Source organism: Grampus griseus (assembly GCF_964374135.1).
Source record: "Grampus griseus genome assembly, chromosome: 1".
NCBI lineage: Eukaryota > Metazoa > Chordata > Mammalia > Artiodactyla > Delphinidae > Grampus > Grampus griseus.
Genome location: NC_139017.1, coordinates 41,264,384 through 41,408,562, shown reverse-complemented (window position 1 = coordinate 41,408,562; position 144,179 = coordinate 41,264,384). Strand labels below are relative to the sequence as shown.

Sequence of the window (144,179 nt, the reverse complement as noted above, 5' to 3'; positions counted from 1 at the left end):
CCACACGCGTGAACACAATAAAAACACTGAGCATTAAAAAAAGGAATGTAACTATATATTCAAAGGAGATTTTTTAATTCTTTTAAAAATAAAATAAAATACATTATTTTCCTGAAGTTTCACATTTTACAGATGGGCAGATTGAGACTCAGAGAAGCTTAGAACAGCCCCAGGCCACAGTGACAGAAGTTAAATTTGAACTCAGCTTTGTCTGATTCCAAAGTCCTTGCTCATTGCACTATGCCAGTGTTTCTTAAACTGGGCTGCTCTTCAGAATCACCAGGGGAATAGTTAAAACACAGATTCCTGGGCTTGGCGCCAGACTTCCAAATCACTGACCTTGGGCACACCTCCCCAATCTCTCTTCGCACACACCCCAGGCCTGAGTGAAGACCAGCCAAGTTTGGGATCCACTTCTCTGCATCTCGCAGTGGGAAAGCTAAGAGGGTACATGGATGCCAAGGGAGTGGAGGGGTAGAGAACAGAAGGGGGCCTTCTATGGCCTTGTCCAGGGCTGGCCCTGCTCACAGTTGAGATCCTGGCCATGAGACCCAGAGGGCAATTAACGAAAGCAAGAAAAGGCCTTTTGACTCAGCTGTTTTCCTTACATCTGCTGTGCAAAGAGGGTATCATGCCTGTGGAATTCTGCTGCATCCACAGGCATCTCCAGACCTATTCTTAAATTCGCCAGGAATGAAGAAAGAAGAGTCTGCCAAGGTTCAGAATATGCTAGTCATTTTCCTGATTCAGTAAAACCGCCTTGATTTAGTGTTCATTGCTTCCAAGCCTGTGCTCTCTGAGAGGTGACTGGGATGAAACTGACTGCCACACTATCTTGGAAGCCAATTCATGAAGAATGGAGACAAAACCGGCAGGAGGGTATTGCTTAGCTGTGAGGAACTGAATGGTTACTTGAAGAAACATTTTAGCATATCTGTATATATCAAGAGGCACTACAGGAGCTCTGCTGGGGAACAGTAATAACTGCTGCCATTAACTGAGAGCTTAGTTTGTACATAGGTTGACCCTATAATTTATCATCCAAACTGAGCAATTGTGAAAGTGAAAGTTGGGAGAGCTATTAGTAATTTCACCAGGACAAGGGTAAACCAGAATATCCCAAGCAAACTGGGATGTATGATCACTCTATCCAAAACTCTGAGCCAGATGGGTTTCAAATTCACACTTTTAAAAGATTTTATAGGTAATACTGTACTTGCGTGTGTATCACACACACATACAAATACCCTAGAGGGATCCAGGGCATCACCTCATGATCAAACATTATATTTCTGCAGCAAATATATGAATATTCACAAGAGGGATAAACAGATACTTCAGGTCAAATTTTGCCAGCCAATGATTTCTGAAAAATACTTGTTTTCAGAAAAATTTTTTTCAAATTGTGGCAAGGGCTTGTGGACCTGTACCAAGAGCTTTAAGTACTTTCCATACTGTGGCAGAGGTGCTAGCTGTCCCACTTTAAAGCTCCTCCCCTTCTTTGACAGTAGGTAAGTGCACCCATGGTCGTCTGGAATAAAGACTACATTTCCCAGTGTTCCTTGAAGCTAGATGTGGTCACGTGACTGAGCTGTGGCCAATGAGATTTGTTAGTGGAAAGATGTTATCAGGACAACCCACAAGTACAGGTACAGATGTACCTGTTGTTGACAGAGGGCATCTATTCTGATTAATTGAAATTCATGTTGTAAATACTTTGAAAATTACTTCTGGTGTGCAAAAACTTCTAGGAAGTCTCTTTAGAGAGATGGGTATGCTCTTCTCCCCCCACCCCCCCTCACCCCCCCACCATCCTCCTTCCTCCTGGCTGGAGTGTGGACATGATGGTTGGACCTTGAGCATCCACATCACTTTTGACCACGAAGCTGAGGGCCACAGCTTCTGATGAACCAGAAAGCTGGTAGGGTCTTGGGTCTGGATAACTCCCTGGATGGCCTACCTCTGGACTTTTTATGTGAGAAAATAAAACCGTTTTGATTTACGGCACAATTCATTTGTATTTTCTGTTACTCACAAAGGAACCTGTATTCTAGGATTTGCTCTTGGCCACGCCTCAAACTCTCAGATGGTGATCATGTTTATTTCTCATTCAAAGGCCTGCAAGTGGGCTGCGGTGGCTCTGCTTCAGACTGGGTCGTGTTCACATCTGCTCCACGCGTCTCCGAATTCTGAGACTAGTGGACGCTCAGGACGTGTTCTGTGTGTCAGGGTGAAGCTCAACCACACGAGCACATTTACAGCTTCTGCTAATGTTATGCTCCATTCCTTTGGCCAAAACAAGTCACAGGACAGCCCAACATCAAGGGGAGGGGACGAGGATAAAGGGAACACCTGCAGGTGATCATCTACAGAACTGATACACGTGTGACCCCGTCCTACTGCCACACATGCACCAGGGGCTTCCAGGCATCATCCCTAGCATCGCGGCGAGCCAGCCACTTCTCCTGATCACTTCCCATAATTCCTGGTATGCTGCCCTCCCCGCCCCTAACCCCCAGAGGGCACTACCAAGGGGAGGGCCACAGGACAAGATGTCCTTCTGTTTGGTGTCCCGTCTCTGTGCTCTCCTCAAGACCACACACCAGGCTACGCCAGTGCCCCTGAGAGAGGTTACGCGGGGGGCCCTCCTACCTCACATCTGTGTCTGTCTCCCAGGGGCCTCCTTCTTCCGAACCTCCTCCGAGAGTTTCCACCCTGTGTTGTGCTTAGCTCCTGCCCCACAACCACGGACAGTGAGGGGACTTCTGGAAACGTCCTCAGGAGACTAAGGAAGTGCATTTCCCACAAACCTCTCCTCGGGCCTTACTGTGCAACCCCAGGTCCCACCCCCACCAAACAACAGCTGTTTGAGGAAAAGTTTAAGTAAATTAGCCTCAGGCACACCCGAAAGCCTGAAAAACAATAGCGAGAGAAGCTGGGGGGAGGGGGTGGATGCTGGGTGTGTTGCCCACTCAGCCAATAGGGAGCTGGGTTTGAGGGAAGAACAGATGGGCAGATTTTGCCACTAACTGGCGGTGTGACCGCCGGCAACCCCTTTTCCAGGCCTCCATGTCTTTCTTTGTTAAAAGAGGGGGTTATTCTTCATGGCATTTAAGGTGTCTTCCAGTTCTGACAGGTTGTGACCTAAGGGGCAGGGAATGGGAAGGAAGAGCCAGAGGGTGGGTGTCTGGAAGGACACACACGGTGAGGCTCAGGGAGCTGGGCTAGCATGAGGCTGAAGTTCATGTCCTTTGGCCCTTTTCAAATTGTAACGCCCTCCAAGCTCAGCCCTTACCTGCCTCTGGGACCCATTCAGGGCCATGGTCTAAGGTCACAAAAACTGTCCCCAGCAGAGGGATCCATCGGCACTGACTACAGTATGATGACACCCCTGGGTGCTGTAGCAGCTCTGGCCTCAGGGCTCACCACTCCCTGCCTTAAGGTCCAGCAACTCTAAACTACCTTTAGTTCCCAGCACACACCTGGCGACTTTTCACCTCCAGGCTCTTACTCGGCAGTCCCCTCTCCCTGCGATACCACTGTCTCTTGCTCTCCCGTCCCCCACCCCACCTTTCCCGGCCAATGCCTCCTCATCCTTTGCAATTCAGCTTCATCCCCACCCAGGTTCAGTGCTCCTCCACATGGCTCCTGTAATCCTTCATCATTGCACTCACCACTATCCGCTTGTGTAACTGTCCTGCCCTACTAGACTCCGAGCTTCTTGAGGGCAGAGACCATGTCTTATACATTTTCTTTCATGCTCTTTATCTTTCATAGCACCTGACACATGACAAATGAGCAATCTATGATTGACGAATGAATGAACGAATGAACGAACGAACTGGAAACGAAAAAAGCTGGAAGGAATGTCATCCATGGATGGTAAAGACTACCTTTAGCTTCCCACCCCTTCTATTTGCTACACACATCATATCTGTAGTCCAGGGAAATCATGATAAATCAACACCAGAGGTGGCCTTTAAGCCAGGAAAAAGAGATCGCCAAGGGAAGAAGCACTGTGTCTGACTGGAGGGAAATAAACGCCTTGCCTTAATGATGGTGGGGGAGAGAGTGAGTCTGGGGTGCGAGGTCTGGGAGGGGCAGGACAGTCAGGAAAGCAGTCTTTGAAGAAAGCAGGCCTTTACGGGATCATTGAGAAGGTTGGGTTTGGTGGGCAGATGGAAACTGAGCTGTCACACATCCATGGCTGCACCTGGGCAAGGAGGAGGCTCTGAGGAGTAAATCTGAGTGTGTGAGGGGTATGTGAGGGCAGAGTGAGAACTTCAGCTGGGTTCCTGAGTCACAGAGGAATCCAGGTGGCAGGAGGGTGGGCTCCCCTTCTCCCCTCTCTCACTCCTCTTTGGCTGTGCAGGGTTGCCTCAGGCCTGGTGATGTGAGCACGGGGGTCAATCCCTCCCGTGGAGCTCCTGGTAAGAGACTTTGTGATGGTCGCTCAGGAGGCTACTTAGTGGGCCTGATAAGCGGCGGGGCGGGGGGCGGGGTTTAAAGAAGATGATTAAAATTGCATAGTGATTAGATATGAATATTCTAGTCAGGAGTTTTATTGATAAGAGAATGTTTCTTTTTAGATGACGTGACAACCACCATTGTTGTTTCTCCGCCAAGGTGGAGTGTGCACCGGGAGGAAAGATATTAAATATCTGAAGCGTCTAAATTGTAGTGGATGTAGAAAAGGACATTTGACGTGCCCTAAGCTGACGAGCCCCACCCTCGTGGGCCCCCAAGAAGGGCGGACCTCGTCTGTCCCTAAGTGTAAGCATGAATGGAACCCTGAAGCCTCCCGCAAAGAGGCCACTTAGCAACAATTAAAATACAGGCCATTACCTCAGCGGACTCCGTGGCTTCGTCCTCTCCAGAAGCAGGAACAGCCGGCACAGGATTCTCAAGGCTGACTGGACGGTCACCACGACCCAACTTCGCTTCAACGAACGACGGAGGAGGCCGGCGCCAACTGGCAGCACTGCCCACGCACACGGTTTGTGCTGTGTGCGCAGGTGCGAGTGTACGCATGCGCCGGTGCGAGTGCGCGCAGGCTCAAGTGCGAGCATGCGCATGCGCTGGTGCGAGTGTGCGCATGCACATCACTAGCTGCTGGAACTCTTGCCGCATCTTTTCCACCGTTCCAGACCAGGGTCTCCGCGTTCAGGGCTGATGAAAGAGGGCTGTGTAAACTCGTATTCAACTCATTTTAATGGAAGGTCCTGCGGATGACCAGAAATTTTGCCTCAATTCAATAGAACTTGTAAAATGCAAGAACACCTGCTTCTCTCCGCCTAATCAACTCAACCCATCGCCAAGTCACTGGAGATGTAACCTGGGCCCCTCAGGAGCCTCTGCTCCTATCAGTGTCTTACCTGGGCGGCGGACGGGGCTGCAGAAAAGACCCAAGGGAGAAGCAGCTGCAGTTAAGGCCCTGAGATCAAACTCCTCCCCAGTCCAGCCTCCTCAGAGATGATGTTCCTTCTAATGTTTGTTGTTTGTTTTAACCATATTCTTCTAATTCCTTGAAGTTGCGAACAGCTAACCACACTGCCAACTTGGCTGACATAAACAGATATTAGTGTTGTAAATAAATTGAACTTACCCAACAGTTAATAAGACTTGCAAAATGATGTGGAGCATATAGTCTTTATTTTGTTTCCTGGTAATTAATCATGGTGGAAATAAATAAGCCCAACCACTGCTTCCAAGGACTGCATCTCCCAAGCCACAGGCTTCACAGAGGCTTTTCTGATTCCTGGATATTAGCTGTGCTGTCTGGCTTTGTGTTGGCTGTACAGCCTCCAACTCCTCTTTCCTATTGGGTGAGAATCTCCCACTGGATAAGGTCTTGGTAAGTGGCTACTGTGGAGACAAAACAGACCAGGTGCTCCACTTCCCAGCTCCTGTAGCCCAGGGATCTCTTGTTTCTCCACTGGCCTGGCATGAGGTCCTCTTCCTCTCACGGATGAGTACTCTTTGTGGTTTCTGGTTGGTTTCATGCCCTGTATTTTGCTCTACTTCACAATTTTTCTTGCAGCTGTGCTTGGACCAAAGAGAGCTTGAGGAAAGGCTAGAAATTAACTTGTGTACATACTATCTGCAAAGCTGCAAAAGAGTGAACCAAGCCTAGCAGGAATGTCAGCCATGGACAGCAGCCAGCGGGCTGAAATGCCAGTGTGCTGTGATTTCTTCACAGGCTTCCGAAAGACCCCTACACCCCACTCAAAATCATACTTCCTTTGTGTGGGAAATCAGTGCTGAAATTCCACAATTAGAGATACAGTGTAAATATTTCTGGGATGCAAAATGCCCCATAGAACTCTTCAAGGTAGATGACTTTTTTTTTTTATGATCCTTTCAAGAGGGCAGACATTGAGAGGATTATGAGTGGGGTGATGGTTAATTTTATGAGTCAACTTGGCTCAGCCACAGGATGCCCAGATATCTGATCAAACATTATTCTGGGTGTTTCTGTGAGGGTGTTTTTGAATGAGTTTAACGTTTTAATTGGTAGACTTTGAGCAAAGCAGATTGCCCTTCATAATGTGGGTGGGCCTCATCCAATCAGTTGAAGGCCTGAATAGAGCAAAAGACCAGCCTCTCTCAAGTAAGAGAGAATTCTCCAACTGACTGCCTTCGGATTTCATCTGCAACATTGGCTTATCCTGATTCTACAGCAGATGGCCTTCAGACTGGATCTAGCATTGGTGCTCCTGGGTCTTCAGCCTGCCAGCTCAGCAGATTTCTGAGTTGCCAGCTTCCATAATTGCATGAGCCAATTCATGTATATATACATACATTCGATATATAAATCTGTTCCTCTGGAGAACCTTGACTCAGTAGACCAGTGTATTGGTGGGTTGAGGGTAGCATCAAAAGATTCCTTTTTTTTTACGTAGGATAGTCTCTACAATCTGTTCTGCTGACAGAGCATACCCTGGGGAGCAAGAGGGTGGTGGGGACAGTGATGTCCCATCCAAGGGGAAGAGTTGAGAGAGGGAAAGGGCAGGGAGGAGGGTGGTGGGATGCGTCAGGCCATAGTGTGGAGGACCTGAACCGTCAGGGTGAGGAGTGTGTAGTTACATTAGTAGTGGCCACTGGGGAGTCACTGGAGGTTCCTGAGGAAGAGAGTGTCATAATCCAAAAGCTAAATCTGGTGGCTCTGTGGAGAGGGATTGAACAGGAGCACTGATGTCAGGAAGCCCAGGGAAAACATAACGAAAGGCTGAACTTGGGCACGAGGAGATGGTAGAAAGTTCACACGAGGAAGGAACAGAATAGAATCCAGGTGACCAGACCACCAAGGACATGTAGGAGGAATGCTGACTCCAGTAAGGGAACTAGAAAGTGAGGCCAGGGAGCTCGTTTGTGGGGAAGAAATACTGAGTGTAAGGTACTTGTAGGTTGTCCAAGTAGAGATATTATTGGAATTATTATTGACTGACACATATTGAGAACATACTCTCTTCTGGGTACCATGTTAAGCCCTTCACACTCATTATCTCATTTAATCCTCACAACATCCCGTTGGGTAGATATTATTATCCCCATTTTACAGATGAGGAAACTGAGACTCTGAGAAGTTAAGTACTTCCCAAGTTCCCACAGCTAGTAAGAGCCCAGGCTCGTTACTCCAAAGCTCCCAACCACCTCTAGGCTCTGGCAATTGGACAAGAGGTTAGAAGCTAGTCCACGGCCACAGAGATGATGGTGGGGAGGGTCTTAGGAATGTCCTGGGACCTCCAGGAAATTTGGAGGAGGAAAGGGAGAGAAGAACTAGTCTTTATCGAATACCCTTAGACAAGTCACTTCACTGTCACCGTCCATCAGTTAGCCTTTAATCAGACCTCAATTCAGCAGGATTTGAATGGGGTTTGGAGTTGGTATTGATGTCCCACTACAGCTCACTAGCCACAGTGCCGTTACCTGAATGGGAAAGAGATCCCTTGCTCCTTCCACTTTCCAACTCAAATTCCCAACTTCTTTTTCTTTTCTAATCAATACTTCTTTTCTGGTTGTGAGTGATGGGCAGAACTTTGAAGCAAAATCTGGACAGCAGATGCAGAGGTGGAGCCAGGGTCGGGGGAGCAATTTTGTCAGTCACTGTACTTTTCAATTATTCCTCGGGAGCTTCAGAGGTAGTCTGGGATGGAGAGGCATTGAAGAGACAAGAGGGTAGACAGGATGGCCAGAGGAAGAGGGGAGATGCTGGAGACAGAGAAACAGGGAAGGAAGGCTCGAGGGAGCTGGGGCCAAGGAAACATTTACCCTTTCTCCGTCCTCACTTTTATCCCCCAGTATCCCCACAGTGGGCTTCTTGACTCCCTTTTCATCTTCTAAAAGAAAAAACACTCAAGAAAACAAACTGAAATCAAGTTGATCTCCTCCCCTTCCAAGCCAGTTCTATGGCAGCAGCTGTCAGTGGTACCTTCTCTTGGTCCCCCGGGCACTATCTTCCATGCTTCCTCCATCCCCATCCCACATCCCTTCAGGAGCCAAGTTCAGCGCGATTAACCTCAAAAACTTCTCCTTCATCAGGCCTTTTCTGTGACCCCATGAGAAAGGGGGTGAGCCTCCGGAGCCTGGAGGGGAGCTCTGACTCATCCACCGCCCCCCCACCACTCAGAGCCTGATGAGGAGAGGGGGGATGGGTGGGAGGTCACCCACCTTCAGTCATTCCTCCTTCAAGTCTGTCTTCCTCACCCAGGCCTGTGCTCCCAGGGCCCAGCACATTCTGGGTTCCTGACTGGTGTTTGCAGAATGAATAAATATAAACGAAGGAACATGAAACAAAAGGTGCTGGGCTTCCCTGGTGGCGCAGTGGTTGAGAGTCCTCCTGCTGATGCGGGGGAACGCGGGTTCGTGCCCCTGTCTGGGAATATCCCACATGCTGCGGAGCGTTTGGGCCCGTGAGCCATGGCCGCTGAGCCTGCGCGTCCGGAGCCTGTGCTCCGCAGCGGGAGAGGCCTCAGCGGTGAGAGGCCCGCGTACCGCGGGAAAAAAAAAAAAGAAAAAGAAATGCACATTCTTGAGCCTCACCCCAGACATACTGATTCAGAAACTCCGGGTGGGGCCCAGTGACTAGTACTTTAATAAGCTCTCTGGTGATGCTAATACATACTAAATGTACTAAGTGTTTTACGTGAATACCTCCTTTAATTCCACAAAGCCTGAGGAATTGGGAGCTGAGATGTCTGACTTACAGATGAGAAACAGGGGTTTGGACAAGTTAGTGACATGCCCCAGGTCTTCACCCGGCAAGTGAACTCTGGGTCTGTGGGATCCCCTGCATTATTGCCTCCCCCTCACTACTGCAGTGCCTCTCAGAAGTGGGATGTGTTTGTTCCCAGAGGGCTTCCCTCAGGCAGACGTGGGAGGCAGAAGTAAATGGTGAAGATGGAGCATTCCCCTGGGCTGGTGAACAGATTAGCCAGCTGTTCCTATGTGGTTTGCAAGACCAACTGGACTGTTATCTTTTATGAAAATAGGGAAATATTTAGCCCTGGGGCTATCCCGCTATTAAGCTGGCACTAAGAAGGCATTCCTAGTGGTTTGCAATGCACCCAGAACACCTGCCATCTGCCAAGCATGAGTCTCAGCGGCACTGAGACCTGTTGGGGTGACTGAGGATTATGGCACCATCAATGACACATTGAGCTCCTACCACTTGCAGGAACTGTTCTAGAGGCTTTGCAATTTATCTTCCACCAGGTATTATTATGCCCCTTTAACAGATGAGAAAACTGAGGCCCCAAGAAGCTCAGGGACAAAAGCTCATAAGCAAGGGGGGCAGGGCTCTGGCCTGCCCAGGTCTAATGATCATTCCTTCCAATATGCTACGCTCTGAGAAAGCCAGTTCTCAGAGCCAGGCAAATCTGGTTCCGGCCTCGGCAGGCAGGCCCACTTTCCCTCTCGGCTCCCTGCCCCAGAAGACAGCTACCTGAAAGCCACCAGCACAGGTGGGTAGAGCGCGGGATACCTGAGCCAGAGGAGCCCCAGAGGCACCTGTCAGAGGCCACACGATGGCGCTGTGGTTCAGGAGACTCTGGGTCCTGCCTGACACCGTCTCCGAGGACCGAGGGTCAGGACCCGGGACCCTTGCGGGACGGGACCCACCAGGATAAGAGAGCTGCCTCGCGAAGGACTCGACCCCGAGGGGGTTAGAAAGACGCTGTTGAGGACGCTCTCCCACGCCCACCCCACCGGAATCCCTCTCCCCTCCATCCTCCTTCCCGGCTGTGACACGGAGGCTGCATCAGGGAGCGCAGGATCCAGAGGCAAGCCTGGGACTCCTCAGCGACACGCAGGCAGCCCCCAGGAGAGCTGCTTCTCCCTCCCGGCCCTCCCTCCCTCTTTCCCCCTCAGCTCCTCCCCTGCCCAGCCAGCCAGTCCCCGCCCACTGCTCTCGCACTTCATAATTTTTTTATAATTGAAATATAGTTGATTTAAAATATCGTGTTTGTTTCAGGTGTACAGCAAAGTGATTCATATATATATATTGAATTATTACAAGATATTGAATATATAATTTAAAAGCATGCTCACAAGTTGAGGATTTTAAATATGGCAAAACTAAACATCAAAAATGATCTCTCGACTGTTAAGGCATGCTCCTACTTTAAAATTCAGCCATTGAATTTCCCTCTCTATATCAAAAATAAGTAACAAAAATAGGAGTCAGAGTCTTGTGCCTTCTGTCACCTCTCATTCCCAGAGTCCTCTCCCATTCTTAAGAAAAACACGCTTGGGGAAGTGGAATTTTGAGTTCAAATCCTGGGTCTACCATTAAAAATCATGTGACACCAAGCGAATCCTTTAATCTCCTTGAGCCTCACTTTTCTCATCAATGAAATGAGAATAATACTAGTACCCACCTTACGGGTAGTTGGAAAAATTAAATATATATAAACCATTTAGAATAGCACTCTCCATCTCTAGGAGTCACGGTCGGGTCTTTCTTTAACATCTATCTCTGTCTTGCACTAACCAGTGCTTGGCAAAAGCCCTTGCTAGCAGTGCATGATCACTCCATGTGTATTGACTGACTTTTTGACAAATTGACTCTGGAGGGGCTCAACCAAACTGGATCTCGAGCAGATCTTTTTTTTTTTTTTTTTGCGGTACAAGGGCCTCTCACCGTTGTAGTCTCTCCCGTTGCGGAGCACAGGCTCCGGACGCGCAGGCTCAGCGGTCATGGCTCACGGGCCCAGCCGCTCCGTGGCATGTGGGATCCTCCCGGACCGGGGCACGAACCCGTGTCCCCTGCATCGGCAGGTGGACTCTCAACCACTACGCCACCAGGGAAGCCCTCGAGCAGATCTTTTTAAAAGCTGCGATCCAACTGATTAGATTCCATTAGTGGACCCTGCTGAAGCTATTCACAGATCACTCAGCTGTCAATAAAATCTAACGGCATATGCAAATGAGGTGTTGGAGGTGTGAGCGTGCCCTGGGGTGGAAATGGCTTCTAGTTCATCTAGGAAGTCTTCCTGGTTATTGGGGTAGGGGATAAATCTGTAAGTAAAATGGACGCAGTTTGACAAAGTGAGAGGAGAGTGTGGTTTTAGGCCATAGCCCACCCTTTCCTGGTTCAGGTCCTCACTTGAGTCATTCCAGAGTTCCCCTGCCAGCCCCTGGGAACGTTCCAGTGTATGACATCTCTCAGGAAGCTAGCTGAGTTTCCTGGAAAACATCATCCACAGAGAGCCAATCCACCGCCTCCACCCCCCAAATCTTTCTTAGAAATCCTACCTGTCAGCAGCTAGAAATGAATGGAATAGAGGTGGAGGATTAAGCAATAACCAAATAGTGGGTTTGGGGTGCCGTGCTTACTATCTGGTTTCTTGTCAGGGCCCCTCGATGGCATCTACTCTCTGGGGCAGGACACATTCAACTGAGAAATGTGAGTTGAGCCCAGGGGAAGGATGTCTGAGGGGCTCTTGGACGCTCTGAGCTCTCGCTCAGCTGGCGGAGTGGGGCTGGCACAGCCAGGAGCTCTCTGAAATCCTCGCCTTCCTGTTTCCCTCTTGGGACTTTGAGAGGGAAATCTAAACCGTGAGTCTCTGATTCATTTACTGTGAACTCATCAAATTGGTGCTTGGCAAGCGTCCTTGGATGTCTCAGAAAGGGCTTTTGGTTTGGTTTCGTTTGTTTTCTGTGGTGCTTTTCCTTTGAAATAGGAAGTCTGTTTTTGCCAAGAGTACAGTGAAACACTAGATTTGAGGTTGGATCAGAGCACAAGAAGAAATTAAGATTTTATCCTTTGTGCTTCCCAATTTTTAGCTGTGCAAAACAGGTAATAGATAACGTTTACTTTTGCAGATTGGGTCCTATTATTATCCTCATTTTACGAATGAGAAAACTAAACCCAGAGAAGTTAAGTAAATTGCCCAGTCCACATAGCTAGCAAGCAGTAGCCTTATATACCTGCCGAGTGCCAAGGGCCCACAGAATTTTGGGAGGCTTAAAAAAATGCTTCAATTTTCTTTTTAATCAGAAGAAAAAAATTAATTTTAGGTCTGAAGATGTTTTAATAGATGATATTAATATATTTGACTTATACCAACACAGCCGTAAAAGTCTGAATTATTTTAGAAGCTGGCACAGTGTTAGGTACCAGGCAGAATTAGAGCATAACGGTGGCAGTTACTTGGTGCCACTGCCCTAGTGTAGGCTGACCATTAAGTGCAAAGTGATTCAGACACCACGTTATCCCCTCCCGCATCCTAACTCAGAGCAGCCTGTGCTTGACATAGTGCTACAAGGTTTGGACTAGGTAGGTTACAAGAGGCTTCATGGAGTTGGGAGTTGAGAAGAAAGAGGGTTAAACATGAAAGGAGGGAGACCGGAAAGTGGAGGCATTTTGAGGAATGGGGAATTCACTGGTATGGGGGAGACAGAGGCAGCTGATATAGATGTTGTGTCAGTTATCGGTTAAAACTCTGTTCCAACGTGACTTTTGAATTTTTTTCTTGTACATTTCACATCAAGGACCCACGTTTGGGCTTCCCTGGTGGTGCAGTGGTTGAGAGTCCGCCTGCCGATGCAGGGGACGCGGGTTCGTGCCCCGGTCCGGGAAGATCCCACATGCTGTGGAGCGTCTGGGCCCGTGAGCCATGGCCGCTGAGCCTGTGTGTCCGGAGCCTGTGCTCCGCAACGGGAGAGGCCACACCAGTGAGAGCCCTGCGTACCGCAAAAAAAAAAAAAAAAAAAAAAAAAAGGACCCACATTTAACTGTGACATTCCATCACAGTTAATATTTAAGACCAAATTGTTACTTAAACTCACAATGATTATCTTTTATAATAGAAGAGTAAATAAGACTTGTGTTTGTTCGCAGTTCTTTTCTGTAGATACTAGTGAATTCTTTAGCATTTCATTCTTCAGCATTCCACCAATAGTTCGCAAATTGTCCAAAAGGTCATAAGAAACCATCTCACTTCCTTATTTTTTGCATCAAAATGACATACTAAATATTGCAGCATGTTGTCCATGAAGCAGACTGGTGGCTTACAAACAGGGCTCCCCAGAGCTAAGGCTTGGTAAGGATGCCTCAGGAAAAAGGGAACGGCCAGGGCCTGGGTGCTCGGGGTCCTTCTCCTGCTTTAACTGAGCAAGATATATATAGATATATATATATAGATATAGATAGATAGATAGATATGTACATATATACGTATATATATACATATATATATCATTTTATTTTTTATTGCACTTCACTTTATTGTGCTTCACAGATATTGTGTTTTTTACAAACTGAAGGTTTGTGGCAACCCGGCATCAAGCAAGTCTATTGGTGCCATTTTTCCAATAGCATTTGCTCGCTTCATGCCTCTGTGTCACATTTTGGTAATTCTTGTAGTATTTCAAACTTTTTTGTTATTATTATGCTATGGTGATCTGTGATCAGTGATCTTTGATGTTACTATTGTAATTATTTTGGCACTTTTTAGTGATAAAATATTTTTAATAAATTTTTATTCTCTTTCTCTCTCTCTCTCTCTCTCTCTCTCTCTCTCTCTCTCTCTCTATATATATATATATATATATATATATATATATATATTTTTTTTTTTTTTTCCGGTGCACGGGCCTTTCACTGTTGTGACCTCTCCCGTTGCGGAGCACAGGCTCCGGACGCGCAGGCTCAGCGGCCATGGCTCACGGGCCCAGCCGCTCCGTGGCATGTGGGATCTTCCCGGACCAGGGCTCGAACCCGTGTTCCCTGCATTGGCAGGCAGATTCTTAACCACTGCGCCACCAGGGAAGCCCCTTATATATTTTTAATACATTTTTTTTAGACATAATGCTTTGGCTTAATAGACTGCAGTACAGTGTAAACATAACTTTTATATACACTGGGGACCCCCCAAAATTGTGAGACTCGATCTATTGCAATATTCACCTTATTGCGGTGATCTGGAACCGAGCCCACAATACCCGAGGTATATATAATATATGTAGAGCTTCTATGAAATATTTCATTTTTGAAAAAGGATTTCTCGGGGGCTTCCGTGGTGGCACAGTGGTTAAGAATCCGCCTGCCAATGCAGGGGATACGGGTTCGAGCCCTGGTCCAGGAAGATCCCACATGCTGTGGAGCAACTAAGCCCGTGCACCACAACTTCTGAAGCCCGAGCTCCTAGAGCCCATGCTCCGCAACAAGAGAAGCCACCACAATGAGAAGCCTGCGCACCACAACGAAGAGTAGCCCCTGCTCGCCTCAACTAGAGAAAGCCCGCGAGCAGCAGCGAAGACTCAATGCAGCCAAAAATAAAAAAAATTTTTTTAAAGAAAGGATTTCTCTGGACTTCCCTGGCAGTCCAGTGGCTAAGACTTTGCCTTCCAATGCAGGGGTGTGGGTTTGATCCCTGGTCGGGGAGCTAAGATCCCACATGCCTCATGGCCAAAAAACCAAAACATAAAGCAGAAGTAATACTGTAACAAATTCAATAAAGACTATAAAAATGGTCCACATCAAAAAAAAAGGGTGGGGGCAGGGATTTCTCTGAAAAAAACATGTTTGAAAATCACTGCTGTAAAAACTTCAAGAAAGGTAAATGAGAACTCCAGGAACAAGTTTATTTATTTATACTCTGCGTATTCCAAAAGCAACCTAAAGTGACTTACAAGACTAGATATGCCACAACAAGTGTTTTTTGCTTGTTTGCTTGTTTTGTTTAAGTAAAGAAGGAACAGGAAAGAGGGGAAAATAGTGGTCGGAAAAGTCAGATGTTGCCATGGTAAGATTTAGGCACCAGTGTCTGGGCTGAGGGGCTGCTGGCGGGTTGGGAAGCAGAGGCTGCAGCTGGTGGGCGTGGTGCCCCAGAAGGGTCACGTAGACACAGCCATTCTCCACCTGCAAGAGGAGATGACACCTTGGGCAGGGCCCCAAGCTCCTCATGGATGCTCCTAGAAAATTCGTTAGAGTCCTTTAAAGGAACTTTACGACCTTGGACAAGCACATCCTCCTCCCTCCTGGCAACCAGCCTTATCCTCCCCTTCCCTGGCAACCCACAGACCAGGGTGAAGGCAGGGCTCTGCCTGCCCACCTGGGTGTCTTCAGTCCTCTTCCACAACCCCCCGCTCACACTACCATACACATGCCGGCCACCTCCCAAAAAATTATCGGAGAGGGACAAAACCCAGAACGTCATACCCAAGGATCTTTGCTAAATAAGAATAGCAGGGACTTCCCTGGTGAACCAGTAGGTAAGACTCCACGCTCCCAATGCAGGGGGCCGGGGTTCGATCTCTGGTCGGGGAACTTGATCCCACATGCGTGCCGCAACAAAGATCCCGACGCGGTGCAGCCAAAATAAATAAATAAATATTAAAAAAAAGAATAACAAACACTTCGGTGTGTTGATTCCATGCCAGACACTGTTCTGACCCCTTTGTATGTGTTAACTCCTCTGAGTCTCACAACAACACTATGATTATCTCCATCTGACAGATCAAGAAACAGAGATGCAGCGAGGTGAAGGTCACTTTCCCAAGGGGGTATGAATGGTGACAGTGGTGAGATTTGAACCCGGTTTGGCCCTATGCTCGTAACTACTCACCATGCAACCTCTCAGTCTGCCAACCCGTCCCAGCCAGCTGGCTGGGGGTAGAAAGGGAGTGATGCTCTCTGTCCCTGAGGCTGCAGTTCCGAGGTTTACCCTCAAGTGGACCTCTCAGCCTCATTCTGTTCTATCCTGTTTGGTGGCCACAGGTGGCACTTTGCCCTCTGTCCAGCCGTTCACTGGTGCCGTAGATTCCAAGGAAAACCCAAGGTTTGAGGGAGTGAGGGAGCTCAGGGCAGGCCTTCCTCACAGTGGAAGGCTAAATATGAAAGACAGCATCATGGTTGGTCCGCGGTTCCATCCTATTGACAATAATAATTGTGACAGATGCCACTGACAGCAGATGCTGCTCCAAACATTTTATATGCATTCTGTCACTTCATCCTCAAAGCAACTGAGCTGCTAGGTGTTACTGTTTCACTGCGGGATGTGGGGATGGGGGTGGGAATTAAAGCCTAGAGAGGTTAAGTAGCTCCCTAGAGAACACAGCTAATCCCCCTCTGCTTCCCCCTACCCCCTAGGGGTGCAGCACCTCTGCTCTCTCCGTGGTCACCACCCCGTGCCCTTGTGCTTCCTAAACCCATTTGCACAGAAGTTCCTTCATGATTTCTCAGGATCTTTCTTTGCTTCTCTTCCTGCCTCAGACTGTCAGTTCCTCAAAAATCAGGGCTGTATTTACCAGTTCTCTTTATGGCCTCTTCTCTCCAATGCCAAGGGCCCCACGTGAAGCTTTTCATAAGGTGGACCCTAGTGAGATGCTCCAGCTTCATGGCTACTCCAGCTTCATGGCTACCACTGCATTAGCAGCTGGCACTGCTGGTAGAAATGCACAAATTAGGAAACAGCCAAAAATCTGGTCATCACTCCAAAGAACTCTTCACTTGCATAGATATGCATAGAGCATGTGTCTGTCTAAACCTTTCAGAAAAATGCCTACCCATGAGTGTCTGAGACCCAACCATGTAAATCATGATGCAAATGAGGCAGCAGCCACGGGGCTGGTTGCCAGTCCACAGAGCCAATTGCCTCCGCTCATACCCAGAGATACCAGAATACTGGCAGGAAAACCCCACTCCTCCAAGCTCATCCCTGCCCTGATGACTCAGAGATAACCATGCAGCAGTTTACTTGGCAGCCTCTCAAAGCAGCCTCTTAGCTTCCCTGCCAATCCTCCTGCATCCCCACCCCGAGCCGGCACAGGCGGGGAGAGGTGATCACAGAAGAGCTGTTTCTGGCTGTCCTTGCAGGTCAGCAACAGTGACTGCCCAGCCTTGCTCAGGAAAACACATTCATGTAACCCTGAGTAATCCCTGGGCAAGCAGGGGCAATTGAAGGAAACAGGTGTGAGCCTGGCTTAGGTTTGGGGAAAGCATCATTAACTTGAACAATGCACAGACTTTGTGACAACGTAGTGATGGGACCAGAGTTTACTTTTGTACAGTAAGGAAACTAATTTCTTAGCAAACTAATCCAATTCTTTGTGCGTTTATTCAATACATAGATAAGAACACACTCAAGGAGGGTTAGAAAACACCCTAAAAATGGCCAAGAAAAAAAATGGATAAGAGAATCTGTCATAGCACCCTGGCCTATTGGTGAGAATCAGGCATTTTCAAGCTGTTTCGAAGACCTCACATGTAGCAGGAAAACAGACCTGTGACTCTTAGTGCTTCCCTCTTTGTTGAGGCAGATTCACAGGACCCTCTTTTTTAGCCCTCTGTCACTCCACTCCGTGATAATACATAGCCTTGAAAGAAATAAAAGTCCTTGTGCTTTACAATATTTAAATAATTTATTTTTAATTTTATTTATTTTTTAGGATGTATCTTTTTTAAATATTTATTTACTTATTTATATATTTTTGGCCGCATCAGGTCTTAGTTGCAGCACACGGGACATTTTGTTACGGCGTGTGGACTTCTCTCTAGTTGTGGCATGCAGGCTCCAGAGCACGTGGGCTCTGTAGTTGCAACACGTAGTCTCACTAGTTGTGGCATGCGGGCTTAGTTGCCCCGCGGCACGTGGGATCTTTAGTTCCCCAATCAGGGATCGAACCTGCATCCCCTGAATTGGAAGGCAGATTCTCAACCACTGGACCACCAGGGAAGTCCCAATAATTTATTTTTAATTCTGATTGCTCTCTGTACCTATGAGATGACCCCAAAGAATGACTTTTTAAAAATCGCTTTGGCTTTGGAATGTACTAAGTCTTTACCACTCAAAGTTTGGTCCACAGACTAGCAGCACTGGCATCTCATGGGAGCTTGTTAGAAATGCAGACTTTCATCATCCAGATATCCTGGGTCAGGGTCTGCGGTTCAGCAAGATCCTCTGATGCTTCCAATACAAATTAAAGTTTGAGAAGCACCTTGTTGGATATTATCCTCATGGGCAGTGACCTTCCTTGCAGAATTTTGCTTTGCTCCCAAGGATGCTAACAGGGGCTGGTCTTCTCTGAGCATGTGCCTTGTTCTGGGGACAGCCAGCCCTCGGCATAGTTGAGGGTGGGAAGAGCAGAGAGAGAACAACCCAAGGACTGCAAGGACAGATCACGTAGGGAGTGTGTGCATGTCATGACCTTGGCAACTGGCCTCTAGATCAAGAGGGGCAATGAGGGGGAAGAAGCCCAGAAAGCAGGCTCTCCCGGGAGGGCAGCAGTGGGGTGAGAGGAAGCACCTGTCTTGATGCAGGTGGTAGAAAGGAAGAGAGAAGCCCTTCAGGCTCAGCACAGTGACCCACGGGGTCTCTTTTTCAGCCCAGCCCACAGGGTAGGTGGGCTAGGGGCTGAAGAATGGTCAAAGGCAAGGAGCCAGGCTGAGAACTGAACCCAGACCTAATCCAGATGTCCTGGCCTGTCCGCCCCTGACTTGTGCTGAGAATATGAGAGAAACAGGTTGTGATTCATGGGCAAAGAGGTAAAAGCTGGCCTTGCCTCCAGCTGACAGACCAGAGGAAGCCAGTGGGAGGGGGCGGGGGGTGTAGATGGCACTGACTTAGCGCCAAGTGCTGCACGGGAAAACTTGTGTAATTTTCTCTGGAAAAATCCTGAGCCCACAGGATGAGCACAGGCAGGAGCCACACCACTTTATACCCTTAAGAGATCGTTCTAGTATTTCTTTCCTCCTCAGTGTTTCCTAGACAGAAGTCAGACCCCAGACTGCAGGGACATATACTGAGCCCTTCGAGTTACCTATTGAATAAAGTCTTTCTTGACCTGAAGGGATGGAGGAAGCCCTCCCAAATCCCTTCACAATCTCTTCCCTCTCCACCCTTTTATACCTCAGTGTAGCTGAGAGGTTTCAATGATCATGTGACAAGCTCTCAGCTACTTTTGTGGTAAATTTTGCTTACAGGCCAGCACTTCCTTTGGAATGTAGCATCTACTGTAAGTTGACAGCTGAGTCAAAACTTTAACATTATATCTTGTGGTATGTGAAACAGAAAAAAAACAAAACTGGGAAAACCCTAACTGTTTATCAATATTGGTTCAGTGCACTGTAGAATACATGCAGTGGTTAAAAAGAACAAGGCCTGTTTCGATGTGTGAACATGAGATGGTATCCAAGCTGTATTATGGGGAAAAGCAAGCATCTTGTATTGTCTTAGTTACGTCTAAAAGGAGAGGGAAAGATGCTCACATCTTGTCTTTATGTGCATAGAATATTTCTGGATGTACATACTAGAAACTGGATTGTCCACTACTTCTAAGTTAGGGGCCTTAAAGGTCAGAGTTCAGGGGAAGAGTTAGCTCTTCCTGTGTAGCGTGTCTCTGAACTTTTTTTTTTTTTTACTGTAAGTAGATATTACATTTTCAATTCCCAAAGGATTATAGAGTCATTTAAAATGGTGATTATGAAAATTAATGAAGCAATATGGAAAATTTTATGATGTAACGTTAGATGAAAAAAGCAAGATTCAAAGTCATTATGTACGTTCTGATTTCAGTCATGCAAAGGTAAGCAAACGAATGAAGACATGACAGACATGAACAAAATTTAAGAGTAGCTTTGTTATGGTTGCTGAGATCTTCTATACTTATAAAAATTAACTTTATTGAAGTATATACACAAAAACGCACCCATTTTAAGTATACTTTTGGATGAATTTTGACAAATTTATACACCCATGTAATCAAGTTACAGAACATTCCATCATTCCCCAAAGTTTCTTTGCCCCATCTCATTCAATCTTGACCTGCAATCAGTAATGTCTCTAGAAATTAGATTTGGCTTTTCCAGAGTTTCGTATAAATGGAATCATACAGTGTGTACACTTTTTGTGTCTGGGCCTTTTGGGCTCAGCATAATGTTTGTATCCATCCTCCTCTTCTTCCTCAGTAAATCCTGGGCGATGTACCTAGCTAAAAGATTACACCTCCCAGTGTTCCTTGCAACTAGATGTGGTCATATGATAAAATGATGGCCAAAGAAACATAACTAGAAGGGTCATGTGGGACTTCTGGAAGGCTCTGTAAAAGTGAGAGGCAGACAACCTTTTTCTTTTCTTCCCCTTTCTCTTGCTGATGGCCTAGAATATGGACCTGGTGAATGGGGCTCCAGCAGCCATCTTGGAATGTGAAGTGACCCTCAGGATAACCAGGAAATGAGCCTAGGTCTCTGATGACACAGTGGAGCTGCCATACCAGCTTGACTCCCTTCCTTTCAGACTGCTTTTAAATGAGAAAATATATATATCTTGTTTAAGTGTAAATATTTGGGGTTTTTCAATTATTTGTAGTTGAAACTAATGCTACTTACTCCATAAGCCTTCTAGCACTATCTGATGTTTTTAAATTATGTATATGTTTGATTAAAAAATAAATTTTAATTAAAAAATAAGCTTTTATATCAAAATCTGGCAAAAACAGTTCAAGAAAAACATCACAGACCGATATCGCTCATAAACATAGCCACAAAAATTTTTGACAAAATTTTGGCCAATTGAATCCAGCAATATGTAAAAATAATACACCATGACCAAATGGGGTTTCCCAGGAATGAATGGTCAACTCAGCATCCAAAGAACAATCAGTGTACTTGACCACATGAACAGAATAAAGGATTGAAAATCAAGTAATCAGCTCAATAGATGCAGAAAAAGCATTTGAAAAAAACCAATAATCCTTCACGACAAAAATGCTCAGAAAACTAAAAATAGAAGTGAACTTCTTAAATTTGACAAAAGACAATTCTGAAATAAAACTACAGCTAACAACATACTTTACAGTGAAAGAATGAATGATTTCCCCTGAGAGAGGGAATAATGAAAAAATAACTGCTCTTAACCCATCTATTAAATACTATGCTGGAGCCTTTAGCTAATGCATAAAGCAAGAAAATGAAATAAAAGGCACACAGTTTGGGGCTTCCCTGGTGGCGCAGTGGTTGAGAGTCTGCCTGCCGATGCAGGGGACACTGGTTCGTGCCCCGGTCCAGGAAGATTCCACATGCTGCAGAGCGGCTGGGCCCGTGAGCCATGGCTGCTGAGCCTGTGTGTCCAGAGCCTGTGCTCCGCAACGGGAGAGGCCACAACAATGAGATGCCCGCGTACCGCAAAAAAAAAAAAAAAAAAAAAATAGGCACACAGTTTGGAAAGGAAAAAGTAAAACTTTCTTTACAGGCAGCAAATTGTCTACATAGAAAATTCCAAGAAATCCTTGAAAAAAACAAACAAAAAACACCTAAACTAGAATTAGTAAGTGAATTTAGCAAGGTGAAAGGATACATGATCAACACACAAAAACCAATACACCAGAACAAACAACTGGAAAATTATAATCTTACAAATCCCATTGACAATAACATCAGAAAGCATCAAATATTAGGGATAAATTTAATGGAAGATGTGCAAGACGTCTACAGTGAATTTTTATAATACATTGTATAAGCTGAGAGAAATTTAAAATATTTAAATAAAAGACTAGATAATATCACCTGCATGGATTAGAAGATTTAAGATTATCAAATGTTAATTCTCCCCAAATTGATCTATAAATTTAATGCAACCCAATTTGAAGGCAACTGTGGTTTCTAGACATTGACAAGATAACTCTAAATTTATATGAAACTTTAAAAATAATACAGTAAATCTAAAATTGAATAAAATAAGATCAATGCTGTAACAGAGGCACATATGAGATTCTACAACAGCACAGAGGAAGGAAGAATAGCTCTGATTAGGTAACTCAGGGGAGGCTCCTCAAAGGAGGTACCATTTGAACGGGGAGTTGAAAGATGACCGAGGACTTACCAGGTAGGCATTGATTTACTTAGGCTTTGCTGATCATAAAAAACTACAACTCATCTCACTTAGTCAGGTAAGGGGGTTGCATGTGGAACTGTCCAGGAGAGAAGTCTCATAGAAATCTTTGGTGAGGACTTCCCTGGTGGCGCAGTGGTTAAGAATCCGCCTGCCAATGCAGGGAACACGGGTTCGATCCCTGGTCCGCGAAGATCCCACATGCCGTGGAGCAACTAAGCCCATGAGCCACAACTACTGAGCCCACGTGCCACAACTACTGAAGCCCACCCACCCTAGAACCCGCGTGCTGCAACTACTGAAGCATGCACATCTAGAGCCCGTGCTCTGCAACAAGAGAAGCCAACGCAATGAGAAGCCTGCACACCACAAAGAAGGGTAGCCCCTGCTCGCCACAACTAGAGAAAGCCTGCGCGCAGCAGAAGAGACCCAACGCAGCCAAAAAAAAAGAAAAGAAAAGAAAAGAAATCTTTGGTGAGACCTCATGGTTTCTGGGCTCGGAGGGAAGTTCTGGATATGAGGTTCCTTTCCTGACCTTAGCAGCCAGAACCCCTAAATATTTAATGTAGTCTTGTGTCTGTGTCTATCTTTTCTTGCCTCCTCCTACCTTTTGCTTTATTCTCTGTACTTTCAGGTATGAAACTAGAAGGATAGGTTAGAAACAGATGGTGAAAGGCCTTGTTTGGACACACAGGTTCATTTTTATCATTGTAGCCTCTGAAGATTTTTTTTTAACGTCTTTATTGGAGTATAATTGCTTTACAATGTTGTGTTAGTTTCTGCTGTATAACAAAGTGAATCATCTATACATATACATATATCCCCATATCCCCTCCCTCTTGTGTCTCCCTCCCTCCCACCTTCCCTATCCCACCTCTCTAGGTGGTCACAAAGCACCGAGCTGATCTCCCTGTGCTATGCGGCTGCTTCCCACTAGCTATCTATTTTACATTTGGTAGTGTATATATGTCCATGCCACTCTCTCACTTCATCCCAGCTTATCCTTCCCCCTCCCCATGTCCTCAAGTCCATTTTCTACATCTGCGTCTTTACTCCTGTCCTGTCCCTAGGTTCTCCAGAACCACTTTTTTTCTTTTTTTTTAGATTCCATATACATGTGTTAGCATACGGTATTTGTTTTTCTCTTTCTGACTTACTTCACTCTGTATGACAGACTCTGGATCCATCCACCTCACTACAAATAACTCAATTTTGTTTCTTTGTAGTCTCTGAAGATTTTTAAGCAAGAGAAAGAAATGATCAGGCTTGGCTTTTAGACAGATAGTTCTGTTGGTGTGGAGAAGCTAGAGACAGGCAGACCAAGGAGGAAGGTATCTGAAGGTCAAAACCAAAGGAACTCAGTGAACACAGAGACTGGGTAGTAGCAAAATACATCCTACCCTGATCAAAAATTTTACATCCCCTTAGGGGGATGAGGGGATTCCCCTCATCCCCCTAAGGGGATGGGAGAGGGAGAGTTAAAGCATCTGCATTTTGAAAAAACTCTCCAGTTGATCCTGCTTGAAAACTACTGGTCCAAACAAAGTGACACCCATGGGGGTAGAGAAACAAGAATGGATGGAAGATAGATTTGGAGACGAACTGCACTTGGTGAAAGAAGTCCAGTTAACTTTGCAGTCTCCGGCCCAGGAAACTGAGTGGATAATAGTTTCCTTTTCCAGGACTTGGGAAATGAAGAGCCAAGTATGTTGATATATGGGAGTGGAGGGTGAGAGAGGTTGAGAGAAGAATTATATCTACATGTCCCATAGAGAGCTCAAGAATTCAGTCCCACTAAGTGTGCCCGGCAGGCAGAGAGCTGGAGGTAGACTGACTCCAGCCAGTCCTTTAGTTGTTCCCCCACAGGGCAGACCCTGCTGGCAAGAAAGGTGTTATCTGGGCATTAATTAGTTGGACAGATGCTGAGTCATAGGGCTCTGAGCAAGTACAAAGCAATTTTCTCCATGGTTTTGGGGGTGATGGTGGTGTTCTTTAGCATGGATGTGCTGGTTGCTAGCCAACTGGCCCTTGGTTTAGAATGCTGGAACAAATTTGACCAACATCTCAATCACGTTCCTGGATGCCACTCTATGGAAGAGCTTTTAATGAAAGGACAATTTAGAGGGATGTGGGCAGGATTAAGGGGACCTTAAGATGCTGAGGCACCCAAAGGATATCAACAATCGAGAGCTGTTACCACATCTAGGCCCGAAAGGGCAGAAGGAAAGGCTGGGACCCAGTGGAGGAGGGGGCTGTCGCTCCAGGAGTAGCTATTGTCACAGAGGAATGTGGCACTGCCAGATGTGAGGTTCCAAATCAGGGAGAGACAGTCAAGAAACATCCCAGCCAACCTCTTCCACCTTTCACCCCCCAGTCTCCTACTGGTGCCTCCCATTGGCTAATGTCAATTAGAAACCAGCCAACAGGGGAGCAGGGGCTGGAGTATGTAAGGGTCAGGTTTGTGGACTCGGAGTGAGGCAGAGAGGGGTGAAAAATGGCTCGGGTGTGTGGCAGCAAGCAAGATACACCAACACAACCACGTCCTCCAACACAGCCTGTGCAAGGCAGTGGCATGGGTAATTTTGTAGAATGGCAGGAAAATCACACCCCAGGATATCAAGATACATGGATCCCTGACAGTCCTGGCCCTGCCGTCCTCAAGGGCACGTGGTTGGCATCTGGGACTTCAACTGCTTCAGCTGTTAAAATGAGTAGGCTGGACCACATGACCTTCATAGCCTTCCAACGTGGGGTCCCTTGGCTCTCTCACCAGCACAGACTGAGCTCCACCACACACTCCCTACTCCCAGGGCTCCGCCCCATGCAGATAGGGTGCCAGGCCTGCAAAGGGCAGGGGATCCTAGTATCTAGGATCCCCTAGTACTAGGGGAATCCTGGGACTGGCCAGCATCTGGGACTGCACTTGGTGCTCCTCTCTTCCAGTGAAACCCTGGGACGTGCTCAGTCGACCAGGGGCTTTCTTTCACTGTGATGAGGTACATTCAAAAAGAAAGAAGAGTGTATTCATCTCCAGAGAGCAGCAGCTTCACAGGCCTGTGCTGCTGCAGCTCCGGTCCCGGTGCCCCCCACTCAGTTCCTGATAACTGAAGATGAAACTTGAACAGCAAAAGGGAAGTCTCCTGTCTCCTACTGGGTATCAAATCCTGTTTCTAGACAGTTTCAGTTCTTAAAGACACAGGATTCCATATTTTCTCACCAATAAGCTGGAAGGCAAAGAACCTTCAGTGACCACCAACCACATTGCATGGCCCTGGGGTGAAATGGAAGTACACCACAGAGCTTTTCTGAAATCCTGGTTTGAAAGGGGGTCCAGATATTTCTGAACTGTATTATCATCTTTCTCTTTATTAATGTAAAGAATTAGTCTGGATAAGGGCACAGATTTGCTCAGTCTGCTCTGGGGCCCAGAGTGCCTCTTATGCTTTTGCTTTCCTAGCTGTCTACAGGGGTCAGATGACTCAGACATGTGCACAGCATGGTTTTCTTGTGGAGGCGTGAAGACTGTGCACTCCGGCTTCAGGGTTACTCCAAGGGTGGCCTCAGGGAGATGCCCGCTCCTTTGTTGTGCTCAGGAGTGTCCCTGGAAAACAGCCCGAGGTGAAATGTGTCAGGATCTTGCTGCCTTCAAAGCATTTATTTGCAAATACCGGTTCGATCCTGTGCTATTAGTTTTGTGGGCTCTGAAGTTCAATAAAGATGATAGAGGAGGAAAAAAAGAAGGACAAAGAAGAAAATATGAAAAGGAAAAAATGAAACAGGTATCAGTAAGCATTTTCAAGCACAAAGGTATTTCAATACAAACTAAATTTTAAAAGGGAGTGTGTCTGCTGAAAATGAAGAAAGAGAAATATTTCCACGAAGATTCTGTTTATACCCAAGAAGTTTTCTCACTGAAGTCAGGCACCAGAACTGGTGGCTATAAGGTGCTGCAGAATCTTTCACATCAGGATCAATTCATTTGCATATTCATGTATTTAAACGAGCTATAACGAAGAATGGGACGTATGCTATAACTCACTATACAGTGAAGGGGAGCACACAGTAAGAGCACGCAATCAAATCCTTCTGGGAAGGCTTCTGGGAAGAAAGACCTTTAGCCTATGACATAAAGGATGCTTAGGAATTGGAGAGAAAATGAGGAAGAGGAACAACAAATATGAGGGCTTGATTCAGGATAACGCAGCCCAGGACAGCGGAACACGAGAGATGACCCCAGAGACTTTGTCCCTTGGAGATGACACTCAATGTCAATATACTGTCTCTAGCCACATGGGGTGAACATCTCCCAAACAACAATACTAGGATCATTTGACCCTGATTAAAAATAATTTTTTTAAAAAAAGGCATAATCATGGTTCTCATTGAGATATGAAATGAACACGTGTTAAAATTTTTACTTATTAAAGATTAAATAAGATCATAAAGATTAAAGATCATTAATCAGTGGGGGAGCTGAGCAGTTACAACTAGCTCAGAAGAGAATCCAAAGGACAGTCATATTGATAGATTTGGAATATTGAAATGATTGTGCAGTTGGAGGCAAACTGGTTTTTGAAGGCAGGGGAAGGGAGGAAGTTGAACTGACAGTCTTTTGACATAATTTGCATGTCTACAGGCAAGAATTGCTTTGCATTGCTATCAATTGGCTACTATTTATAGAATTGTGAAATAGCTCAAAAACACTGAAAAACTGTAGTTAGATAACCCAAAGCATGTCTTCTAGACAACATACAGGCATACTTCATTTTATTGCTCTTTGTTTTTTTGGACTTCACAGATATTTTTTACCAATTGAAGGTTTGTGTCATCCTTGCATTGGGCAAGCTGTAGGTGCCATTTTTCCAACAGATTTGCTCACTCTGTATCTGTGTCACATTTTGATGGTAATTCTTGCAATATATCAAAATTTCATTGTTATTATATTTGTTATGGTGATCTGTGATTAGTGATCTTTGATGTTACTATTGTGATTGTTTTGGGGTGCCATGAAATGTGCCCACATAAGACGGCAAACTTCATCAATAAATGTTGTATGTGTTCTGCTGATCCACTGACAAGCCGTTCCTCCATCTCTGTCCCTCTCCTCAGGCCTCCCTATTCCCTGAGACACAACAATATTGAAATTAGGCCAATTAGTAACCCTACAATGGTCTATAAGTGCTCAAGTGAAAGGAAGAGTCACACATCTCTCACTTTAAATCAAAAGCTAGATATGACTAAGCTCATCAAGGAAGGCAAAAGCCAAGATGGACCAAAAGTTAGACACCATGCACCAACCAGTTAGCCAAGTTGTGGATGCAAAGGAGAAGTTCTTGAAGGAAATTAAAAGTGCTACTTCAGTGGACACACGAATGACAAGAAAGAGAAAGAGCTTTATATCGATATGGAGAAAGTTTCAGTGGTCTGGATAGAGGATCAAACCAGCCACAACATTCCCTTCAGCCAAAGACTAATCCAGAGCAAGGCCCCCAACTCTCTTCAATTCTATGAAGGTCAAGAGAGGTGAGGAAGCTGCAGAAGAAAAGTTGGAAGCTGGCAGAGGTTGGTTCATGAGATTTCAGGAAATAAGTTGTCTCCGTGACATAAAAGTGCAAGGTGAAGCAGCAAGTGCTGATGTAGAAGATACAGCGAGTTATCCAGGAGATCTAGCTGAGATAATGAAGGTGGCTACACACTAAACAGCAGATTTTCAATGTTGGCAAAACAGCCTTCTATTGGAAGGAGATGCCATCTAGGACTTTCATAGCTGGAGAGGAGTACTCAATGCTTGGCTTCAAAGCTTCAAAGGACAGGCTGACTCTCTTGTTAGGGGTTGATGCAGCTGGTGACTTGACGTTGAAGCCGATGTTCACTTACCATTCTGAAAATCCTAGAGCCCTTCAGAATTATGTTAAATCTACTCTGCCTATACTCTATAAATGGAACAACAAAGCCTAGGTGACAGCACACCTGTTTACAACATGGTTTACTGAATATTTTAAGCCCACAGTTGAGGCCTACTGCTCAGGAAAAAAAAAGACTTCTTTCAAAATATTACTGTTCATTGACAATGCACCTGGTCACCCAAGAGCTCTGATGGAGATGTACAATGAGATTAATATTGTTTTCATCCCTGCTAACACAACATCCTTTCTGTAGCTCATGGACCAAGGAGTAATTTCAACTTTCAAGTCTTATCAATATTTAAGAAATACATTTCATGAGGCTATAGCTGCCATAAATAGTGATTCCTCTGATGGATCTGGGGAAAGTGAACTGAAAACCTTCTGGAAAATGTTCACCATTCTAGATGACATTAACATTCATGATTCATGGAAAGTTAAAAATATGAACGGTAACAGGAGTTTGGAAGAGGTTAATTCCAGCCCTCCTGGATGACTTAGAGGGGTTCAAGTCTTCAGTGGAGGAAGTAACTGCAGATATGGTAGAAATAGCAAGAGAACTAGAATTAGAAGTGGAGCCTGAAGATGTGACAGAACTGCTGCAATCTCATGATAAAACTTTAACAGATGAGGAGTTGCTTCTTATGGATGAGCAAAGAAAGTGGTTTTTTGAGACAGAATCTACTCTTGGTGAAGATGGTTTGAAGATTGTTGAAATGACAACATAGGATTTGTAATATTAAATAAACAGTTGATAAAGCAGTGATGAAACTGATCAGCACCTTGCAGGGCCTTCTCAGGGACAGACCTCACCTCTCCCCTGTGTCCCTCGCCTCTTGTAGGCCTTCCCCGAGTTCCAAAGAACAAATTTAATCAGAGAAGTGAGGAAATGCAGAAACGAAGTCAAGTAAGGCACAATAATAATAGTTTAGCCATAAAACAAAGTGAAGGACTTTTAGTTCCTCCTCAAGGTCTATAGATAATATCCTGAGCCTATTTTTGAGTTGTTTTGCAGATACTAAAACCCCCACCAGGTGGGAAAAGTTAACTGCATGCTGACCACCAGGAAGACCCCAGGCCACTTAGAACCAAAAGGTTGATAATTGAGATTCCAGGCACATCACCCTGTTACCTCACCACCAACCAATCAGAAGGATGTACACAGATGATTATGTACCCTGTGACCCTCTCCCTCGTCTCGCGTTTAAAATCTCTTCCCTGGAAGCCATTGAGGAGTTTGAGTCTTTTGACCATGAGCTGTTCATTCTCCTTGCTGGGCCCTGCAGTAAGCTCTGTACTTACCCTCACCACAGCTGGTGTCAGTAGATTGGCTTTACTGCACATCAGGTGAGCAGACCCAAGTTTGTTTCAGTAGTAGTGACAAGGTTTGAGAGGATTGACTTTGAGTTTGAAAGAAGTTCTACTCTACGTAAAAATGCTATCGAACATCATTGCACGCTACAAAGAAATTGCTTGTGAAAGAAAGAGTCACGTGATGCAACAAACTTCCTTGCTCTCCTGGTTTAAGAACTGCACAGCCACCCCAGCCTTCAGCAACCTCCACCCTGATCAGATCAGTCAGCAGCCATCACCATCCCCCAGCAGCAAGATACTCCACTAGCAAAAAGATGATGACTCATTGAAGGCTCAGATGATAGCACTTTTTAGCAACAAGGTACGTTTTAGACATAATGCTGCTGCATACTTAATAGACTACAGTATAGTGTAAACATAATTTCTATATGTGCTGGGAAACCAAATAACTTGTGACTTGCATTATTGCTATGATCATTTTAATGCAGTGGTCTGGAAATGAACCCAGACTATTTCCCAGGTATGCCTGTATATTTTACCCCTGAATTTTTCCCCTACCACTGTTAAATTTCTTTCTTTTTTCTCTCTAGTTGAGGGCCACTGGTGATTTATGTATCCAACTCCTCTGTGCACAGGTGACAAGTTAAGCAATCCTAAATAAATATTAAAGGTTTAAATAGTAATGAGTGTAGGACAAATAAAATATAACAACTGTATTTACAACATTTAAATGAAATTGAAGGGCTTCCCTTGCGGCTCAGTGGTTAAGAATCCGCCTGCCAATGCAGGGGACACGGGTTCGAGCCCTGGTCCGGGAAGATCCCACATGCCACGGAGCAACTAAGCCCGTGCGCCACAACTACGGAGCCTGCGCTCTAGAGCCTGTGAGCCACAACTACTGAGCCAACGTTTCACAACTACTGAAGCCCACGCGCCTAGAGCCCATGCTCCGCAACAAGAGAAGCCACAGCAATGAGAAGCCTGCACACCGCAAGGAAGAGGAGCCCCTGCTCACCGCAACTAGAGAAAGCCCGTGCGCAACAATGAAGACCCAACACAGCCAAAGATAAACAAATAAATAAATTTTTTTTAAAAAGGTAACTATGCTTTAAAATAAATAAATAAATGAATAAAATTGAAGATGACATCTGAAGAGATTTGCTCCCTGTGTGTATTTCTGCCGCCCTCCCCCAATCCTCATCAACCAGCCTACTGTTCCTTTCAACAGTATTGTTACCAGGGTTTTATGAAGCAACTTCACTGCTGATTTATGGGAATCCCTAATTTACGACAGGCAAGCTGACCCAGATGTTGAATTACAGGAACAAGAAAAGTAGCTTAGGTTCACACTCTTAAATGGGGAAATAACCATGAGAAATTCATATCACAAATAGAGTCATAGTAAGTTCTTTTTTGGATTGGAATGAGGGTGAGGCCTTAATTGGGATGAAGACTAGAAAAGGGGTAGCCATTCACTCCATCAATCCTTCAAGCAGGAATTTTTAGTGCTAAGCACACGTGCTAGGTACCTAAGCACACGTGTTAGGCAAGTAGGGATATGTGGATAAATAAGATACAATTCCCTAAGACCCCACTGTATAGCACAGGGAATTCTGCTCAATACTCTGTAATGATCTATATGGGAAAAGAATCTTAAAAAATATATATACAGTGGATATATGTATATGTATAACTGATTCACTTTGCTGTACACCTGAGAATAACACAACATTGTAAATCCACTCTACTCCAATAAAAATTTTAAAAAACAACAACAAAACAAACAAACAAAAAACACAATACCTGTCCTGTAATTGCTTACATTCTAAGGAGGGGTATTCCCTGTTCCGACCAGACGGAGAAAAATCATTAGATTTCCTCTGCTCCAAGTGAGATAGGTCTGGAGGTAAGTTTTCAGAAATTGTATGACAAGGTGCCCTTTAAGGTGCTGTGGGGCGAGGGGGGGTCTTTCCCTTACTGGCCCTGCTCCCCTCCCCACACGTGCAATGGGTATTTCACTACTAATTGTTTGAACAATAGCTAATTCGTAAATTCATAATAATAACTATTAATAATGCATTATTTTTATTATTTTAAAAGAAATATTTTATTACTTCATAACTAAATATGTTGGTATATTACAACAATAAATAATTTATTTTATCATTTATTTTTATTAATAAATATATTGGTTTACTGTAATCATTAATGACGATGAATTAAAATAAGTAATTAATTACTAATAAAGTTTCATAACGATTAATCGAAATAATTTACAAATGTGCTGCAACAGCTCAAGAACTACCGCGGAACATTCATTGGTTCTTTCCACTCTTTAGCCTCAGGACACCGGCCACTACTTGTGGTTCTTGAACTCTTGCTTTCTCAATTTCAGAAAAGTACTGCCTGGCAAATTGAGCCTTCTGTACGTTTGTGACATTTCGCAAGGTACTTTTTGGCCTTGCTGCCAGCCTAGAGGAAAGACTGCGAGGAAGCTTGGTGAACCTGGGATGCTCAGGAAATAGTCCTGCTTTCCAGGTCCCAGCACCATCCAAGAATGATTTCCTCTGGGATTTAGAAGCGCAGGGGGTGGATTCAGAGCAGAGCAGAAGTACCACCCTGCACAAGGTGATGGAGAACTCAACCTGGTTCAAGAAGACTCTTGATTAATGAATGGATAGATAACAGTGGGTTATTAAGGGAAATCAGGGAAGTTCCAAGTACACCTCAGGCCTTTCAGGATGCTGTCTTAGAATGCAAACACTGGACTCTCCCTCACGCTTCCCCTCCGTGTCGTGGTTGGAATTCTGGGCTAGTGGCCTTTGGTCTGATCTGCAATGACATTTCTGATCTTCTTAAGAATACCATACCAGAAAAGGTCATGCTAGAACACCCAAAGGAGCAGGTGAGCTGTCTCTAGGGACAGAGTGTGCCCCGAACACAGCCCCAGACTGGGGCACAAGTTCAAGCACGCCACACCAAGCACACCTGCATCTGCTAACTGCAGACTTTCAGTGTGCGTCGTGCTGATGGTGCTGATGTCCATGGCGACAGTAGTAACCACATGGATCTCCTTTGCCCCCAATATCTGGGGAGGAACAATTTCATCAAGGTGGTCAGTTTCCAAATGGGCAATCCAGGAAATTTCCCCTGACTCCAAGCATAGAGGGGTTTCCAGAGACTAGCCTTGGCTAGCTCCACTCTCATGCCTGCAGACGTGCGGCGTTGTTAGGGGAGCTTCCCAATAGCGTACCCTCCTGGGGCTTCAGCATAACTTCCCAGGAGCAGGGATGGTTTAGGTTCAGAGCTCAAGGATCCCCATCACCCTCTTCCCTTCCCCCTTCCCACTTCCTTCTCTCCTTCTCCTTCCCTTCCTTCCTCTCTCCTTCCTCCTCTCCATTATTTCTTCTTTCCACTTCCCTGGCTTTTGGTTACGAGCCTTCCTGCTGTGGCATGGATGACACCGCCAGGACTTCCTGGACATCCAGGAGGGAAGACATGTCAGTGAGATTGGGGCTACCCCTTTTCTTCTAGCTCCTTCTACGGCAGAACCCACAGCCCTGGTGAGTACACCCGGACTGTGGAAACCCTAGCATTGATGGGAAAGAAGAGAGGGGCTTTTGAGTCTCTCGCTTTCCTGTCCGTTAGAGTCATCATTCTCAACCAAGGTTTGAGGCCAAAACTGGGGCCTGATTCAGTGATGGAAACCCCAGGCTTCAAGGCTGAGGTGGTGCAATACGGGGCAAGATTGCGGACAGGAAGTGGTGTGGCTGCATGGGTGTGAAGGAAGGGCTTCCTCCCTCTCTGACACTTTCTATTCTAAAGGGGCCTTTCTCAGCTTGCCTCCCTTCCTCCCAGCCCGACAAACAGTCACCCTCAGATTTAATTCAGATACCCAGCCCAGTGTCTGGCACACAGCAGCAGTGTGAATACAGCCAATCAAATCTAGTCTCCAGAACTGGTCTACTTCCCTTGTAGCTCCGGGAACAAACTAATCATTTCTCCGATTTATACAGAATCTCTACTTTTTCAGAGGGGAGCTGAGATGGCCCTCAATGTTACTGGGATCTGGATAAAGATGTTTTTAGCAACAAGTTTCATGAACATTTGGTTTTCAGAACTCTGGTTTTCAGAACACCTCTCCAGTTATCTTGGAGGGGACTTGTCCCCATCACCATGACTCACTACCCTGGACTACCCTAGTTTTGGTTCCCTAACTCCAAATTTACTGTTGACATCAGAAATGGGAGCCTAGGGCTTCCCTGGTGGCGCAGTGGTTGAGAGTCTGCCTGCCGATGCAGGGGACACGCGTTCGTGCCCCGGTCCGGGAAGATCCCACATGCCGCGGAGCGGCTGGGCCCGTGAGCCATGGCCGCTGAGCCTGCGCGTCCGGAGCCTGTGCTCCGCAACGGGAGAGGCCACAACAGTGAGAGGCCCGCGTACCGCAAAAAAAAAAAAAAAAAAATGGGGGCCTAACCCTCCCTAAATGTGAGCTCAACCTCAGTGAACACACAGCTTAGGGAGGAAGCCCCTGTGCCCAGCAGATACTTTGAATAAATTTCTTGATAGCGGATAAGGCAGCTGGCACATTGGAGCCAAGTGGCTGGATCGGGGTATATCTAGGAGACACAACGGAAGGATTTGGAGGAATCAAATATGATGTGTTGGTTTCTGACCAGATGGATGATGGAGCCCTTTATTAAACAGGGAAAAACAGATTGAGAAGCAGGTTTGAAGGGAAGATGATGAGATCACAAGTATGGTTTTGAACTTGTTGAGTGGGAAACGTTTGTGAGACGGTCTTTCAGAGACACGTGATGGGCAGCTGAATACACAAGTCTGCCCTCTGAAGGGAGAGCAGGGCTCTGGGTACCGATGTGGGAGTTGTCTTATAGGGATAGGTGGTGACTGAGGCCCCAAGAAGAGGAGCCCCTTTATACTGAGAAGCAGGTAGAGAGGGTAGAAGCAACACCAAAGCCAGTGTCACAAGCTGTTAGGAAGTAAAGGAAGATAAAGCCTGAGACATGCCCATTAGATTTAGCAAAAAAGCGCCTCCTGGGGACCTCCAAGGGGGCAGTTTCAGTGAGGTGGCGGGAGCAAAAGCTAGGCTGTCTTATGGCAGAGGCTGACAGATGTTCACCTAAGCTCCCTCCTCCAGCTCCTGGGCACGGGGCTGAGTTTCATTTCCCAGCCTCCCTTGTGTCTGGGTGAGGCCACGCGTTTGAGGTCCGGCACAAGGACTGTGCGTGGGAAAGGATGCACTCTCACCTCCAGGATACAGCCCTTCCCCACCATCCTCCAGGGACCCTTCCTACAAGTCGCCCAGTCAGGGTTGAGGATCTAGGGGGACTCCAAGGCCTCGGGGGCCCATAGCAGCTACATGGAAGGAAACTGGTCCCTGGGTTGTTACATGGTGCCAGGGGGCTCTGGCCAATGGGGCTGGTGGGCACGGACTCCCTGGGGTCAGCAGCGGAGTGGGTGAACAGCCAGCTGGACAGCAGTGACCATAGGGGTCGGAGCAGATCAGCAGTAAGACAGTGAGAGGGGTCTGCAAGCCAGAGCCTGGAAGTACTGCAGGGCCAGGTGAGCCCCAGCCAGCGTGTAAAATGCTCCCTTCTGGAAAGTGCTGGAGTTGAAAGCAGCAGCAAAATGCCTGCTGGTACAAGACACATACTTCACGTGTCCATGCTCTCCTCAGCTACATAGGCCCCTGAGGCCCTGGCTCTGCGTCCATCCTTCACATATGGGCCACTCGCCTGGACTGTGAGGTCCTGGCAGCCTGGTAAGGTGCTGACAGAAGGTCACACCACAGTTAGCCACCAGCTGAGCAGGATTCTGACACGGCGGCAGCCTGACTCTATCAACTACAGTGGATCAGCAGTCAGATCCCCTGGGGTCTGCTTCTGGTTCTGCTTCTAACTCAGAGGTGACCGTGAGCAATCCCCTCCCCCTTGCCACACACCTCAACTACAAAGTGAAGGGATGAGGCTGGATGATTTTAAAGTGTCTTGTGCTGGGAATTCCCTGGGAGTCCAGCGGTTAAGACTCCACGCTTTCATTGTCATGGGCCTGGGTTTAATCCCTGGTCGGAGAACTAAGATGCCACAAGCCGCGTGGCTAGATAATTCCACCATCTCCCTGAAAGAGCTGTATTCAGGAAGCTTTGGCCTGGTCCTGCCAGCAGGCACAGGCCCTGTCTAACAGCAGCCTTCCAGCGCCTCTGACCAGGGAAATCTTGCCACCATCAGCCTGCGTGAGTTAGAAGACAGCAGGCCAGCCTCCAGTAAGCAGGGGAAGAAAGAGAGAAAAGAGGAAAAAAAGAGGAGGCTGGTGGGGATTAGCCAGTATGAATCCTGGCATGAGGTCAGCAAGTTCTTCACCCCTGGGAAGAGCTGCTTTTTATTTCTTTTCTTTTTTTTTAACCATTTACATTTACAACAAAGCACTTTCCCTGCTGTTCCCATTTCTTGTTCCCTTTATGATAGGCTGGCTCCACTTTCCACAACCCCCTTGCTCCAGGAAGAAAGAGAATTGGGAGGGGATGGGATGCGTTCTCCCATTTTGCTTTTCTTGCTGGGACCACTTTCAACTTGGCCTGGTTCTGATTTTCCTGAAAGAATAGAGTTGGATGGGACCTTTAAAAGGAAATAGCTCCCCTCTCCTCATCTACCCAGATATTTGCTTGTTTACATAGGGGACAGATCTCCTCCATTCGAGTGTGATTCAGACTTCCATAAAGTACATTTGTCCCCTGATCCTATGACTACCAATGGAATGGGAGGTGACCCGGGAATATACAGAGCACATGGGAAAACCAGCCTGGAGTAGAAAAGCTTCCAGGACGGTCCAGCCTGGGTGGGAAAGCTGACCAGGATGGAGGGTCACGCAGCGCATAAGACAAGCACGAGTCATGCCCAGCACACCCCTGCATGACCCAGCTGGGGTGGCAGGGGAGTCCCACCCCAAAGGTGCCTCCTCATCTAGCATGGATGTGACCATGGGGGAGATGACCAGGAGGAGAAGCAAGACCCAGGAGCTGCAAAACCACCTGAGGAGACAGGAGATGACCTCTTCAGGAAGAGGAAAGGTATTGTGTCTCTAAATTCTAAGAACTTGGCGAAAGAAGAGAAGATAACACCTTTATTATCCATGTGCTAGAGGAAATGATTCTGCACAAAAACGGAACCTACTAGCTGCCAGAGTGGATGCGCAATGATTCATGAAGATGGCCTCCCTGCCTGGATCCGCTAAAGGCTCTGAGTCAGGGGCCTGTGACAGCATCATGCTGAGCCTGGGCTGCTGGGGACACGGCCCGGAGCTCCTAAGAGCTGACCCGGCCACAGGTCCCCCGGTACATGGATGCAGAGGGAAGCCTCTTCCCAGGTGTGAGAAAGACCAACGCTCCTTGCTGGGCAGAGGAGGACCGTCTCTGGGCTTCACCGGGGCAGGCAGCCAGCCACGGGGTCCAGCCGCGGCACCGGCACAAAGTTCACGGGGCAGAGCAGCAGCGGGCATATCTTCTCGTGCTCTTTCAGCACCTCGCTCAGGTGCTTCAGCTCCTCCGTCAGCTTCCCGATCTCTCTCCGCAGCACTGTGTTTTCTTGCTCCAGGCACTCATACTCCTGGGAAGACAGAAATCAGTCTTCAGCATCGGTTCTGAAACCACGTGCCCTTCCTCTGTCCTCCGGGCAGATCTAACCCCGGCCACGATGCTCACCTCCTTCCCTGAAATCTTTCTCGTTAGCCGCCTCCACCACTCAGATTTGTTTGTTCATTTGCTTCACGTCTCTCCCCTCCCACCAGGATGAGGGCCGGGCTTTGTCTTCTGAATCATCTTTATTATCTTATTTATAATTGACATAAAATAAAATGCACCTAATTTTAGGTGTATAATTTGATGAGTTTTGACAAATGTAAACACCTGTGTTGATCAAGACACAGAACATTTCCATCACTCTGAGAAGTTCCCTGATCTCCCTCTGCAGTCAGTGACCCTCTCCCCACAGCCGCTGATCTGCTTTCTGGTGGTTTCTGCTGGGTTCACTGTTACAGCCCCAGCACCTGGAACAGTGCCGGGAACATAACACATGTTTGTCGAATGCTGAGTAAATGAATGAAAACACCCCTTGCCTTGGCTTTGCTCCAACACTCACCTGTTAAGCTTCCACTATATCAGAGTTTACAGAGGCTTAGAACTGCGGGAGATCAGAGAGCCCTTAGCCCAAACCACACAGTGCAGAAACCTTCCCTATGTAATTCTAGCCCCGACATCCAACTTGTGCTGGACACTCTCTCCTTCAAAAGACAGTTCCTGCTATTTCTGAGCTGCTCTATTAGAAAGCTCCTCTTTGTACTATCCAAAGTCATTCTCTCCTTTAAACCCACCCACTGGGCTTGGTTCCACCTATGGAACCACATAGAGTACATGCAATACTTTTTCAACATCACAGTTCTTGAAATGTTAGGCGACGTCCCCATACCACTTCCCCTTAGGTATTCTCTGAGCCCAACTGCTTCAGGTCCTCTGAGTTTCTTGGGTTTCAGGACTTCTGGTTCCAACGCCCTTTGGGAGGCCATTCCCAACACACGTTCCAATTCGCCAGGAGCTCTGAGAAAATGTTCCCAAAACACAATGCACGATTCTGGGGATGGTCCCGCCATTCAGAGGGCAAATGCGTGAGGTAGTCTGCTCTGGGTGGGACCCAAGTGCGCAGCCACCTAGCTCTGGGGATTCTCTCTGAGAATGCAGAGCAGTGCAAGCTTCGTCTGCATCGGCCGCTTCTCTGTTCGTACTTGAACTACAACTGATACTTTGGCTTAAGGGTGGGCCTTACATCCTCTTCTACTGAATGTCGCCCTGTTCGCTTGGTCATCTGCCAGCCTAGCAAAATCTTTTTGAATATCGATTGTGTCAGCTCCTGGGTTAGTGATACCACACAGCTCTAAGCTGTCCGCTAACTCGATGAAGTAGGTCTTCCTTTTCTTCACCCAACTCATTAATAAGTCCTACAATACTCGGCCACTTACAGAGCCCTATGGCATATCAAGAGAGACCTTCTTAAGGCTGATGATCCTATTTGCATCTTGTTGAAATGTTGTTTTCAATCACTTCTAGGTTGATTCATATGGTTAGGCTTTGTTGAACCATGCATGTCATGCATTCCCTGAGCTGGGAGCCCAACCTTATTATCTTACCAGTAACTTTTAAGAAATAGTACTAAAAAAGTCTGATCTTCTTACAGGCCATGAAGATACATGCAAATTCTCAGCTCTGCCTCTTTACTAAAGCTGTTATCCTCAACTGGGCTGCCTTCCTGCTTGTGTGTGGAAGGTCAAGCCCAACACCTCCAGGAAGGCTTCCCAGATCATAGCACCTAATGGAACCACATCTCTCATTACGTGTTCTATTCAGTCTTGCATCATAGTCAATCTTACTTATATTAAATAAGGTTTCTCCCCAAAGATCAGAAATGTATAGCAACTAGGGGCCTCTGCTACCTTCTCCTGTACCCCTGCCCGACAGGCCCCAGTGCCAACATCTACGAGCTCAGTGACTCCACAACCCTTGCCCTTGGTCTCCTTCTCCTGCCCCCTTCCTTCCCTCCCTCCCACTCTAGGCACTTTCCTCCCTCTCAGAACAAGGGCCTCAGAGAGGTTGCACATAGAGGCCATCAGAGCTATCTCTCTGCCTCCTGTCTTTCCCAGGCAGGCTCTCAGGGTGACCCGGAATACTCTCCATGGCAGCGGGCCTCGCCCACAGGCTGAGCTGGGCCACTTTGGCCCCCTAGTACCCTGGCTGCATTACGCCTTCAGCTCTCCTCCAGGCCTACCACCCCCAATGCCCCAGGCTCTCCTCTGGCCTCTGACAGCTCTAGTCCGGGAGTCAGAATGCAGTCTCCCAATGCAGCAAGAGGCCCTCTGTGGGCAGGAAGGGTCTGGCTGGGAGGAGGGGATGGGGACCTAGGCATCGTGGGGAGCGCTGCCTGTAGCAAAGGGCTGACAGAGGCCACAGCTCTGGGTAGTTCGTACATGCGCGCACGCGCGCGCGCGCGCACACACACACACACACACACTCTCTCTCCACCCTGCAACTGGAAATTCTCTTCACCTCCAAGTAAAATGAAGAATACATTTGAATGGTTCCGATGAGCTAAGATTTTTTTTTTTTTTTTTTTTGCAGTACGCGGGCCTCTCACTGTTGTGGCCTTTCCGTTGCGGAGCACTGGCTCCGGACGTGCAGGCCCAGTGGCCATGGCTCACGGGCCCAGCCGCTCCGCGGCACGGGGGATCCTCCCGGACCGGGGCACGAACCCGTGTCCCCTGCATCGGCAGGCGGACTCCCAACCACTGCGCCACCAGGGAAGCCCAGCGATGAGCTAACATTTTAACTAGATTCCAAAGAACAGAATTCTTCCTGTAGCAGAATATTCCACATGCCTTTGTATAGTTACTGAATGCTGTGGCAAGATGCTTCTGAGCTTCTGAGCTCTCCCTCTGGAAGCCACAGGGGCCATGCTGCCGAAGTCCACGGCTCTCCCCGAGCCCCAGCTCAGAAAGGCCACAGAGCTGCCTGTCGCGGGCCTCCAGCAGGCCCCTCGGCTGCCTTCTCCACAGGGACTTTCTCTTCTGGGATTTAAGTTTTACTCATAAATCTGCGGAGGGGCTTTTACTGAGCTGAGGGAATAAAAAGAGAAGAAGTCAAAATCTTCTTCAAGCGAGACCAGTTCCACAAAAATAAAAGAGGGAGCTGAGAGGGGAGAAAGAGGAGGTGAGAACACTGAGTGGGTACAAAGGGGAATAGTAAGACCCACTTCAACCTGAGGAGAGATTACCTGGACTTAACATATGTGAAAAAGAAGCCAAGAACATTAGATCCTTTGTTATTTCCAAAGAGATGATCAGTTTAGCTCAAATATCACTGACTTTCCAATCTCCTATCTCAGGAGGATTTGAGGTCACTGTGCTGCCTTCTCTGGGTATGTGCAGGACACAGTCACAAAGCAGAGACCAGAAATGGGAGGTGTTGAAATCTCTGCAAATCCCACTTCTGCCTCAGAAATTAAGCTGTCTAGGGCAATAATTCTCAACTGGGCCAATTCTGACAGTCCCTGGGGAACATCTGGAGCGGCTGGCGACAGTTTGGGTTGTCACAGCTGGGAAGGGGGCACTACTGCCCCCACCCCAACGAGGAAATAGCTGACCCCAAAGGCCAATAGTGCTGCGGCTGAGAAACCCTGGTCTGAGCTTCTAAAGAGAGGCTGATTGAGGAATGAGGTGCCGTCTGGGGGGGGATTCAGGGTCTAGGATGCCTCTGAGGCAAAGACTGGTAAAGAAGCTCATGTGGGTACCAGGGACCAGAGGTGATAACTAAGGTGGGAAGGAAATGAGGGGAAGGAAAAGGCCATCAGGAGGACACAGACCCCATTTCACAAGCGAGACAACTGAAACTCAGAGGTACGGTGGCTTTTCTGAGGTCATGCAGACTTGGGGCCTAATCCCTGACTTCAAGGTCAACTGCAGCTCTCAGGCAATGACAGCAATTCTGCTTTCGCTTGGCAGCGTCTGGGCCCAAATTTCCCCCCATGGTGGTTACCAGCAGTAAAGGGCTACGTGAGCTCAGGATTTTACCATAAGTCTATTCCCAAGCCTTAAGCTCATATATTTCCCAGCAGAAAAATTGTGTCACCAGCAAGGGCTGTACAAATTAGTGTCATCATCAGTTTCTAAACCCAGTGAGGACTGACATGAAGGATTCTCTTAGAGTATGCAATATCTGAAAACACCAGGGCAACACGTACCACAACCATGTTGCCCAAGAAAGTTGTCAGTTTGTGACATTTGGGGCTCCTGAGGATGGCATCGCTGCCTTCCTTTTCTGACTCAAAGTTCTTTCTTAGTCTTACACCTTTGGGTGCCTGGCTTGAACCAGTGTGACCCACTTCTGAGACACTTTCAACTGGGCTTAGAGACCTGGACTGTTTTCTTGGGTTCCCATTTGTGAATCTGCACCCCGGCCATGTGCCTAATATTCAGAGATGAATACGGGTCAAAGTCTCCATGAGAAGGGTAAGTGCCTTGAAGGGAAAACTCGAAAAGCCACAGTGAACAGCGAGGTGCACAGATACACACTAGGAACTGCTTCTTATCACTGTGGGGCGACTTTTGGCAGCCACCACCCTGAGGGGGAAACTCAGACATCTCTGAAGAGTGACCCCAGTCTCTCTCTGGCTTGGCCTGCTCAGCTTCTCCTCCCGCCCTGCCCTCCAAGGGGGTTCTGCCCTGATGGATAGTCCCCGGGCTTTGGGGATGGAGAGCTGGGGGAGGAAGAAGGCAGCTGAGAGACTTGTAACAGCTGGGACTGGAGGAGGATTTTCTGGATGTTGGAGGTGAGAGAGGCTCAAGAACTGAGTGGGCAGGAGAGGAAGTGGGAATTTTAAACATGTCTTGCTCTAAATATTCCCCTTCATGGTGTTCAGGAAAGGCAAATAAAGAGCTTGAGTTACTTGGAGATATTTAGCAATGCTAGCCCACAGTATAGGATAGAGGAATTTATGGGATAAGGGCTTTACTCAAAGCCCTTTTTTTTTTAACATCTTTATTGGAGTATAATTGCTTTACAATGGTGTGTTAGTTTCTGCTGTATAACAAAGTGAATCAGCTATATGTATACATATATCCCCACATCTCTTCCCTCTTGCGTCTCCCTCCCACCCTCCCTATCCCACCCCTCTAGGCGGTCACAAAGCACCGAGCTGATCTCCCTGCACTGTGCAGCTGCTTCCCACTAGCTATCTATTTTACATTTACTCAAAGCCCTCATGATGGGCTCAGCTCCCCAGGGAGTAGTGGGCAGTCGTGGCTACCAGGTGGCAGTTTTCTGTGCCCTTCGGTGTCTCCCCATGAGCTGGCCTCATTCCAAGTCTGAGGAGAAGGTCTGCATGCACTGTGTCTGGCTCTTACTTTTCCCAACCTAGATGTGCCCTGGGAGCCCCAGGGAGCCTGAGGGGCTTTCAGCTGTGACCCAAAGCAGGGTGCTAAGTCCTCTGCCTGCAGCTCACTGGAGCACAGTAACATTATTCACCACATTTCTTAACCAGACATCCCACTCTCAATATGTAGATGTTTCTCAAAATTTAAAAACTAGTCACCAAAGTGACTACTGACACCAGTGACCAATGACACTTGTGTGTAGCTAGTGACGGTAAAGGGTGGACTTCTGCTTTGGGGCCTGTGTATGGATGGAAGCACTGTCCTGGCCTCCTTGATACTATGTTTCCCAACAAAACTGGCGTTGCTGAGGTGATCTGCCAGTGGGGCATGACCCTAATCCATTCTTGTAGCTCCACAGAGAAAGAGGAGAAGGGCGTGTTCTTCTGTGGAGGGACTGGGTTTCAGATCAGTCGGCCCCCTTCTGGAAAGGGCAACTGGCACAGTTATGTTTATGGACAGCAGAACAAGCTAAGAATCCTATGAAGGGCCCTCCACCCACCATTCTAAGAGGGATTAGGCAGGAGTAAATGTGGCAAATCACCCCTAAATTTCCCGGAAATCTAGTTCATTTCATTATCACATCCAACAATGACAGAAATTGAGAGAGACCCATCTTTTTGTGACACTGTAGTAAAGTATTTATGTTTGTGGTAGGCAGAATAATGCCAACCCCCACGATGTTTACATCCAATCTCTGGAACCTGTGCCTATGTTACCTTACATGGCCAAAGGGACTTTGCAGATGTGACTAAGCTGAATATCTTAAAAGAGGGAGATTATCCCAGATTATGCAGGCGAGCCCAGTGTAATCATGAGAGTGTTAGGGAAAGAGGAAGCAGAGAAGGAGATGTAACAACAGAAACGGTGTCAGAGTGAGGCAGGGTGAGAAAGACTCAACTGGCCAGTGCTGGCTTTGAAAATGGAAGGGGACCAACAAGCCAAGGAATACAGAAGCCTCTAGAAACTCGAAAAGGCAAGAAACGGATTCCTCCACAGAGCCTCCAGAAGGAATGCAGCCCTGTTGACACCTTGATTTTAGCCCAGTGAGACCCATTTCATATGCCTGGCCTCCAAAACTGTGAGATAAAATAGATCTGTGTTGTTTTAAGTCACCAACTTTGTCATGATTTGTTACAGCAGCCATAGGAAACGAATATACTTTCCTTGAGACTCATGCCTCCCAAGGACAGGAATGAGATCTTAATCCCCTCCTTGTGACCCAGTGGCAATGCCTTGCCTGCAGTGGTTCTTGATCAATATTTGTTGAACGAATCTACTCGACCTTGCTCCATGAAAGATCTTGTCCAAGTCATTCAGTCACCTCCACACACATAATCACTTGGGAGTTAAAACCAGGTGTTCTCTAGTGTGTTTTGATATTGATGCATCTGGCTGCAACTAGAAGTTCCTCGAGAGGAAGGGTCCTGCTAGCACATGTGTTCTGAATATAGGGCCTTGCACTGACAAAGCCACAAGTCCCTTCTGGGGGTTATTTGGTAGCATGAAGCTAGAACCAGGCTTGCTTCAGGAGCAAGGGGGAGGGAAGAAAGGAGGCAAAGGGCACCCCAATTCCTCTGTGGAAATTTTACAGAACTAATCCCGGCTGGGACAGACCTTCCCTGACCCTGGTCTGAAGATCCTAGTCTCTTTCTACAGCCCAGACTTCCTACTTTCAAGAAAGAACATAATATTTATAATCTATGGCCCTCTGGGAATTTATATCAGTGGGTCACCTCTCCCTGGAGCCTGTGCATTCTAAATCTGTTCTCTGCTCAGTGTGAAGGGGTTTTTAGAGACTGTCATTTCCCCCTCATAACACCTCAGAGTTTCCTGTGCTATCAATGCCCCTCAGACTGGCCTTGCTGAGACAATCTATGGCCAGAAAGTGTGGCAGGAGAGAGCTGAACTAAAACCCTTAATATTCACACCAACCCTGTGCAAAGACAAGAGCATGGGAATGCCATCCATTCCTTGGACAGATCCTGGGATGCCTTCGACGTCGGTTCCCATGTCCTGACTGTGAGATTACGTGGGATTATGCACAGGGATAGAGGAAAATGGAAGAGTTTAGAATAAAGCTCAGGTTCCTGATTTGGGTGATAAGATAGATGGTTAGTTAGCTCCATTAACTACAATTTGATGACAGTGAGAAGAGAAAGTCTCAGGGTGAACAGACACGCTATCGTGGTCATGCTGCAGCTGAGGAGCTGTGGCGACCCATTTGGAGGTATCTAAGCAGACGCTGGTCATGTGGGGTTAGGGCCAGAGGTCTTGGAGTAATCAATGCCTACCTGAGAGTAAGTGATGTTGGGAGCTGACGTTGGCAGAACAGATTAATAGATTAAGTCTTCCAGGGTGAGAAGAAAAAAGGGCAGAGTCTGAAAGCCTGGTCAGCACCAACTTTTAAGAAAACAGACAGAGGTAGAAAAGTGAACAAAGAAACTAAGAAAAAAGTGGTGAAGAGGGTCAGGAGAAATAGGAAACTGGTCTTTTAGAAGCTAAAGACCTTGAAAGAAGGTTTCAAGAAGGCGAGGATCAGTGGTGTCAGAGGAGCCAGCAAGGCGAAGGATGAGGGGACTAGAGGTCCCTGGACCGGGCAGTGCCAGGGCACTAGTGGCCTCAGCGGAGCAGCTTCTGTAGGAAGTGTGCATGTGCGTGTGTGCGTGTATGTGTGTTGGGGGAGCAGAAACGATACCACAGAGAACTGGGGAATAAACAGGAACTGAGGACATGGAGACAGCCTGTCTCTTTTTAATAAGCAGGGGAATAAAAGAGGGAAAGAAAAGAAATGGGGCGCTAGCTTGAAAGGGAATCAGGATCAAAAGGTGGGTTCTTCATTTTGTAATAAAGGAAACGTGAGTGTGAGATGCAACCAGTGAGGGAGAAATGAAGACACCAGTGAGTGAAGACTCAGGACACTGGGCTGGAAGGACACAGCAGAACTAGACATGCATGTGGCCGAACTGGTGAGGACCAGGGTGTGACCTTAGGTCCACCACAGTGCAAGGGTGGAGGATGACTCCTTGCCGTGGCCCTTGCATGGCTCTGCCCTAACCACACTCTCACCTCATGGAGTTTGTCAGCCTTCTGGGTCTGCTTCTTCCGGCTTCTCTGAGCAGCAACTCGGTTTTTTTCCCTCCTTCGGACCTTCCTGTCATCATCCTCAGGGCTCTGGGGGGGAAGGTTTGGTCAGGTGTGATGCTGAGGCCCCTCGCCTCACCTTCCCTGCCCTTTCTCTTCACCCAGCATTGCTTACGGAGCGTCACCATTTTCTTTGCAGCCACAGCAGTGCTTGCTGCTACATCAGTGGGGTAACAGTGGCCCCACGTCGAGGAGCACTCACCATGCGCTATGACTGTGCTAGCTGTTAACCCCTGTCGCCACCCTGAGAAATGTGTGGTGGGACCGCCATCTAAAAGATGAGGAATAAGAAACTCAGAGATGCTGAGGAACTTGCTCCAGGTATCACAGCTAGTAGCGGGGAGAACGGGAAGTGGAACTCAGGTCTGCTGGACTCCAAACCAACGTTCTCAAACCTCTCCCCTGCAGGGCCTGTGCCTGGAAGAGGTGTGGTGTTGGTGCTCATCTGAGGACGGGAAAGGCAGAAGGCGGCTGCTATCTGGGACTTGCTGTGGGCCGGGGCTTCTGCCACCACACACAAACAGGTACTTTTTTTTTTAATTTAGAAGATATCATTTAAAATTTTTAGTTGGTAAAACATCTACATAGTTTAAAAATTAGAAAGAATAAAACATTGAAAAGCAGACCCCTAGTTAACCACTTTGGTTTCTTGTATATAGGAAGCATCATTTCTAAAACATATTTCTAAAATGTTTGCAAACAGGTCCTTTTGAGACTGTGTACAAATCACCATTACGCTGATAACTAACTGCAACCACGGAACTCTCCCAACATACCACGTGATCCTGAACGCCACAACAAGAGGTTCCTTTGAACAATGTCTGACTGACGTTTTGTTTCACACACAGGTCAGGGCGAATGAGAAAGCAAATTTATGATGTGTCTTGAAAGCTTTTGGCTGTATATGAGATTTAACCAAACTTGGTCAAATCCTTCAAGAGTTATCCTGAGGGCTTCCCTGGTGGCGCAGTGGTTGAGAGTCCGCCTGCCGATGCAGGGGACACGGGTTCGTGCCCCGGTCCCGGAAGAGCCCACATGCCGCGGAGCGGCTGGGCCCGTGAGCCATGGCCGCTAAGCCTGAGCGTCCGGAGCCTGTGCTCCGCAACGGGAGAGGCCACAACAGTGAGAGGCCCGCATACAGCAAAAAAAAAAAGAGTTATCCTGAAACAGGCAGGCAGAAAAATCCACCTACCATGGTAAAAACACTTTATCCAGTTATAGAAAACATGGAGAGGTGGGGCAGTATTTGCTTTCCAGAACCCTATGAGGAGACACCCGGGAAATACTACCTTTAAAGAGTTTAAAGGCCAAGAGATTAGTGGGATACAAACACAGGAAAGCTACTCAATTATTACTATTAATGGAAAGTAAATATTGATAACATAAAATAATGGATGTTTTCAGTTATCATTTTATCTGGTCTAATATTCCAAATAAGAAAAGACCCATATCACCTCCCCAAGTTACAGCAGGTAAAGAATTTTCAGCATATGCAAGAATATAAAGCTATGAAAGGACAAGAAGAAAGAACATAACAAATAGAAGTGGACTGGAGGCAGTGCTTAAGGGAACAGGCATAGAACGTTAAAATGTAGTCCCTTAGAGGCAAAGAAGTCTTGGTAGATATAACCGGAACACAACAGCGAGTGCAGCAGACAGAACTTTTAGCTTTAGAAACACACAGTTCCTGGTTTTGTCTCTTACTATCAATATGGTGTCGGGCAAATGATTTAAACTCTCTGATTTTTCCATTTTCTCATTTGTTGTGTGATTCATTCATTCCTTCAGCAAGTATTAACTGAGTACCTGCCATGTGCCAGGCACTGTCCTGGGCACTAGAGACACATGCCCTGAACAAGTGGTCAGTAATCTCTGCAATGATCATCCTAACAGCCCAATGCTTGGGGCTGCATAGGATAAAATGAGATTTTATCCCAAAGCTACCAGCGCATGGTATGCCCTCAATAATCTCTGTTAAGGCTGCTGCTAGTTTTTATTGAGTCCCCCATAGTGCCTGTCACCAAATCATGCCTCTCTGTTCATCATCAGAAATTCATAGGGCACATGAAGCAGTCTGCATTCCGCCCTGTAGGAGCAGACACTCCAACTGGATTTATCACCTATCATATTGTCATACCTGACAACCAGCAGAAACATTTAATCAAGATGGAAAGAGGGGGTCTTCCCTGGTGGCGCAGTGGTTGGGGGTCCGCCTGCCGATGCAGGGGACACGGGTTCGTGCCCCGGTCCGGGAAGATCCCACATGCCGCGGAGCGGCTGGGCCCGTGAGCCATGGCCGCTGAGCCTGCGTGTCTGGAGCCTGTGCTCCGCAACAGGAGAGGCCACAACAGTGGGAAGCCCGCGTACCGCAAAAAAAAAAAAAAAAAAAAAAAAAAAAAGATGGAAAGAGGGGAGCAAACTGTTGAGATATTCATGTATTATTAACCACATCTCAATTAGTTCTCATAAATATCATGAGAAGTTGATATTGTCATATTGATTTTACACGTGGGGAAATTGAGGTTCAGAGAGGTTGAGCAAATTGCCCAAGGCTACTCAGCCTGTGTGTGGCAAAGTCCAGGCCTAAACTCAGATGTGTGGCTCTCTAGCGTCACCCGATGACATCCTGTGCCAGGCACCGAATTGAGAAGGGCATAACCATGAAAAGACTCAGTCCTAAAGCAGCAGAGCGGGAAGTTCTCATACTGCAGTCCCTGCGGGCAACTTTGTGTCAGTTTCCCCAGTACGCGGTTGTAAACGTGGTGGTGGACAGCGCACAGGACCGAGCGCCAGCCAAGAGCTTTCCACCAGTTCTGAGGGTGGAGTCCGCCTACTTCTGGCCCCTACCTCGCACCGCTAGGCCATTCGGGAGGCAGCCGGTAGATGTTGGGAGTGCCTGGGCACGAGTTTCCCCTTGTAGCGGAATTTCCCCTCTCCACACCTTGGCCCCCGCTCGGAGCGGCGGGGAAGGACCACGCGCTCCAGCGGTGGGGTGGCAGCCGGCGGCGGCGCATGGATGGCGACGCCCAAGGCAGCGGGGACCCCACGTGCGGGGGAGCGTGGACAGTGCCCAGCCCTACCAGGCGACGGCGCCCTCTGGCCTCTCCCCCTCCCAGGCTCAGGAGCCCAGTCACCATCCCGGACGCCCCGGGCACCGTGCGTGCGCGGGGGCGGCAGGGCAGAGGCGCACGCCAGGGTCCCTGGCCCGCCCCCGCGGCCCCCACACCGCTCGCGTCTAGCTCCCGCAGGGCCCTCCACCCTTGCACTCAGTGGTCGCCACACTGGAGCCCCGGCACCCACCTCCTCGCGCCCCCAGGCACGCCCACCCCCGCATCGCCCGCGGTCCTCCCCGAGCCTCTAGTTCACTACCTGCGGCTGCGCCTGGTTCCCCGGAGCCGCGAAGCTCCTCTGCAGGACGCTGCCGGCGGCCGGGAGCCCTTGCGACATGCCGCGCGCTTCTCCGGCCCGGCCCGCCCCGCCGCGCAGCCTAGCAGAAGGGCGGCCGCCCGGCCCGGCGCGCCCTGCACGCGGGGAGCTGCCTACCGGCTCTCTCCAGCCACCGGCATCCCCGCGCCCCAGCACCTGCCGGCCGCCGCCTCTGCCGCGCCCCCTCGGGCTTCCCGCTTTCCCGGCTCCAGCGCCCTCTGCGCAACGCCCGGGTTTCCCCACCCCCCAGTCCAAGCCCGCCGTCCTTCCCGTCCTCAAGTCCGCCCCGCCCCCTCCTCCCACCCCCGCCTCGTTTCCTCCTCTCCCCGCCCTCTCGCCGCACCTCGGGGTCCCAAATACCACCCCTGTGGCAGCTTTCCGCTGGGGCCTCACTCTTCGTGGAAGTCACGTGGTGACTCCGAAACCCGGGAGGGAGCGCGAAGCCCACCCACAAGAAGCGAGGCTGGGCAGGTGGGGGTCGAGGAGGTGCGGCGCAGCTTCTGGGGTCTTTCGGCCGCTCTCGGTGAACTCGGGTTGAGAAACACAAGTGGGTGGTTTGGGGTTGGTGTTTTTTTTCCCGGTCCCATCACGGCATCTTCCTGCGCATCGGCCCCGCCTTCCCCCAGCGCAGGGGTCACAGTCTCGGGGGACTTTCTCCGCCGCGATCAGTCACGCGGGCGCCACTCTCGCTCCTTCCGCGGCCCCCGGCTGCCCTGCCCAGGAGGCGCTGTCCCCGGGAGGGGACAGCGGCTTTACCGAGTCCCACTGCGCACCCTGAGAGCCACGGGGCACTCCAGGGCCTTTCTGAGGGGAGCACCTACTCCAGTCTTCTTAGGGCTGTGGGAGGGAGCCAGGCGGGGCGGCCCCGAGGGTGAATTCCCTCAGTGGAGGGTGGCAAGGAAGAGATTGTCCTGGAATTTAACAGTGGCTGGGCTTCCCCGAGAGCCAAGCTGGCACGGTGGACGTCTCTGTTTAACAGGTTCGGGGATCTGGACTCTCCGTGCTAACGTTAAATGGACCAGATCCTTTTTCTTTCTCAAGATTAAAGTGGCAGATGCTCTGTCAACAGGTTAAGATGCATGACTTCTTCATGCCAAACAGGATGAGACAGAGGTCCTGAGGCGCGTTCCCTCCACCTGCCTGCCAGTTAAAAGATGCAAAGTCAAGACCATTGTTGTACATGGTCCCAGCAGAGAAAAAACAAGTGGTTATGGGTTTGCGGTCTGCCTTACTGTGAGCACCGGGAAGGAAAGATAACCGCGAACCTGGGTGGGCGGGTGGGAACCAGAACCAGGAGGTCAGACGTGCCTTCCTTCCGAGTGTAGCCGCTTAAGCTTTCAGGCTCCAGGCTCTTGGACAGCAGTGGGGATGGGGGGGGAGGGGAGTGGGGGCGGGCACTTCTGACTCCCAGTCTAGTGCACGTGGCTCTCCGCCAGGATTAAGACCCTTGCAAAAGCTTTGAGATGCAGCCTGGTCGAGGGCAGGGAAGCAAGTGGAGAGTCTTGTCTGTGTGTGCAGGGGCTTCGACCAACTGAGAGGAGGGTAGAGGTGCACAGCGGCGGCAGGAGGATGGAGAGCGGGCACAGCCCTTCACAGGGACAGTGCCGCACCCCACACCATTAAGGCTGCACAGCGGAACCATCTCTACATCTACCTAGATTTCTCTTCTCATCTCCCTTTTATCATTTTCTTCTCACAGCATAACTCATGGTTGTCCTGGGGCTATTATTCTGCCTCGTACACAGGCACACACAATGTGCCTAGCACAGACTCCATGCACGAGTGATTAGTAAATGTACTGCTGTAGGTCAACTGAGAGCCCTCATTCCTGGAAACTCAGCAGGACTCTAACAAGATAGGAAAACCTCTGGGTCAAGTGGTCTTTAATTTTTAGAAATGCAGTCATTCCCCAAAATGGGGAAGGGACGAGCAAGGTGAAAACACAAGGACATTTAGGGGCACTCCCACACTTCACTCTGGTTATTGCTCCTTTTGTGTTCTCACTGAACCACACCACATCCTAAGTCCTTTGGGACTATACTTGCCCCAGGGAGCCTGGAATCCTACCCCAGCACACAAGAACTCTTCATACAGGCATAGACGTACTATCTCAGTTATTCAAGGGTTTTTTCAAGTGTATTTAAAGGAAGAGTGTTGGTTAACTAGTGAGCATTTAAGGAACAGATTAATTTAACCTGCATATCATTTACATCAAAATGGATGAATGAAATAATTAGATATAGAAAATAAAATCAGGAAGATAAAGCAGAATTAAATCCTTTATCAAAGCCCTGGGGATAAGACAAAGCGGAGAGAATATTCTAAGATGACAGATGATGGGAAAAACCACATTGATAAAGATCTGAACTGTATAACAATGTTAAATTTCTTCAGATGACAGTATAACAAGTAAATTTAAACCAATAGCTGGGGGAAAATATTCACAATAAATATGAAAAAGGGTTAAAATCTCTATTATATATACAGCCCATGAAAAGGAATAAGAAAAATATTGAGACAACCTCCCAAAGGTAAACCGAGCAAGTGACAGGAACTGGCATTTCCCAACAGAGAAAACAATCAAGGAAAATAGATATAGGAAAAATACATATTAAAATAAGAAACGTTTTATACTATTAAATTAGCAACAGAAAAAGTGAGAGTGTGGTGAAATTGGTACTCTCATACTTCACTGGGATCATTGTAAACTGGTACAAACCACTGGGAAGCCATTTTATTGTAATTTTTAAGAACCATACAAGACATCACTTTTGACTTAGTTTTCCCCAGAAAACTTCTAGAAAGTCAAGTTCATTGAAAGTATTAAAGAGAAAAATACTGTATGAACTAAAAGTTCATAATAATATTTTGAGTGAAAAACTGTAAGCAACATATATGTCCAATTATAGGTGAACAGTTAAATAAAGTATGTTATAACCATGGGATAGAATATTATGCATCTTTAAAATTACAAGCATGTAGACAAATTGGCTACATGGAAGATTTATTTGATATGAGGTAAAGTGAGGGGAAAAAATCAGGGTACAAAAGGTACAAGTATGACACATATGTAAAAATATATGGGGACTTCCCTGGTGGCGCAGTGGTTAAGAGTCCACCTGCCAACGCAGGGGACACAGGTTCGAGCCCTGCTCCGGGAAGATCCCATGTGCCGCGGAGCAACAAAGCCCGTGAGCCACAACTACTGAAGACTGCACGCCTAGATACCATGCTTCACAACAAGAGAAGCCACCACAATGAGAAGGCTGCGGACTGCAATGAAAAGTAGCCCACGCTCACCACAACTAGAGAAAGCCCGCGAGCAGCAACAAAGACCCAACACAGCCAAAAATAAATAAATAAATTTATTTTTAAAAAATACGTGCATAACACTCCTGTACTGTACACTTAAAATGGCTAAGATGGTACATTTTATGTTGTATGTTTTTTACCATGATGAAAAAGTGTATGCATGAGAGAAAAAATTGGAAGGGAATATACCAAAGTTCTAGCTTTTCTTTTGTGGTGGTGGGATTATGAATACTTTTACTTGTCTTTTTTTTTTTTTTTTTTTTGCCGTATGCGGGCCTCTCACTGCTGTAGCCACTCCCGTTGCGGAGCACAGGCTCCAGACACGGAGGCTCAGCGGCCACGGCCCATGGGCCCAGCCGCTCCACGGCACGTGGGACCCTCCTGGAGCGGGGCAAGAACCCGCGTCCCTCGCATTGGCAGGCGGACTCCCAACCACTGCGCCACCAGGGAAGCCCCCTTTTACTTGTCTTTTTAAAACTTTTTGGAAAATGTTTTATTGTTAACAACTTAAAATATTTTATATTTACAAGTGATATTATCTCCCCTGGCCCTAAGCTCATTTGTCACAGCAGAATGCCAAAACCCTCTGAATAAGTGGGAGGCTCTAATAACAGCCTGTTTTCTTGCTTTTCTGTGATATTTTCTGGTTCATTTTATTCGAAGTCAGGAGGAGAAAGAAAAATGAAAAGGAAGAAAAGATAAGAACAAACATTTCAAGTGACTCCTTTTCTTCTTTTCTTTTTATTTGTATTTTTTCCTTTGAAATGGTAAGAAAAGTTATATGATTTGGCAATTTCCTATTACTACCGCAGTGACTCTGGATTACATTTTGGGGAACAAGGGGAGGAGGTGCACGAGATTTATAATTCAGTGATCAAATCCTCCGGTGAGTCACTTCACAAGAAAACAGTTCTATATAGAAACAAGCTGCTCAAATGCTAGAAAACCCTGCCACTATGTCACCTTTGCTCTTCTCTTTTAGGGAAACTGGACTTCCAGTAACTATACTTTCACTGATCTTTCTCAGAAGGTGGTCCTGCAGGCTGCTGGTGGGGCTAGAGAAAGGAACATTTAAGGCAGAAACCCCTGTCTTTACCAGAAAACAGTCATTATGTCAGGCACTGGGTACAGCAGTGGACAAAACAAAGATCCACACCATAAGGAGCTCACATTCTAGAGGAGGGAGACAGATAATAAGCAAAACACAGATACTGCAAACTCTGACTGCACCAACAGAAACTCAGAGGCCCTTTTAATCTGGTTAAAGAGAAGCTCAAGAGAAAGTGAAACAGCTCCCATTCCTTGTGGGAGAAGGCTCCAGGCCAGCTGTGTGGCTGACAGGGTCTTGGTGCTCCGGCCGGGTGTCAGGCCTGTGCCTCTGAGGTGGGAGAGCCGAGTTCAGGATATTGGTCCACCAGAGACCTCGCAGCCCCATGTAATATCAAACAGCAAAAGGTCTCTCTCCCAGAGATCTCCATCTCAACGCTAAGACCCAGCTCCACTCAACGACCAGCAAGCTACAGTGCTGGATACCCTATGCCAAACAACTAGCAAGACAGAAATACAACACCACCCATTAGCAGAGATGCTGTCTAAAATCATAATAAGGTCACAGACACCCCCAAAGACACCACCGGATGCAGTCCTGCCCACCAGAAAGACAAGATCCAGCTTTATCCACCAGAACACAGGCACCAGTCCCCTCCACCAGGAAGCCTACACAAGCCACTGAAACAACCTCACCCACTGGGGGCAGGCACCAAAAACAACGGTAACTACAAACCTGCAGCCTGTGAAATGGAGACCCCAAACACAGTAAGTTAAGCAAAATGAGAAGACAGAGAAACACAAAGCAGATGAAGGAGCAAGGTAAAAACCCACCAGACCAAACAAATGAAGAGAAAATAGGCAGTCTACCTAAAAAAGGATTCAGAGAAATGACAGTAAAGATGATCCAAAATCTTGGAAATAGAATGGAGAAAATAAAAGAAACATTTAACAAGGATCTAGAAGAACTAAAGAGCAAACAAAAAATGATGAACAGCACCATAAATGAAATTAAAAATTCTCAAGAAGGAATCAATAGCAGAATAACTGAGGCAGAAGAACAGAGAAGTGACCTGGGAGATAAAATAGTGGAAATAATTACCGCAGAGCAGGATAAAGAAAAAAGAATGAAGAGAATTGAGGACAGTCTCAGAGACCTCTGGGACAACATTAAATGCACCAACATTCGAATTATAGGGGTCCCAGAAGAGGAAGAGAAAAAAAAAGGGGCTGAGGAAATATTTGAAGAGATTACAGTTGAAAACTTCCCTAATATGGGAAAGGAAACAGTCAATCAAGTCCAGGAAGTGCAGAGAGTCCCATACAGGATAGATCCAAGGAGAAACATGCCAAGACACATAATAATTAAACTATAAAAAATTAAATAAAAAGAAAAAATATTAAAAGCAGCAAGGGAAGAGCAAAAAAACATACAAGGGAATCCCCATAAGGTTAACAGCTGTTCTTTCAGCAGAAACTCTGCAAGCCAGTAGGGAGTGGCAGGACATATTTAAAGTGATGAAAGGGAAAAACCTACAACCAAGATTACTCTACCCAGCAAGGATCTCATTCAGATTCAACAGAGAAAGTAAAACCTTTACAGACAAGGAAAAGCTAAGAGAATTCAGCACCACCAAACCAGCTTTACAACAAATGCTAAAGGAACTTCTCTAGGCAAGAAACACAGGAGAAGGAAAAGACCTACAATAACAAACCCAAAACAACTAAGAAAACGGTAATAGGAACACACATATCGATAACTACCTTAAATGTAAATGGATTAAATGCTCCCACCAAAAGACATAGACTGGCTGAATGGACACAAAAACAAGATCCGTATATATGCTGTCTACAAGAGACCCACTTCAGACCTACACATACAGACCAAAAGTGAGGGGATGGAAAAAGATATTCCAAACAAATGGAAATCAAAAGAAAGCTGGAGTAGCAATTCTCATATCAGACAAAATAACTTTAAAATAAAGACTATTACAAGAGACAAAGAAGGACACTACATCATGATCAAGGGATCAATCCAAGAAGAAGTTATAACAATTGTAAATATTTATGCACCCAACATAGGAGCACCTCAATACATAAGACAAATGCTAACAGCCTTAAAAGGGGAAATCGACATTAACACAGTCATAGTAGGGAACATTAACACCCCATTTTCACCAATGGACAGATCATCCAAAATGAAAATAAATAAGGAAACACAAGCTTTAAATGAGACATTAAATAAGATGGTCTTGTTATTTATAGGATATTCCAACCAAAAACAACAGAATATACTTTCTTCTCAAGTGCTTATGGAACATTCTCCAGGATAGATCATACCTTGGATCACAAATCAAGCCTTGGTAGATTTAAGAAAATTGAAATCATATCAAGTATCTTTTCTGACCACAACGCTATGAGACTAGATATCAATTACAGGAAAATATCTGTAAAAAATACAAACACATGGAGGCTATACAATAAACTACTTAATAACCAAGAGATCACTGAAGAAATCAAAGAGGAAATTAAAAAAAACCTAGAAACAAATGACAATGAAAACACGATGACCAAAAACCTATGGGATGCAGCAAAAGCAGTTCTAAGAGGAAAGTTTATAGCAATACAATCCTACCTTAAGAAACAAGAAACATCTCAAATAAACAACCTAACCTTACACCTAAAGCAATTAGAGAAAGAAGAACAAAAAAAACCCAACATTAGCAGAAGGAAAGAAATCATAAAGATCAGATCAGAAATAAATGAAAAGAAATTAAGGAAACGATAGCAAAGATCAGTAAAACTAAAAGCTGGTTTTTGAGAAGATAAACAAAATTGATAGCCCATTAGCCAGACTCATCAAGAAAAAAAGGGAGAAGACTTAAATCAATAGAATTAGAAATGAAAAAGGAGAAGTAACAACTGACACTGCAGAAATACAAAGGATCATGAGAGATTACTACAAGCAACTATATGCCAATAAAATGGAGAACCTGGAAGAAATGGACAAATTCTTAGAAATGCACAACCTTCCAAGACTGAACCAGGAATAAATAGAAAATATGAACAGACCAATCACAAGCACTGAAATTGAAACTGTGATTAAAAATCTTCCAACAAACAAAAGCCCAGGACCAGATGGCTTCACAGGTGAATTCTATCAAACATTTAGAGAAGAGCTAACACCTGTCCTCAAACTCTTCCAAAATATAGCAGAAGGAGGAACACTCCCAAACTCATTCTATGAGGCCACCATCAGCCCGATACCAAAACCAGACAAAGATGTCACAAAGAAAGAAAACTACAAGCCAATATCACTGATGAACATAGAAGCAAAAATCCTCAACAAAATATCAGCAAACAGAATCCAACAGCACATTAAAAGGATCATACACCATGATCAAGTGGGGTTTAACCTAGGAATGCAAGGATTCTTCAATATACGCAAATCAATCAATGTTATAAACCATATTAACAAATTGAAGGAGAAAAACCATATGATCATCTCAATAGATGCAGAAGCTTTTGACATAATTCAACACCCATTTATGATAAAAACCCTCCAGAAAGTAGGCATAGAGGGAACTTGCCTCAACATATTAAAGGCCATATATGACAAACCCACAGCCAACATCATTCTCAATGGTGAAAAACTGAAACCATTTCCTCTAAGATCAGGAACAAGACAAGGCTGTCCACTCTCACCACTATTATTCAACGTAGTTTTGGAAGTTTTAGCCACAGCAATCAGAGAAGAAAAAGAAATAAAAGGAATCCAAATCAGAAAAGAAGAAGTAAAGCTGTCAGGAAACACTCCCATTTACCATTGCAACAAAAAGAATAAAATACCTAGGAATAAACCTACCTAATGAGACAAAAGACCTGTATGCAGAAAGCTATAAGACACTGATGAAAGAAATTAAAGATGATACAGACAGATGGAGAGATATACCATGTTCTTGAATTGGAAGAATCAACATTGTGAAAATGACTATACTACCCAAAGCAATCTACAGATTCAATGCAATCCATATCATACTACCACTGGCATTTTTCACAGAACTAGAACAAAAAATTTCAGAATTTGTATGGAAACACAAAAGACCCCGAATAAAGCAACCTTGAGAAAGAAAAACAGAGCTGGAGGAATCAGGCTCCCAGACTTCAGACTATACTACAAAGCTACGGTAATCAAGACAGTATGGTACTGGCACAAAAACAGAAATATAGATCAATGGAACAGGATAGAAAGTCCAGAGATAAACCCACACACCTATGGTCACCTTATTTGTGATAAAGGAGACAAGAATATACAACGGAGATAAGACAGCCTCTTCAATAAGTAGTGGTGGGAAAACTGGACAGCTACATGTAAAAGAATGAAATTAGAACACTCCCTAACACCATACACAAAAAGAAACTCAAAATGGATTAAAGACCTAAATGTAAGGCCAGACACTATCAAACTCTTAGAGGAAAACATAGGCAGAACACTCTATGACATAAATTACAGCAAGATCCTTTTTGACCCACCTCCTAGAGAAATGGAAATAAAAACAAAAATAAACAAATGGGACCTAATGAAACTTAAAAGCTTTTGCACAGCAAAGGAAACCATAAACAAGACGAAAAGACAACCCTCAGAATGGGAGAAAATAGTTGCAAATGAAGCAACTGACAAAGAATTAATCTTCAAAATTTACAAGCAGCTCATGAAGTTCAGTATCAAAAAACAAACAACCCAATCCAAAAATGAGCAGAAGTCCTAAATAGACATTTCTCCAAAGAAGATATACAGATTGTCAACAGACACATGAAAGGATGCTCAACGTCACTAATCATTAGAGAAATGTAAATCAAAACTACAATGAGGTGTCACCTCACACCAGTCAGAAAGGCCATCACCAATAAATGTACAAACAATAAAAACTGGAAAGGGTGTGGAGAAAAGGGAACCCACTTACACTATTGGTGGGAATGTAAATTGATACAGCCACTATGGAGAACAGTATGGAGGTTCCTTAAAAACTAAAAATAGAACCACCATACGACCCAGCAATCCCAATACTGGGCATATACCCTGAGGAAACCATAATTCAAAAAGAGTCATGTACTGCAATGTTCATTGCAGCTCTATTTACAACAGTCAGGACACAGAAGCAACCTAAGTGTCCATTGATAGATGAATGGATAAAGAAGATGTGGCACATATATATAATGGAATATTACTCAGCCATAAAAATAAATGAAATTGAGTTATTTGTAGTGAGGTGGATGGACCTAGAGTCTGTCATACAAAGTGAAGTAAGTCAGAAAGAGAAAAACAAAATACCGTATGCTAACACATATATATGGAATCTAAAAAAAAAAAGATTCTGAAGAACCTAGGGCCAGGACAGGAATAAAGACGCAGACGTAGAGAACGGTCTTGAGGGCACGGGGAGGGGGAAGGGTAAGCTGGGACAAAGTGAGAGAGTGGCATGTATACATATACATTACCAAACGTAAGGTAGATAGCTAGTGGGAAGCAGCCACATAGCACAGGGAAATCAGCTCGGTGCTTTGTGACCACCTAGAGGGGTGGGATAGGGAGGGTGGGAGGGAGGGAGATGCAAGAGGGAGGAGATATGGGGATATATGTATATGTATAGCTGATTCACTTTGTTATACAGCAGAAACTAAAACACCATTGTAAAGCAATTATACTCCAATAAAGATGTTAAAAAAATAAAATAACTAAAAAACACAATAATAATAAGCAGGGCTTCCCTGGTGGCGCAGTGGTTGGGAGTCCGCCTGCCGATGCAGGGGACGCGGGTTCGTGCCCCGGTCCGGGAAGATCCCACATGCCGCGGAGTGGGGCTGGGCCCGTGAGCCATGGCCGCTGAGCCTGAGTGTCCGGAGCCTGTGCTCCGCAACTGGAGAGACCACAACAGTGAGAGGCCCGCGTACCGAAAAAAAAAAAAAAGGAAAACATAGTATTTAGATGGTGATTCAGTCTATGGAGAAATATAAAGCAGGGACAAGAAATGGACTTGTGAGGGGAGGTCAAGCAAGGTTTCACTGAAGGAGATGGAAGAGCTGTCCAGGCTCCATGAACAGCAAATTCAAGAGCCCCATGGGACTGTGTTTGGCCACTCCAGAAACTGTAGGAGACTGAAGTGGAGTGAGGAAGGGCTGGATACCATGAGGTGAGGTCAGAAAGGCAAAAGGCCAGGTCACTCAGTGCCACCTGGACTATTAGCTTTTACTGGAATTGAGATCGGAAAACGTTGGAGGCTTTTGAACAGAGGTATGACACGATCTGACTTAAGTTTTTACAGGATCTCTTTGGGCACTGTGTTAAGAACAGACTGAAAGGAGCAGGGAAGAAAGAGGAAGTGATGGCAACAATCCAGGAGAGCGTGGATGAGGGCTTGGAAGATGTTGATAGTGGGGGAGGCTGAGCCCAATTTGCCAGGAAGTCAGTGAGCATAAGCTTCAAGGCTCCTCACTTGGACAGGTTCCTTTCAAGGCCCAGAAGGGGCCCTGGTAATGTGTTCACATGGTGATAGGTTGCAATAAAATTTGCAAAACTGGGGTATTTCAACCACAAATGGTTAAGACCACTGTCTCTTTTCCACCCCAACTTCCCCTCAGTCCCCTCAAGTCTGGTGGTATTGAAGTGGCTGTGGGCATTTGGGGGAAGGTTTAATCAGAGACATATTTTTATATTGGGATACAGGGATGTGGTTTGCAGTCACTTCTGTCAAGTCCTATTATTGCTTACTGTATGGCTTCCAGGAATATTCCTACTGCGCTCCATGCTAACTTACCTGACAAGGTATGTTGTACTGAGACAGGAACATTCCTACACTGCCAGGCACCAAACTTATGTCAGTGGTGGAAGAGAAACAAGGTTTGAAATGTACAGCCCCAGAAGCTAATCTCTGAAAATTCTTCAGATCATCACACGTGTAGAATGGTAAGCAGAAGATTCAGCTTTTGTTTATGTCTAGTCAAAATAGCATTCTCTCCTGCCAGGAATGAAATCAACCATACAGCTTATACAATAATAAATGTACCATAAGGGATTTTTTTCTTTGTTAATGGGAGTGATATATTTGATAAAGCTTGAATATGACATTTTAACTGCTATTTGGAAATATCTTCTGGAACATTTTCAATACAAGAGAGTACAGGGACTTCCCTGGTGGTCCAGCGGTTAAGACCTGGCCTTCCAATGCAGGAGGTGCAGGTTTAATCCCTGGTCAGGGAGCTAAGACACCACATGTGTCACTGCCAAAAAACCAAAACGTAAAACAGAATCAGTGTTGTAACAAATTCAATAAAGACTTTAAAAATGGTCCACATCAAAAAAAAAAAAATCTTAAAAAAAAAAAGAGTACAGACTTCTGATTTTTTCCTTATAGGGAGGACACTATTCTTTCTCATCTCTAAATTCATTTATGTATAGGGTGGGGAGTTAGATGAAAGAGGTGAGGGGAATAAGAGGTACAAACTTCCAATTATAAAGTAAACAAGTCACGGGGAGGTAACTTATAGCATAAGGAATATATACAACGATACTGTAATAACTTTGTGTGGTGTCAGATGGTTACTAGACTTATCATGATCATTTTGTAATGTATTTAAACGGCAAATCACTATGTTGTACACCAAAGCTCACATAATATTGTATATCAACTATATTTCAATCAAAATAAATAAATAATTTTAAAAGTCAATTCATTTATGTATTAAAGAATTGAGAGAAAAAGATACATAAAATTAGTGAAATGTAAAAAAGAGTTAAAGATAAGTAATTAAAATCAATAGAAATTTTTCTGACATCAATACGCAAATAATAACAACACATTTCAGATTATACTGCAAGCAGTAGTTCATTCAGAGGAAAAGATAATGTCAAATGGAATCAATGAACAGGCCCTTGGATTGTCTGATGATCCAATAATGAGGTAGAGTACAGTATACAATCACAAAGGAGAAACATTTACAATTCTTGCTGCTCTCATGTGAAATATTGACATTGATAAGGAAAATATGCCAGTACAATGAGGACATCGGTAACAAACTGGTTAATGAATGTCATCAGTTCTAAGAATATTTAAGATGAATCAATGGAAAAGAAACATGAAATGTCCTGAAATATTACAACTCACACATTGACAAATTTAGAGGTTTTTCCAAATCTGACAAAAATTCTAAAAAATTATATGACAATTACCAGTAACTTGCTGTGAGGCTGAAAGAAATTATCTGAATATTTTTAAATCAAATTTTTATCCATCACATGGAAGGACTGAATTATCTTTCTGGTCTATAGAAAATGATATTACAGGAGCATTGTCTTATGAAAATAACAAAAAATGTGCACTTAAAAGGTGAGAAAAAAGTATTATAAAGGTATGTCAGGAAGGTAATTAATAAAAATATGGTATTTTTCTTAATTTTTCTGATATTTTTGGTATTTGTCAGTTTTTTACATTTGTAATTTGTTGTAGGTTTTTTGTTTGTTTGTTTTGTTTTGTTTTTCAGAATAAGAGAATTACTTTGCTAATTACAACCTTGCTCGTCAACACTGTGGAAGAGGTAGGCAGGTAGTTGGCACCTAATAGTCAGCCAGCTAACTTTATAACCTTTAATATATATATTTTTTTCTGGTCATACATGATAGTAAAATCTAGAATCAATTGGAAAGCATATAGAAGAAAAAGACTCTGGGCTTCCCTGGTGGCGCAGTGGTTGAGAGTCCGCCTGCCGATGCTGGGGACACAGGTTCGTGCCCTGGTCCGCGAAGATCCCACATGCTGCGGAGCGGCTAGGCCCGTGAGCCATGGCTGCTGAGCCTGCGTGTCCGGAGCCTGTGCTCCGCAACGGGAGAGGCCACAACAGTGAGAGAACGGCTTACCGCCCACCCCAGCCCCTGCCGCCACCAAAAAAAAAAAAAACCCAAACCTTAAAAAATAAAAAAAATTAAAATATGTTGCTTTAAACAATTTTATAATTCATTCTATTAATGGCCTTTCACTCGATTTTGCTGCACTGTAACATCATGGGTTGGTTTAAACAATTTTTTCAAATCATATTTAAAGGGAGATATGAAAGAGAAAAGGGGTTGTGTTGGGGGAAAAAATGATTTCTGAGAATTCTGAGGCTTTGATCTATGTATTAAATAGTGAAGGGAACCACAGGCTTATCTGCACATCTCGTAAGCCATTCGAGGAAATCTCTGGAGAGTGTGACACCTTCACAGATAACACGGAGTAAACTTGATCATGGTCCCTTTGATGCCACATCTTGTCTTGTTCCTCCTCTGTTTCCTCCCTCTCTGATCCGACAACAGCTGGGAGGCAGGAAGGGGGGTCCAGGGCAGAGCCCCCAGCAGATTAAGTCCTATATTTCAGGGAGGGCAAGCCTGGGAGTGTTGGAAGTCGGGGGTGGAGTGGCCACAGAGTCCATCACCCAGGCAGAGAGAACACAATATTGATTTATGTTTGTTTGGGGTTTTTTTAATTAGTTAATTTTATTTATTTTTGGCTGCGTTGTGTCTTCGTTGCTGCGCGCAGGCTTTCTCTAGTTGTGGCGAGCGGGGGCTACTCTTCATTGCGGTGCCTGCAGGCTTCTCACTGCGGTGGCTTCTCCTGCTGTGGAGCGCAGGCTCTAGGCGCGCGGGTTCATTAGTTGTGGCACGTGGGCTTCGTTGCTCCGCGGCATATGGGATCTTCCCGGACCAGGGCTCGAACCCGTGTCCCCTGCATTGGCAGGCGGATTCTTAACCACTGTGCCACCAGGGAAGTCCCTTGATTTATGTTTTTGAACTTTGTTCCTTTTGAGTGTGAAAGACAAATGAAGCGAGGATTCATTTAAGGAGTATTTCTGGAGAAGCAATCATTTGTTAAATCTGAAAAATTCCTTTAAAAGAGGAATTCTTGGATTGGTCTTATAACAAACGGAAATCGCAGAAAGTATTAAGATTTGCCAGTAAATTACAGGAATTTCTTAGTGCTACATCTTAAGTTTTCGAAACCAGACAAAACAATTGCTTGCAAGCAGCTAATCCCACATAAGTCTCAGAACACATGAGTTTTAACCTCATCTTCCCTCTGGGAGCCTGGAAACCTAGCAACAGTGCAAGTCCCATCCCCCCACCCCACTGCTGGCCCTTTCCTTCGGCTCCTTTTTGTCACCCCATTGAATTCCCAGCTGCCACTGATGTCTCCCGTGACCAATGGCAGATTGCTTGTGGGCAGGGTCTGTGCCTTGGTTTACACGTGTCTAATACCTCTTAGCACACTGAGAATTTGTAGAATAAAAGAAGGAGTGATTGTGAAAAATGATTTTGAAATGGTTTGGAATGTGATTGGGAAAGATGATAAGGCTCTGGAGCTGGGAGGTGTGGGATGGCACAGAGGTGTCCTACAAGTTGGTCAAATGTTATTACTCTACCCTGTCATTCCCTAATTTCCACACCCTCACAGGATCAGAAGTGGGCAGCAGACGTGACATATGTCAAGTATGACAAATCAGAGAGAATTCATACCCACACTTATTTGAACCTTCTTCCCACCACATTATTTTCAACAGGGAAGGAAATGAAGCAAGATATGCAGGTCAAAGCCTCCTCTCTTCTTTTTCCCACCTACACTTCTGGTGGAGATGCTCAGGTGTTATATGCCTCAAAAGAAAAGGAGCTTCAAATGTAGGAACAAAGGAACTCTAACCTGGGAAAAGTCACTGAACCAGCTGGTGCTGCAAAGGGCAGGGATGGGGGGATCCAGGCGCTGTTGAGGTGATGCAGGCAGCAAGAACCCTGAAGGGCGAGGGTAACCACTGGCTGCTTCAAGGAGGAACTAAACCTCAGAAGAGTCTGAAGGAACCAAAAGAATGAAATGCCCAAGTCTCAGATACTTACGGACTGGTGAAGGGGATTCCCATCCAGGCGACGCCAGGAGCAGAAATGGACAGAAAGCTCCAGTGCCATTGTGGCGGAAGATGTGGGCCACAGAGCCACATATGCAGGCAACAACGGAGGCCTTAAAACCCATGACTAGGTATGAGCTCAAAGGCATGGGAGACAGTCTCTGAAATGAAGCTAGTCAAGGTGATAATACAGTCGGCGTGAGCCTTCAACAGTCACAGGTATCGGCTGGAGCAGTAGACCCAGAGGAGTCAGCTTTTCTTACCTGGCTCTCCCAGGCCACCTAGTAGCTAAAGGAAAGGAGGGCCAGAGGGCAAATATATCTGCTGGCACCAGGGAGTCAGTCTGAGGGGTGTGTATGCCCTCCTCTGCTCTGACATCCTCAGGGCTACAGGGATTAGACTTCAATGGTAGTAGCCAGAAGACTCCAGAGTTCTCATTCAGGGAAGCTTCCCAGTGATTTGCCCCCAGGACTTTAAATCCCCCAGCCACGCACCTACTCCCCACTCCACTCCCCTGCCTCCCGCTAGGAAGACTGTCTTCTAAACTCAATTAATAAAGAATATGAATACCACAGGTCACTAATGCCTGAGATTGTGATATAGGGAAACTGAAAAGTTAGAAATTTGCAATATGAAATCATTCATTCATTCATTCAACTAATATTAGTGGAGAGCCCACGGGGTACAAACAACTTAGGGATACAGCAATGAATTATAGGAGGACTCTTCAACCCTGAAGCTTCAAATGAATATAGTATTAATTTCTCCAAATCCTTTCATATAAAATCTCCACTAACCTATTAGTGGTTCTCTAGAAAGATTTTTTTTTCTTCATTTTTGTACAGAGAGGCTTGATAATAGAATCTGTTTGCAAAACAAATGGTCAGGGAGCAGGGGGCAGGGGGTAACTCCAAAGAAACCAAAACGAACAGCTAAAAACAGTCTTATCTGAAATATACTGAGATAATGGAACTGAAACAGCTGAAAGAGCCTCTGGGGTACAATTTGTTTCTTAATTCTCAATGACAGGAAGAAGAGTCATTGAGAATTAAGACAATTCATATTCACTTGCATTTGTGTTATAGTTTTTAAATCATTTAAAAATCAAATCTATTTTCATGCAAGTATTATATGCACATAATTTAAAGAATCAAATCTATAAGGGTTATAACAAAAAATATCAGTCCCTTGGCCCACTTTTCCCACTTAGATTCATCCGCAGTTAGCTACTTCCATTCTTTTAGCTGTGTTTTTCTGGCATTTACTGAATAATATCCATCTCCGGCTATCTCTTGAGTCGGCTATTTTAGACACTTTGCACTGACGAAGATTTCACTCCCCAACGTTCCCACTTCGTGGCTGATATTCAGATGGTCAGAGTTACAACCATATGGGTTGTTTCAGCACTGAAAAATGAACTTCTGTACTGGTTGGTACAGAAGCTTCCTCAGCATCCTATCCCTGTCACCCTGGCTGCTCCAGTTCCCATCCTGGGAAACCCTGGACTTCCCCAGGACCCAGCAGATAAGCGGGCATTCCAGATCCCCTGCTCCAGTGTTTTGACCACTGTCTGTTCTGAATGTCCAGTACTCATGCTGTACTCATTGTTAATTCCTAATCTTCTTGCCCTCCCAATATAACTGTCTTGATTTTTTATTGAGTTCAGATTTGGAGTATACATTATTATGCCTATATAAATATTATTCACTGTGGAGCCAACTATTACTACATTTCTTTTCTTGTGTAACTTTCTGCTTTTATTGTAGTGAATAATTGCCTGATATTTGATTTGTCTCTTTGAACATCTGAATACTATAAAATACCTCTTCTGTAAAATTTTCCATGTTGTCAGTTATATTTTCTCCTCCCAAAAATATCTCTTTTGGAGTCTGACATGTTCATATTCCAACATGGTCTGACTGGACTCTTCTCGAGATCTGCTGAACAGTGTCCTGTGGACTTGAATTGGTTGCTATCTTGTAGCCTCTCTTTCCTAGATCCCATGGGTTTCTTCTTTGGTTTACCCTTTGTAGTGGTGCACATCCTCTAGAAGTGTCCCCAAACAGGATGCTTTGGAAGTAATTTTTTTCTTTTCTTTTCTTTTTTAAGATTTTCCATGTCTGGGAAAGGCTTTTAGCTAACCTCACACTTAATTGTTTGGCTGGGTATAGAGTCCTAGGTTGCCAATCACTTATACTGAGAATTTCCAGATTGTATTGCTCCAGGGACTTCTAGATTCAGGATTGTTATTTAGTGGTTTGATGCCATTCCAATTCCCTTTTCTTTATGATCTTTTTCCTCTCGCGGAAGCTTTTAGGAACTTCTCTTTATCTAACATTTCTCAGTTATGTGCCTTGGTGGGTGTGAGTTTGTTTTTTGTTTCTTGTCTTTTTTCATTCCTTGTATTGAATACTCAGCTTTCATCCTCTGGAGTCTTGGTATCTGGGAATGTTTCTTGTATTATTCTTATTTCTTCACTCTCTTTTTGAGATATACTTCACGTACCACACAATTCACCCACTTAAACTATACAGTTCAATGGGTTTTATCATTCCAGATGATTCCAAGTCTTATCATTCCAAGTCTTATCATTCCAGAGCAGAATTTCATTTTGCCCATTTTTTTGTACTGAGTTTCACCCTTCTCTCCAGAGCATCTGTACTTCAGTTTTTCAGAAAACAAATTCCTTTGGCGAAGATTAATTACTGACAGTGAGTGGAGGAGACAAGGACACAATCTCATTTTCAGGCTCCTCCATCTCATCTCAGCCTTTTGTGGTGGTGTAGTGTCCTCCATTCTTCCACTGTTCAGAGATTCTGGGGGAAAACTGGATTTCTCTTATCAGTGCATCTCTCTGCAGACACTTAGGATTGATCTTCCTCTGATCTGCTAAATCATTTCTCTTTCCTCCATATACTTTCCTTCTTCATATGCTAAGGTTTGGGGCAACGTATCTCCTGGTTTCATCAAAAGATGAGTGTGTTTCTCTTTCTTTTGCTATTTTGGGATAAATGCTACAAAAGGAGGAAAATGGATTCAATGGATTTCCACTTCCTTTTCCCTCATTTTCTGAAATTAATGGCTCCTCATCACCAATTCTAAGAAGTACAAAATTCTTAAGAGCTGATCCTGCTTCTTTCTTCGGGTTCACCTGTAGCAAGCCTCTTTAAACAAGACCCACATAGAGACACTTACCTGATGGTCCTCCAGTACACAACGCTCCGTCACAACCACCTGCTTTGTTAAATTCTCTCAGGCTGCCAGGAATCTTCCTCCCTGATTATTCGCCTAAAATATTCAAGACTGTTCAAATGTCACCTCCTCCACAAAGACTTCCATGACTTCTCACCAAAGTTCCCTCCACACACATTTATATAGCAGTTGCTGCACCGCACGATCATTGTTCACATGCTTGTTCTCCTCACTAGAATATGAGATTCTTGAAGACAAGTTTTATCCTATGGGTGTTTTCACTTCCTTTGTCAAACCAAGTAATAATAATGCTTATGGAATGCTTACTATGTATACTACGCACCAAGTACTAGTCTAAGGACTTTATATTATGAACTCATTTCCTTCCCATAATAACACTATAAGGTGGGTTTTATCATCACACCCATGTTACATATGAGAACACTGCAGTGCAGAGAGGTTAAGCAACTTGTCCAATTCTATCTAATAACAGGAGAGCAGAAATCTGAATGCAGATGATCTGGCTGAGAGACTATGTTCTGAACCTCTCTGACTTTTGAACTGAGTAGTGACTAACAGGAATCTGCTGAATGGATTAATGAATGAATGAAGGTGTGTAGGCAAAAACCAAGGCTTTCAATAGAAGTCAAACAAGCTCATTCTTAGAGATAGCTACATTCTGAAGCAAATTAAAAGTCTGATGTCATTGGCTTTGTTCTCTAGGCAAAAACCAAGGCTTTCAATAGAAGTCAAACAAGCTCATTCTTAGAGATAGCTACATTCTGAAGCAAATTAAAAGTCTGATGTCATTGGCTTTGTTCTCTATGCAGCCCAAGCCATAAAGACCCAGAGAAAGAGGTCTAGGAAAAGATTTCTCTTATCTAGTGTTATGGACTAAATGTTTGCCTCCCCTCAAAATCCATAGGTTGAAGCCCTAACCCTGCCCCCACCCTGCCCCCAGTGTGGCTGTATTTGGAGTTGGGGCCTCTAAGGAAGTAATTAAGGTCAAATGAGGTTATATGGGTGCAACCATGATCTAATAAGATTAACGTCCTTATAAGAAAAGACACCAACATCCCCCAACCCCCAATGCATGCACGATGGAAGAGAAACCTCACCAGAAACCGAATTTGCCTTGATCATGGACTTCAAGCCTCCAGAACTGTGTAAATTTCTGTTGTTTAGGCCACCCAGTCTGTGGTATTTTGTTATAGCAACTCAAACCAACTAATACAGTTTCTAATGTCTGAAGTTTGGAAAACACAGATATTCCTTCAGTGTTTTCAGAAACCAGCTGCTTTAACAGTGTTCTCTCTCCAGTGGAACTGGATTTAAACTTCCCGTGTTGTGTTTTTTTGTTTGTTTGGCTTTGGTTTTTGTTGAAAGGAAATTTTAAGACTCCATCCAATCCAGCCTTCTTTTTACCATAGGTAGGTCAATATTTGATTTTCTATTCCTTCCTTGACTTTCTATTCCTTCCTTATATTCCCTGCAACTATAAACTTTCTGGACTTTTATCACCTTAGCTTAGCTTAGTTCTTGGTCTATGCAGAAACTCAATTTCTCTTCTTAAAAATGTATATTATCAATATTATTACTGATATCAGCCATCTTTATCTTAGTTAATAATGCTAATATATTTTCTTTCCTAATGGTATTTCATTTGTAACTCTGCTATAACTGTGGAGTGAAAGTTGGGGCTCTCTGAAAGATTTCAAGTTTCAGGGACTTCCCTGGCAGTCCAGTGGTTAAGACTTTGTGCTTCTAATGCAGGGGATGTGGGTTCGATTCCCACCCCTCCCAAAAAAAAGTTTCAGCTGCCTGTCTGAGCACTTTAAAAACAACAATACTTTTTTTTAATTACAAAAATTTCCAGACCCAGGAGTAGAAAGATTAGAGCCTCACACAGATCCAACATTATCAAGATTTTTGTCACACTTGCTTAATCTATTCCTTTTCCTTTTTTTTCTTTGCTGACATATTTCAGAACAAATCTAAGACATCAAGTCATTAAACTCTATGTATCTCAATATGAATCTCTTAAAAAAGGGAGACATTTTCTTATGTAAACACATTGTAATTATCTAATCTAGGAGAATTAACAATAATTCTTTTGTCTGCATGCTTCTGAAGTGAAACTACTCATACAGAATTCTGTACTATGAAAAAGTTAGCACTGCATTTGTATAGCAATATTCTGTAGACTAAAAACAGTTTTAAAGTGAAATTTAGTATGTTCTGAAATGCAAGGTGCTGATCTACCATCTAACTAAAGCTGAGCTCAAGAAGGCCTGAGACAACTCTTAAAAACACACAGGGGCTTCCCTGGTGGCTCAGAATCTGCCTGCCAATGCAGGGGACACGGGTTTGAGCCCTGGTCGGGGAAGATCTCACATACCGTGGAGGAACTAAGCCTGTGCGGCACAACTACTGAGCCTGCGCTCTACAGCCTGCGACCCACAACTACTGAAGCCCGCGAGCCACAACTACTGAAGCCCACATGCCTAGAGCCTGTGCTCCACAAGAGAAGCCACCGCAATGAGAAGCCCGCGCACCACAACGAAGAGTAGCCCTCACTCGCCGCAACTAGAGAAAGCCTGCACGCAGCAACGAAGACCCAATGCAGCCAAAAATAAATAAGTTAATTAAAAAAAAATACACAGTATAAGGTTGAAGTCTTTGTACATTATTTTAATAAAAAACACACTGCTGTGTACGAATATACAGATCTCAAGTTGTAACATTCAAATACAGAATGCGATGAAGTAGCTTTGTAAGTTTTCTTCACTGAGACAGATTTTCTGTCACATTTAGACTTTTATGATTATTAAGACATAATGAACAAGAGAAGTACGGATTTTCCAGCCTCATGATTAGTAAATTCCTCTGCAAAGGAATGAAGGTATTCAGTCATTAATAGGGAAACAGTTGGCAAATTAGATGACACTGCCTACAATGTATTAATGTAAGAGACACAATAAGAGATAAGAAACTGCAGTTAATGTTAGAAGTATAGGCAATATAGCTTTCTCAGACTTCTACCAATGATTATATACTTGATATATAAACATTCTTAAATGTAAAATAGTTCAGTATGATTGCATCTATATTTGTTCCACAATGACAATTTGTTTAATGTATTAATCTGATATATATTTTTGACCTGGAGTCATTTACAAAGAAATAATGAGAAATCCTGAAAAGAAACTTATTAGTTCCAAGTCAAATTATGTTTAAAAGTTAAGAGATCTATGGAAAACAAAAGTGTGGGTAAGAAACATTGGCTACATGCCAATTTTTATTTCTAACAGAAATTTTTACACATAATAATCATCTTCACAAAATAATCATCTTCTTTACCTTACAAAACAAAACCAAAAAATCCTAAAATTAATCCCACAAATCCAAATTAGCGGAACTTAGAGTAACAAAGTCAGAGCCAGTCTTGTCACCTGCACGCTAATTTGATAAATCAAACTGCTTTGCAGGGGTGGGGGAGGACTGCATCTGCTCCTGTGCAGAACTGATGATGACTTTCAGTCCTTAAATAATGACAACTGTCACACAGCTCTTTTTTAAAAAGAAATATGTATATCCAGGAAACCCAATGGAATATGTTACTTCTGAAATTCCATAAAAGCTATAAGGCAGCCAAGCGTTGATGGTATTCAAGGACAGTAAAAGTTTGCACTCTTAATGACCATTGACAGGCTTTGTGCCAATATTCAAACAATATGCTTTTCACTGACTATCAATGCAAAGGTGAGGAAAGAAATACAATATTACATCATACCCCAGCACAGAGCTACTATATTTGTGTAAAAGAATCACTACTTATCTGTTGTTTTAAATGAAGTCCCGTCCAGGCATTAAGCTGGAATCTAAATGTTGATAGTGCCTAATCTCAACTCCCAAGATAAACAACAAGAGTTTAGGTGTCAAGACTGATCCTCTTTGGCCGCAGTGGATACCATTTTCTCTGGGGGCAGTCTTTAGTTCGCTTTCTTCTCAGTACCAAGTCAGTGTCTTTCCTAGCAGAACTCTCTGCTGGTGTGGTTTCTATTTGTGCTATAAAGCTCTCAGGTTTAACATCTGGTTTTCTACAACAACCGGAAAACACTTCTTGGTGGACTCTCTGCAGCTGGATAACAGGCTGCATCTTTAAAACTTGGGAAAATCCATCTCCTTGTTCAATTAATGCAGGCAAGGACTTAAAAAACAAACAACAGTAATACTTAACATTAATCTCAGGTTGAAACGCAAACACACAGAGATAGACACAACACTTGAGTATTTTAACTCTTCAGATCAAGGCTTTTTCTAAAACCTAATTTTTTAGGTCATAGATATTCAACTTTACCTTAAAATACCAGTTTTAGCTGAGGAATTTTAACAAAAAGCTAAAACTAAAAAGATATGTTCTGTTCCTATAATGCCTGGTAGTAAAATAAAACTCTGGCAAAACAGGAGGTAACAGAATTTCAGAGTTTAAAATTTAATGTCTGAAATTCCATATTTTACGATAGTAAGTATTTTAGAAATCTTAATTATCAAGAGCAGGGATCAGCACATTTTTTCTGTAAAGGGCCATACAGTAAACATTTTAGGCTCTGAGGGCCTTTACATCTCTGTCGCAATTATTCAACTTTCCTGTTGTAATGTAAAGAAGCCATAGACAATAAGTAAACGAATGTACATGGCTGTGTTCCAAAATAGTTTTATTTACAAAAACAGGTGGCAGGCTGGATTTTACCCTGTCCCACCACAGTTTGTCAACTCCTGATTAAGAACATGTTATGAGGGCCTTCCTGGTGGCGCAGTGGTTGAGAGTCCGCCTGCCGATGCAGGGGACACGGGTTCGTGCCCCGGGCCGAGAAGATCCCACATGCCACGGAGCGGCTGGGCCCGTGAGCCATGGCCGCTGGGCCTGCGCGTCCGGAGCCTGTGCTCCGCAACGGGAGAGGCCACAACAGTGAGAGGCCCGCATACCGCAAAAAAAAAAAACATGTTATGAGAGAAGTGAGAAGTGTGAGTACCAGAAAATCATGGCATCAGTACAAACCACAAAAGAGTGTTACAGAAGATGATCAAAACAGAGGAGATTCTGAAGGAGTTTTAAAATAATTTTCCTGTACTAGAAATCTAAATATTTTCTGTTTGGGCAAAATAAATGTCAATAATATAAACAATTTATGATAATAATATTAAACTCCAAGTTGGATATACAGTTGATGGAAGAAATTTTCACATATTGAGGTATGGGGAAATCACTCTGGCTTATACATGATTTAGGCTGAACTTTATGCTAACTGAAACAGCCTGTCTTGTGGCCTGTCAAACATACATTGTACATCTGCTTTCATCATTAAAGAAAAGAATTTGTTCATCATCCACTTACATAAAGGGTTAAGCTGCAACCCACTGCAGCCACCCAAGACAGTGAGCCCTCAGGGGAATTCAGGCATTCTGTGCTTTGGATGTATAGGCTTCTAGATAGTTAAGATGCATATTTAAGGATGAATTTCAACGACCCCAGATTCTTGCATCTTCCCATACACAGAAAAAATCCTAAATTCATTAACTTGAGATGTCTGTTCTTTGTGGTTAGCAGTAATCTTTTACCAAGCTGTAACCTTGACCACATTTTTTCCAGCCAAAAAAATTCATATATCTTCTCTCCTCCCCTACCCCTTCGGAGCAGTCCCAGCAGAGCTACTGAGAAGCTGTTTCCTGGGCTATAGTCCTCAGTTTGGCTCTAATAAAACTCTTCTTCTATTCTTATTGTATATTGTTTATTGATTATTTGCATCAACACAGAATAATATAGTGGCTGAGAGTACAGGCTCTGGAGCTAAACATCTAGGGTTTAAATCCTGGCACAATTACTTATTTGGGCAATCTACTTAGCCCCTCTGTGCCTTGGTTTCCTTATCTGTAAAACAGTAGCAGTACCTATCTCAGAGGGTTAGTGTAAGGATTAAATGAGGAAATATAATACATGTAAAGCAGTTAGATGGTGCCTAATCCAGACTAAATGCTGGCTAAATGTTAACTGGTATTATCATCCAAAATTGTGTGATGGATTGCTAACTCTCAGAACTCAAAAATATAACCAACCTTTAAAGAAGCCAGGTATAATACTGGCACACAGTAGGTGTCTAATAAATGGTAATTATTCTGAATGTTACCGTCAATTAATAATTCATTAAAGATCTATTTAAAAGACTACTGAGAATTCCTGTTACAACAGACTAAAACACCTAAGAATGCTAAAAGCAAACACCTAGCCACACATGTTATTCACTTATAATTTAGTATGTAGCTTTTACCTTCATGGCTTCACTGATCTCCTTAGCTATTTTTTCTCCTCTGCATTTCAAATTTTCCATACGAGGGGCTGCAAAGAAACCGTCAAACAGTATTTTAGGCTTTTTATCTAATACGAAGTCATAAAAGACATGCAGACGCTATCTGGACGACAGTCTGTTAGAATCATTCACCTTGGCTCAATCTTTCTTAGAATACCTGGTAATCTATTTAAAACAAGTGTCCTATTAAGTTTATCCAGATAAATAAAAAGACCGTGAAAATACTAGAATAGCAGAGAAAAACTTATGGTTATAAGTATAAAATGATAGACAGGGATGTGCCTGGTGGCACAGTGGTTAAGAATGTGCCTGGCACGGGTTTGAACCCTGGTCTGGGAAGATCCCACATGCCGTGGAGCAACTGAGCCCGTGCGCTACAACTACTGAGGCTGCGCTCTAGAGCCCACGAGCCACAACTACTGAACTCGGGCTCGAACCCATGTCCCCTGCATTGGCAGGCAGATTCTTAACCACTGCGCCACCAGGGAAGCCCCACTCAATGCTTTTCTGATTCCTAATACATTTTCTTTTCTTCCAATCTGTGTTACAAATGTTCATGCCTACTTCATAACAGAACTGCATATTTAATGATACCTCTGTATAAAAATCCTAATAAAACTCCAAGTGAAACTGGAGATAAGAAAAATCATTCCATTATGAAATCATCTACAAATTAGTTTTTTTTGGTTTTTTTTGTTTGTTTTTTTGTGGTACGCGGGCCTCTCACTGTTGTGGCCTCTCCCGTTGCGGAGCACAGGCTCCGGACGTGCAGGCCCAGCGGCCATGGCCCACGGGCCCAGCCGCTCCACGGCATGTGGGATCTTCACGGACCAGGGCACGAACCCGTGTCCCCTGCATCGGCAGGCGGACTCTCAACCACTGCGCCACCAGGGAAGCCCCTACAAATTAGTTTTTAGAAGAGTAGTTCTCACTAGAAATTTCTTAAAGTCTAAGCAAGTATATAACTATGTTAGGAAGGCCACAGTTTTACTGACTTCAACAGATTGGCAAATAAGCCAAGCAAAGAATTTCTTTCATAGCTGCTCTTTTTCTTTTCTGACTTTTCTTGGCTCAAAAAAGTGAGAACACATTTAGAATAAAGAAAATGAATAGCAAAGGCAACTGAGAGATGCCGGAGAGGGTGTGGAGAAAAGGGAACCCTCTTGCACTGTTGGTGGGAATGTAAATTGATACAGCCACTATGGAGAACAGTATGGAGGTTCCTTAAAAAACTAAAAATAGAACTACCATATGACCCAGCAATCCCACTCCTAGGCATAAACCCTGAGAAAACCATAATTCAAAAAGACACATGCACCCCAATGTTCATAGCAGCACTACTGATAATAGCCAGGTCACGGAAGCAACCTAAATGTCCATCGAAAGATGAATGGATAAAGAAGATGCAGTACACATATACAATGGAATGTTACTCAGCCTTAAAAAGGAACGAAATTGGGTCATTTGTAGAGACGTGGATGGACCTAGAGGCTGTCATACAGAGTGAAGTAAGTCAGAAAGAGAAAAACAAATATCTTTTATTAACGCATATATGTGGAATCTGGTATAGATGATCTTATTTGCAAAGCAGAAACAGAGACACAGATGTAGAGAACAAACATGGATATCAAGGGGGAAGGGGCAGGGTGGGATGAACTGGGAGATTGGGACTGACATACACTATTGATACTATGTATAAAATAGATAACTAATGAGAACCTACTGTATAGCACAGGGAACTCTACTCAATGCTCTGTGGTGACCTAAATGGGAAGGAAATCCAAAAAAGAGGGAATACATGTATATGTATAGCTGATTCACTTTGCTGTACAGTAAAAACACAACATTGTAAAGGAACTATACTCCAATAAAAATTAATTAAAAAAAAAAAAGGAACTGAGAGAATGGGGCCTTAAAGGAGAAAGGCAAAGGCAAAGGCAACATCATAGCCTCAGAAAAAGGGTTCTTGACCTTTTTTAGTTCCCAGAGATTTCTTTGGCAATTTGGAGAAGGCTATGGACCCCTTCTCAGAATATTTTTTAATGTATTTATTTTTTAAATTGAGGTATAATGTACATACAGTTAAATGCAGAACTTAAGTTTAGCATTCAACCACCTTTGACAAATGTACACCAAAGACATGGGACATTTCCATCACTCCAGGAAGTTTTCTTGTGCCCCTTTCCCAATCTTCTATACAAGAAGCAACCACTCATCTGATTTCTATCATTATACGTCAGTTTTGCTTACTCTAGAATTTCAGAACAATGCTTTAAAATATAATTTAAAAATATAATTACTTAAAAATTGTAATAGGTAATACAGGTGCTTCTTTATAATGATTTAAACAAAAAGATCGAGCGGCAGGTCTAATTACCATAATAAGAAAATAATGAGTATAAACAATATTGCGAGGTGTCTGCAACAACAGAAACTGAAAATATCTGTGGCTTCCAGTAGCAAAAAAAAAAAAAATTACAGGTACTGCTAATACTACCACCATTACCTGCATTCAAAATTGAAGGAAATGCTAAATTTCAGTTTGAGGTTAATAAGAATAACACTGTAATTTTTTTCCTCTCCAAGTTCACAGCCTCCTATATTCTCAGGACCCTTGCCTTAAAATAGTATGCTGATTTAATTTCAATTCTTTTACGATTTGGGGAGATTCCCCCAAGAGCACTCAGGCAATTATTAAATTTTCCCCTGGGTATGGCAAATAAATGATCCAACCTTCAGTACTCTTGTAGCAATCTGTCTTCCAGCCAGGCCCACATTCTCTCCTCATCAAACTTGCACACCTGTGTGGAGCTGCCCATTCTTCTAACATTTATTATGTACTTTCCATGGACAAATACCAGTAGTTAGGTATTCAGAGTAAGGAAAAATGGTCTCTGCCCCTCAAGGAACTTTCAGTTTAAAAGAGACACATGGAGGGCTTCCCTGGTGGCGCAGTGGTTGGGGGTCCGCCTGCCGATGCAGGGGGCGCGGGTTCGTGCCCCAGTCCGGGAGGATCCCGCGTGCCGTGGAGCGGCTGGGCCCGTGAGACACAGCCAATGGGCCTGGGCGTCTGAAGCCTGTGCTCCGCAGCGGGAGGTGCCAGAACAGTGAGGGACCCACGTGCCGCAAAAAAAAAAAAATAATAATTCCCTACATTAAAACATGAGAAAGTGTAAGATTAAATCCAACAGAAAACATATCTCCTACTTTGAAATTCCACCATAATTCAAATTACATTCAGTATATACATCCACTCAAAAAGAATTCAGAGATCACACTGTTGAAAGGCAGTGGGCAATAGAGAATGGATAAGACAAAAACAGAAATATGAGAAACTACAGAGAAGATATGTGGTTGACCTTTGTGGATAGATTCAGAGTAAGAGTAAAGAAAAGCAATCTAAAACTCGAATTAAAAATTTAATATTCACATAATTTCTTATCACTGTACAAAAATAGTTTTTAATATTTAATGTGGCAATAATAGGAAGTATTTAAAAATCATTTTTATAATAAAAAATGAGATTCCTATACTTCGTGTGCTTCTATTAATTCAGTAACATTTGGTTCTATTAAAAGGACTCTCAAATCTTCTATTACATATTTCCCATTAGCTTTGTTCTACACACAACGCTCTAAGTAATTCATCATCTTTTGAAAAAAGGGAGTATGAAAGTTGTAACTGGATCTAAAACATTTCATAATTAGACTGATAAAATGTAACTGGTTGCAAAGAGTTGTTTCTTTTTAGTTCAATTTACCTTTCCTGCACATGTAAACTAACAGAGATAGAAAGAATATTTGAAGAAATATGATGATGATAGCAGAGGGCGGAACACTCCCAAACTCGTTCTACGAGGCCACCATCACCCTGATACCAAAACCAGACAAAGATGTCACAAAGAAAGAAAACTACAGGCCAATATCACTGATGAACATAGATGCAAAACTCCTCAACAAAATACTAGCAAACAGAATCCAACAGCACATTAAAAGGATCATACACCATGATCAAGTGGGGTTTAACCCAGGAATGCAAGGATTTTTCAATATACGCAAATCAATCAATGTGATACACCATATTAACAAATTGAAAGATAAAAACTATATGATCACCTCAAAAGATGCAGAGAAAGCTTTTGACAAAATTCAACACCCATTTATGATAAAAACCCTCCAGAAAGTAGGCATAGAGGGAACTTGCCTCAACATAATAAAGGCCATATATGACAAACCCACAACCAACATAGTTCCCAATGGTGAAAAACTGAAACCATTTCCTCTAAGATCAGAAACAAGACAAGGCTGTCCACTCTCACCACTATTATTCAACATAGTTTTGGAAGTTTTAGCCACAGCAATCAGAGAAGAAAAAGAAACAACAGGAATCCAAATTGGAAAAGAAGAAGTAAAGCTGTCAGTGTTTGCAGATGACATGATACTATACATAGAAAATCCTAAAGATGTTACCAGAAAATTACTAATCAATGAATTTGGTAAAGTAGCAGGACACAAAATTAATGCACAGAAATCTCTTGCATTCCTATACACTAATGATGAAAAATGTGAAAGAGAAATTAAGGAAACACTCCCATTTACCATTGCAACAAAAAGAATAAAATACCTAGGAATAAACCTACCTAATGAGACAAAAGACCTGTATGCAGAAAACTATAAGACACTGATGAAAGAAATTAAACATGATACAAATAGATGGAGAGATATAGCATGTTCTTGGATTGGAAGAATCAACATTGTGAAAATGACTATACTACCCAAAGCAATCTACAGATTCAATGCAATCCCTATCAAACTGCCACTGGCATTTTTCACAGAACTAGAACAAAAAATTTCAGAATTTGTATGGAAACACAAAAGACCCCAAATAGCCAAAGCAATCTTGAGGGAAAAAAACAGAGTTGGAGGAATCAAGCTACCTGACTTCGAACTATACTACAAAGCTACGGTAATCAAGACAGTATGGTACTGGCACAAAAACAGAAATATAGATCAATGGAACAGGATAGAAAGCCCAGAGATAAACCCACACACATATGGTCACCTTATCTTTTATAAAGGAGGCAAGAATATAGAGTGGAGAAAAGACAGCCTCTTCAATAAGTGGTGCTGGGACAACTGGACGTGTACATGTAAAAGAATGAAATTAGAACACTCCCTAACACCATACACAAAAATAAACTCAAAATGGATTAAAGACCTAAATGTAAGGCCAGACACTATCAAACTCTTAGAGCAAAACATAGGCAGAACACTCTATGACATAAATCACAGCAAGATCCTTTTTGACCCACCTCCTAGAGGAATGGAAATAAAAACAAAAATAAACAAATGGGACCTAATGGAACCTAAAAGCTTTTGCACAGCAAAGGAAACCATAAATAAGACAAAAAGACAACCCTCAGAATGAGAAAAAATACTTGCAAATGAAACAACTGACAAAGGATTAATCTCCAAAATTTACAAGCAGCTCATGAAGCTCAATATCAAAAAAACAACGCAATCCAAAAATGGGCAGAAGACCTAAATAGACATTTCTCCAAAGAAGATATACAGATTGCCAACAAACACGTGAAAGAATCCTCAACATCATTAATCATTAGAGAAATGCAAATCAAAACTACAATGAGATATTATCTCACACCAGTCAGAATGGCCATCATCAAAAAACCTACAAACAATAAATGCTGGAGACGGTGTGGAGAAAACAGAACCCCCCTGCACTGCTGGTGGGAATTTAAATTGATATAGCCACTATGGAGAACAGTCTGGAGGTTCCTTAAAAAACTAAAAACAGAACTACCATACAACCCAGCAATCCCACTACTGGGCATATACCCTGAGAAAACCATAATTCAAAAAGAGTCATGTACCACAATGTTCATTGCAGCTCTATTTACAATAGCCAGGACATGTCAGCAACCTAAGTGTCCATCAACAGATGAATGGATAAAGAAGATGTGGCACATATATACAATGGAATATTACTCAGCCATAAAAAGAAACGAAATTGAGTTATTTGTAGTGAGGTGGATGGACCTAGAGTCTGTCATAGAGTGAAGTAAGACAGAAAGAGAAAAATAAATACCATATGCTAACACATACATATGGAATCTAAAAAAAAAAAAAAAAAAAAGTCATATAGAACCTAGGGGCAAATGGGAATAAAGATGTAGACCTACTAGAGAATGGACTTGAGGATACGAGGAGGGGGAAGGGTAAGCTGGGACAAAGTGAGAGAGTGGCATGGACATATATACACTACCAAATGTAATATAGATAGCTACTGGGAAGCAGCCGCAAAGCACAGGGAGATCAGCTCGGTGCTTTGTGACCACCTAGAGAGGTGGGATAGGGAGGGTGGGAGGGAGGGAGACGCAAGAGGGAAGAGATATGGAGATATATGTATAACTGATTCACTTTGTTATAAAGCAGAAACTAACACACCATTGTAAAGCAATTATACTCCATAAAGATGTTAAAAAAATAAAATAAAACAATGGGTCCAACTGCTGAAATGTATTAAATAGGATAGTTTCCTGATGTTTCCAGATTTTTTGGACACTTTGACTGAATTTATTGTACACATGAAAATATAACGGGCACATTATTTGAAAATGTAACATACTTTTTAAAAATAAGTTTATCCTATGTTTCCCAACTATGCAGACACTCTATCTAGATCCAGGTGGCAGTTGCATGTCTTAATGTGTACGTGTGTTTACCAATTCATCAAGCTGTGCACTGTATATTATAGCTCAGTATATACAAACATACACACAATAATGAACAGAATCTTTTTTTAACATTTACTCTAGAAAGTTCTTACTTTTATGTATAGAGTAAGGCAATCATTTCCTTCTTCATTGCTATTGCATGAATCTATCATCCAAGGGATTCTTAACTTTTTTTATAAACATATGCTACTTAAAAAAATGTTTCTTCTATAAACCCACAATGATGGACAGTAGCTGTTTTCCATCTGTTGCACAAGCAAAGACAACGTAAAAAGCGCCAAGTAGTTTGGGTTTGTGCGTAAAATGGAGTTTAGGTCCCAGGCTTGAAGAACTATGAACAGATTTTCACACATGAATGTTTGGTGGAACATTCTAAAGTTGTGCTGCACTTATAAGACATTTAGTATTCCTGGCTCCTGACTACAAAATGCCAGCTTGTACCCTCCCATTACTGTGGTAACAGAAAACTTCCCCCCACTTTTTCAAAGGGCCGCTAGGGGGCAGTACTGCCTCCAGTGAGAACCATGGTGTTCTTTTCCACCTTTCAGAATTTCCCTGGGAACAAGAACCTCATTCTCTTAATCTTGGACGGTCTAGTGCTGAACACAGTGCCTGACATGTAGAGTAGGTGCTTAATAAGTATGACAGACCAAGGCTATGATAAAGTATTCTATGGAGGCACAAAGGGAGGTGAGGTCAATCCAACAGGGGAATTGAAAGGAGAGTAAAAACTACATAGATGTTGTAAGAGAGTTGCCTAGCCTAAGAGGACTTGGATGGCTGGGGGTGAGTGGGAATAGGAGGTGGGTGGTAGAGGATGTGCTATACCAAAACAAGGGAATAAATCAAGAAAGAAGAAAACACAGGAACCAGGAAACATGATCCAAAACAGAGAAGAAGTAAAGGAAATTCCCAGGATGATGAGGAAAGGAACAGACAGGATGAAAGCTTTGCAGCAGGCCTAGAGAGCAAACAGTCCAGATTATACTAGGAAGACAAAAGACTCCCAGAGGAATACCTCCAAGAAAAAAGGAAAGGGTTTTAAAATGGATTTGATGGATAACCATTTGATGGAAGTGTTTACTATACTGAGAGGAATTTTACAGTTCTATTGAAGTGTTTGGGAAAGAATTAGTGAAAGACACAACAGCAAACAAAGCAAACAGAAAAATAAAGCATTCTGAAGGGGGATGGGAAGATGTTCAAGAAAGAAAATATACTCATAGTATGATTACCTGGCTCATTTGAAGAACATTTAACATAACAATATCAATGCTAAATACCAGTGATTATTTCTGACAAAAATGAGAGATTACAAGTAAAGCTGATGTGTGTAGATTATTCTTTTGAGAAACCTGGCTATGAAAAGGAGGAGAGTTCAGGGAAAAGAAACACAATGGCATGAAAGCTTTCCCTACTTGATCCTACGACAGCCCATTTCTGGTATTATGGGCTGTCATACATTGCCAATCAATCTTATGTAATAACTTTAGCAACTCTGTGAGGCAAGCAGATTTCATCAGCCTCCTTTTATATATAGGGAAAAAGAAGCTGTTCAGGGCTGAGAAATGTATCTGAACTGAATGAATAACTGAATAAACATTGAATAGAATTAGAACCCACAGCACATGCTCTTCTGTATTCTATACATAACTTTCCAAAATATCACTTTGCCAGGAATTATACTATACTCAGAAGAATGATCAAAAATTAGCTCCAATATAATGAAAATCTCTTGAAATAAAAATAAATTATGCCTGGTAAAGAATTAAAAGTAGAATAAGTCTAGAGTTAAATTTGTTTCAAATGTTAACATTACAGTACCATTTTCTTTCTTTTTAGTTAAGTGAATTAAATTCCTTTCTTTGAAAACTAAGGATCATCAATAATTTTAGGAATAAAACCAAACACACAAAGATTTTTTTCTTTGGCCACACCGTGCGGTATGTGGGATCTTCATTTCCCACCCAGGGATCGAACCCACTGCCCCCACATTGGAAGCGCAGAGTCTTAACCACTGGACTGCCAGGGAAGTCCCAAAACACACAAAGATTAAAAAAAAAAACAAGGGGGAGGGGAACACACAATTAAATATCACTAAACATGAAATGTCTGTAAAGGTATCAGAAAAGCATTTATCAACATTAACATCTGCTTTGGAAATTTCAAAATATATAAACTTTTCAATCCCTCACTTAAGATTCCTTTTAATGAATTTTTCACTTTTTGTAACTAGTAAGAGCATACAGATACTCCTGATATACACCCATTTGACTTAAGAATGTCTCACATGCAGACAGCTAGTCCCTGCCATGCAGGAGATGGGGATGGGCTTCCTCCAGAAGCATTCCCAATGGCTCTCTCCATAGCCTCAATGGGAACATCTTCATGGGACCACTGTTCATCCTCTCACCACAAACAAAGGTGTTTAGGAATCCCTCCTATTTAAACATCATGTAGTAGAACTAACGTGCATCTGAAATGTGATTCTCCTAATGTTTTTCATCCTAAATGTGTGTATTGATATTTCAGCTACCCTGTAGGTTACGTAGATCTTTAAAGGGTAGCCTAGAAACTAATTCATTTATAATACCATTTGTAAATTGTTTTTCAGGGGGGAAATACAATTCAAATTCCAAAGCTCAGATTAAATATGAATGTCTGAAATGTAAGTGGGTGACTACCTGTAAGTATTCTGGCAGTGGCTTAAGCAAGTCATTATTAGGAGAGAAGAGGAACAGCCTCTAAGTCCTCTGCTTGTAGGGTCACCAAAAGAACTGGAACTATCATAAAGTCTACTACAGAGAAACTTAAAATAGCTCCTTGTCATCACTACATGTTTAGAGAAGGACAGGAAATAATTAAAAGGGAGTCTCATCGATAAACTTCAAATAACTTTTAAAAAATGACGATATGGAAGCAATGATTAGTTTTACTAATAGGATCACAAAACATTATAAGTGACAAATGAAAACTCATCCTATTAGTAGATAGTTAATTAAAAGATTGCTGCAAAGATATTAAAAAGTTTGCTCTTAAAAATGTGGAAGTTATACACCCTTGAGTACACTGCCTTCCCTAGTCACTTGCTTTCTAAAACATAGGGAAATGAAAAAGTGGAAATGAAAGATTGAGTAATCAACCTTGTTTGGCTTTCAGGTCATTGCACTGACTAAACTAGGAAACATGAAATTCCAAAAGCCTGCACAAATTCAGAAATTCAGCAAAAAAGCATTAACTGAATGCTTCCTTTCTATTTCCACTGTATTTTATGAGCATGTATGAGCAAGCATGCATAACAGAGGATGTCTGGCTTGTACTAGTTTCTAAAGGGGTAACCAAAGGCATGAATAAGAACCATGAATTAAAAAGTACCATCCCTGGTGAAAATGAAACCAAAAACTAAGCAGTGACTTATGACTTTCTGGAAGATAACACTTTGCTACAATTTAAACACATCTGTTTAACACACCTGCTAGGTAGCAGGTATGTAATCCTCTGCAATCACTCCCACATGCACCTCACCAGCTCCTTCAATACTGAAGAGTTGCATCTGTCTTAAGCTACCACATACTTTCAAACTCCTAGCTTGTGTTACCTGGTCTCAGCCAAGTCTCTAACCTTATCCTGTAATGCTCTTTCCCTCTATTTCTTCCACCACAGCTTCAGTGGTCTCTTGTTCTACACTCAACCTCATTCTTAACTTACGAATCTTGTTCTAGCTCTTCTCTCTAACTGAAAAGTTCTTCCTCTTGATTGTCACAAGGTAAATTCCTTCTTGCTGCTTCCTCAGAAAAGTGTTTCCCATCACCTAAACACACCACCGTAACACTGATTTTACTTATTTATTTTACTATTTGTTGATACTTTTCTTCTCCCACTAGAACATAAGCTCCACAGAGCAAGGACCCTGTCTGTGTTGTTCACCATTACATCCTCCACAGTGAGAACAGTTCTGGCATATAGTAGACATTCAATAAATATGCTGAATGGATGGGTGAATAATAATCAGGCAGTAAGTATTTACTGAGCATGATACTATATCATGTAAACACAAAGTAAAAAGCTCATGAAGCTTTCAGTTTTGTGAGAAACCATAAAGAAACACACAAATACATATCGTAACAAATGATATTAAGGAAATAAACAAGGGTTATGATAGAGAACTGGAGAGAGGCTATTTTAGTTAGGGTAGTTAGGGAAGATCCTCTGAGGAGGTAGCCTTTAAATGCGAAAGAAAAATTGAAAAGATGTCAACCTTAGAAGCCCTGGGGAAAATAAACTTACGCACTTATGGTTAATTAATCTATGACAAAGGAGGCAAGAATGTACAATGGATAAAAGACAGTCTCTTCAACAAGTGGTGCTGGGAAAACTGGACAGCTTCATGTAAAAGAATGAAATTAGAACATTCTCTAACACCACACACAAAAGCAAACTCAAAATGGATTAAAGACCTAAATGTAAGACTGGATACTATAAAACTCCTAAAGGAAAACATAGGCAGAACACCCTTTAACAAAAATCACAGCAATGTTTTTTTTGGATTTGTCTCCTAGAGTAATGGAAATAAAAACAAAAATAAACAAATGGGACCTAATTAAACTTAAAAGGCTTTGCACATCAAAGGAAACCATCAACAAAACAAAAATACAGCCTATGGAACTGGAGGAAATACTTGCAAACTATGTGACCGACAGGGGATTAATTTCCAAAAATACACAAACACCTCATACGGCTCAATATCAAAAACAAACAAAAAAACACCCAATCAAAAAATGAGCCCAGGGACTTCCCTGGTGGGACAGTGGTTAAGAATCCGCCTGCCAATGCAGGGGACGCGGGTTCGAGCCCTGGTCCGGGAAGAGCCCACATGCTGCGGAGCAACTAAGCCCGTGCGCCGCAACTACTAAGCCTGCGCTCTAGAGCCCGTGAGCCACAACTACTGAAGCCCGCATGCCTAGAGCCCGTGCTCCGCAACAATAGAAGCCACCGCGATGAGAAGTCCACGCACGGCAACAAAGAGGAGCCCCCGCTTGCCGCAACTAGAGAAAGGCAGCGAGCAGCAACGAAGACCCAATGCAGCCCAAAATAAATAAACGGATTAAAAAAAAAATGAGCAGAATACCTAAACAGACATTTCTCCAAAGATGGCATACAGATGGCCAACAGGCACATGAAAAGATGCTCAACATCACTATTTAAGAAATGCAAATCAAAACAATAATGAGGTATCACCTCACACCAGTCAGAATGGCCATCATCAGAAAGTCTACAAATAATAAATGCTGGAGAGGGTGTGGAGAAAAGGGAACCCTCCTACACTGCTGGTGGGAATGTAAATTGGTGAAGCCACTATGGAGAACAGTATAGAGATTTCTTAAACAACTAAAAATAGAGCTACCAGCAATTCCACTCCTGGGCATTTATTTGGAGAAAACTATAATTTGAAAAGACACATGCATCCCAATGTCCATAGCAGCACTATTTATAATAGCCAAGACATGAAAACAACCTAAGTGTCTACTGACAGATAAATGGATAAAGAAGCTGTGGTATATGTACACAATGGAATACTACTCAACCATAAAAAGAATGAAATAATGCCATTTGCAGCAACATGGATAGACCTAGAGATTATCATGCTAAGTGAAGTCAGACAGAGAAAGACAAATATCATATGATATTGCTTGTATGTGGAATTAAAAAAAATGATACAAATGAATTTATTTACAAAACAGAAAAAGACTCACAGACATAGAAAACGAACTTCTGGTTACCAAAGGGGAAAGGATAGGAGGAATAAATCAGGAGTTTGGGATTAAAATATACACACTACTATATATAAAATACATAACCAATAAGGACCTACTGTATAGCACAGGGAACTCTATTCATTATCTTATAATAACCTACAATGGAAAAGAACCTAAAAAGGGATATATATATATATATATATAGAGAGAGAGAGAGAGAGAGAGAGAGAGAGAGAGAGAGAGAGAGAGAGAGAGAGGCCACTTTGCTATACGCCTGAAACTAACACAACATTGTAAATCAACTATATTTCAATAACAATTTAAAAAAAAAGAAGCATTGGGAAGAAGCATATGTGAAAGTGAGGTACTTTCAAAGAACTGAAAGATGGGGTCTAGGGCTACAGCAAAAAGTGCCTGAAATGAATTTAGAGGAGCCAGGTCATGTAAAGGAATGCTGAGAAGTTTGAAGTCTATTATATTTAAAATTGGAAGATTTTAGGATTTTAAGCAAAGGAATTAAAGTTGATTTGTGTTTTTAAGAGTATCCTAGATTTTTATTCAAGTTGGTCTTGGAAGTTCATAAACTCCCCACCTTTGTCCAAAACACCATTGGATAAATACAGAAAATTAAAAAAAACAAATCCCAAAGCATATATAAAGTAAACATTTCTTTGAACCAGAAAAACGCAGACGAGAAAAAGCTGTAAGTCAGGCTGAAGTTGCAGATCCACTGGTAGGCAGATGGTAGGTAGGCAGTAAGTAACCAGGAATTTGCTTCCCACAAGATAAAAGAGGATCAAAGTGCTCCAGAGGGGCAGGAAATGGGGAGAGTCGACCTCATAATCAAACCAAGGGCTGAAATGGAGTTTTCCTACCCTGAAAAGGAGGCTGGAAAAAAAAACCTGACATTAACCACTGAAAGGAGCTGCAGCATACTTAAAGCTACACTAGAAGTTGATGGGAAGCAGAAAATACCTCAAAGCCCAGGCCTAGATTAAGCTGCCTGCTGACTTAGTGACTAGATCCACTATCTCCAATATTGCAGTGGAACAGGGGCCCCACAGTGTCAATTTAAGATATGGTTCTAGCCTGGGACTGTTCAAGGGCCAGACGGAAGGAAACCACAAAACTACTAGACAGGAAGAGGGGAAAGCAGCAATAAGAAAATAAGCACATGAAAAACTTAGTCAAGAAGCACTTGCTAAGCAAAATTCTTAAATACATGAAGAAATTACAACCATGAAAGACAGCCACTATAACCAATGTCAAGGAGAGGAACCTGCTGCAGATGGAATAAAAATAGAGCAATCTGAAAATGATTTTTAAAGGTTTAGGATCCTCCAATAGCTAAAGGAAATCATAACAGACATTACAGAAAAAAAATACGCTATGAAATAAAAACAAGAATACTACAAAAATAGAAAAAATGATAAAGAAGCAAAGTTGAATGATTAAGTTAAAGATTTTCTAGAAGATGGGAGTCCTCAGATTGAAAGTACACACAGAGATCTGAGTGGAAGATGAGAAGAAAAAGGAAGCAAGCAAAACAAACAAAAAATCCACCCAAACCAAAAAAATATGTGTATGATCTATTTAAATAAAATTGTGTGTATATGTACAAAAACATAAAGAAATTACCAATAAGCAGCACAGAGCTGAACTATATGTTACATAGTTGAGTGAAAAAAAATAACGGAATATAATATATTGTATAATACTTATATATAAAAAATAAATAACTCAAAACTCCCTGTGCCTATCTGCCCACATACAAATGCACTGATATAAAGATCTAAAATTAGACATATCAAACAGTTACAGTAGTTATCTATTTGAAGGTGTGTGGCATCAGATAGACTTGGGAAGACAAGTATGGCGGACTTTCATTTTCTACTATATATACACCACTGATTATTTAAAAGTTTATATTAAGGTTACACTTATTAAGAGAACAAAACAAAAACTAATTATAAAAATATAAAACAGTTTAAAATAATAATGTTAGATCTATGGCAGCTGAATTGGAGGATTCCCCCATATACTTAGGTTAGAAGAGTCAGGTGTAGATAATCTGAATACATAAATCAATTTTCTGTAAAATAAATTATGCTCCCCAAATGTCTAGTACATATGTATTTCTATATGATTATATGAGAAGAGAAAAATGGATAAATGGATTCATACCAGATTAATGTTGGACATCTGAAGGAGCAGTAGATGGGAAAGGAGAAAGGAAGCCAAAAACAAAAAATAAAATGCTATCCTTATTTTTTAATTTAAAAAGAACATGTATAATTATGTACTTATTTCATAAATATTTCCTGAGTGTGCTATGTCAGATAATGATCTTAGAGCTACGGGATACAAAAGTGGACAAAACAAAGTCCTTGGCGGGGGGAAGGAATGAAGACAATAAAATGAACAGAAATTACATAATGTCAGTAAGGAGTGGGGGAAATAAAGCAGGTTAAAGTGATAGAGTATGACCAAGTGGGTCAGTAGGGGATTTGACACAGATTGTCAGGGAAGACCTCTCTGATGAGGTAATACTTTGAACAGACAGCTGAATGAAGTTTCAGATAGGAATGGGGGAGCAGCAAGTGTGAAAGCCACAGGGCCACTGTGTGTTTGGCACATTCTTGGTGAAACAGAAAGAATGCTAGTGTAGCTGGAGCTCAGTAAACAAAGGTGAGAGTGGTAAGAAACCGGGGTCAGAGATGGAATAAGAGGAGCACTCAGGGACCAGGTCAGAGAGACCAAGGGAAGTATGATGGGGAGCCACTGGAGACTTTTAAGCAGGGGGTGACATAATCGGATTATGCTTTAAAAAGAATCCGCTGTGTGGCAAACTGAAATGGAAGGAGACCAGTGAGGAGACTACTGTAGCAGTCCCACTAGGAGAATACAGTGACAAGGACAACAGCAGTACAGATGGATTTGGTAGGAAGTAGTTGGATTCAATTTTCAAGGTAAAGGAAGCAAGACCTTCAGGTAGATTGAAGGTGTAGCCTCAAGCAATATATTATAATACTTGGTCACTGGTTATAAACATGTTAATAGTGATTATCTCTTGAGTACATGATTTTGTGTGATTTAAATTTGTTTCTTACGCTTTTAACACTTGTGGAATGTGAATGCATTTATACATAATGAAGAAAAAGCAATAAAGTTCCTTTCAACGTTTAAAAAAAAAAGTGCACCTCAAGCACCATGCTACGTAAATAAAAATAAACATCTAGCCACATTATGGTAAAAGTGCAGAACATTAAGAATACAAAAAGAATTCTGAAAAATCAGGAGAGAAAAAATAGATTATCTATAAAAAAATGGCAATTAGGGCTTCCCTGGTGGCGCAGTGGTTGAGAGTCTGCCTGCCGATGCAGAGGACATGGGTTCGTGCCCCGGTCCAGGAAGATCCCACGTGCCGCAGAGCGGCTGGGACCGTGAGCCATGGCCGCTGAGCCTGCGCGTCCAGAGCCTGTGCTCCGCAACGGGAGAGGCCACAGCAGTGAGAGGCCTGCGTATCACACAAAACAAAACAAAACAAAACTACAATGAGGTATCACCTCACACCGGCTGTAATGACCATCATCAAAAAATCTACAATAAATGCTGGAGAGGGTGTGGAGAAAAGGGAACCCTTTTGCACTGTTGGTGGGAATGTAAATTGATACAGCCACTATGGAGAACAGTATGGAGGTTCCTTAAAAAACTAAAAATAGAACTACCATATGACCCAGCAATCCCACTACTAGGCATATATCGAGAAAACCATAATTCAAAAGGACACATAGGGCTTCCCTGGTGGCGCAGGGTTAAGAATCTACCTGTCAATGCAGGGGACACAGGTTTGAGCCCTGGTCCAAGACACGGAACAACTAAGCCCATGCACCATAAATACTGAGCCTGCACTCTAGAGTCCCTGATCCACAACTACTGAAAACTGTGTGCCTAGAGCCCATGCTCCATAACAAGAGGCTACTGCAATGATAAGTCCACACACCGCAACGAAGAGTAGCCCCTGCTCACTGCAACTAGAGGAAGCCTGCATGCAGCAATGAAGACCCAACTTAGCCAAAAAAAAAAATTTTAAAAAAAAAGGACACATGTACCCCAATGTTCATTGCAGCACTATTTACAATAGACAGGACACGGAAACAACCTAAATGTCCAACAACAGATGAATGGATAAGGAAGATGTGGTACATATGTACAATGGAATATTACTCAGCCATAAAAAGGAACAAAATTGGGTCATTTGCAGAGATGTGGACGGACCTACAATCTGTCATGCAGAGTGGAATAAGCCAGAAAGAAAAAAACAAGTATCACGTATTAATGCATATATGTGGAATCTAGAAAAATGGTACAGATGAACCTATTTGTAGGGCAGGAATAGAGACACAGACGTAGAGAACAGACATGGGGACACAGCGGGGGAAGGAGAGGGTGGGACGAATTGGGAGATTAGGTTTGACATAAATACACTACCATGTGTAAATACACTACCTGCTGTATAGCACCAGGAGCTCAGCTCTGTGTTCTGTGATTACCTAGATGGCGGAGGGCCGGGGGCGGGGGGGGGAAGGGGGGAGGGAGGTCCAAGAGGGTGGGGATATAGGTAGACATATAGCTGATTCACTTCACTGTACAGCAGAAACTAACATAACAATTTTACTCCAATTAAAAAAAAAAAAGACAGAAAATAACAAGAGCTGATGAGGATGTGGAGGAACTGGAACCCTCGAACACTGCTGGTGGAAATGTGAAATGGGGCAGCCACTTTGGAAAACAGTTCAACAGTTCCTCTAAACATAGAGTTCCCATATGATCCAGCAATCCCATTCCTAGCTATATATACTCAAGAGAACTGTAAACATATGTCCACACAATAACTTGTACACAAATGTTCATAGCAGAATTATTCATAACAACCAAAAGTAGAAACAACTCAAGAATAGCTATACATTGATAAATGGATAAATAAAATGTGATATGTCCATAAAATAGAATATTTGGCAAAAAAAAGAAATGAAATACTGATACATGCTACAACATGGACCTTGAAAACATGCTAATTCAAAGAAGGCATTCTTAAAGGATGACATATTACATGATTTAATTTATAAGAAATGTCTAGAATAGTCAAATCTATATAGATAGAAAGCAGATTAATGGTTGCCTAGGGCCAAGGGAGAGGGATGAGAGATTAGGGGGAGAATGTAGGGTTTCTTTTTGAAGTGATGAAAATGTTTAAAAATTAATTATAGTGATGGCTGCATAAAACCCTGTGAATATCGAGTTGCACACTTTAAATGGGTGAACGGGATAGTATATGAATTGTACCTCAATAAAGCCACTAGAAAAAAATAAGTGTCAAAGATAATGATGTAATATATTCCATATGGTACATGAAAGTAAATAAAACAAAATTCAAGAGCATGAAATAAAAACTAAGAGTCTACCGCCCACAGACTTTTACTCAAAGTACCTAAGGAACCCATCAACAGAGTAGTAAACCTAGAAGGAAGCCATGACAGAGAGTTTGGAACATTTTGCTATAAATTTAATTAATCACTGAGTGCAAAAAAGTAGCAACTATTGAAGTGTTTTTTAACAAGAGAAGAACTAAAGTTCTAGACACAAACAAGAAGGAAAATTGGGGGAGGGGTATGCTTATTCAGTGGGTAATGTGTAATAAAGTCCTTTTCTTGCCCAGGAGGGGACTTGAAATACTGTATAACTCCCGACTGTGTTAGATAATTTTAAAATTATAGTATGCTAAAATTTTACAGGTAACACTAAAGGAAAAGAAGCATAGCATATAGCTTCCAAACCAGAAAAAAGGAAAATAAGAGAATAAAGAAAAATCTATCAACATGATAGATGGCAAAAAAGAGGCAAAATAGTAAAACTCCTATATTTGGAAACAAAAAAATATTCAGAGCTGAATTGTGAAAGTTCTACATGTCATGTCTCGAGGATATGGCTAAAGCAGGACTTAGAGATAAATCTAAATGTATCCTTAAACATATTTATTAAAAAATAAGACTGAAGTAAACTTAAGTGTTTAACTCAAGAAGCTAAAAATAACAGAAAACTCAAGAAAGCAGGAAGACCACACTAAAGATAAGATCAGAACTCAAGGAACCAGAAAAGTAAAAAAACAATAGAGAAACTCAGCAAAACTAAAAGCTGACTCTCTGCAAAGACCAATAAAAACAAAGAAATCTAGAGCAAGATATCAAGAAAAAATAAAAAGCAAAAACAAACAACATTAAGAAATAAGCATATGTGGAACAAATTTTTTTAATTACAAGCAACTACTACAGTTTCATACCAACATATTGAACACATGGATGAAACAGACTATTTTCCAAACAAATATTACCAAATTTGATTCAAGAAAAAATTAAAAACCTGAAGAAATCAATAACCATTAAGTATACTAAATCAGTTAAGTCAAACTTACCCCCATACATACCCCAGGCCCACACAGTTTTATACATGAACCTTATCAACTCTTCAAGGAACAAAAAACCTCCAACATTTAGAAACTGTTTTGTGAGGGCAGCATAACCTTGATGACAAAACTGGAAAGGGACAGTATGGTTTGTTTTTTTCACTGAAGTTCACCTGCTTTACTATTATTTTTTTCCTTATTATTGTATAATTGCTCCACAATGTTGTGCCAGCTTCCACTGTACAATGAAGTGCATCAGCCATATGCATATCTATATCCCCCCTCTTGAACTTCCCACCCACCCCACCCTCCATCCTGCCCATCTAGGTCGTCACAGAGCACCGAGCTGAACTTCCTGTGCTTTACAGCATGCTCAGGCCAGCCATCTTTTTTACACATGGTAGTGTATACATGTCACTCCCAATCTCCCAACCCGTCCCACCCTCCCCACCATGTCCACACATCCATTCTCTACGTCTATGTCTCTATTCCTGCCTGTTCAGTATGTTTTAAAACACATGTTTGTTTTCTGTGTGACTACAGATGCAAATATACTATAGGTTAATATACTAAATAAAATACAGGTATAGAGTATAAGTAAATTTAATTCAAGTGTATAAAAGAAAAAATATACTAATGAGTGTGGGGTTTTCTCTATGAATGCAAAGATAACCATCAGAAAAATCTGTCACTGTTAACTCACCATATTAACAGTTAGAGACAAAAAAGCATACGATCTAGGGGCATAAGGGAACTTCATGAGTGATGAAAAATTCTATATCTGAATTGTGGTCACAGTTACATAGTTGTATACATTTGTCAAAACTCAAACTGTATGCATAAAATTGATGTATTTTATTATATGTAAACTATACCTCAATAAAGTTGGTCAAACAAGTATATGATCTCAGTTGATGCAAAAGAAGTGTTCAATAAAATTAAACATTTATTCATAATTTTAAAATATCATGGCCACTGGGCTTCCCTGGTGGCGGAGTGGTTAAGAATCCGCCTGCCAATGCAGGGGACATGGGTTCGAGCCCTGGTCTGGGAAGATCCCACATGCCATGGAGCAACTAAGCCCATGCACCACAACTACTGAGCCTGCACTCTAGAGCCTGCGAGCCACAACCACTGTGCCTGCACGCTGCAACTACTGAAGCCTGCTCACCTAGAGCCCGGGCTCCACAACAAGAGAAGCCACCGCAATGAGAAGCCCGCGCACCGTAACCAAGAGTAGCCCCTGCTCGCCACAATTAGAGAAAGCCCGCGCAGCAACGAAGACCAAACGCAGCCAAAAATAAATAAATAAAATAAATTTAAAAAATATATATATATCATGGCCACTATCATTACTAGTATTCAACATTACACTGGAGGTTGTTTTTTTTTTCAGTTTTTGGTTTTTTTTCCTTAAAAATTTTTTTGTTGAAGTATAGTTGATTTATAATGCTGTGTTAGTTTCTGGGGTACTGCAAGCTGATTCAGTTATACATATGTATATATATTCTTTTTCATATTCTTTTCCATTATGGTTTATTATAGGACGTTGAATATAGTTCCCTGTGCTATACATTAGGACCTTGTTGTTTATCTGTTTTATATGTAGTAGTTTGTATCTGCTAATCCCAAACTCCTGATTTATCCTTCCCGCATCCCCTAAATATTTATAATGGAGACTCTAATCAATGTAATAATAAGACAAAAATAGAACATGTATAAAGTTAGGAAAAAGATAAAACCTAGCATTACTTGCAAATGATATGATTATCTACATTTTTAAAAATCTAGTTGAAATTAGATAATCCATTAGAACTAACAAGAGTTCAGCAAATAAAAATCGACGGTATTCCTAAACACCAGGAATATTCAATTACAATGTGCAATCCCAAAATATTACTATTTACAATAGCTACAAAAAGGTATCTAGGAACAAATAAAAGATGTGTAAAACCTATGTGGAGAAATTTATAAAATACTGTTTTTTCCTTAAAACCATCTTTATTACATGTCTTTAAACACTTCTCTACATGCATTACAGAATATCTTATCAGATCCAGTCCCTTAAATAACACTGTTTTCAACATAGCAAGCAGGCAGCATTCTTATAAACATCTTTATTACATGTGTTTATAAAACACTATTGGAGGACATTTTGAAAAACCCAAAATGAGATATAATATGTCCACAAATGGGAAGACATATATTGTAAACGTGGCACTTCTCTCCAAATTTATCTATAAATTAAATGCAATCCCAATCAAATCCCAATAAGATTTTTCAAGCAATTTTACAAGTTGATCCTAACAATTCCTATGGAAGAGTAAAAGGCCAAAAACAGGCAACAAAATTTGGAAGAAATTGCAAGATATCAAGACTTCTTTTTAAACTACAGAAACTTAAAAAGTGTGGTAATGGTGCTGAGACAGCCAAGTCAACAAATAACGTTAAAAGAGAATCCAGAGGAATTCCCTGGTGGTCCAGTGGCTAAGACTCCACATTTTCACTGGCAAGGGCCAGGGTTCAATCCCTGGTCAGGGAACTAAGATCCCACAAGACGCGGGCCCAGAAAAAAAAAAAAAAAAGAAAAAGAGAGACAGAGCCCGGAAACAGACCCCCAAATACATGGAAACTTAGTATATTAGAGAGTGACATTACAAAGCAGTGGAAAAGAGATGGACTATTCAATAAATGATGCTAAGACAACTGGCTACCAGTACAGTAGAAATTAGATCCCTTCCTTATAAAATTTTTTTAAAAATTCAGTTGCATTCAAGACCTAAATATGATAATCAAAAGTCTATAAATAAAATAACAAAGGATCTTTATGTCATTTAGATAGACACTTAAAGGCACTGAAAGAGCATTTATAATGGAAAAACTCTGGTAAATCCGACTACATTAAAACTTATGTAAGTATATATAAAATGTCATTATAAAGTTATAAGACAAGCCAAAAATTTAGAGCAAATATTTACAGTGCTCATAACCTAAATATCCATAATGTATGTGTGCATGTACATTCATGTGCCTGTACATTCATGTGCCTGTGTATATGACTCTTAGAAATGAATAAGGAAAATTCAAATAACCCAACCAAAAAACGGGCAAAGAATATAAATAGGGAATTCAAGGATGCTCAACCTCACTTTAAATACTATCGCACGTCCATCAAATTGGCAGAAAAAAAAAAATACAGAAACCCTGACAGTAATAATTGTTGGCAAAATGTAGAGAAGCAAGAACTTTCAAACACTGCTGGCAGGACGGTAAACTGATACGACTCTTTTGGAGGGGTAGTAAAGCTCATATGTAATAAAGCTGAACAGAGACAAGCCCTGTGGACCTAGAAATTTTGCTTTCAGAAATCTACCCCACAAAATATGTGACATATTTACACTTTACAAGGACACAGGTATAAAAATATTCATTGTAATATTGTTTATAACAGCCAAAAAAAAAAAAAAGAAACTAAGTGTCCCTCAGTAGAGGAATGGATTTACAGAGGTGTATTCATACTCAGGAATATTATTTAGAAACTAAATGAATAGAGAGATATGTGTGTATAAAATATTGAGGGGGGAAAATAAGTTGCAGAATGATATGACTGGTATGATACAATATATGTAAAATTTTAAAACAAATGCCATACATTGTTTATGGATACATTGATGAAGTATCAATAAAAGCATAAAAACATGGATAGGAACGGTCCACTAACCTTGAGGATGGTGGTTACTTCTGAAGTAAGAGGGAGTGGAATGGGATGGTGAAGGGTACAAAGAAAGTTTCAACTGTATCCATATCTTTTAATTCCTAAGAAGGTCTGACCCAAGTTTGGCAAATTTGAATAGCCCTTAAAAATAAGTGGTAAATACAAAGATGTTCATTATGTTATACTCCATGTTTTCTATATGTTTGAAATTTTCAAAGAATTTTTTAAAAAATCAACTCTGCTTGAGGTGCATGCAATGGATTGGAAGAGAATAAGAGTGAAACAGAAGACCTTCAGGAAAGCACGTCTACAAATCCTGGCTAGAGTGATGGTGACCTAGATTAGAGGTGATAATAGAGAGGTGAAGAGAAGTGGATGAATGTGAGATTATATTTCAAAGGAGTAATTTGTAGGACTTATTGATGGATTGTAGATGAGGAGTTCAGGAGAGGAAAGAATCAAAGTTGACTTCTCACTAAAGCAGTACGTAGGAGAAGGTGCTGTTTACTCGGATGGAGAAAACCGGGAAAGGAATCAGTTGGAGAGCATGAAAGAATCCTGTTTTATGTTTATCTCTTATTTCTACTCAGACATAAGCTCTTTACGGGGAGAATCTTTTTTATCTCCATATCCCCCAGAGTTCCCCCTGGGAACTGAGGCTTGAAGTCAAGTGACTTGCCCAAGGACATCCAGCTAATAAAACAATAAGTTAATTTTGCTGTGCTTAAAGAGCTGCTGCTATTCTAAGCTTATAAACATTATGAAAATGTATAATGACAAAAATCTCAAAATTTATCCAAAAGATAGATTCTAATTATTTGCTTAACTGTTAAGTCAGAATCACATGACAAAGAAGATTTTTCCACTAATACTACATAACTGGAATGGTAGGAAGAAAATCACATAGACTGTCAAAGGATCATTTAAATAAACCTGTTTTCCCTCCTAAGATAAAAAGGTTAACCAAGTTTCTTTGGAGAATTAACTATAGTTAAAAAGTAATACTTGAGTATATTGTGACAACACATTTTTCAATTATTATTTTTTTGTTGTTCAAAACCAAAACAAGTATATGTCAACCACTGCATTTTGGCAACTAATCCTTTTTAGTGAACCATGACAATTAAGTGTTAGGTCCTAGGTCAATTTTTATTATCAAATACAGTGAGTGCTGTGATTTTAACCAATTTCAGAGTATCTTTACTTCCCCCTCTCAGTTTATCCCAGTGGCTTGGGACACTTACGAAGGGCAAGGGGACATGTTAGAAAGTAAATCAGAATTCAACAAGGGTGAGGTACTCAAAGCCATATGTATAGAAATCCCATACAAATAAATGAAGGTCTTAACTGTTTCACTGATATTTCAGAAATGGTACTTTTGAGCACCAAAGGCAAATTTCAAAAGGTCTCAAGAAAACTGCTAGAAATTTTTAAATGTGAGAATACAGTCATTTAAAAATACATATGATCCACATTTTTAGCAAAGTCAGTTCTATTGCTGGATTTACAAAATTGGTATAAATTTTATTTCTTTGTGATTTAGAGGATGCACCTAAGTGGAAACAGAATTGAGTTCAAAGGCATAACAAGTGTATGTATCTCTTCTTAAGTTCAACATTATATTTTTGTTGGATTTTATTCTGTAAATAATGAGAAACCAGTGATGGTTATCACACTAAGGAGAGACACCATGAGTGCTTTAATAGTATAACTTTGGCTGTAATGCAAAGAATGGATGGTTTAATAGCATTAGAGATGGGAGGGTATTATAACAGAAGTTAGAGATTGACAAGGTGTTATAATAGTCTAGGTCAGGAGAGTGCTTAATAAAAGTCCAGATTCCTGGGTCCTAGTCCTGGAGATTCTGAGTTGGAAGGTTTAGACCAAGTTCTTATAATCCTAAGTGAAAAAAAGAGTTAAACACTGATGACTGGTAGTGAGTTAGAGCATCAAAGGGAAGATACCCTTGATGCTGAAACCTTTAAAAGAGTATCAGGAACTCCTGAAAATTACAAGCTCATGCTTAACTTTTACCATAAACACTGACTCACCTGGATCAGGGTCATGTTTTAGGTCCAGTGAATGTACCACAGGGTGGTATTGCTTCTAAACATAAAATAAATTAAAATAGATTTAATTTAACAACTTAGTGCCTCATACAAACATTTTCTTCAGTTTATATAAGCAAATATATTATTAGTCAGTAGTACCATTCTTTTGCTAAAAAAACAAAAACAAACAAAAAACCCCAAAATTAGATCCTGAAAATCTGTAGGAAAGGGAGGAGAAAAGAAAAGATCAAACTAAGACTGAATTATACCTTTTATAGTATTGCCACCTACTGCATACACTAAGATATAGCACCATAAAAAAGCATAAGAGGGAATTCCCTGGTGGTCCAGTGGTTAGGACTCCACGCTTTTGTTGCTGAGGGTCAGGGTTCAATCCCTGGTCAAGGAACTAAAGTGCAGCCAAAAGAAAAACCCAGGAAAAACAAAAAGCATAAGAAAAGCAATCAAGCAAATTAGAGGCATAGAGATGGAATCTTGTGTTTATAAAGTACAAGGTAGTTTTCAAATTATGAATGGACTGTTTTTCAAAAGTTCATTTTAAGAAGTGTTTAGAACTCAGAACTCATAGTCCCACAGAAACTGTTTTAAAAAGTGGCCAGAAAAAAAAAAACCAAAAACGTGGCCAGGCCACTACCATATCAGCACACTAATGCCTACCTACGTATCCTGTGATACACTGGGACTGCAATAGCAGAACTATAAGAACGGGATCCAAAATTCAGGCAAAAAGAAAGAGAAGAATGTCTCTCCTTTCTCTTGCCCAAAGTAGCAGAAGCCAAAAAGTTTTTGTTACTGTTGTTGTTGTTTGTTTGTTTTTTAAAAAAGCTGTCTTTAGTATCCTTACCCCAACCATTTTGCATCAATTTTAAACTTCCACAGCAGTACCCCACCTAGGCCGGCCAACTTCCTTTCTTTTATGCAATACTGATTACTAGGTTTGGGTGGGGGAGGAAGGGTAGTAATAGAGAGGGAGATGCTGGAAAATAAATACATTTTGAATGTTTTTCCCGAGGAAACTTTAAAAGTGGATGAGGCAAAGGGAGTGGGGTATTTCTTGGAGGACTGACTTCTATGGAAGAAAAAAATGAAAAATTTTGCTTATAATTATTTTTTTCTCACAGAATGATAACTAAAATGTTTTAGAGAAAGTACCTGTCTTCACTCTCTAAAACAATTCCTGAAAGGAAAGCAACTAGAAAATTTATATGTGAAAGTATGCTAATTTCAAAAACTAATGACAAAAAGTAAAGCACAATCGAAAGCAACATGTATGTCTCACTCCACAGGCAATGCCATTCCCAGCAAACCTACTTCCACCTCATCATGATTTTTGGAACAAAACAAATTATACACAATTCATAAAGCAAATTTTGTTGTTAAAAAACAGGTAGTCAATCTTCATCATCGATTTAACTAAAGGGTCTTCCAAAATACATAAACATATACAAATAATGTGCCAAACACAAATGACGGATAGAAGGAAAAGGCTTAAAAAATACATTTCTTTTTCCCTCCTGGTCTCAGAATTAAGTCACTGTCAGTCTTCTATCTTCAAATTCTATTTTATTTTATCATCAGCTGTATTCAAAACCTAGTGTGACTCTGAAGGAGACAAACAGTAGCAACTGAGGCAAGAAAGACAAAGAAAACAAAATGTCACTTACCTCCACTTGGATCTCATACTTTAATTTTTTTACTGTAGTAAAATAGACATTACATAAAATTTACTATTTTAAAGGTAAATCATCTTACCAGAATTTCTTGTTTTGCTTTTATGATTTTGATGACACATTCAAGGATCTTTCTGGGATACTGCTTACGTTTTGTGGCTATATCGACTATGATTTCATCAAACTGGTCTTCAAGGACTTTGATATCAGAATCTATTTCGAGGGAAAAATAATATCAAAAAATTCCTTAAACACATTTTTTAATATTCTATATGAAAATGTAACATAATAAACTAAATTTAGAAAACACAAAATTTAAGGAAAATATGGCAAGTTAATGGATGCTCCACTTTGGTAACTGATTCATTTATTCATTGAACAGTCGATTACTTACTGAGCCCCTATGGGAAGCCAAGCCTAAATCAGAGAAATACAAAGATGAACAGAACATAATCCCTGTTCTCTAAGAGCTCACGGTTCACTGGAAGAAACAGACATACAACTGCAAAACAACTGAATAAATACAGTAGAGGTATGAACAAAATGCTACCTGGACAAAGAACAGTGGAACACTAACTCTGCCTTGGGAATTTAAGACTTTAAAGAGAAAATAACATTTGATTTGGAACTTGAAATATAAGTGTAAATCCACTGCATAAAAAAAGGTAGGGAAAAAAATAATAGGGAGATGCATTTGAGGCAGAGAAAACAGTATCTGCAAGATCAAAGAGTCTTTAGGAAACAGAAAAAGATCTAAATGGCTGCAGGTTAAAGTATAAGGAAAAAAGGATGATAATATATAGAAGAGCCACACTGTAAAGAACATTTAACATCAGGGATGCTAATAAGTTTTGACTGTGTCATGTGGTGAACCAAAGCAGTGACAATAGCAGTGAGTGGAGTAGCTAGATTTGAATCAGGTACAACTGGATAAATGGCAGGAAAACATAAAAGATATGGTGACTTTAGAGTTTCTTTGATTTGGCTAAAGCTATCTTGTCAGTTGCTTTCCTATGTTTTAAAGTACAGTTGACCCTTGCACAACGTGGAGGTTAGGGACACCAACCATCCTTGCCGTCAAAAATCCAAGCGTAACTTTATAGTTTGCCCTCTGTGGAAACTTTAGAGTTTCCACATCTGTGGATTCAACCAACTACAAATGGTGTCGTACTGTATTTGGTGAAAAAAATCCCTGTATGAGTGGACTCTTGCAGTTCAAACCTGAGCTGTTCAAGAGTCAAATGTACTGATTCTCAAACTCTGAAAGAATGAATAATCACCAGGGGAACTTGTCAGAAGTGCAGACATATTTTTTTACTTTTTAAAAAACAGCTTTATTGAGGTATATCTGTCATACAGTGAGCTGCACATATTTAAAGTATACGATTTGATAAGTTTTGACATATGTGTATACCCTTGAAACCACCACTACAGTCAAGATAATGAACACAATCATCACCCCTAAGTTTCCTAATGCTCCCTTGTAATCTCTCCCTCCTGCTCCTCCCAAACTGCTCTCTATCCCCAGGCAATCACCGATCAAATTTTTGTCACTATATTCTAGTTTTCATTTCCTAGAATTTTATATAAATGAAATCACACAGTACATACTCTTTGGTAAGGAGAAGTGCAGAAATTTTGATTCCTAGTAGAGTTCTCTGGAATGGGGCCCAGAAATTAAGCACCCCAGATGAAATGAATGCAGGGGATACATCAACTTTATTTTGAAAATCACTTTAAAAAGTAGCAAATATTAAGTAGCTAAAAATACTAAAGAGCTAGGTCCTCAGCTTAACTGGTCTTACGTCATTTGTGTTCTGCTATGTCAAAGTCTATCATAGAAATAGATCTATTTATTTTATTGAGTAGAGCTTCATTAGGGAGAAGTCTGAAACATGTTACACATTTTGAGAACGTTTTGAGACACTGCTGACATACATCAGCATAAACATATATATCATAAAGATTAATGAGGTATATATCATGTATGGCCTTGCATTCGTGAAAATAATATTCACCAAGTCCAATTAAATTACTTCTTCTGAGAGTATTATAAAATATAGTCATTTCTTACTTTGAATACTCATTTAAATGAGCAGTCTTCCCTATATTTTAATTTATTTAAAAAGTTCAATCACTAGCCTGAAAGGAATATTGTAACTATTTCACAATCAGTTTAAAAAAACAAGTCTCCCAGCTAAATCTTCCATGTAGAGAAGAAAACGGTTTCTTAGCGCCACCTAATGATAAAGCTACAAAACTGAAATATATAAATTTGAGCAGGGAAGAATTTGTCATTAATCTAACAAATATGTACTGTGTGCCTAGCCAAGTATTGAAAACATAGTGATGAGAAAAAAATATATAATCCCTGCTCTCAAGAACTTATCTTTTAATTCTTAAATGTGTCAGGTCCAGCCTTCTGAATTCAATTCCTTTCAGGGTAGAGGGGCAAGGAGAAAGTTGGTTTCATTTGTACATTCATTCATTCTTTATTCATTCACTCATTTGCACAATGATCTCAATGAACAAAACAGACAAAAACCTCTGCCCTTGTGAAGCTTACTTATTGATTCTATGTATCAGATCAGACACAGATCCTATTAATTCTACCTGCTAACATCTCTTGAACCCGTCCTCTTCTCTCCTTTCTTAGGGTAAGTCTTCACCACCTTTTGGTATATTACTGCAATAACATCCTAAGGTCTTAGAGGTTCTCCCTGGAATTTCTCCCTTCTCCAATCTGCTCCCACACAGCCAGCAGTTAGCTTTCTAAAACACAAGCCTTTTCTTGTTATAGTAGTGCACCCTTATCTGTGGTTTCATTTTCTGCAGTTTCAGTTACCCATGGTCAACCATGGTCTGAAAATATTACATGGAAAATTTATAAGTTTTAAATTGTGCGCCATTCTGAGTGGCATGATGAAATCTCGCAACATCCTGCTCTGTCCCACCCAGGACATGAATCATCCCTTTGTCCAGTGTATCCTGCCCCTTAGTGACTTGGAAGCCATTGCTGCAGTATCGTGGTGCTTGTTTTCAAGTAACCCTTATTTTATTGATACTTAATAATGGGCCCAAAGCACAAGAGTAGTGATGCTGGCAATTCAAATATGGCAAAGAGAAGCTGTGCTTCCGTTAAATGAAAAGGTGAAAGTTCACAACTTAATAAAGGAAAAAAATTTTATGCTGAAGTTGCTAAGATTGACAGTAAGAATAAATCTTCTATCCATGAAACTGTGAAGAAGGAAAAAGAAATCCGTACTAGCTTTGTTGTCGTACCTCAAATTCCAAAAGTTACAGCCATATTGCATGATACGTCCTTAGTTAAGATGGAGAAGGCATTAAATTTGTACAATAAGATATTCTGAGAACGAGGGAGAGAGATCATATTCACATAACTTGCATTATAGTGTATTATTATAATTGTTCTATTTTATTATTAGTTATAGCTGTTAATCTCTTGCTGTGCCTGATTTCTAAATTAAACTCTATCATAGATATATATAGGATGGATAAACAACAAGGTCGTACTGTATAGCACTGGGAACTATATTCAATATCCTGTGACAAACAATAATGGAAAAGAATATGAAAAAGAATATACATATATGTATAACTGAGTCACTTTGCTGTACAGAAAAAATTAACACAACATTGTAAATCAACTATACTTCAATAAAATTTTTTTAAAAATAGTAGATATAGGGTTTGGTAGTATCTGAGATTTCAGGCATCCACTGGGCGTCCTGGAACCCATCCCCCTCAGATAAGAAGGGACTACTGTAATTTTACTTTAAAAACCTTCACCAGCTTCCTATTACCTACAGGATAAAGTGCAGATTCCTCAGCATATCCTACAGGGTTTTTTGTGATCTGGTCCCAACTTATCTTTCTGGCCACATCTGTCATTAGCATTCCCAATTCACTGCTGACATTTTGCAAACATATCACTCCTTTGTGCCTTTGCATATGCTTTTCTCTTTGCTTCAAATGTCCTTCCTACCTCCTTTCTGTCTAGCACACGCTTACTTATTAAACGCATTTCCTTTAACAACAACCTACTCTGTTACGTCTTCTCCTACTTCCTGAAGAGTAATAGTGATTCTTTGTCTATTTCCTTCCCTTAGTGATGAGCTCCTAAATGGTAAGAACCATATCTTTTCATCTATTTCCTGGAATTTGGCAGTGTCTGGCATTTATCAAGTGCCCATGAAAGAAGGTAAAAATGTAGTATTCTCAGCTATTTCCCCTCAGAGTTATAAGGGGGAAAAGGGATAGAGAATATCCACACTTCAGAGCCATCTACCCAGGCTGCCAACCTGTCAGAAAATACATGTTAATCTATAAACTGATGAATCATACTGCTGAAGGCAGTCTGGACCAATCAATAAAGCGATTCCAAAGTGAACTTCAAAGAACAAGAGTCAGCTGAACACACAGTAGAAGCTGTGTAGTTTGAAAATACTCCGAGGTGATTATGATACACTGCCCCTCCCCCACTAATTGGCAATCACTCTGATAATATTTGGAAAATCTGACGTTATTTTTTCCATTTTAATATATAAACCGGAAAGTGAACTTTGGTGACTTTGAAGAGACAACTATAATAATGCCGAGGATTAAACAGTGAAGTCTTCTGGGCAAAGAATTATCTTAATGTTGAGGAGAAAAATTATAGCCACAGAGAATTACTTGATGGGCTTGGAATAAGCTCAAGGGTATCCTGATGGGCTTGGAATAAGCTCAAGGGTATAAGTGGTTAAGCTGAACAGCTAGCAGTGATATCAATCTATGCTGGTCAAATCTCCATACGATTACTATGGGGACCAACAAGACACTCCAGTCCTCTTATCGGGGCAGCCCTTCTCCTGGACATTGCTGGAGAGTTCTGCCTCTCTTCCCACACTGATCACTCTTTTTCTACTACATTTTTTCCTTCCTACACTAACCATTTTCTTTCTATTAAAACTTTTTCTTTAGATATGTCAACATCATTAGTTAGGGTACAATCTAGTCTGCTCTACACCAGGAAAATATTCTGTTTTATCAAGGAGGTTTCTACAAATACTGACCTCATCCTTTACATGGTACTTTTATAGTTTAACTTCACATTTCTAAGAGTACTTCACTATCTACTCAAAGGATCACTTGTAAAAATACAACTTGATTTATAAAGTATTAAGCATAGGGATTCTCTGGACCTGTTTCTTCATCTGGCGATAGTTCTACAGTATTTTCCAATAAGCTATTGACACGGGTACTTCTGAAGTTTAATCAGATGAAAGTCTTGTTGGGAATGCCAGATAGTATATATATCAATATAAAGGATCACAGTAACCACTACGGTGTTTGCCTCAGCTTATGACCTCAATAGTCTTCTAGATTACTTTTCTCTTTTTTCCAGCAAAGGAACTCTTCCACTAAAGGAATTTTAAAAGAAGTGACACTGAAAATGGGGATTAAGAATTAGCACTCAAAATAAAACTAGAGGGAATTCCCTGGGGGTCCAGTGGTTAGGACTCCGCACAGGTTTGATCCCTGGTTGGGGAACTAAGACCCTGCAAGCCTCGCAGCACGACCAAAAATAAAATTAAATTAAATTAAATTAATAAATAAAACTAGCCACAAAAATAACTCAGAAATGAATGACAGAGGGACAAAGTGAAATCACATACCCATAAAGTAATTGTCTGAAGCTTCCTGCCATGCTTGCCCATTAATGCTGACATTCTCTTGCACAGCTGATTCAAAAGTCTGCAATAAAGTCACAATAGTCAAGTCACTGAAAGTAACTTTAAATACTGACTTCAAACATTTTGGCAAAATAACAATTTCAGATTTGTGATAGAGAATATTAAAAAAAGTAGCAGGGGCTTCCCTGGTGGCGCAGTGGTTAAGAATCCACCTGCCAATGCAGGGGACAAGGGTTCAAGCCCTGGTTCAGGAAGATCCCACATGCCTCGGAGCAACTAAGCCCCCGCGCCACAACTACTGAGCCTGCACTCTAGAGTCCGCGTGCCGCAACTACTGAAGCCTGCTCACCTAGAGCCCGTGCTCTGCAACGAGAAGCCACCGCAACGAAAAGCCTGCACACTGCAACGAAGAGCAGCCCCCGCTCGCCACAACTAGAGAAAACCCACACGCAGCAACAAAGACCCAACACAGTCAAAAATAAATAAATAAAATTTTTTTAAAAAAAGAATGCATATATAACTGAACCACTGCTGTACAGTAGAAATTAACACATTGTAAATCAACTATACTTCAATAAAATAAATTTTAAAATAACTATCACAAAAAAGACTGTGATAATACTATATTATGTGGTTTTAGATAAAGAGATGTCAACATAATTAAAGCCTCTGCCTTTTATCTGTTCTCTTAATTAAAGTAAAACACAAGTTAATTCCCTTGGTAGTTTAAGTCTTCACACCTTTTATCTTCTAATCCACTTTCTCATCCATTAAATAAGGTATAATAGGTTAAGCCAAGTTCCTTTTTTTTGTAAGATAATTAAATGTTCTAAGCAGCTTAGCACTTCCTAGAAAGGGGTAAACTCTAAGATCATTACACAACAGAACAGTCTTCTTCCAAGAAACTACTAAAAATGTCCTCAGGTATGTCTCTATTCTTCCCTTGCTTGCGAGGAGAGAATGATGTAAGAGCCAGTGTACACAACACTGGAATACAGAATCACAACCCAGGGAGTGTTCCTTCATCCTTCATCCATTTACCCTTTATTTTGGTTGCACTGTGGTCATTCACACTCAAAACTGTACTGCATTATAAACATTTTAACTTTTTTTCCTGAATATAAATAGATTGTGTGCTTCCTTTTGACAGGCACAAATTCCTCAATTTGTTGTGTCTTTCCCCAAAAAACTATCTTCTTCAGGGCTTTGCAAAATATTTAAGAAAGGAAGGGGAAATGTATTATAAGGGCCAGTGTGTGATCTTACTGAAGTTTATAAAAGCAAGACTTTAGACTTGTAGGGAAAAAGTTCTCGCTCTCTTTACAAGATGTTCTAAAACAAACAAAAGGAAAGACCAAAAGCTAGCCTGGTGACTGACTGACTGACTTCCAGGATTACCCTCTCCTGGAGAATTTCTCATAGTCTCTGTCTGCATCGCCCAATAGGGGAGCAACTAGCCACTTTATGGCTGCTGAGGCCTTAAAATGTGGCTAGTAGGAAAGGAGTTGAGCTGTAAGTTTAAGACAGATTTGAAAAGCTTAGTATGAACAAAAGAATGTAAACTATCTCGTTCATTTAACTATCTCGTTCATTTTTTAATTATTACAAGTTAAAACGATATCTTAGACATGGTTAAATAAATGTTATTAAAATTAATTTCACCTATTTTTTCTTACTTTTAATTTCAAGTTACATACATGGCTCGCCTTGTATTTCTCTGTCGGACAGCATTGGTCTAGGTAATTAACAATACCCAGCTGCCTCTAGCATCTACTTCGTTCCCTCCCGTGTCCCGAGCTGCTTCTAACCAAGCGTGGGGCACCGTTAACTCTGCCGAAGCCTGGCGTGCGCTCTTTCTGACCACTGAGACCTGGGGTGTGGAGAGAGGGGGTGATAAAACAAGACTGGGCCCGTACCCACTGCGCATCTCGCAGCACGGGCTCCCGAATCTCCTCTGGCAGCGCGTCCCCCAGCTTTTGCACGAAGCGGCCGCACAGTTTTAGCATTTCCGTCACGGCCCGCTTCGAGGTGCAACGCACCCGGAAGTCTTTTCGGGAAGTGGCAAGAACCGGGGCCCCATCGTCTGTCCCGGCCACTCTCTCCACGTCCCGCGGAGCAGAAAGGGCCACCGACGCAAGAGCCCCCTCCATTTTCCCAACTTGCATTGTGGGCGGGAACTCTGGGAGCGGAAGAGCGGGTTCCCCTGGAGGAAAGAGCATACGTCCGGCCGGAAACTCGGCCTGCAGCAGCAGCGTTCCGCCTGAGGCTCCGCGAGCAAGTCGAGGGATTCAGTGGCTGCGGCGATGGGGGCGGTGGGCGTAGGGCTGGTGGACTGTCACTGCCACCTCTCCACCCCGGACTTTGACCGCGTATGTGAGGGCGAGGTCGGGCCCGTGGGAGCAGGGAGGCCCCCATTCTTTCCCTTCAGGCTATCCTTGTTCTCCTCCCTTAGGGCGGAGCCCCAAATCCTCCCGGGCCTCCGTCTGTGGTCCTGTGCGACTTGCTCCTTACTCCTTATTTAATCTCACTCACACTGATTTTTCTTTCTCATTCCGAATATCCATATCCTCTATCTCCACTTGGCTTTTATTTGCTGTTACTGGCTACTGGAGTCCTTCCCCCTACCCCGCCTTGGCCCGGCTATCCTACCAGCCTCTCAGCTCCGGGCAGAGAATCCACTTTCCCCAGGACGCCGTCCGCGAAACTCGGGCTCACTCCCGCACGCCGCGTGCTCCAGTTCTACAGGGGAGCGAAGCAAACAAAAACTACCGCGCGCACACACACACACGTAATTTCAAAGTGTTTTATCCGCTACATTGGAAACTAGAGGCTAATAAAAAAGAAGAGCGGGGTCTATTTTAGGGGAAAAACCTCTCAAGAGGTGAAGCTTAAATTGGTGCTGGAAAGACAAATAGGTGAGTGCATGGTGGTGAGGAAAGCAAGCGGGTTGCAGGCCTCCAGGCAAGACAGAATTTGGACGTTCGAGCTACCGGAAGGCTGGGTGGAGCCTGATGAGCTAAAAAGACGCGTAAAACAAGACCGAAGAGGTTTGCCGAGGTTTAGTGAGTCAGGAGTTCGCATTTCATTAGAAGCACAATGGGGATCCAGTAAAGGGCTTTGCTTTTTAAGGAGAGAGACAAGATCTGATAATCCATTTAAAAACCATTTTGCTGATGTGTGGCTAATGGACAGAGAACAAGAATGGAAGCTAGAAGACCAGCTTAGAAGCTTTTGTAGTATTTAGACTAAAGATAGTGGTTGAGTTTGAGAGAAGCAGATGGATTCAAGGTATATTTTAGAGATAGAATCTGTAGTACATGCTGAGAGGAATTGAGGAAAGAGAGGGAAAGGGAGAACTTGAGGATGCTGTAGAGAGGTGGTGGTGCTGAGATGAGGGAAAACAGGCTGGAGAGGGCAGGCAGAAAGAATAGGTTTGTTGAGAAATGGTTATGTTCCGCACATGTTGAAACCTAATATCCATCCAAGTGGAGATGTCATATGGTCATTTAAAAATGTGAATCTTGGGGCTACTCTGGTGGCGCAGTGGTTGAGAGTCCGCCTGCCGATGCAGCGGACGCAGGTTCGTGCCCTGGTCCGGGAAGATCCCACATGCCGCGGAGCGGCTGGGCCCATGAGCCATGGCCGCTGAGCCTGCACGTCCAGAGCCTGTGCTCCGCGACGGGAGAGGCCACAACAGTGAGAGGCCCGCGTAACACTAAAATAAATAAATAAATAAAATAAAATGTGAATCTTGGGTTCAGGAGAGAGTTATAGGCTGGAGATAAAAACTGGGGACTCATTAGCATAATGAGCATAGTAATAAGAGTACTTAAGGTGAGTCAGAGAGAGAAGCATAGGGTTCTGAAATCAGAGAAGAGAGAGCCAGTCAAGGAGACTGAAAAGTAGCAGCCAGCTAGAGAGGAGTATTTGCAGAAGCCAAGAGTGGAAAATATCTCAAAAAGGAAGGAGTGGACAAGTGAGGAGTTTCTAATGCTGCTGAGGGGTAGAGTAGGAGGACAGAGAAGTGTCCTTTATATTTGACAATACAAGTTTCTGTTTTAGTAGAGTGGGAACAGAAGCCACATTTTACTGAGAGAGTAGATGGGAGGTAGGGTCAGCATAGGCTCTTCACATTCCACCACCTTGTTCCTTGCCATCATTGTCATTCTTTATGGTGCCTCAATTACATTGATATACACAGCCAAAGGACACTTACTTATCCATCTAAAATGATTGTGATTACTTATGTTTATTTTAGGATCTGGATGATGTGTTGGAGAAAGCCAAGAAAGTAAGCCAATACCTATAATTGCCCTTTTTTTGGTTGTTTTTATTTTCCTCCTAATTTTGATCTAAAACAGCTTGAAATTTAGTTATACTATGTTGTTGTTACTTCAATAATAATAAGTTAATAATAAACAGCATTTATTGTTTACTGTGTGCCAGACACTGAGCTAAGCCCATCCTGTACATTATCTCATTTAATGTTTCACAGCAAGCTTCTGAGGAAGCTACTATTTTATAGCCAACCATTACCATTTTATAGATGAGGAAACTAAGACCTAGAGATTAACTTGTCCAAAGACACACCACTAGTGAGTGATGTAGACAAGATAGTCTGAATCCAAAACACATTCCCACAGCCACCATGCTTACCAGCAATATGGAACAAATTGGTCCATCTTTCAGTTCTTGAATTAACATTATTCTGGAGATCTTGGAGAAATTATAAAAGTTTTCTGAAACAGTTTGATTTGTGTGGGAAAAAAATTATTAATCTTTGGAAGTGTTTATGAAGCTAGCATTTTGTGATCTTCCCCAAAATTGATAGTCAGAAATGGTTGCCATTTTTACATACAGCCATCTTTCACTGTGGCAGCTTAATTAGGAGTATGGGGTTTGGAGTTACACAGGGCTAGTGATGTTGGGCAAGTTATTTGACTCCATCCAAAACTCTGTCTCTTGATCCATACAGTGGATTACAGCAATGCCTATGTCATAGGAGTATGTAGATTAAATGGGGGGTAATATTTATATTCACCGAACATAATACCTGAAGCATAGTAACTACTCAGTGATAGCTATTACGATTATATTGATGGAGTGTGAGTGAGCAAGGATAACTAAAAGCACAGAAAACTTTAAATTTTTATTTAATTATATTGGATGTATATTGTTTGAGACTCTAACTATTCTCTTCATTTTTGTTGCAGGCCAATGTTATGGCTCTTGTGGTGGTTGCTGAACATTCAGGAGAATTTGAAAAGATTATGCAGCTTTCAGAAAGGTGTTACTTCTCATTAAGATTTAGAAAGAGTTGTTAATAAGGATGCAGTTATGATTTCATATTTATAATATCAAAGATCATCAATTTTTAAAGAGAATGAGAAGAAAAACAATCACATTAACATAGCCCTAAAAAAATTCTTTCCTACTTGTTCTTCAGAGTAACTTTGTCTCCTAGTCTAATATTCTGCTTTCTTAATTCGTTCTACATTTTTAGGTATAATGGATTTGTTCTGCCATGCTTGGGTGTTCACCCAGTTCAGGGAGTTTCACCAAAAGACCAAAGAAGTGTCACGTTAAAGGTAACAAACAGTCTTATAAAACAAGAACCATAAAAAAATCATAACATCTTTTGACTCAGTGCTCCTCCTCTTTCAAATTAATATTATAAGGCAATAATCCAAAAGAAATAAATTCTATCTTCTTTCACAAAGATGTTTGTTACAGCAGTTACTTGAAATAGAGAAAAAGTGGAAAGAGCCTAGAGGTTAGGAGATAAATAACTAGTTAACTTATACAATGTTAAATATAACTATAGAAAGTGTGGACTGTAAGGTTTATGTAGCAACATGGAAAATGTTTACGGTATAGTGTAGGGAGACAAGCAGGATACCAAATGGCTTATTCATTGTGACATCCATGTAAAAATATATTCTATAAGGAAAAGACTAGAGGGAAAAGTACAGAAATTATACTCGTTGTGATGGTCTGGTAGAGTTATAAGCACCTTGTTTTCATATTTTTTATCATGTTATCATATTGCTTTGGCAATAAAAGTGATAAGATATCCAGAAAAAGAAAGATACAAATTCATAGATGCGGTACTGTAAGGGAACAGATGAGTTCAAGTACATAGTGTCTTCTTTGAACATTGAACTATCCCTATAGGAGTGCTCTTGATCTGTTAAACTGCATTACTTTTATACCCGCTCTAAAAAAATTCCTACCCACAAGATCTCACTGACTCACAGTAGTCAATATGTCTTATGTTTCAGACTTTTCTCCTGACTCAGCATCAGGGAGATGCACAGTGTCCTGAGTGCTTTATTACATAATGAGATTGAAAGCCCCATGTTGAAGAAGTAAAGACTTTTTGTTATCTATGAATAAATTAAGATATGAAGACTATCATTTTTTATAATAATAAATCTGTATTCCTACATTGGGGTACCCGAGGTAGTTTTACTTATTTTGAAACAAAATTACTTTTAATTCACTTCAGGTAAAAATAAATACTTATCCTGTAGATTTCCTGAGTTGTTGATATGATAAAATTAGCTAAATTGCCAGAGAGTTGCAATTCCCAAGATGTTGGGGATGATAGCAGGACAGTATTTCTTTCACTTATGTAGAGATTTATACTAATAGTCCTTCATTTCAGTAGTCAGTCAACAAGTGTTTAGTGAGCATGTACTATATTTCAAACACTGTTCTAAGCACTATAGAGTAAAATCCCTCTCACAGAAGCCAGATTCTGGATTGGGGAAGACAGTCAACAATTAGATACGTGAACTAAGTGCTTTAAAGGCAATGAAACAAGATTATGTGATGGGGATTGTGGATGCTGGTTTTTAGATTGTGTAGTCAGGGAAGGCCTCTCTGAGGAGGTGATGTTTGAACTGCAACCTGAATGCAGTTGGCCATGCAAAGAGAGGGGTGAGAGTGTTGAAGGCAAAGGAAACAATGAAGCACAAAGGTCCTAAGGTAGTTACAAGTTTGATGTGGTCAAGAAATAGAAAGATGACTGATGTGACTAGATGGAAGAGGAAGGAATAGTGAGGTCAGAGGGATTGGGCAGGGATCCCCACTCACCTCATACAGGGCCTTGTTGGATTGTAGTTTACATCAGTGGGGGATTTAAAGTAAGGAGTGACAAGATGTGATTTCTGTTTTGAAAAGATACCCTTGGCAATGGTGTGAAGAATCAATTTTGAAGAGGGCAAAAAAGGAAGAAGGGAGAATAGTTAAAAGACTGTTGGCAATAGTCCATGTGAGAAACGATGGTGGATTGGACCAGAGTGGTAGCAGTGGAGATGAAGAGAAGTGAGTGGATTTGGCATGTTTTTGGCATGAATGTAGAACTGATGGGACTATTTAACTTACAAAACTAAATAAAATACCAACAATATACAGGTAAGTCTAGATTCTCAAAACAGACAGGAACTCAGCAAATCTCAAGATAGCCCGCTGGAAAAGACCAGAGTTAAGCAGTTTTGTTCCTAACGTGCTTGTAGTCCCCACAATAGTTTAGTTTTCCCATTGTGGTTAGATTACAAGCTCCTACCATGTGGTACAAAGGTAGGTATGTACAATATGTAAGTATTCATTAAATTACCTTGGTTTATAAAATGAAAATTGCCTAGCATCACACAAATCTTTCAGCATATTCAATAAATATTATTACCAGGCAGAATTTAAGCCCCTGGGATACCCTGGGGAATCACAATTCACTGTCTACAAGCTACTGCCCCCTCCAGGCAGGGCACGTGCTGTCCATTTGGCTCCTGTCCCTACTTAACCCACTTCACTCATTTTGGTTACACACCTGACCCCTGTTCTAAAGGTTCTGAAGACTAAACATTTTCTTTAATAAAAAAATCGATTCTAATTATTTTAAATCATTCAGAATAAAGCTCTCCTCCCTCCCCTTGCCCTTCTTTCTTCCATCCTTTCCTTCTCTCTCCTTTCTTCTCTCAACAGCATAGTGGAAACAGCATGGGCTTTGAAGTCAGAGAGACTTGGCCTACTGGCTTCTGTGATCTGTGGCACTTAACTTTGCCAAGTCTCAATTTCCTCATTGGTAAATCGTGAATAATTATTTAGTTGTAGTATGCCCAGTCATAGGGTATAGAGGTATAGGATATTTTAAAACCCTACAATAGAACCATTAGCTGTTAAAGAACTTGAGACTTCATGGAGGAAGTGAGAATAGAACTGAAGTCAGTTTTAGACCTATGAATGTCCTTATAAATATTTTTACATCTATTAAAATGATAAAGACCACACATACATTTATACATATTGAATCTGTGATATAAATTATATTAATTTCTATTTACTATACCTGACTTGCCAGAAACTTCCAAAATATTTCATGAGGAATGGGAACAGTCTCATCGTAAATGTATTTTGCTTCTTTTTATAGATAATACATATTCCAAGAAGCATATTTTCCCTGTATCTCGTCTTCATCCAAATGTGTAATTTCTTTCTGACTGAAGACTTTCTAAGTGTCAAACATTTCCTGAGTAATCTCTCCAACTTCTCCAGTCCCTTTGAGGTCCCACAGACACACAGTAGTTTGGATGTTTGATATGGAAAATCTTTGCCTGACACTTTGACCTACTCAGCTATTGCCAGACATCTTCTCTGGTATTTAGGGTTATATACTCTTAGCTCCACATGACAATATTAATTCTTCTTCATTGAGTCTACTGGAATGTCTGAGGCCTTGATTTACCCTTCCTCATCTTCTTTTCTCTCTCTTGAGGTATAATTATAAAATCTCCTCTTCTTCCTCTACCATTATGGTTTACCTCCCTTTTCTTACGATACGTGGGCCTCTCACTGTTGTGGCCTTTCCCCCTGCGGAGCACAGGCTCCGGACGCGCAGGCTCAGCGGCCATGGCTCACGGACCCAGCCGCTCCGCGGCATGTGGGATCCTCCCAGACCGGGGCACGAACCCGTGTCCCCTGCATCGGCAGGCGGACTCTCAACCACTGCGCCACCAGGGAAGCCCTACCTCCCTTTTCTTAATTTTCCCTTGTTCTGATTATCCTCACTAGAAGTACCTTGAATTTACATATTCTGAGACTAAAATCCTCAAAGTAGTTTAAAATATCTAGAAGCAAATTTTCCATGTATTTGTCTTTCCCTTGTCTTAAAGGGATCCCTCACAGGGGGAATTCTCTTTAAGTGGAAATAGTAATATCATGGAAACTAACAGTACACAGTTACTTCAGTAGTTGGCAAACAACATATTTGTGGTATTTAATATGTATATTGTTGAACCTTTAGGACAAAAATAGGCTACACAGGACTATAAAGACAAAAGAAATTAGTGAAAATAGTGCAAAGGATGTATGGGATTTTCACTATTAAAAATTCACAAGGCATCAGTACCCTAAGAGGAGAACATAGCAGTGCACTCCCCAAAACTCACAAAGGTGACCACTTGGTGGCTTTCTTCTCTCTTGCTCAGCTATTCCAGGAAATCCAGTTCACTCCTCCTAAATGCCAGGAAATGCCTCCTGAACAGAAGGAAGGGTTTAAGTGGGAATCTTCGTAAGAAGTTATGTTCTTGGGACTTCCCTAGTGGTCCAGTGGCTAAGACTCTGCGCTCCCAATACAGGGGGCCCGGGTTCAATCCCTGGTCAAGGAACTAGGTCCCACATGCCACAACTAAGAGTTCCCCTGCCGCAACTAAAGATTCCGCATGCCACAACTAAAAGATCCTGCATGCCCCAACGAAGATCCCGCACACAGCAGCGAAGATCCTGTATGCCGCAACTATGACCCGGCACAGCCAAATAATAAATAAATACTTTTTAAAAAAGGAAGTCATGTTCTTGTAACATAAATGGATGTGAGATGTTTGTACTCAAATTTCCGGACAGAAGTACTCACCATTATAGAAGGATTACATTCTTAGTTCCTCAACTGGTTAAAAGGTATTGACTATGTAAAGGACCCAGTATAGCATAGTGCCTGGCATATAATGGGTGTTTATACAAAACCTATAAAAGTCCCTTCTCCTATTTTAATAAATTTACTTTTTTTTCATCCCAGGATTTGGATGTAGCTTTGCCCATTATCGAGAATTATAAGGATCGATTGTTGGCAATTGGAGAGGTAAATACCCACTAGCTGATCAAGTGATTTCTAATCCAGACTTTCATGTGATAGATGAAAATAGTCCTTAATTCAGTATTAGTGATTATAACAGACTTGGATAATTATGTTCACCCTGTTCAGCTGAATAATACTTTGTCAGTACTTCCTCAATAATCAAAAGTGCTTAGGGATAAAACAATAGAAGTCTCCCCATGGGCTTATGTTAATGAAAGAAAACTATTACCATTTCAATGTACTTTCCTCTTTTTTTCCTTTTGCTTACATAGGGTTATCTCTCTGGTTAGTTAAAATAGTATATACAAGCATACTTTAAATAGGTTAGAGTTTATAATTAAAGAACATTTTTATTAAATAATTTACAGCTGTGAAACATCGTATCACTTGGTAATTCCACTTATAATTAAAGATAAAAAATAAGAATAGCACTTACATTCAGAATCTAGATTATCACGATGCATGCCAGAATAGAATCAAGGGAAGCAGTCATTTATAATCTTCACTGTCCAGTGTGGTTACCACATGCAGCTGTTGAGCACTTGAAATGTGACTGGCCCAAACTGAGATGTGCTATCAGGATAAAATGCACTGAGGATTTCAAAGTCTCAATACCTCAAAAAAGGAATGTAAAATAACTCAATAATTTTTTTTTATTGATTATGTGTTGACATAATAATATGACTATATGATAATATTGATAATGTTTTAGATATAGTGGATTAAATATATCATTAAAATTAATTTCACCTGTTTCTTGTTAGTGTTTTTAATGTAGCTACTGGAAACTGTAAGGTTGTGTATGTGGCTTATGTGTGTGGCTCCCATTATATTTCTCTTGGACTGTACTGCACCATAATATGTCTTCGGGGATTCATTAAACCATAAACATGTAATTCTGTTTTATTTGTCCATTATAGGTTGGACTAGATTTCTCCCCCAGAATTGCTGGCACTGATGAACAGAAGGAAGAGCAAAGACAAGTCCTAATCAGACAGGTCCAATTAGCCAAAAGACTAAATTTGCCTTTGTAGGTTAATTATCATCTTCCTATATTAATAGTTACAGAGCAAATTAAGTAATGATTCTCCTGAAATTGAGCTCTACTTTTCTTTTTCTCTGAATTGCTTTAATGTAACAAAAATAATAATTTCATATTAAGTACTGAAAAGGAATTTTTTTTTTTGTTTACCAGAAATGTTCACTCACGTTCAGCTGGAAGACCCACCATCAGCCTCTTAAATGAGCAAGGTATTTAGGTTCCTGAGAAAAATGTGCCTAATGTTTAAGTTTGACAATTCCAGTCCATATTCCCAGTAGAACAAGCCATGCTTTACTTGATTTCTTAAAGGGAAGGGAATGGGTCAAGGGTAGAGATGGAAATCAACTAAGATGGTTTTGCAAGTCAGCCTACTATTTACAAGGTTTTCAGTGTGATTGTGATGTTTATCAGGCCAGGATAAAGCAAATGAAAAATTGGATCAAGTAATTTTAATGCCTTAATTTGAAAATTAGCAGCTCCAACATTTTAGTCAGCCTATGTGAGAGAGGAAAAAACAAAGCAAAGAAGGGTGATCACATTGAGTTACTGTTTTGCATGTTTTATGGCTGCTGCTTTAGAAAATGGTATTATACAGATTGTGGCCATCTTATATAAAATGCACTGTCATCTTCACCAGTTGTTCCTAAAGAAAAAATACTTCTCATAGGATTACTTTTCAAAATTTTAAAGTGCTGTCCACGGTAAGAAATATACTTTATTTTGAAACTCGATATATACACATACATACTGTTTTTGGCACTGACTTTATTTCGAAACTCAGTATATACATATACAGAAAACTGACAAAAGTTCAAGAAGCAGTACATCTATATGTATGTGTGTATAGATATGTGTGTGTGCGTGTGTTTATGCACACAAATATATAAGCACACACTGGCCAGTTGTGACCCACTAATTTGATTTCATAATTCACAGTAGTAACTCACTAAATGTCACACCTACCAACAGTATCAAATAGTGAAGTAAACATAATTGCCTACAACTAGAAACCACTGTATTTCTCAGTGATGAGTACTGAGTCCCCCTGGATTCACCAAGAACATGATTTTTGTGCAGGCTGAGCAGCCATCCTTTAAGAACTGGAGATGGTTTTTGTGAAACTAACTCTGAGTGTTGAATTTGTGAGTCATTTATTTCCTCATTTCTTCTTTCACTAGCATCCTTCTTAAGGACAATTTGCTTAAAAACCTATTAGGAACAATAATTTGACAGTTCAGAAACTTTTGGAGAAGGTTTGATGGTATAGGAAGTTTAAATAATTGCTTAAATTGTATTTATTAATTTTATTCTGAAGATTTGGAGAAGGTTTGATGGTATAGGAAGTTTAAATAATTGCTCAATTATATTTATTAATTTTATTCTGAAGATTAAGAATTTGCTATATTTTTATTCTACTGGTTGAACACTGTATGTTTATCTACTCTTTAGAAATCATAGAACCTTATAGTGACCGACATTTACTTAAAATCTGTGTTGTTCAATTTGATTAGTGGTAAAACCTCTCATTAAGGAAATAAAATGGAACTGTGATTTATCTTTAATTTTTGAGAGGTGCTGACAAAGTGTTGCTGCATGCATTTGATGGTCGGCCATCTGTAGCCATGGAAGGAGTAAAAGCTGGGTACTTCTTCTCAATTCCTCCTTCTATCATAAGAAGTGGACAGGTAAATTCTTTCATTAAACCTCATTTTATACTTTGTGAAATATACTTTGAAATATGAACTTTTATTATATACTTGTGATACTATTCTGGTTTCATTGCAAAAATTAATCTTAGGTCCCTACCTCATATAAAGAGTAACTCAAAAGTGGATCAAAGACCTAAGAATAAGAGCTAAAATTATAAAACTCTTAGAAGAAAACAGATCTAAATCTTTGTGACCTTGGATCAGGCAGTGGTTTCTTAGCTATGACACCAAAGGCACAAGCAACCAAAGAAAAAATAGATAAATTGGATATCATCAAAATAAACTTCCACTCACAAAAAAAATAAACTTCCACTAACAAAAAATTGGGCAGCTCATACTCAAAAGACCTGAACTTCTGATAGCTTTCAGAAAAAGGATATTAAAGGCAGTGTGAGGGAGGAGGCTGCAGGGTATGTGAGCAGCTTGTGCTCAGTTCTCAAATTGATTGGCGTCAAGGTGAAGTTTTGAGCATCATCAATCTTCTGGTTTCAGCTGGTCTGGGGTCTACATGCTTGAGGTCAGCAGTTTCCATCTGGTTGGGGTCTGCTTCCTGTAAGAACAGCTTAGGAGTGTGTGTCAGGCCTCTATCTATAACTTTCAGGGAACTGGGAATTTGGTGACTCTGCTATGTGGCGAATTTATAGTCTAAGTTGTTACCAGTTTTCTGACCCAACAGCTATTCATTGCTCCTACATCTTCACATTTCCTAATCACTAATTCTTGAACCAGCCTTTTGAGGCCCAGGGGAGGCCTGGGAGACTTGAAGCAAAAGCAATTTACTTCAAAATACAGGGACACTGGGCCTTATATACGGTTTCAGGTGGAAAGTTCTAGAAATGTCAATTAGGTCATGTTAATTGATAGTCCATGATTACTTTTATTTTTCCTACTTTTATCATTTGTGGAGAAATTTCTTATTTATTTATTTATTTTATTTATTTATCTTTGGGTATTGGGTCTTTGTTGCTGTGCGCGGGCTTTCTCTAGTTGAGGGGAGCAGGGGCTACTCTTCATTGTGGTGCATAGACTTCTCATTGGGTGGCTTCTCTTGTTGCAGAGCACGGGCTCTAGGTACGTGGGCTTCAGTAGTTGTGGCAGGTGGGCTCAGTAGTTGTGGCTCATGGGCCTAGTTGCTCCATGGCATGTGGGATCTTCCCAGCCCAGGGCTCGAACCCATGTCCCCTGCATTGGCAAGTGGATTCTTAACCACTATGCCACCAGGGAAGTCACTCTTCCTTGGCTCTTTCAGTAGGCATATGATATCAGATGTTTGGGTTCTTGCTGGATGTTACCTCATTTTTTGCTCTTGGTTACTATTCTTTGGGTTCCTAGAGGCTTCGGATAATTTTTGGCAAAGAATGTTTCTTCTTAAATCTAACCATTAATGTAGAATGATGAGAACATAGTGAACATTTATTAATTGAATATTAAAGTATGAATTTTAGATTCTTGCAGAGTAGTATGCATTGACATGTGGGTTTAATGCTACTTATTTAATCTTTACTTCTCATGTTTTAAACTTACTAGCTTTCTCTTTTCTCTAAGAAGCAGAAACTTGTTAAACAGTTGCCTTTAACTGCGATTTGCTTGGAAACAGATTCACCTGCGCTAGGGCCAGAAAAAAAGGTAAATGATTTTCTAATTTCTACATTATTTAGATTGTGTCTTTTATTTGAACTATTTTCAGTTTAGCTGTGTTTCTCATTCCAGTGTAAATATAATGGGATCCTACTTTAATGCTAGGTTGAAAGGTTATATTGACTTAATTTCAAGTCTTTTGTAAATATGGCTGTTGTGCTACACAGAATATTATTTGATATGGGTCATGTCCTAATTTACGTAATATTGAAATTCAGACCAGTATAGTAAAAAGCTTAGTGTCTAGAGGCAGAAAGGGCTGGATTCAAATCCTGTCTCTGATACCCACTAGCTGTATAACTTTGGGCAAGTTCCTTAATCTCTCTGAAACTGTTTCTACATTTATAAAATGTGGGTAAAATAATAGTAAAATATTTTGAAGTATTACAGTGGGGATTAAATGAAGTAATGTATATGAAAGTGCCTAGGGCTTCCCTGGTGGCACAGTGGTTGAGAGTCCACCTGCCAATGCAGGGGACACGGGTTCGTGCCCCGGTCCGGGAAGATCCCACATGCCGCGGAGCGGCTGGGTCCGTGAGCCATGGCCGCTGAGCCTGCACGTCCGGAGCCTGTGCTCCGCAACGGGAGAGGCCACAACAGTGAGAGGCCCGCGTACCGCAAAAAAAAAAGAAAAGAATATAGAAGAGGAATGAGAAAATAGAGGATTATAACCACATTTATTTTCTTGTTTGACTGTAGGACAGAATGGTACAAAATTGCCTTCCTGGTTAGTGTGAAATAGGATGAAAATGACCTAGCTTTTTCACCCTAAACAGAAATGAATTTCAAATGCTCTTATAACTCAGTTTTATGTTTGTATTTAGATAATTTGATAAAAATTGTGGGTTTCTGGCATAGTGCCTTGCACATAGTACCTTGCACATAGTGCCTTGCACATAGTAGGTACTCAAAAACCATTTATTGAATAAATGAATTTTAAAACTGAGGAATTCCCTGGTGGTCCAGTGATTAGAAATCTGCACTTCCACTGCAGGGGGCACGGGTTCAATCCCTGGTCGGGGAACTAAGATCCTGCATGCCGCACAGCGCAGCCAAAAAATAAAAATAAAAAAAATAAAACTGAATATGCTTTTTGTTAAGTAAAATGTGTTTGTTCTAGAAAAATAGAAAACAGAAAATCATAAGAAAATAGAACCATCTACCACTGAAAGGTTACCACTATAGTATAGTGGTTAAAAGCATAAACTCTGATGTCAGCTTGCACAGGTTTAAACCTCAACTGGGCTACTTACTCGCTGTTTAGGATCCCTTCTTATCTGTAAAAAAGGGATGCTAATAATAATAGTACCTATCTCACAGAGTTATTTTGAGGATTAAATGAGAAATTCCATGAAAACCTTAGAACAAAACCTTGCCTACAACAAGCACTAAATAAATGAAGGTTCTTATGTCCTTCCACACTTCTTTATGTCCATATATGTATACATAATATTTTTTTCATAAAAATAGGATTAGCCTCAACACATCATTTCATAACTTGCATTTTTTTTTTTCTTTTTTTTTTGCGGTACGTGGGCCTCTCACTGTTGTGGCCTCTCCCGTTGCGGAGCACAGGCTCTGGACGCGCAGGCTCAGCGGCCATGGCTCACGGGCCCAGCCGCTCCGCGGCATGTGGGATCCTCCTGGACCGGGGCACGAACCCGTGTCCCCTGCGTCGGCAGGCGGACTCTCAACCACTGCGCCACCAGGGAAGCCCCCATAACTTGCTTTTATGTGGTGAACACATGTAAATATCAATAAATATACTTTTCCTCATCATGTTTAATAAGTATATAAATTTTAGTGTGTGAATGTGCCACAATATATTTAACTTGATACTGTCATTTAGGTTATTGGTTTCCAACACAGTACAGTTGACCCTTGAACAAGAAGTGCTTAGGGGTACCAACACCCTCCCCAACCCCCCAGCCCCGCCCCATACCATGGAAAATACATGTCTGTCCACCCGCCACGTCTGCTGTTTTGCATCTGCGGATTCAGCCCTCATTTTCGTGGTTCTGCATTCACAGATTCAACCACGCTTGGATTGTGTAGTACTGTAGTATTTATTGAAAAAAAATCCATGTATAAGTGGACCCACACAGTTCAAAACCATGTTTTTCAGGGGTCAACTGTATTATAAACAATATGATGAATGTCCTTGAACCTAAATCTTGGTGTGCATTTTTCATTGTTTTCTTAGGCTACGTTATCAAGGTTATTTTTTAACCTTGTTATCTTATTCCTCTGAACATTATCAACCTGAGTCGATAACTTAATAGTAACAACAATGATATATTTCATCAAATCTAAATGCCACTGATTGTAGATGTACCACTGTTTTGTGACCATTAAGGAAAAAAACACTACAATTATACTTTCACATGCCACTGAATGTCATTAAAATAAAATATATGTCAATTTCAGAGATGTTAAGGTAGGGGAGAAATGCATCTTAGAATCAGTGAAATATGACTACATAATCTGTGTAGTCTTCCAGACACCATGGCATTACTGAGTCAAACTGTAACGTAGCCTGTGAGTTGAAATGGCCAAGCTACAGAGCTTGACCTTTGCAAGCACTCACTTGAGGAACAAACCAAAGCACAGTTAATTCATCAGTCAGGCAGGTCACCAAGTGTCCACTTTGTGCAGACTGCTTCATATGCTAGGTGCTGGGACCTCGACTGGTAATACCCCAGGGCTCTTTTCAGGAGCAGGATAGACTTACAGTTAATGTTGTAGCCTTAGCTTTCAAGCTGAAGTTCAGGGCCTTTTCCTCAGCTTTGCCTCACCCCCATTAAAAAAAAAAGAAAGAGCTCATCAGTTGTTTTTACCAACTCATTTTCATCTCTTTTATCTACAGTCTTCAAGGATTGCTTCCCTTGAGTGTCATGTTTGATTAATGTCTGCTTTGTCTGTCTCAGGTACGGAATGAGCCCCAAAACATTTCCATTTCAGCAGAATATATTGCCCAGGTGAAAGGGATCTCAGTGGAGGAAGTTATAGAAGTGACAACACAGAACGCATTGAAACTGTTTCCCAAACTTCAGTACCTGCTCTCGAAATAGCTTCAAAACAAAATCAAGTGCAGAGGGCACTGTTTGAGAAAAATAAATGTTCTGATGAAGAGTCTGAACTGAAGAAGCCATTGTATTGGGATTATAATTTTAGAGAAATATTTTTCTTAGAAGTAAAACTGGGCTTAGATCCTAAAACCCTGGGTTCTAATTCTACCTTGCACTGCTTTTCAATTAACGGAGTCCTAGCAGGAGATTGGGAAATACCACTGCTTCTTACTTTGCCCTGTTAAATAGAACCACCAAATGAACTGAAACCATTTCTTCTGGCAAGGGTGGCTCCCACAGGTAAGAAATAAGTGCTACTGTGATGGCGTGGAATAGGCTAAAGTTTGATCCTTTACCACCTGTTTGACTTCCCACAGGATTTATCCAGTGAAAGGAGAGTGTCTAGTTTTGTTTTTTTTTGTTTTTTTTTTTTTTTGTGGTATACGGGTCTCTCACTGTTCTGGCTCTCCCGTTGCGGAGCATAGGCTCCGGACGCGCAGGCTCAGTGGCCATGGCTCACGGGCCCAGCCGCTCCGCAGCATGTGGGATCATCCCGGACTGGTGCACAAACCCGTGTCCCCTGCATCGGCAGGCAGACTCTCAACCACTGCGCCACCAGGGAAGCGCAGGTTTTTTGATATTGAGCTGCATGAGCTGCTTGTATATTTTGGAGATTAATCCTTTGTCAGTTGCTTCGTTTGCAAATACTTTCTCCCATTCTGAGGGTTGTCTTTTCTTCTTGTTTATGGTTTCCCTTAGGTCCCATTTGTTTATTTTTGTTTTTATTTCCATTTCTCTAGAGGTGGGCCAAAAACGATCTTGCTGTGATTTAGGTCATAGAGTGTTCTGCCTGTGTTTCACTCTAAGAGTTTTACACTGTCTGGCTTTACATTTAGGTCTCTAATCCATTTTGACTTTATCTTTGTGTATGGTGTTAGAAAGTGTTCTAATTTCATTCTTCTACATGTAGCTGTCCAGTTTTCCCAACACGAGTTAATGAAGAGGCTGTCTCTTCTCCATTGTATACTCTTGCCTCCTTTGTCAAAGATAAGGTGACCATATGTGCATGGGTTTATCTCTGGGCTTTCTATCCTGTTCCCTTCACCTATATTTCTGTTTTTGTGCCAGTACCATATTGTCTTGATTACTGTAGCTTTCTAATATAGTCTGAAGTCAGGGAGCCTGATTCCTCCAGCTCCGTTTTACTTTCTCAAGATTGCTTTGGCTACAAGTTGTGAAATATTTTCTTCTAGTTCTGTGGAAAATGCCATTGGTAGTTTGATAGGGATTGCACTGAATCTGTAGATTGCTTTGTGTAGTATAGTCATTTCACAGTGTTGACTCCTCCAATCCAAGAACATGATATATCTCTCCATCTGATTGTGTCATCTTTGATTTCTTTCATCAGTGTCTTATAGTTTTCTGCTTACAGATTTTTTGTCTCCTTAGATAGGTTTATTCCTAGGTATTTTATTCTTTTTGTTGCAATGGTAAATGGGAGTGTTTCCTTAATTTCTCTTTCACATTTTTCATCATTAGTGTATAGGAATACAAGCGATTTCTGTACACTAATTTTGTATCCTGCTACTCTACCAAATCCATTGATTAGCTCTAGTAGTTTTCTGGTAGCATCTTTAGGATTCTCTATGTATAGTATCATGTCATCTGCAAACAGTGGCAGTTTTACTTCTTCTTTTCTGATTTGGATTCCTTTTATTTGTTTTTCTTCTCTGATTGCTGTGGCTAAAACTTCCAAAACTATGTTGAATAATAGTGGTGAGAGTGGGCAACCTTGTCTTGTACCTGATCTTAGAGGAAGTCGTTTCATTTCTTCACCATTGAGAACGATGTTGGCTGTGGCTTTGTTGTATATGACCTTTATTATGTTCAGGTAGGTTCCCTCTATGCCTACTTTCTGGAGAGTTTTTATCATAAGTGGGTGTTGAATTTTGTCAAAAACTTTTTCTGCATCTATTGAGATGATCATATGGTTTTTATCCTTCAAATTGTTAATATGGTGTATCACATTGATTGATTTGCATATATTGAAGAATCCTTGCATCCCTGGGATAAACCCCACTTGATCATGGTATATGATCCTTTTAATGTGCTGTTGGATTCTGTTTGCTAGTGTCTTGTTGAGGATTTTTGCATCTGTGTTCATCAGTGATATTGGCTTGTAGTTTTCTTTTTTGTGACACCTTTGTCTGGTTTTGGTATCAGGGTGATGGTGGCCTCGTAGAATGAGTTTGGGGTTGTTCCTCCCTCTGCTATATTTTGGAAGAGTTTGAGAAGGATAGGTGTTAGCTCTTCTCTAAATGTTTGATAGAATTCACCTGTGAAGCCATCTGGTCATGGGGTTTTGTTGGAAGATTTTTAATCACAGTTTCAATTTCAGTGCTTGTGACTGGTCTGTTTATATTTTCTGTCTCCTTCAAGTTCAGTCTCAGAAGGTTGTACTTTTCTAGGAATTTGTCCATTTCTTCCAGGTTGTCCATTTTACTGGCATAGAGTTGCTTGTAGTAATCTCTCATGATCCTTTGTATTTCTGCAGTGTCAGTTGTTACTTTTCCTTTTTCATTTCTAATTCTGTTGACTTGAGTCTTCTCCCTTTTTTTCTTGATGAGTCTGGCTAATGGGCTATCAATTTTGTTTATCTTCTCAAAGAGCCAGCTTTAAGTTTTATTGATCTTTGATATTGTTTCCTTCATTTCTTTTTCATTTATTTCTGATCTGATCTTTATGATTTCTTTCCTTCTGCTAACTTTGGGGTTTTTTTGTTCTTCTTTCTCTAATTGCTTTAGGTGTAAGGTTAGCTTGTTTATTTGAGATGTTTCTTGTTTCTTAAGGTAGGTTTATATTGCTATAAACTTCCCTCTTAGAACTGCTTTTGCTGCATCCCATAAGTTTTGGGTCGTCGTGCTTTCATTGTCATTTGTTTCTAGGTATTTTTTGATTTCCTCTTTGATTTCTTCAGTGATCTCTTGGTTATTTAGTAGTGTATTGTTTAGCCTCCATGTGTTTGTATTTTTACAGTTTTTCCTGTAATTGATATCTAGTCTCATAGTGTTGTGGTTGGAAAAGATACTTGATATGATTTCAATTTTCTCAGATTTACCAAGGCTTGATTTGTGACCCAAGATTTGGTCTAGCCTGGAGAATGTTCCATGAGCACTAGAGAAGAAAGTGTATTCTGTTGTGTTTGAATGGAATGTCCTATAAATATCAATTAAATCCCTCTTGTCTAATGTGTCTTTTAAAGCTTGTGTTTCCTTATTTACTTTCATTTTGAATGATCTGTTCATTGGTGAAAGTGTGGTGTTAAAGTCCCCTACTATGATTGTGTTACTGTGATTTCCCCTTTTATGGCTGTTAGCATTTGCCTTATGTATTGGGGTGCTCCTATGTTGGGTGTATAAATATTTACAATTGTTATATCTTCTTCTTGGATTGACTCCTTGATCATTATGTAGTGTCCTTCTTTGTCTCTTGTAATAGTCTTTATTTTAAAGTCATTTTGTCTTATATGAGAATTGCTACTCCAGCTTTCTTTTGATTTCCATTTGCATGGAATGTCTTTTTCCATCCCCTCACTTTTAGTCTGTATGTGTCCCTAGGTCTGAAGTGGGTCTCTTATAGATAGCATATATATGGGTCTTGTTTTTGTGTCCATTCAGCCAGTCTGTCTTTTGGTAGGAGCATTTAATCCATTTACATTTAAGGTAATTATCGATATGTATGTACCTATTACCATTTTCTTAATTGTTTTGGGTTTGTCATTGTAGGTCTTTTCCTTCTCTTGTGTTTCTTGCCTAGAGAAGTTCCTTTAGCATTTGCTGTAAAGCTGCTTTGGTGGTGCTGAATTCTCTTAACTTTTGCTTCTCTGTAAAGATTTTAATTTCTCCGCTGAATCTGAATGAGATCCTTGCTGGGTAGACTAATCTTGGTTGTAGGTTTTTCCCTTTCATCAGTTTAAATATGTCCTGCCACTCCCTTCTGGCTTGCAGAGTTTCTGCTGAAAGATCAGCTGTTAACCTTATGGGGATTCCCTTGTATGTTATTTGTTGCTTTTCCCTTGCTGCTTTTAATATTTTTTCTTTGTATTTAATTTTTGGTAGTTTGATTAATATGTGTCTCAGTGTGTTTCTCTTTGGGTTTATCCTGTATGAGTCTCTCTTCACTTCCTGGACTTGATTCACTATTTCCTTTCCCATGTTAGGGAAGTTTTGCACTATCATCTCTTCTAATATTTTCTCAGACCCTTTCTTTTTCTCTTCTTCTTCTGGGACCCCTACAGTTCGAATGTTGGTGCATTTAATGTTGTCCCAGAGTTCTCTGAGACTATCCTCACTTCTTTTCATTCTTTTTTCTTTATTCTGCTCACTGACAGTTATTTCCACTATTTTATCTTCCAGCTCACTTATCCGTTCTTCTGCCTCAGTTATTCTGCTATTGATTTCTTCTTGAGTATTTTTAATTTCAGTTATTGTGTTGTTCATCACTGTCTGTTTGCTCTTTATTTCTTCTAGATCCTTGTTAAATGTTTCTTGTATTTTCTCCATTCTGTTTCCAAAATTTTAGATCATCTTTACTATCATTGCTCTGAATCCTTTTTCAGGTAGTTTGCCTATTTCATCTTCATTTATTTGGTCTTGTAGGTTTTTACCTTGTTCCTTTGTCTGTAACATATTTTTTTGTCGTGTTTTGTTTTTTTGTTTGTTTGTTTGTTTTTGATGGCTGGGGCTCTATTCCTATCTTACTGGTTGTTTGGCCTGAGGCCTCCAGCAGTGGAGTTTGCAGCCACTTGGATAGAGCCGGGTCTTGGTGCTGAGATGAGGACCTCTGGGAGGCCTCGCTCTGATTAATATTCCCTGGGGTCTGAGGTTCTCTGTTAGTCCAGCAGTTTGGACTCGGAGCTCCCACTGCAGGAGCTCAGGTCTGACCTCCAGCCTGGGAACCAAGATCCTGCAACCTGCGTGGAGCGGCAGAAAAAAAGAAAAAAAGGAGTAGTACAATATCAAAGAATTAAAACACAAAATAAAATTGGAAAGATCAAAAATATATTAGGAAAAATAAAAATATAATTGAAACAACTACAACAAGGTACAATAAAACCACAACAGATAAAAAAAGGGGGGAGGGGGGGACAGGGGGAACAAGCCAAAAGGAGAGAACAATAACAAAGTGTAAAGAATAAAATAAAATTAGAAAAATAAAAGATTTATTAGGAAAAATAAAAATATAAATGAATCAACAACAATGAATCAACAAGGTAAAACAGAACCCCAATCTGAAAGAGGAAAAAAAGAAAAACCCTTGCCTTTGGGGGTGGAGTTTAGGGGTGGGGGTGGAACTTAGGCAGGGGCAAGGTTTAGGGTTAGGTGGAACCTAGGCGAGTGGGGGGGGTGATGTTTGAGTGTGGGGCGGGACCTAGGTTCAGGACCCTCACAGCAGGAAAAGACCTTGGGGGCGGGGCCTGGGCGGGGCCTAGGCAGTGCCTCTGCTTAGCACGTGGGCTGAGGGAGAGAGGCAGCGCGTCCAAAGGAGGGCCTCTGGAGTGTGGAGTTCCGGAGTTTTGAGGTAGGGCCCTGGGTGAGGGTGTGTGGGTGTGTTTTAGGCACAGTGCAGTTGGAGGGGGTCTCAGAGGGGGTCTCCGAGTGTAGAGGTAGGGCCCTGGGTGCGGGTGTAGGGGTGGGGCTCGGGCTCTGGGCGACAGGAGGGAGGCTCCGAGGACAGAGAATTAGGCCCGGGAGCCCAACAGACTCCCTGGTGCCTAAGTGGACAGGGAAAGCGTTGGCCGCGTTCCCTTCCATTCCTCCGTGCCCCCCCCCATGGTCTCCCCTAGGGTCTCCCCCATCCCCTTTGGCCCCCTAACCGTGGGTGGATCCTGCTGGGTGTGAGAACACATCCCCTTCCCCAGCCACCCCTCAGGGGTGCTGGTCCTGGAGGTCCGGCCTTTACTTTTGCTCCCCCTTCCCTCCCTCCCACTCCCTCAGGACCCGCATGGCTGGAGGGGGCCTAGGTGGGCAGAGGATCAGGCCAGGGATCTCAGCAGGTTCCTGGGGGCCCAAGTGGGCACGGGAAACCTGTCCGTGCTCCCATTTGATCCTCTGCCCTCCCAATGGTTCTCCAATTTCCCCCTTCGGACGTGGGATCCCTTCCCCTCCCCCAGCCACCCCTCAGGGACGCCAGTCCCGTCCTGCCTCCACTTCTCCTCCACCTTCACTCCCCACCATGCCCCACATTCTACCCAGTCGCTGGGGGTTCCTCCCGTCCCCTTAGGTGTCCATGGTCCCCCTCCAGTGCCTGGTAGGTGCCCTAGTTGTGCAGAGACCCAAATTCCACGTTCTCCTAGTACGCCATCTTGACTCCGCCCCTACATGTTAGTTTTTAAGAGTAAATCCTAAAAGTTCTCATCACAAGAAAAAATTTTTTTCTATTTAATTTTGTATCTGTATGAGACGATAGACGTTCACTAAACTTACTGTGATAATCACTTCAAGATGTATGTAAGTCAAATCATTATGCTGTACACCTTAAACGTTTTCAGTGCTGTATGTCAATGATATCTCAACAAAACTGGAAGAAAAATTCGTGAATAAATAAATAAGGGAATGGAGACAGTAAGTCCAACTGATTGCAGTTGAGAAGTCCAGTATTTCATCTTTCAAACTACTCTTTAAAATGGATATTGGATAATATGTATGTCTTCACTGGGTTTATTATTTGTTTTTAGATGCATATTTTTCTCCTCTAACCTATAAACGTATTAAATACTACTCAAGTATTTTCTAACATTAAACCTTTTGAAAAATAGGAATAAACTCAATTGGTCTGGAAAAGCAACTCTTTTTGCATTCTCTAGGAGCTGTTCCCCAGCTGAAAGGCAAAAAGAGCTTCTCCCCTCTATGCATATGGGGACCTGCCATACTAAAGGAAACAATTTTTTTTAAAGCTTTTTTAAACCGTTTTTTTCTTAATTTCTATATTTTTTCTTTTTTTCTTTTAATTTGTATTAACTTATTTGTTTTTGTGATTTGGCTGTCCTGCGCGGCATGCAGGATGGTTCCCCGACCAGGGGTCGAACCCAGGCCTCCGCACTGATAGCACCAAATCCCAACCACTAGGCAACCAGGGAACTCCCTAAAGAAGACATTTCTTATTCCAGCTCTCATCTTTTTTTTATTATAGTAAGAATCAGATAGGATAGCATCCTTCCTTTTTTTTTTTTTTTTTGGCTGTGTTGGGTCTTTGTTGCTGCAGACAGGCTTTCTCTAGTTATGGCGAGCAGGGTCTACTCTTCGTTGTGGTGCACGGGCTTCTCATAGCGGTGGCTTCTCTTGTTGCGGAGCACAGGCTCTAGGCTCACAGGCTCAGTAGTTGTGGCGCATGGGCTTTGTTGCTTCGTGGCATATGGGATCTTCCTGGACCAGGAATCGAACCTGTGTCCCCTGCATCAGCAGGAGGATTCTTAACCACTGCACCACCAGGGAAGTCCCAACTACATTTTCTTTAATTTTCTTTTTTTTATATCAGAAAAAAAGAGAGAGAAGATTTCCAACTAAGCTGGATATCAAGAGTTCTATGTTTTAGAACTTTAGGGTTCAATTTATCATGCTTTCAAAAGTTTACGCAAGGCATACAACCGAGGCCCTCTTTCTGAATGGGTCTAGCCATTTACCCTAGGGGCAAAAAAAGAAAAAAAATAATACCCTCCATTATTGCTTATATTAGCCCCCAGTTTTTATTTTATACTGTGTGGGCTCAGGTAACCCTATTGGTTTCCTTTAGTATGTTTAATTAATATTGCCTGAGCAGCAGATTTATGTGCCTGTCTTATACCAGGCAGAGGAAGCATTCCCTAGTGAGACATAATGCCTTTCCTGATAGGGATAGAATAGGATAGTTATACACGTAGTTGTAGAAGTCCCAATAGGGGACTATACATAGAGAGGGAAACCTAGGAAAACTTTGGGAGCCCACTGTAAGTTAATGATCACTCAAGAAAGCTATTGGAACTTGTGGAACGAAGCAGCCTAGCTTAACTATAAAGCCATAAATAAAAACACCAAATCCCAACCACTAGGCAACCAGGGAACTCCCTAAAGAAAACATTTCTGGAGATATGCCCCAGGCCATTAGGTGGAAGAAAAATGTTACCACCTTTCTACTGATAATCCTAGTTTGCTCTCATAGGGTCAGACACTCTCCAGCCTGATACGAAGGAGGAACTAGTGATGTAAGCCTCATGTCTACTCGAAGAAGGGGATCTTTTCCCCTTTCCTGTCGGAGTCCAGCTCCAACGAGTCCAGGGAAACCTGAGGGATGGACGGCGTCGGCGAAGGAAATGAGAACTGACACCCTTGTAGATGTCAGCACATTAAGCTAAATTTATTTTTTAGAGCAGGTGTTTATATGTAGGCAGGTTTCATCATCATGTACAAAATTTAAAAATCTTAACATGTTCTAACCTCAAAATGTTTTTATCAGTGTTTTGAAAATGTCCCCAGTTTTTAGATGTACTAACAAGATAATTTTCTAAGTTTTCATTAGTTGCAGGTTATTTTCTAGTAGTTAAGCCAAGCTATTACGTAAGTTTTTATTACAGAAGTGCAATCTTCGTGTTCTTTCTGCATGGGCAAGTTTTTTGAATAGTGCCTTGAAAATATTTACAATTTATCCTACAGTTCCTGTGTACCTGACTCCACTAGTAGCACTTACAATACCTCCTACGCTCCTGTTTATCACCTGGCAATTGTTGCCAGAGTATTAACCTTTCTTTATAGTGGACCCATATGAAAGCAAAATCATCAACAACCCCTTCGTAGGGCCACTGTTGTTCTATTGGGGGTGTTTTCCATAGGAACATCCCTATATTTCCAGATTGTGTATTGCGTTCCCAGTTTCCTGAGGCCGGAATAGGTACTTTCCATTTTGTGGTAATAATAGTAGGGGGGGGGGTAGTAGTTTTTCTCATTTTCCTAACCCTGGGCACAAATCCCCCTTGTGCTGTTTCCTTAACACAAGCAGACTTAACATCAATAGAGATGTAGTCCACCGACCTGGCACAGTGCTGCTTTGCAGTCCTGCCTTTGATTGCATCATGACTTTGTCACAGCGCAGGGACTCCAGGATGGCTTCCAACACTTTCCCTTTCCTTTGACTATAAAATTGTAGCCCACTTAATTCTCAGGGCAGAGCTCCCTCGCCTGCCCGCTTGCATCTCTTACAAGTGTCCTATATTAATAAATCTACTTCTTGCCTATCGCTTTGCCTCTTGCTGAATTCCTTCTGTGCTGAGACACAAAGAACCTGAGCTTCAGTAAGTCCAGACACTAGGTGAGTGATTCTAATTAAAAGACCATGGGTCCAAGTCCCAATCAGGGTTTTGGCTGGGTTCGAGTCCCGACACGGGTTCAAGTCCCAACCTGAGGTGCACAGTTTCAATCCCACAATCTAATTAGGCAAAAGAGATCTAACCATCTTGTATAAAGTCCATTCAAATATACCAATTTTTATAAACTGTCACCTCAATTCTATCAACTCTTATACCTTTAATTTTAGCCTTGATTAGGATCCCATCAACAAATCTTCTGAAACAAGAAGTCTCAGAAACGTACGTTTTATCTCCAGCCATTTTACCCATTTTTGTATAAAAGGCTCTGAGATCCCCATTGAGGGACTGAGCCAAGGGACTCAGGCCCTTTTGTCAGTATTTAACTTGATTTATTATCCTAACTGTCCCCAAGCAATTACTGGTCAGGTGTCTCAGTGTAATTTTCTTGCAGGCTTTTAAAAAGTTTTTTTAATTGTGGGAAATAGAGCAGACTTGTTCCAGGCCCTTTAATGTTGGGGGAACCAGCAGGGGATCTCTTTGTTCCATCCAATCCTAGGTGTGTTACCGAGTCCAAGCTCACTCTGCTCACCACACAGGCCAATAAATCGGACAGGAGGCATTGAGGCAAGGAAAAGACTTTATTCTTCAGAAAGCCAGCAGACCAAGAAGATAGCAGACTAATGTCTCAAAATAACCATCTTATGGGGTCTGGATGCCAGTTTCTTTTATAGAACAGAGAGGGGGAGGAGATGAGGAAGTAAAGTAAAAAGGCCATTAGTTTTGCCTGGCTTGGCCAGCGCTGGGGAGGGAATGTGTTAATTCCTTCTTTTCTGCAGCCCTTCACAGGTGGGCAGGGTCAGATTGCCTCCCTGTGAGCTGAACAAAGGCACTTTAGTTTAACATTCTGGCAGAGGGGCAGGGTTCCCTGAGGCAGGCCACTATGTATGATTATAATAACAAAAGCAACGAAAAGCAAAGGTTAAAGTCGAAGAAACAGATCCGAAGAGTCAAAATGGGCTCTTCCCTGTTACAGGTGGTGTTGTATTAAAACCTTTGTTTTAATTCCATTAATGTCATTTTTATTTATTCCATTTCTTAATAACCATCTAAAGATGTCCATCCTGGACATCCAATAGATGCTGGAGAGGGTGTGGAGAAAAGGGAACCCTCTTGCACTGTTGGTGGGAATGTAAATTGATACAGCTACTATGGAGAACAGTATGGAGGTTCCATAAAAAACTAAAAATAGAGCTACCATATGACCCAGCAATCCCACTACTGGGCATATACCCAGAGAAACCCATAATTCAAAAAGACATGCAGGGCTTCCCTGGTGGCGCAGTGGTTGAGAGTCCGCCTGCCGACGCAGGGGCCACGGTTCGTGCCCCGTTCCGGGAAGATCCCACATGCCGCGGAGCGGCTGCGCCCGTGAGCCATGGCCGCTGAGCCTGCGCGTCCGGAGCCCGTGCTCCGCAACGGGAGAGGTCACAACAGTGAAAGACCCGCGTTCCGCAAAAAAAAAAAAAAATTCTTGCAATAAATGATTTATTTGCTTTCATTTATATAATATTTACTATTCATTAGACCTTACTATTTTTCATTTCTCTTTTCCTTTCTCTGTATTTAAAAAATTTTGTAAATTATTTATTTTGGGGGGCCTTGCCATGTGGCATGTGGGATCTTCCCCAACCAGGGGTCGAACCCGTGACCCCCTGCGTTCAGAGCCCAGAGTCCTAACCACTGGACCACCAGGGAAGTCCTATCAGAATTTTATAATCAGTTTCTTGTATGGAATTCTTTGTGTTTGTTAAGAAATGTGTTGAACTTAATTTTTGACACAGTTGATTAATTTTGTGACTTTCGAACTTAAAGATAAATTTCCTCCAAATGTCTTTTTTTTTATTCAGTCTGAAATCTTCTTTATCTGTAGATTTTACTGAAAAATGTTTATTTAGTGACCTAAATAGACATCAGATTTTCTTTGGCATTTGTAGTCTCTGTGGTTTGTAAGAATATTTAAATTTTTCATTGAATTCCATTTATTGCCTGAGTTATGTTTTATGGTGTTTGTTATTAGGAGGCAAATATGGTAACATTCTATTTCAGTAATTCCCAAATAAGATTTAATAAGTAGTCTCTATATATTCTATCCCTCTTAGGACTTGTAACTAAAAATTTGTAAAACTGGAGGATACTTTACATATATAAAATGCATATGTATATTGTATATATGTATGTAACATATAATATACAAAAACTTTATAACTCATCCCCCAATTTATAGATAATAGTGATCTCTTAATTTTCTTTGGGACAGGAAGGATTAATTTGATAAAATGAGCAATAAGACAATGGCTGAGGATAAAAAAAATCACTGAACATGTTTTGCCTGCCTAAAAGTAGTTCTATAGATAATTATTAAAAAAAATTAAAGCCTACTTAAGTTTATATTAAAACTGCAAATATAATGTTGAAGTCATCATTAAACATGTAATGTTGACATAAATGGAGATGAACTCTAAGAAAAAAAAAAAAAAAACTATTATCTAGGTACTTCAGAGAGAAGCTAAAACAGAGGATATGGGGGAAGGCCTCTCCTGGGAAGGCTCCATAAGGTGCTGCTCCGTTACAAGTTCAGGATTTTCCTTGAAAACAATTTCAAGTCTGTTGTAATAGTCATGCACAAGTTTGTTAGTCCTTGAGTGCATGCTTTGATTTTATTCCAATCAACAGGTTTTGGGAAGGCCCAAGAAATGGCTTCATGTAAAGTTTTTGGTATTTCTTTGGCTTCAGAGCTGTCAGCTGGCATGAAACATTGAAGATCCTCTAAAGGATTATTCCAGCTAGTTTTAGCCATCCAAAGTTGGGCGATCAGGAAACACAAGCTCATAGATTTGAATGACAATGTTAAATTCCTTTGCAAAATGGTGAGGGTTCTCAGTAAACTTGGAAATCCCTTTGGCTATAGCTAGCAATTCTGCCTTAGTCCCAAGTATGTAAATCAGATTTAAAAGGGTGCTCTCATTATTAGGTTTCAATTTAAATGTATGATTTTGTCTATTTATTTATGTATTTATTTTTTGGCTGCACTGCACAGCTTGCAGGATCTTAGTTCTCTGACCAGGGATCGAACCCGTGACCCCTGTAGTGGAAGTGCGGAGTCCTAACCATTGGACCATCAGGGAATTCCCTAAACCTGTGAGTTTGAATTGGTTGAATGAAAGAGGTTGGGGGTGGAGGATCAAGGGAGGCCTCAGGGTTTGGGGAGTAAAAAGGGAGTTCAGCAAGGGAAGAGGAAAAGAAGGAGGGAGATGGGGGGAAGTGTGGAGGACAGACTTGAGGAGCTGGAGGGGGTGACAGAAGAGTTACCAGTCTTTTGTAACTGAGAAATCTTTTTCAGAAAGTTTAGAATTTGTGTCTTGGAAGGAACCGATTTGGGGATCAAAGAATTGTAATTCAGGTCACATAGATTCTGATAGCAACCTAAACAGCGTCCTGCTGGGGAGTAAAAGTCAGGAGCTTTTAAAGGCAAAGACGGGAGATTTGTATTACAAAGAATTTTAATTGTAGTTGGAGGCAGAAGCTAGTGTTGACTAAACAGGTTTGATAAGGCTAACACTAAAGGGAGGGGAAAGTCCGGTCCATAACTGTGACAAGTTTCAGGTGTTCTTGCAGAGTCCTTGGAATATTTGTGGTTTGGCCCAATTCAGAAGTCCATGGTTCCATCCGTGTGTGAGGTTCACCTCCTTAATGGGTTCCTGGCTCCATTTTAAAACCCCTTGACATAAGTGAATCTATTTTATTTCACATTTCACCAAACCTTACCAAGGTCTTACTTCATTCCCACTCTAAGGTTATAGGATACAACACTAGGCATGCACAATTGTGGCCAACTATGTAAAATTAAATTTCAACTGTGTTTAGTTACATTTCAGAAGGACAGAGGCATGATTTAATGTGTAATATAGATTAAAATTTTACAATAATGGAGCAGGCTATCTTCCTAATGTTAGTCACTGCCATCTAAAAGCATTTACCAAGTTACGTGCAAGTGATTCCACACAGCATGAACTGCCAAGTAAAAAGCCTTTTTAAGTACTGAGGGAGTTATAAAATAAGATACTATATAATACAGTCCCTGGCTTTAGCAAGCTCAAATCCAGAAAAGGGATAAAATATGCAAAGGGAAGCTAAGTAACATTGCCAGGAAGAGTTCGGCTAGTGGCTCTAATAGTGCTACGAGGTCAGAAGAGAGAGAAGTCTGTAGGGGCTCCAGTCATGGAGAAAGACTAAGGAAGGAGGTGGGAGCTGAGCTGACTTGGACCCTAAAGGATGGGTAGTTAGGCCTAACTGAGAGAATATGGAGAGCAAATCTTAGCAGATCATGAGTTCGATTGCATGATAAACATGCACATGGCATCCTGGCTGCACTGCGAGGATTAATGTGGTGTGATTTATTTTCTGCTCTGCCAGTCCTCCTCTGCTCTAGTTATTGTCTCCACTCTACACTCAGCCATGCCCAGCTCCTTCACCACTCCTGACCAAAGGGGCACTGTCTTAGCGACCTCACCCTCCCAAGCCTGGACATGAGGAATTTGACTTGTTATGGTAGTGTGAAAGAATTGCAATCCAAAATAGAACTGGAGGAGATAAAATGGAGAATCTTTCGCGTGTGCCCTCAGGAAGACAAAATTAAGGACTAAGAGACTGATTTCCCGTAAATGACTGATTTATCAAAAACTGATAGTGTGGGAATTTTCTCAGATGATGGGGTTGGATCCGGAGATTGTCTCCTATTGACCTTGGTAAGTTTAGCCAGAGGCAGGCAAGGAAGAGGACCCAGATGGTATTGGTCTCACAAAGTGGACTGAATTGAGCTTTGTTTGCATGACTTGTTGGCCTGAAACAAATAGACTGCTAGATATTTTTCCAGCAAAGGTGGGATTATTCAGATCAGTAGAGAATCGCAATTCAGGGTCTGCAACCATGGCGAGCCACATGCAAGTTCCCTGTACAGTAAGGAAAGGAGAATGCTTTTACTGAGGGGAGAAAGAAGTTGGGAGGGCTATAGTAGACAAAGAGTCCGTGGCTTTTCATTGGCTGAGTCCTTTTCAGGAAAGGAGTCTTTCTTCTTCCTGTTGCGTTCTGCTGTTGCTGCAGGGTGTGAGAGCGCCCCCTGCTGGTCTCCCAACTCTATTTAATTGCGGTTTCTGTTTATTAATTTTTTTGCTTACAAGAAAATGAAGAAATCATAATATTTTTGGTAATGTTTTTGTAATCGTAATAATCAGTATGAATTTTGTTAGTTTAAATATATGAATGGCTAAGAGACCCTGATATATTAGAGAATCTGACTTACTAGACTTGTGATTTTAATTTATGTTTAATTGCTATTCCACTTGTAGTTTTTTTTGTCCTTTTGTTTGTTTGTTTACGTATTTATTTTTGGCTGATCCGCACAGCATGCAGGATCTTAGTTCCCTGACCAGGAATCAAATCTGTGCCCCCTGCAGTGGAAGCATGGAGTCTTAAACACTGGACTGCCAGCAAAGTCCCCCATTTGTAGTATATATATATATTTTTTTGGTGGTACACGGGCCTCTCACTGCTGCGGCCCCTCCCGTTGCAGAGCACAGGCTCCAGACGCGCAGGCTCAGCGGCCACGGCCCACGGAGCCAGCCGCTCCGCGACACGCGGGATCCTCCCGGACCAGGGCACGAACCCGTATCCCCTGCATCGGCAGGCGGACTCCCAACCACTGCGCCACCGGGGAAGCCTCACTTGTAGTATTTTTATTGGAAAGCTCTGTATAGGGAAAACTCTTCCTCCCATGTGTTTCTTCTTTACTCTGACACTACTATCACACTGACAACGCTTCCGACACCAGATGTGTGGGATTTTTTTCCATGTCAAGCAATTCTGTGACACCCTCTGAGTGTCCAACAATTCAACTCAATTTTGACACTGTCTACCTGGAGATAGCATCAGATCCCACAGGTAAAGATCTCAGTCCCACAAAACTGCTCCTCTCCCCACTTCGGATGACAAATAAATGCAAGTCCAGGTTGTCGCCTGTGCTTCTGACTAATTGATTGACTCTAAATCAAGGTTCCCATGATCCCATCCTTGGTTTCGATTAATTTGCTGGAGCAGCTCACAGAACTGAGGAAAGCAGTTTACTTACTGTTTACTGGTTTATTATAAAAGGGTAAGATGAACATCAAGATGGAAGAGATGCAGAGGGCAAGGTATGTGGGAAATGATGTGGAGCTTCCATGTTTTCTCCAGAAGCACTACTCTTCCATACCTGCAGGTGTTCGCTGGGTGTTAGAGAAACTCGCCTAATCCAGTACTTTTGGGATTTTTATGGATGCTTCATCATGTAGGCATGATTGATCATTAATTTCATTTCCAGCCCCTCTTTCCTCTCTGGAGAATGGGAAGTGAGACTGAAAAGTCCAAGCTTCTAATCATGACTTGGTCTTTCTGGTGGCCAGTCCCCATCCAGCAGCCCACCAAGAGTACCTCATTAAAAGTGACTAATGATACTGCTATCACCCGGGAAATTCCAAGGGATTTATCAACTCTGTGTTAGGAACTAGAAAGACCAAATATTAAAACAAAAGATGTTCCTAGTGCTCTTATCAACTAGGAAATTACAAGGGTTTTAGGAGATCTGTGCCAGGAATGGGGTGAGGGGCGGTGACAGAGACCGATATATATATATATATTTCTATTATCTCACAGCTGTAAAAGAGTTTCTTTGCAAACAGTATTTCACTGTTTAAGAAAATCTGTTTTAATCAAAAATTTTGGACTTATTAAGTTTGTAAGTAGTGTTTAAAATACTTCGGATGATTTGTTTTGTTAGATTTTTAGCAGTGGTGCATTGGTAGATGCAGCATTTGCCAGTTTCACTGTGTACATATTCCCATTATGGTCAATTTCACGCTACCTACATGATGTCACTGAAGCTGAGATTGAAATTTGAAATTAACAACTTTAATAAATTTTGTATTGATTTAAACACAAGTAACCATGTTTTCTTTTGTTTTCCTGAGCACAAAACGCTCCCTTAACATTAAAAAACAAACAAAATAAGCTCAAATGACTATGGCTGGGGGTAGGGGAGCCATCAGGGGTAAATGTGTGAATGGAAATCTCTTCTTTAAATTTGTTGTTATGAATCTCACCATCTTTTTTTTTTTTTTTTTTTTTTTTTTGTAGTACGCGGGCCTCTCACTGTTGTGGCCTCTCCCGCTGCGGAGCACAGGCTCCGGACGTGCAGGCTCAGCAGCCATGGCTCACGGGCCCAGCCGCTCCGTGGCATGTGGGATCTGCCCGGACCGGGGCACGAACCCGTGTCCCCTGCATCGGCAGGCGGACTCTCAACCACTGCGCCACCAGGGAAGCCCGAATCTCACCATCTTTAAAACCAACATGCCAAATCTGATAAATTCATTCAGGTAAAGGGAATAGGAACAAGATGTAATATGGATAATTTAGTGTGATTTGACATTGGTTATACTTAAATCACTCAATAGGCAAATTTTAAGCCAGATTAAGAGAGGCAGGATCTAATTTAGTAAATCCGTGGAGATGTTTTAGGGCAGAACGCTCTTCCCACTTCAGAATTAAATCCCTAGCACATCTGCACAAAAATGTACACATGGTTTCCACCATCTTTCCGTGCCACTACAATGGTAGGCATGAATGTCCTGGCTGATGCTCTCAGGAGCATCAACAATGCCAAAAAGAGGCCCAAATGTCAAATCCTTACTAGGCATCGCTTCAAAGTCATTGCCTGGCTTCTAACTGATGTTGAAGCATGGTGACATTGGTAAATTCAAAGTCATTGATGATCACAGTGCTGGGAGAATTGTGAACCTCCTGGGCAGTTAAAGTGTGCAGTGATCAGCCCTAGATTAGGTGTGTAACTCAAAGATCTAGAAAAATGGCAGAATAATCTGCTCCTATCCTGTCAGTTTGGTTTCATCGTGCTGATGAACTTAGCTGACATCATGGACCAAGAGGAAGCAAGACAAAAACACACATAAGGGAAAATCCTTAGGATTCTTTTTCTAGGAATGTAACGTATAGATACAGATAAATCACTTCAATGGGGGGAAAAATACACCACGGGAGGATTCTGATTTCCAGCTTCCTCCATGCCTCTATTCCAACTTAACCTTTCCACAGCGTAGAACAGCATTGCCTTGGCCACTCAGGTGAACAGACATGGTAATAGTGGTGCCAACTGAAAACAATGTTGCTAAAATTTACCTGTCTCCATGAAACATGGATTTTACATCTAGGGACCTTGTTCTGGTTTGTATCTTACCCTCTTAGACTTCAGGAAACCTTTGCTCAGGAATAGCCACATCACTGTTAATAGTATCTTGGACCTTGTCTCCTGGGTGTCACTCAGATCTCATATCACTGAACTATTACTCATTCAAATTGGTCTGACTTGGCATTTTCACATCCATAATGTAGCTCAAACTCATCTTGACTCCCAGCCAAGTGATGTTCTCAGTACTGTCCTCTATGGCAGAGGTTAAGGTTCGTGTTATGTTATATATCCATGATATAAAGTATGATTCATGCCTAAACTGGAACATAAGTATCTACCACTGAAGCCTCAAGAGAGAAGAGGCAAGGTTAAGAGATTAAAATGATAATACAAAGAGATACTGCTGAACTTTCCCCTTTCTGTACTCCATTTGTTCCTTTATGGAACTTTGTTGAAAGAGGCATACAAATTTTGTCAAATCCTTTCATTGGAAATATCTTACTTTTCATAAATCATAGAAACTTAAAGTCAGAAAAAATCTTAGATCTAACATAGCTCACTTTTCCATGGAGTTTGGGAATCTTATCTACAACATACCTAGTCCAACACAGATATTTCATCTAACTCTTGTCTAGATATGTCACGTGGTGGTGCATTCAACAGTTGGCCACTTCCTTTTATTTATTTATTTATTTTGCAGTATGTGGGCCTCTCACTGCCATGGCCTCTCCCGCTGTGGAGCACAGGATCCGGACGCGCAGGCCCAGCGGCCACGGCCCATGGACCCAGCCGCTCCGTGGCATGCGGGATCCTCCCGGACCAGGGCACGAACCTGCGTCCCCTGCATCGGCAGGCGGACTCTCAACCACTGCGCCACCAGGGAAGCCCTGGCCACTTCCGATGACAAGAAATCTCCCTCTTGTGAGGCTAAGAGTAATTAGCATTTGCCATTGTGTACTGCCCTTTAGGGACATCCTCAGCGCATCTTCCAGAGAGGGACTTTGCCACCATAAATTCCGTCTAAAAGATCTTGGAGTAGCTCCAGGACAATCCAAGCAGGTTTAAATAGACAAGATGGGATCAAATCTAAGATAACACGAGAATGTGATATGACTTTGAGGAGACATGAGTTGATAATAATGGCTATAGATAATATTTTACTGAGTATTACTGTACATCAGGGATCAAGGAACCATTTAAGTACTTTATATTTATTAGCCATTTATTTCTTACAACCATCTCATGAAAAATATTGTCCTCATTTTCTCTGTTGGAACTGAGGCACAGAGTAACTAGTCCAAAGTCATGCAACTAGTAAGTCAAAGAGCTAGGATTTGAATCCAGGTCATTTGGCTCTGGAGCCTGGATCCTTAACCACTATAGTAGACTATCTCAATAACTGTAACTAAGGATGCGTAAACCGGGCTTCCCTGGTGGCGCAGTGGTTGAGGGTCCGCCTGTCGATGCAGGGGACACGGGTTCGTGCCCCGGTCTGGGAAGATCCCACATGCCGCGGAGTGGCTGGGCCCGTGAGCCATGTCCGCTGAGCCTGCGCGTCCGGAGCCTGTGCTCCGCAACGGGAGAGGCCACAACAGTGAGAGGCCCCTGTACCGCAAAAAAAAAAAAAAAAAAAAGAATGCCTAAACCATGTGCGAGGTGTTATTTACTCACTTAATCCTCACAACAACAATCTAACGAGGCATGTACTATTACAGAATAGCTAAGTAAATTGCCCAAGTTCTCACAGCTTGTGAGTACTGAAGTTGGAATTCAACTCCAGGTAGCCTGGCTCTAGATCTGATACTCTTCTCCACTATTCTAGATCCTCTTGGTGGTATGCTCCATGTAGATGATGATGGTGTCAGATACAGAACTTTGTTAAGTGCAGGGAAGACAAATGACAAGGTGGAAAAGAATAAGATAGGCACCAGCTGGTAAAAGCCTGGAGGGAATTTTTTTTTTTTTTTTTTTGGTGGCGCCGAGCAGCATGCAGGGATCTTAGTTCACCCACCAGGGATCGAACCTGTGCCCCCTGCAGTGGAAGCACAGAGTCTTAACCACTTGACCGCCAGGGAAGTCCACCATGGAGGGAAGTTAGATGCTAACTGGTATCCGGGACACTCAGAGGACTCCCAACTCCCAACCCCAATCATTCTTGCTAAGGACATAGACAAGACAAATTATCTCTGAACAGATGGAGCCTAAAGAATCAGAAAGAATGGCCTCCCTGCAGGAGTACATTCAGGAAGCTGCTTCTGTGCAGAAAGGAAAGTTATCTTTCCAGTCTGGTAGAAGACAATCTCCAATCTTCACTGGATAATGGGGAAATGAAGCCTAATATAATTTGCCACTTTTTGGTTTCAGGAAGGGGGTGAGAAGTTTGCAGATACCTGAATGTTTACTGTGAACATGTGGATTGGAGGTACTACTGGGGCAAGTAAAGAAAGGTCCGTTTAAAATTCTACTCATTGGTGATGATCATTTTGAGATGTGTAGAAATATCAAATCACTATGTTGTACACCTGGAACTAACATGTGTTGTACGTCAATAATGCATCAAAAAAAAAAGAATCAAAAATAAAATGAAATTCTATCCATTGGATTACTTTTTTAAAAAAAATTATTTATTTTATTGTTTATTTATTTTTGGCTGTGTTAGGTCTTCGTTGTTGTGCTCGGGCTTTCTCTAGCTGCAGCGAGTGAGGGCTACTCTTCGCCGATGTGCACGGGCTTCTCATTGCAGTGGCTTCTCTTGTTGTGGAGCACGGGCTCTAGGCGCACAGGCTTCAGTAGTTGTGGTGTGCGGGCTTAGTTGTTCCGTGGCATGTGGGATCTTCCCGGACCAGGACTTGAACCCGTGTCCCCTGCACTGGCAGGTGGATTC

The 144,179-nt window shown here is 42.1% G+C and overlaps 3 protein-coding genes and 1 pseudogene across 7 annotated transcripts; 2 read left to right on the top strand and 2 right to left on the bottom strand.

Annotated features, from left to right (window-relative positions):
* Positions 1 to 36,727: 36,727 nt before the first annotated feature.
* BATF3 (basic leucine zipper ATF-like transcription factor 3) lies at positions 36,728 to 49,146 on the bottom strand. The gene is made up of 3 exons (XM_082679515.1): positions 49,049 to 49,146; positions 45,605 to 45,709; positions 36,728 to 37,170 (listed from the first exon to the last, which is right to left on the bottom strand). The coding sequence occupies exons 1-3, from the start codon at positions 49,124 to 49,126 to the stop codon at positions 36,985 to 36,987; spliced, it is 369 nt and encodes a 122-aa protein (XP_082535641.1). The 5' UTR covers positions 49,127 to 49,146; the 3' UTR covers positions 36,728 to 36,984.
* A 21,127-nt stretch (positions 49,147 to 70,273) lies between these two features.
* Positions 70,274 to 108,232, bottom strand: NSL1 (NSL1 component of MIS12 kinetochore complex). 3 transcript variants are annotated; one of them, XM_082679571.1, is made up of 7 exons: positions 107,990 to 108,232; positions 106,056 to 106,134; positions 100,460 to 100,590; positions 98,687 to 98,741; positions 73,909 to 73,976; positions 72,978 to 73,068; positions 72,192 to 72,521 (listed from the first exon to the last, which is right to left on the bottom strand). In XM_082679571.1, exons 1-6 carry the CDS (start codon positions 108,221 to 108,223, stop codon positions 73,027 to 73,029), a joined length of 609 nt encoding a protein of 202 aa, XP_082535697.1. In that variant the 5' UTR covers positions 108,224 to 108,232; the 3' UTR covers positions 72,192 to 72,521; positions 72,978 to 73,026. The 3 variants fall into 3 exon arrangements, with proteins under 3 accessions (XP_082535695.1, XP_082535697.1, XP_082535696.1); XM_082679569.1 differs by lacking the exons at positions 72,192 to 72,521; positions 72,978 to 73,068 and adding an exon at positions 70,274 to 71,789; XM_082679570.1 differs by having other exon boundaries at positions 72,192 to 73,068.
* A 70-nt stretch (positions 108,233 to 108,302) lies between these two features.
* Positions 108,303 to 123,767, top strand: TATDN3 (TatD DNase domain containing 3). 2 transcript variants are annotated; one of them, XM_082672057.1, is made up of 10 exons: positions 108,303 to 108,442; positions 110,332 to 110,364; positions 111,287 to 111,360; positions 111,577 to 111,661; positions 116,149 to 116,211; positions 117,129 to 117,238; positions 117,404 to 117,459; positions 118,823 to 118,935; positions 120,508 to 120,585; positions 123,525 to 123,767. In XM_082672057.1, exons 1-10 carry the CDS (start codon positions 108,377 to 108,379, stop codon positions 123,666 to 123,668), a joined length of 822 nt encoding a protein of 273 aa, XP_082528183.1. In that variant the 5' UTR covers positions 108,303 to 108,376; the 3' UTR covers positions 123,669 to 123,767. The 2 variants fall into 2 exon arrangements, with proteins under 2 accessions (XP_082528183.1, XP_082528182.1); XM_082672056.1 differs by having other exon boundaries at positions 120,505 to 120,585.
* Positions 123,768 to 140,681: 16,914 nt separating this feature from the next.
* On the top strand, positions 140,682 to 141,087 carry LOC309837342 (small ribosomal subunit protein uS8-like; annotated as a pseudogene). Its single transcript has one exon. The product of its transcript is annotated as a small ribosomal subunit protein uS8-like (transcript).
* The last annotated feature ends 3,092 nt before the right edge of the window (positions 141,088 to 144,179 follow it).

Coding starts and splice junctions, on each gene's coding strand:
- BATF3 (XM_082679515.1), bottom strand. CDS start 49,126: ATGTCGCAAGGGCTCCCGGCCGCCGGCAGCGTCCTGCAGAGGAGCTTC. Junction 45,710..49,048: donor GGAACCAGGCGCAGCCGCAG/GTAGTGAACTAG, acceptor CTTCCCCCCCAG/AGCCCTGAGGATGATGACAG. Junction 37,171..45,604: donor AGGCTGACAAACTCCATGAG/GTGAGAGTGTGG, acceptor CTGTCTTCCCAG/GAGTATGAGTGCCTGGAGCA.
- NSL1 (XM_082679569.1), bottom strand. CDS start 108,223: ATGGAGGGGGCTCTTGCGTCGGTGGCCCTTTCTGCTCCGCGGGACGTG. Junction 73,977..98,686: donor AAAACATGACCCTGATCCAG/GTGAGTCAGTGT, acceptor GTTTCTTTGCAG/CCCCTCGTATGGAAAATTTG. Junction 71,790..73,908: donor AGATCAGTGAAGCCATGAAG/GTAAAAGCTACA, acceptor TTGTTTTTTAAG/TCCTTGCCTGCATTAATTGA.
- TATDN3 (XM_082672056.1), top strand. CDS start 108,377: ATGGGGGCGGTGGGCGTAGGGCTGGTGGACTGTCACTGCCACCTCTCC. Junction 116,212..117,128: donor GATTGTTGGCAATTGGAGAG/GTAAATACCCAC, acceptor TGTCCATTATAG/GTTGGACTAGATTTCTCCCC. Junction 117,239..117,403: donor AAAAGACTAAATTTGCCTTT/GTAGGTTAATTA, acceptor TTTGTTTACCAG/AAATGTTCACTCACGTTCAG.